This window comes from Hylobates moloch, unplaced genomic scaffold (genome assembly GCF_009828535.3).
Source record: "Hylobates moloch isolate HMO894 unplaced genomic scaffold, HMol_V3 SCAFFOLD_8, whole genome shotgun sequence".
In the NCBI taxonomy this organism is placed as follows: Eukaryota; Metazoa; Chordata; class Mammalia; order Primates; family Hylobatidae; genus Hylobates; species Hylobates moloch.
The window spans coordinates 11,448,475-11,592,653 of NW_026652283.1; the positions used below are offsets into that span (position 1 = coordinate 11,448,475).

General features: G+C 43.4%; 3 protein-coding genes and 1 pseudogene across 4 annotated transcripts; 3 read left to right on the forward strand and 1 right to left on the reverse strand.

Moving 5' to 3' along the window:
* The first annotated feature begins 20,392 nt into the window (after positions 1-20,392).
* Positions 20,393-25,763, forward strand: CDKN1B (cyclin dependent kinase inhibitor 1B). Its single transcript, XM_032159659.2, has 3 exons — positions 20,393-21,714; positions 22,223-22,352; positions 24,440-25,763. The coding sequence occupies exons 1-2, from the start codon at positions 21,240-21,242 to the stop codon at positions 22,342-22,344; spliced, it is 597 nt and encodes a 198-aa protein (XP_032015550.1). The 5' UTR covers positions 20,393-21,239; the 3' UTR covers positions 22,345-22,352; positions 24,440-25,763.
* Positions 25,764-29,330: 3,567 nt separating this feature from the next.
* On the forward strand, positions 29,331-98,869 carry APOLD1 (apolipoprotein L domain containing 1). Of its 2 annotated transcripts, none has more exons than XM_032159662.2 (2): positions 29,331-29,492; positions 94,703-98,869. In XM_032159662.2, the coding sequence occupies exons 1-2, from the start codon at positions 29,397-29,399 to the stop codon at positions 95,444-95,446; spliced, it is 840 nt and encodes a 279-aa protein (XP_032015553.1). In that variant the 5' UTR covers positions 29,331-29,396; the 3' UTR covers positions 95,447-98,869. The 2 variants fall into 2 exon arrangements, with proteins under 2 accessions (XP_032015553.1, XP_032015552.1); XM_032159661.2 differs by lacking the exon at positions 29,331-29,492 and adding an exon at positions 93,451-93,486.
* Positions 98,870-111,951: 13,082 nt separating this feature from the next.
* DDX47 (DEAD-box helicase 47) lies at positions 111,952-128,723 on the forward strand. The gene is made up of 12 exons (XM_032159660.2): positions 111,952-112,540; positions 113,213-113,306; positions 119,925-120,113; positions 120,378-120,449; positions 120,680-120,798; positions 121,384-121,455; positions 121,941-122,057; positions 122,608-122,754; positions 123,278-123,415; positions 124,725-124,795; positions 125,981-126,110; positions 128,165-128,723. Exons 1-12 carry the CDS (start codon positions 112,454-112,456, stop codon positions 128,294-128,296), a joined length of 1,368 nt encoding a protein of 455 aa, XP_032015551.1. The 5' UTR covers positions 111,952-112,453; the 3' UTR covers positions 128,297-128,723.
* A 10,707-nt stretch (positions 128,724-139,430) lies between these two features.
* On the reverse strand, positions 139,431-139,736 carry LOC116472191 (large ribosomal subunit protein eL43-like; annotated as a pseudogene).
* Positions 139,737-144,179: the final 4,443 nt, after the last annotated feature.

Genomic DNA, 144,179 nt, shown 5'->3' on the forward strand with positions numbered 1-144,179 from the left:
AAGATGTTTATAATGAACCTGAGGAAAACAATAGCACCACCCTAACCAGAACTAGAAAGTGGTAAGCAGCCACAGTTAAATCAAACTCATAGGTGGCATTTAGTTACTTATTTAGAATGTAGGCCCCGTTATGGTAAAAATGCAAATAAGACCAAACCTAAGGTCATCTTGCTCGAGCAAACCTCGAGCAAACCTCAAGCAAAACCTACATGATTTAAGGCTGGCTCTTGAAGCGAAGTAAAAAAAAAAAAAAAAAAAAGGCAGCCATGCAAAATTTGAAACTTAGAGACGACTCTAGAAGCATTAACCCAAGAAAGCACGAGCCAACAAATTTTTGAAATGGTTTGAAGAGCTCTTCAAAATCAGTTTCAGGTGGCTTAGAAGAGGATGTTGCTTATAAAATGAGATCTGATGGAAACTTGTTTTACAGATATGACTGGATTTGTTTGAAAACAAAAAAAGGCAGGCAAAGTGACTTTTTAAAAAGTATTGTTATGGAAGGATTTCTAATGATACATTTTAATGTGCTCAAAAAACAACCTTAAATAACTGGTAGATTCGGCCAAACCTGGATCACTATTATCTTAGAGTTGGATAAAAGCATAAATGTTAACAATTTGGCAATTTTATTAGACTCTGTTATGTTTTTGAATGGTGAATTTGAAGACTTCAACTTGTAACAAGAAATTTTCTAAAAGGAAAGTGGAATTTTCAAGAGATATGAAATTAAGCAGAGAATATGTATGGACATGTGAGCAGATGGAACCAAATTTTGAAAGCTTTGCATGTGTCCAGCATCGGTCACAGAAAATCCTTTTATCTCAAGAAGCTAGCCTCTGGATTTTCTCATGTTCAATATGATAAAATTCAATAAATCCAGCAGCTTGAATACCTTTTAACACAAATTTGTACCAAAATGGGAAGTAACTTTAAAATCCCGCTCCATTAGCTTAGAGGTACTCTGACTTGGTTAAGGTAAGGTGAAAATCGGTTTTCCAAGCCAGTATTGAACTGGCATTTTCATCATGAAGAAAAAAAAATGCAGATAAAGTGAATGGGTATCTTGTTCACTTTAATGATTAAGACTAACTCAGAAAGCTGGCTTACTTTGTCAAGGCAAACAACCAGTATGAAACAAACTGAATACTCTCATTGCACATAATGAGAAGGCTTGAATGAAAATTAAGTATGGGAGTGGAAGAGCTGATAAAGAACAGTGACTTCTTTGAGACTCCTAGTTCATTTACATGAAAATTATAGTGTAAGAATAGTAAGTTGTCAAATAAGACATTTTTCTTCACTGAAAAAAAATCTTTGGTGAGTAATATAAACTGACTGATGGATTGGTAATTTAGTCTGCCCTGTGAGTCAGAAAATATGCTTACCAAAATTTCCACTATCAGTAGCTGAGAAAGTTAATCATGCCATTTCTTTGGCCAGTATTCTGGGCATGCTCCCCTGTGATTACCCTGATACTGTAAAGTAGTGAAAAAACTGATGCCATCTGTATCCACATATTTATGTGAATCTGAGTTCTCGAATTCTTGTGACCCCAGGACAAATGAAAGAAATTGCCAAATAATGAATCTGATATGCATCCCCAATTACTCAAACTTGGTTAAAACCACACAATTTAACCTTATTAACTGAATGATAGGACATTTTTTTCATGATCGATAAAGCATTTTTTTTTTTCTCAAGGCAGTCTTGCTCTGTCACCCAGTCTAGAGTGCCATGGCTCGATCTCGGCTCACTGTGACCTCCGCCTCCCGGATTCAAGCGATTCTCTTGCCTCAGCCTCCCGAGTAGCTGGGATTACAGGCGCGTGCCACCACGCCCGGCTAATTTTTTGTATTTTTAGTACAGACGGGGTTTCACCATGTTGGCCAGGCTAGTCTCGAATTCCTGACCTCGTGATCCGCCCGCTTTGGCCTCCCAAAGTGCTGGGATTACAGGCATGAGCCACTGTGCCCAGCCCATTTTATATAGCATTCTACAGTCACTCCTAACTAATGCATACGGAACAGTTTGGGAGACAAGGAATAGGGAAGGTGAAGAATTTGGTTTATCACAGTCAGTATGAGCATTGAAATTAACTTAATCCCCAGGAAAAAGAAAGAATGAACTTGGCCAGAAACGGTGGCTCACACCTGTAATCTCAGCACTTTGGGAGTCTGCAGTGGGCGGATCATGAGGTCAGGAGTTCGAGACCAGCCTGGCCAACATGGTGAAACCCCGTCTCTACTAAAAATACAAAAATTAGCCGGGCGTGGTGGTGCACACCTGTAATCCCAGCTACTCAGGAGGCTGAGGCAGGAGAATTACTTGAACCCGGGAGGTGGAGGTTGCAGTGAGCCGAGATTGTGCCACAGCACTCCAGCCTGGGCAACAGAGCAAGACTTCATCTCAAGAAAAAAAAATTGAAAACATACATATTAGGGCCAAATTGCAGGGTTTGTGCATGAATCCCTAATGATAAGCCAAATAAATTTTGCTTACTTTTAGCTCTGCACTCAGGTCTTAAGTATTGGGGGTAATTCAGTACTCTTGTCATACCTAAAGAAAGAATGTTTCTGCTGGCACAGGCCCATGCCTATAGTCCCAGCTACCCAGGAGGCTGAGGCAGGAATATCCCTTGAGCCCAAGAGTTCAAGTCCAGCCTGGACAATATAGCAAGATCCCATCACTAAAACAATGTTTCAATCAGAGGGAAGAGAATCTTCAGCACGAGAGGGGAAAAGGGAGAAAGAAGGGCAAATTTGGTTTGTGACTAGTCAAATAATGTCCACTGAGGACATCGCTGCAGATGCACTCTACTTCCTGCTAGGGAACTCTGCCCTTGCCTCCATCTACTGGCATGTTTGCATGGCTGACTTCATTCCATTTACATCTCTGATAAGGAAAGATACCTTTATGGTCTGTTATCTTCAATGTATTAAAGAGTCTATTATCATAGTCACAAGATAGCTGCCACAGTTCCAAAAATCATGTTCTCATATGAAATGTTTCAAATAGAAAAGAGAGTATGAGCCAAAAAAAGCTTTCTTTCTCTTTTTTTTGTAAAGATGGGGTCTCGTCATGTTGCTCCTGCTGGTCTTGAACGCCTGGCCTCAAGCGATCCTCCCACGTCGGCTTTCCAAAGTGCTGAGATCACAGGTATGAGCCGCTGCACCTGGCCAAAAGCTTTCTACTTGAGGCCCTCTCTCTCCTTTTTTTTTTTTCTCTCTCTCTCTTTCTCTCTCTCTGTCTCTTTCTTTCCTTCTCTCTCTCTCTTTTTTTTTTTTTTTTTTTGAGACAGAGTCTCACTCTGTTGCCCAGGTTGGAGTGCAATGGCATGATTATGGCTCAATGCAGCCTTGACTTCTTGGGCCCAAGTGATTCTTTGACCTCAGCCTCCCAAGAAGCTGGAACCACAGGCACGCGCCACCACACCTGGCTATTTGTTGTTGTTGTTGTTTTGTTAGACTCTCTCATAAGGGCAAAAAATGTTTCCGATATGATGTTACAGACTTCCCTTTATTTCTTATTGCCCAGAACTATGTCATATGACTACCTTTAGCTTCAAGGGAGGCTTAGGGAAATATGTACAGAGAAAACAAGCATGTTTTTTTTTTAACGGTGCACTAAAAATAACAGGACTTGTGGGAAATATAGGGTTAGAAGCAGGTCACTCAAAACCTTTGCAACTTTGTTAGTTAAGGGCTGTAAAAATTACTATGCTAATAAAAAAATGCACAATTAAATTCCCTCTGACACTTTACTCAATATCACAGTCATGCTTTAGGGCCATGCTGTCCAATACAGTAGTAACTAGCCATGTGTGTTTATTGAACACTTAGATCTGATCATCCAAATTGAGATGTGCTGTAAGTATAAAATATACACATAAGATTTTAAGAATTTAGTATTAAAAAATGTAAAAATCTCAGTAAATTTTATATTGATTACATGTTGAAATGTCACTTCAACATTTCTTTTTACTTTTACTTTTTAAAAAGGTGGCTACTAGAAAACCTAAATTGTCCAATGTTTCTGTTGGACAGTGCTGCTTTAGTTTCTTGAATCCTGGGGCACATGATTCTTCCTTGGATGTATATGCCCTTGAGGGTATTAATTCCAATTAAGAGCAGTTTCATCAAAATTAAAAATCTGATCGAGGATTTTGCCTTTTTTATCAATCAGTTTTCTCCCAATGGGGGAAAATGGTTTTGCACCTTCATTTACACTTTGCAGTTTACCACAGAACTTAATGTTGTAAAAAACTCTTGAAGCCACCAAACAAACCTCTATTTGCACCAAAGGAAGCCATTCTTACAGAATTCTCTGCTTTTTTTCTTAACATCTTTATATGTTGCTAAGGTTTTCTCTTTAATTATGAGAAGCTTGTCCCTGTTTGTCCCAAAATGTTAGTGTGCTGGGAAAAATAATGAATGAAGCAATGTAATTTCTGAATTATATTGACATTATCTCCCCATTTGTTGCTTGCCCATTAGCTAATAATGACTATATCTGGCATATAAAGCTTTTATTGTGGGAGATAGGACTGCCAGTAGACAAAAGGGAGAGAAAATCCTAATCCTGTAATTTCAAAGAGTTGGTACCCAATTATGGGATATTTTGGACAGTGTCCTTTCTATTCACCAAGTTAACATTTAGTTAATCACCCCATTTGATTTACTCAATTACCCCTTTCTCCCAGCTAAAATCCATTGAGTTCTAAAGAGCCATTTCAAAGGCCAGGCCAGGTGGCTCATGCCTGTAATTCCAGCACTGTGGGAGGCCAAGGCAGGAGGATCGCTTGACTCCAGGAGTTTGAGAGCAGCCTGAGCAACATGGCGAAACCTTGGCTCTACAAAATACGAAAACTTTAGCTGGGTGTGGTGGTGCGTGCCTGTAGTCCTAGCTACTTAGGAGCCTGAGATGGCAGGATTGCTTGAGCCTGAAGAGGTTATGGCATAATCATGGCACTGCACTCCAGCCTGGTGACAGAGTGAGACCCTGTCTCAAAAAAAAAAAAAAAAAAAAGGACAAAGGCTGTCTCTTCAGTAAATCTTTTCCTGATCTCTCCTATAAGCATTTTGCTTGCATCATCTTTTTATAGAACACATATTTGGCCTTATGTTTATGTTATTGTCTGATTTTTGTATGTAGAATAATATTTTTAATTTGCATATGTAGAATAAAGCTCCTCCCACTGAAGACAGTGATTGTATTTATTCACTTTTCAAAATTCCTCTGATGACTAGCCTTATGGTTTGTACAAATTAGGCACACCTAAATATTTGTTGAATTTAATTGTGCTGTATCCTAAAATAATAGAATACTAATAGAATAGAATAGAATAAATAATATAATATTTCTAAAATATTAATAGAATCTTATTCTATTAGGTATAGAATAACAGACTAGATAGAATATTTCTAAAATTCTAAATACAAGTTGGTATTTGACTCACATCTCTAGTGCTTACAAAAAGTGCAACAGAATACTCTATAAAATAGTGTTACAAAGTCAGGCTAAACATGTTAGAGTATGTACTGGTGGGTTTTTAAAAAAATTAGTTTCAGTAGTTATGATTAAATCCGTGGTAAATATAGACCTGTGATAAATCTAGATCCTTACAGTGATGACTCATTTTAATAAGACCCTGGTTTTCTGGATCTCCCTTCTCCTTTTACTCAGTGCCTTCTCCTTTTTTTCCTCGATTTTAAACCATGTTTTCATTATTTCTCTGCTTTGATAATCACTCAAAACAAACCAGTAAGGGATATTCAACTTAAATCTAAAACATCATAGTCACATTTAAAGTCCTGAGAATGCAGCATTCCTGTTAAATAATGGTCATAATGAACTTATTAATTCTGGCCCTCTAATTACACTATTCTACACCCCAGTGATAAAGGTGTTAAAAAATGATGATTTAATTTTGCTCTGGTCTTTTCACTTGGATGTACCGTATACTGACATGAATCTCATCATGATTGATCAACTGAACTTGGATAGAAGAGCTGTTAGGATGACTTAGGTGCAAAAGAGAATCTACCGTTTAGGCAATCAGTATACAGTTTCCTTAAATTTTCTATAATTTATTTCCTTTTTTTTGTATGATGTTCCTATTCTTTTCCCACAGAGCTAGGAGCCCCACAAAAATAGAGACTTTGTCTTATTTGTTTCTGGTGCTTGTTTGTCTCTGTAACTCTAGCACTCAGCACAATGCCTGACACATTGTAGGTAATAAAGGATACATATTGAGTGAATGAAGTACACCGGGGGTCAAGTATCACGTGTTCCAAATGAGCTTGGCTGAGGTTAGATTACACTTATATTGGACATGGAAAAGATCTATTACCTAATTTCAACTTGCCTCTATGTCTGTGGCATTGGTAGTTGGGTAAGATCTATTGGTTGTGAGGCACAATCTCACTTTTTACCACAAGTAATATATGGAGTATGTGTGAGTGCATGTTCATGTGTGTAATAGGAATCTTAGCCATAAGACATGAAAAGCCAAACTATGGGACCTTGAAAGGTCCGCAGGTAAATGGTAATCAAAGATTCCCAAGGTCTGTGGATTCTAGACCTCTTTGCCATAGAAGCCTATGGCCCCTCACTCCAGCACATAGTGATTCTACTGGTCCCTACATGTCTTCTCAATGCACCTGTCTGTTGCCTTCTTACTGTACTTCCTAGTTCTTACTGTACTTCCTAGTTCTAGTTCTTGGCTTAGCTAATAACCATTTTCTTTCTTTTGGGTAGAGCAGTCTGTACCAGGCCCCATCATAAACCATAGTGCTGAGTTAGGAGCCCAAGCCAGTGGCTTGGAGGTGGAGTACTTTCTCTTGGAAGGGGCTATCGACTGTATAAGTTCCATGACTGCCATGTCTAGGATTCCTAATACCGTGCACTGGGAGCCATCTCTGGGATCTTCACTAGAACCAGATGTACTTGCCAATCATAACTACTGGGTGCTAATTACCTACTTTGCAGTTATTTTGTTTAGAGCATTAGAATTAGCTTCATTAGAGGATACAAAAAAGATTAAAGACTAAATAGATTTATATCTGAAGTCAAAGTGAGTAAGTCATAGAGACAGTGTATGTGTTGGTGTGTATGTGGCGGGGGAAGCACTTTCTGAAAGAGCTATGTTTAGTGGAAAAGGATCAAGTTTAGGTTGTTATCTTGACTTTGCAACCAATCATGCAACCAATCATGTGTGACTATAGAGAAGTCACCTTTGATCTTTTGTTCTACTTCACTTGTTGAGGGTTGTAATACTTACCTTAACTGTATAGACAACTGTTAAAACACTATCATAAGGCCAGGCGCGGTGGCTCATGCCTGTAATCCCAGCACTTTGGGAGGCTGAGATGGGCGGATCACTTGTGGTCAGGAGTTTGAGGCCAGCCTGGCCAACATTGTGAAACCCTGCCTCTACTAAAAACACAAAAACTAGCTGGGCGTGGTAGTACAGGTCTGTAATCCCAGCTACTTGGGAGGCTGAGGCAGTAGAATCGGTTGAACCTGAGAGGCAGAGGTTACAGTGAGCCGAGATCATGCCACTGCACTCCAGCCTGGGCAACAGAGTGAGACTCCGTCTCAGAAAAACAAAAACAAAAACAAAAAATACTATCATAAAATAATTGTTAAATTCAGATTATTGTGTGAGTAATGTATGAAAATGATATAAAAATGTTGAATAGGTAGAATCTATGCAAATTTAGAGTTCAATTAAATTTGGTGGGGATTAAAACTCTTGTGTATGCATTTAGAAAAGCAGATTATAAATACAGTTGTGGTTTGGAATAGTTGCAGGATTAGGGCTGACAGTTCTGGCCTTGTGCTGCCCTCCTGTGCTGTTTAAACAGCACAGCAGGTCAATTACATTCCTGCTTCATGAATGTTCCGAATTGGGGGAGGGTAGTCTATCTCATTACTAACCCTCTTCTGTCCTCCTGTGGCCACAGAGCGCCTAACTATTTTGGATGTTTCTGTTTCTTCAGTAAAGGAAGGGAAGGAAAACTATCTGGAAACATTCTAGGTCAGACAATTTAATCCTGAGTTATGGAAAAAGGCAACTAATTGCAAATTGCATTTGACATAGGAGATATAATTGATACACCAATATAGAAGATCCTGAGCAGATTATCGAGGTTTGGAGAAAAACACCATCATTACAGCACTGGGAAAGGCTTTTTGTCAAGAATAAATAGAAATGCATCTTTTTTTTTTTTTTTTTTTGAGACAGAGTGTTGCTCTCTCACCCAGGCTGGAGTGCAGTGGTGCGCTCTTGGTGCATGCCTGTAATCCCAGCTACTCGGGAGGTTGAGGCAGGAGAATCACTTGAACTTGGGAGGGGGAGGTTACAGTGAGCTGAGATTGTGCCATTGCACTCCAGCCTGGGCAACAAGAGCGAAACTCCATCTCGACAATAAAGAAAATTGCTGAGAATTTATAATGAAGCCTTACACTGTTTATTTGGTTAATAAGATAGTCTATTATGGTGGGAACAGAAGATGCTGTTCTACAGTGATTTTCTTTTTTTTTTTTTTTTTGAGACGGAGGAGTCTCGCTCTGTCGCCCAGGCTGGAGTGCAGTGGCGCAATCTCGGCTCACTGCAAGCTCCGCCTCCCGGGTTCACGCCATTCTCCTGCCTCAGCCTCTCCGAGTAGCTGGGACTACAGGTGCCCGCCACCACGTCCGGCTAATTTTTTGTATTTTTAGTAGAGACGGGGTTTCACCGTGGTCTCGATCTCCTGACCTCGTGATCCACCCGCCTCGGCCTCCCAAAGTGCTGGGATTACATAAGCGTGAGCCACTGCGCCCGGCTCTACAGTGATTTTCTAAGGAGAACATTTGCCAGTTGAAATGCGAGACTCACAAGCAAAGCTAATTCTTTGCTAATTCTGTTAGTGTGTCCTGCAAAAATGGTTACTTTCAAAGATAAGGTCATTTGTCAGCATGGCAATTTTTTTTTTTGAGACAAGATCTCGCTCTGTTGCCCAGGCTGAAAAGTGCAGTGGCATATTTACAGCTCACTGCAGCCTTGAACTCCTGGGTTCAAGAGATCCTCTCACCTCAGCCTTCCCAGTAGCTGGAACTACAGGCACACACCACCACACACCCAGCGAATTTTTGTGTTTTTTGTAGACACGGGGTTTCACCATGTTGCCTAGGTTGGTCTTGAACTCCTGGGCTCAAGTGATTCTTCAGCCTCCACCTCCGAAATTGCTGGGATTAGAAACATGAGCCACCAAGCCTGGCCAGTATGATAATTTTTTGATGACAGTTAAGAAAAGATATTGAAGGAAACAGTGTAAAACCAGGCAATGAGGGAGTGGAGAAAGGCAGTCAGTATGTGGCACCTTTTTAATATGCTTGCTTCCCCATCAGCCAGCCCTCACCCCTGGCCACAGCCTGGCCTGTTGCCAGACTGGTTTCCTGATCAGAACCCATCTACCCTCTGCTTAGACTAGGAGTGTGTGTGCATAATTTATTCATGTAGGTATACAGCATGCATACCCATGACTTTCTCTTTTTGACTCACCCCAGTCAGGCTTTCACATCTTTGCCAAGACTCCTCTTATCAAGTCATCAATGAACTCGATGGCCAAATGCAATGGTCAGTTTTCAGTGTTTATCTTACTTGACCTATCAGCGGCATTGGAATCTTTTGATCATGCTCTCCTCCTTGGAACACTCTCTTTACTTGATCCCTGGGTCACCTCTCTCTTGGCTCTCCTCCACTCTACTAGGGGCTTTTTCCCTATGTCCTTTATCTAGATACTTCTCATCTTGATTTCTAAAAGTTGTAGTACCCTAAGGCTAACTGCCTAGGTCTTTTCTATGTTTAAATCCACTCCCTCGGTGTTCTTATCTAGTCTCATAACTTTAATATCATCTAAATGCCAAACATTTCCAAATGTGTATCTCCAGCACAGACCCTTCTGCCCTGAATTCCAAACTCATATATCCATCTGCTTACTTGACATCCCCATTTGGATGTCTATGGACATCTCAAACTTCACATGACCCAAACAAAATCTGTTCATCTCTCAATCAACCCTATCTCAGCAACTGGTCATACCTTTCTTCAGTTGCTTGGAATCATCATGAACTCTTTCTCACACACACAGACCATTTCCAAATCTTCAGCAAATCCCATTGGCTGTATCTTCAAAAAACACACTATCAACTCTCTACCCTTCTTTTCATGTACACTGCTACCACCCTGGTCTGAGGCCCATGACCTCTTATCTGGATTACTGTACAGTCTACTATAATACGTGTTCTCCCTACTTCTCTCTTGCCTCTTTGAAATACTTCTTACTCAGCAAAGTGACAAAAGTTAGCCGAAGTCAGGTAAAAAAAACTCTATGCTCAAGGATGACGCACTTCAGTTGGCATAAAATCCAGTCTTTACCATGGCTTATAAAGTTTACATGACTGGGGTCTCTACTTCCTTCCTCTCTGACTTCATCTCCTACTCCCCAGCCCTGACTTACCATGTTTCCAGCTTACTAGTTCCTTTATTGTCCCTCAACTATCCCAGGCACATTCCTACCTCAGAGCCTCTGGATTTGCTATTTCCTGTGCCTGCAACACAAAATTACATGGTCCATGCTCTCATTCCATTCAGGATTCTACTCAAATATTACTTTATTGAAAAGTCCTTCCTTGTTCATATAGCATCTGCTTCATTACCCTCTGTACTCTTAACTAGTTGATTTGTCGTGTTAGCACTTACAGCAACATGACATATTATGCTTATTTATTTGTGCATTGTCTGTCTTCCACACTTGAGTGTAAGTTCTGTTTCATGACATCAGGGACTTTGGCTATCTTGGTTCTCTGTTGTGTCCTCAGAGAGTCTGGCATCTGGTGAGCGCTCATTAAACATTTAATGAATGAAGAAATGAACAAATATTAATGTGGATAATTATTCAGAGAGTTGGTCAAGAACAGCAAGTGGGTAGTTTCCAGTTTTGTTTTACATGGAAGTTTGTATAAACTGAAGACTAAGATCAGAATCAGGGAAAACGTTCTCCTTTATGTCTTCTCAATGTAAAAAATAGAATGTAGTTGAATATGGTGGATCGGTAATAAATATGTTTATTGTTCCAAATTCCATATTTTGTTTATTTAGTTTTTTAGGGACAGGGTCTTGCTCTGTCGCCCAGGCTGGAGTGCAGTGGTGCCATCATTGCTCACTGCAGGGTCAAACTCCTGGCCTCAAGCGATCCTCCCACCTTGGCCTCTCAAAGTGCTGACATTACAGGCATGAGTCACTGCACCGAGCCCAAATTCCATATTTTAGTCATAGAAGTTGTCCACTTATGTTTTAACCATGGAAATTAAATTATGTGTCTGATCATGAATCCAAGTTTTGCTATTTATTTCCTATTCTTTTTTTTTTTGAGATATGGCCTTGCTCTGTCACCCAGGCTGGAGTGCAGTGGCGTGATCACCGCTCACTACAGCCTCGACCTCCCTGGCTCAAGCGATAGTCCCATCTCAGCCTCCTGAGTAGCTGAGACTCCAAGCATGTGCCACCATGCCCAGCTAATTTTTAAATTTTTCGTAGAGATGGGGTCTTGCTATTTGCCCAGGCTGGTCTCAAACTTCTGGGCTCAAACCATACTCCCACCTCAGCCTATTTCCTATTCTTATGGTCCTGGAAATGCTGGTAAACTTGCATTAGTTCATTACATTTTACTTGGAAATGAAAATTTTCATCTAAGTAAAATCCCTGATGCATTTTTTTCCTTAAATTCTGACCCCACTAGATTAGTTTTAAAGCCTTCTTGAATCTAATTTTTTCAAAGATGCCGTTTTTCCAGGCATTTGAATCCCATTTTCCCCAGAGCCTTTGTTTTGTGAATAGTGCATTCTAAGTAAATTAAACCAATCAAGCCTTAGTGATATAATTGCAAACGTATCAAGTCACTGCATCTTCTACAATGGATTCTGGACTCAGCTTAAGTAGGACTAATAAGTACACTAGTCCTAGTGCCTTCTCTGCTCTCTTTTGTGGCTTTGGAACACTCAGTTCTCTATTTCAGAGCTTCATCTGCAAGACAGGATAATAGCATTTGCCTCACAATTGTGGTCTTATGAGGATCAAATGTGATGACACCAGGGAACCTGCTTTAAAGTATTTAAAGTGGCTGGGCACGGTGGCCTGTAAAAGTAACCTGGGCACGGTGGGATCACGCCTGTAATCCCAGCACTTTGGGAAGCCAAGGTGGGTGGATCACAAGGTTAGGAGTTCAAGACCAGCCTGGCCAAGATGGTGAAACCCCATCTCTACTAAAAATACAAAAATTAGCTGGGCGTGGTGGCACACACCTGTAATCCCAGCTACTCGGGAGACTGAGGCAGAGAACTGCTTGAACCCAGGAGGCAGAAGTTGCAGTGAGCCGAGATCACGCCACTGCACTCCAGACTGGGTGACAGAGCAAGACTCCATCAAAAAAAAAAAAAAATTAAAGTATTGTGTTAATTAGGGATGACTTGGGTTCAACCAACAGAAACTCGTAACAAGCTAGCTTGGAGCAAAAGGGGGAAAATTACTTTATAAACACGGTGCTATAGAATGTAAATGTAGGCAGTAGTACCTCATGAGCTAATAGAACGTAAATGTAGGGAGTAGTACCTCATGAGCTTCAGGATCCGGAAACTGAAGAGTCTTTGGTTGCTCAGGGCTATCTGTCTTCCTAAAACTACGTGGTTTCTCTTCTCTGCCCCTTTTGCACATTTTTTTCTTTCTCCTGACACTCTGCAGACAGACATTATCTGCATCTTCATCACACATGGGCTGAAGATAGTGTTCTTTTGTTTTTGAGACAGGGTCTCACTCTGTTGCCCAAGCTGGAGTGCAGTGGCATGAACAGGGCTCACTGCAGCTTCGATCTCCTGGGCTCAAGGGATCTTCCACCTCCACCCGTCATGTAGCTGGGATCACAGGCACATGCCACCACACCTGGTTAATTTTTTAAGTTTTTTGTAGAGACGGATCTTACTTTGTTGCCCAGGCTGGTCTTGAACTCTGGGATCAAGCAGTCCTCCCACCTCAACCTCCCAAAGTGTTGGGATTATGGGCATGAGCCACCATACCGCACTGAAGACACTGTTCTTAAAAGGGTACTTTCAATCTCAAGTCTACATTACCTCATTAGTCTCTGGCCTTACAATTTACTAAGTGAAGTTTCTCAGACTTGATTCCAAATTTTCAGGAGAAAAAATTTGGCTAGCCAAGTTTAGGTCAAATAATCACCTCCTCTCCCCTTGTCTGATCAACTTTGATAAGGGAATGGGAACAGGGTTTCATAATCTGCTGTCCCCCAGCAGAGGTTATGGGAACAGAGTCTGAGAAGGGAGTACAGGACAATAGAGAAACAATGAGTGTTGCACACCTCGAGTGTGATGTGAAAGAATTAAGAATACCACATGTGGCCGGGTGCGGTGGCTCACACCTGTAATCCCAGCACTTGGGGAGGCCGAGGCGGGTGAATCACCTGAGGTCAGGAGTTTGAGACTAGCCTGGCTAACATGGTGAAACCTCGTTTCTACTAAAAATACAAAAAATTAGTTGGGCCTGGTGGCGCACACCTGTAATCCCAGCTACTTGGGAGGCTGAGGCAAGAGAATCGTTTGAACCTGGGAGGTGGAGGTTGCAGTGAGCCAAGATCATGCCATTACACTGCAGCTTGGGCAACAAGAGTGGAACTCCGTCTCCGAAAAAAAAAAATACCACATGCATCCTTATTCCTGTACCCGTGTAATTGTGTAATCTACTCAGGATCCAACCTGGCCATATGATTAATGGCACGTTTGTAAATATGGATAGGTGTCAGACAGCCCCGCCAATCATACTATCCCTTCACATTTTGCGTCAGATGCTTGTCTCCAGTATTGTCTCTTTTGCCCTCTTTTTATTTTCGTTACAGACAGAGTCTCCCTCTGTTGCCCAGGCTGGAGTGCAGTGGTACACTGTAACATTGAATTCCTGGGCTCAAATGGTCCTTCTGTCTCAGCCTCCCAAGTAGCTGGGACTACAAGTGTGCAACACTGTGCCCAGCTGTTTTTTAAAAAAATTTTTGTAGAGACAGGGCCTTGCTATGTACACCAGGCTGGTCTTGAATTCCTGGCCTCAAGTAATCCTCCTGCCTCAACCTCCCAAAGTGCTGGGATTACACACATGAGCCACTGTGCCTGGCCTTCTGTTGCCCTCTTAAGGGACATACCTTTTCATTCTTTCTTTTCCCTGGGGATTAAGTTAATTTCAATACTCATACTGACTGTGGTAAACCAAATTCTTCATGTTCCCTATTCCCTATCTCCCAAACTGTTCCATATGCATTAGTTAGGAGTGACTGTAAAATGCTATAAAAAAATGGGCTGGGTGTGGTAGTTCATGCCTGTAATCCCAGCACTTTGGGAGGCTGAGGCAGGCACATCAGGAGATTGAGACCATCCTGGCCAACATGGTGAAACCTGGTCTCTACTGAAAATACAAACATTAGCTGGGTGTGGTGGCATGTGCCTGCAATCCCAGCTACTCGGGAGGCTGAGGCAGGAGAATTACTTGAACCTGGGAGGTGGAGGTTGCAGTGAGCTGAGATCACGCCACCGTACTCCAGCCTGGCAACAGAATGAGACTCCATCTTAAAAAAAAACAAAAACAAAAAAAAACACCCCAAAATAAAAACTTATTTTTTCTCCCAAATCAGGTCAGGGACCCAAGTTGAAGGTGGCTCTGTCATCTTCAACATGTGGCTTCCAAGGTTGCTCTAGTATTCACCTTTCCAGCCCATGAGAAAGGGGAAAGAGAATGGTGGATTCTGAGGGGGTCACATGACAGGTTTTATTTACTAGGCCTGGAAGACACATACCACCTTTGCTTACATTCTATTGGAAAATACTTCATCATAAAGCCACACCTAATTGCAAAGGAGACTGGGGAATTTCATGTTGCTGGGCAGTTGTATGCTCAGTTATAATTCGGCTACTGGAAAAGAAGGCAACAATGGATTTTGATGGACTGGATCCATCAGTCCCTTGAGAGACTGAGGCAGGAGGATAACTTGAGCCCAAGAGTTCAAGGTTATAGTCTCTCCTACATCCTCCTTTTCTGTTACCTCTCTTAGTTAATGGCATTATTATCTCAAATACCCAAGCTTGAGTCCTTAAATTCATCCCCCCTTTCTCCATCTCTCTCAATCCTCGTATCTGTTCCAACTACCTAAGTAACCACCCTGCATTTGTTCCTTGCTTTCCATTTCCTCTATAGCAAGACTTAAATCCATTGTATCTGTTGCTTGAATAACTCATCATCCTCCAAAATTACCTCCTTGTGTCAGTCTCTCCAGGCTCATCACACCCATCCTTTACTCTGCCATCAGACACTACTTCCAAACACAAAGATCTGCTTGTCCAAGACAGCCTGGCCCCCTTAACAGGCACCTCCCCACTCACAGTCAAGGCTGGAAGCACCATATAAAAAGCATCTGCAGCTACACCTTTGTGGCTCAGGAGATTATGGCAGACTGCCTCCTGCTTTCTGTGCCAAGCCCTGTCCTCCTGCGCTCAGGGTTCTCTGTCTCACACTTGAAGTCTGCCCATCTCCCCACATCCCTCCGGATGAACACCACAGTGGGACTGTCTGCCCAGCTTTTCATTTAGCCCTGTCCCTAGACACCGTCTGTCATATCACCCTCAGCCCCATCTTCGGCAGTTCACCCCATCTCACAAATCCAAACTCCAGAGCTCCAACCCAGGCCCAGGGCCCAGGCTTGCTTTTGTTCAGGAGACAAGTTTGGACACTGATCATTCTCTTCACTAAAAGCTCCATCGGTTTGCAGTACTTACCGAGCAACAGATTTTTTAGCATGCCATCCATGGCCAACCACTGTCTGATCCCATCCCTACTTACCACCCGTACCAATTCATCCTTATAATCATCTTGACATTTTCTTATTCTTCAAGATCTGACCCATATATCACTTCTTCCATGAGGCCTTCCTCCTTCTCCTTGCTTTGTACTTCATAGCATCATGTTTTTCTATGTATTGCTTTCTACCTCTAGTTTATTTATTTGAGACAATGTCTTGCTCTATCACCCAGGCTGGAGTGCAATGGCATGGTCATAGCTCACTGCAGCCTCGACCTGGGCTCAAGTGATCCTCCCACCTCTGCTTTCCGAGTTGCTGGGGCTACAGGTGCAGGCCACCAGGCCTGGTTCCAACCTCTAGTTTTTGTGCACATGGTATATACTCCCCACAGGCAAGGACTGTGACAAATATTTCTTCACTTCCCACATTGCTGAGAATAATGCCTTGGACAATACCTTGCACATGGTATTGATCACTGCTTAAAACCTCCTAATGCCCCAGTGGCTTTCCGTATCGCCAGGTCAATAATAAAAGCCCTACCTGTGCCTACCTGGTCCTATCTGATCTGATGCGCTTTTTTTTTTTTTTTTTTTTAAGACAGAGTCTCACTCTGTCTCTCCCGGGCTGGAGTGCAGTGGCACGATCTTGGCTCACTATAACCTCTGCCTCCCAGGTTCAAGCAATTCTCCTGCCTCAGCCTCCCAACTAGCTGGGATTACAGGTGTGTGCCACCATGCCTAGCTAATTTTTGTATTATTAGTAGAGACAGGGTTTCACCATGTTGGCCAGGCTGGTCTTGAACTCCTGACCTCAAGTGATCCACCCACCTTGGGCTTCCAAAGTGCTAGGATTATAGGCGTGAGCACTGCGCCCAGCCCTGATGCTCCTGTTACCACTCCCCACTTGCTCCACCCTATCCACCATGGGCCCCTCTGCTGTTCCTTGAACACATTAGGCAAGATCCCACCTCAGAGACGCTTCATTTGCTCTTTCCCCAGATAGCTGTATGGCTGCTCTCTCATGTCCTCGGGGCCTCTCTGAAAGGCCACCTTTTTTTGTGTGTGTGAGATGGAGTCTTACTCTGTCGTCCAGGCTCGTGTGCAGTGGCAAGATCTTGGCTCACTGCAACCTCCACCTCCCATGTTCAAGTCATTATCCTGCCTCAGCCTCCTGAGTAGCTGGGATTACAGGCCTGCACTACCATGCCCAGCTAATGTTTGTATTTGTAGTAGAGATGAGTTTCATCACGTTGGCCAGGCTGGTCTTGAACTCCTGACATCAAGTGATCTGCCTGCCTCTGCCTCCCAAAGTGCTGGGATTACAGGTGTGAGCCACTGCACCTGTCCTCAAAGGCCACTTTCTCCATGAGGCCTTCCCTGACCACTTATTCACTTTGTGATCCTCGAAACACTCCCTTTCCCTCTCTGCTGCTTATTGTTTCTCCATAGCATTTTTCACCTCCTTACATAGTATATACTTCTTTCATGTGCTGTGTTCATTTTCTGTCTCCCCTCCCCTTTTTGGAATGTCAGCATCATTCTAGTTTCAATCTGTTTGTTTACTTCTGTGTTCCCAGAGCCTAAGGATAATGTCTGGCATAGAGGAGGCACTCAATAAATATTTGTTGAAAGAAAGAAGGAATAAGCAAATTAATAGAAGGTGCTCCGTAAATATTTGTGAAATTGAATTAAAAGTGTCAGAAGGAGATGACTGTGAAGTTCCCAAAGTCTAAAAATATGTGAGCTTAGAAGAATGGTGGAGTTGAGTGCTGCCTCATTATAAACATCCTCGAGGAAGGACTGAAACTGTGTGCTTGCGGTGGGAGGGGCAGCTGAGCAAGCAACCGTGAACCTTCGCAGAAACATTTGGGGCTGCAGAACTCTCGGGTGAGAGCGCTGCATCTGGGAGCTGGCGATGCCGGCGGCTTGCTCATCCACCCCATCTGAACACTTGTCTATGACACAGGTGTTTTCTCTTAAGTTACTTTGGTCTTTGCCTCTCTCCTCAGCTTGTGAAGGTTACAGAAATCTGGGATGGCTTATGGGACGCTTCTCAGCCCTAAGTAGGAAAACAGCAGTAAAAATGGCAACCAAAACATCACGCAGGACTGGGGGTCTTGGGGAAACAGCTCACTTTAGAGCAGTGCAGTGTAGAGCTTTCCGTCTTCTACCAGGGTCCACCTTTAACACTGTTTATCTGAAATTTTCCCCCTGGCTTACTCGCTTGCAGCTGCCCACTTTGCAGGAGGATGGCGCTCTGATCTCTACGCTCCCATTTTTTTTCACGCTTCGTCGCTACTACAGCAGACGCCTGCGTTCTCATTATTTGCTGTACAGATCTCCGGTGCCTTGACTGTAAACAAAACACTTTAGATCATTGTGAGGTCGATGTAAGCACAGCCTTTCTGCTGGCAGCCAGACTTCTTAAGGTGGCGTGACTGTGACTTGCTTACTTTTCGAGATTAACAACAACAAAAAAGCGATAAAATGGTGCTTCTACATATTAGTTGAAAGATTCAGCACGTGAAGGGGATCGAAGTGTTTATTTTCTACTTCCATATAAGACATGAATTCCATGAGTAAAATCAAACTTCTGTGGCAAGGTGAAATACTCTAGAATGTCTCCATTTACATACATGTGGTAGTTTGGGTGTTTATGCATATGGATAGATGCACATATATAGAGTTCCTGTGTTGTATAGCAATTGTTTTTAAAATTTGGACAATTATCTAATTTCTGGGGTAAGGTACAAATTATGGTAGGGAGGCCTACCCTAATTTTCCTGTCCCTTCTCCCCCAGGCTTCAGTCCAATAAATTGACAGCCTTAAAAGTAGAAAAACTAAAGAGGATGAGACCTCTTGCTTGATCCTAGGTGAATTCTTTTCTGTCAGTTAGGTAGGAAGTCCTGACTTGAAAACTAGTTCTGGGCACAGCCCCCTTTACTGTTCTCTGGGTATCACCCCTGTCCTTCTAGAGTCTATATTTTAGTTGACCTAGTGGATGGTGATACCAAAGGCTCATGACAGCTGCATTTAAATATCAGTGACCACAGGCCACATCAAGGAAACATCTGCAGGCAACCCAGGGCCTGGGAAGGAGCCATTTTCAGTCACTTGTAAGACAGCAGGACCTGCAGACTACAGCACAATCAAACTCAGACAAAACCCTGAACCAGTGAGAACCATTAGGAAGGAAAGGAACAGAAAATGAACCAACCTGAGCGTTAGGAGACCTGCATCTAGTCCTGACTCCGGTACCAACCGAATGCATGTCCCTGGACAGGAAACCTCTCTGAGTCTCAATTTCCTCCGTGGTAAAAAGGAGAGGGTTAAACTACAGGGTCCCGAGGGTCCCTTCCAGCTGTCACATTCTGGAGTGTATGAGATGAGGTAGGCACACAAAGTGGACAAACAAGATGTGGCTAAGAAAACAAGCTACACATCAAGCTCATCTGTAGCATAGGTGCTTAAGAAAACTTTGCTGCTGTGTAAAATTAGAACGGAAGGCTGGTTTCCAGTAAAATGCATTAACTTTGGCTCAAACCAAGATGATGGGTACTGGGCATGGGGGTGGGGAGGCAGCTGAAGATCCACTGAGCTTTGTCTCAGGGCAGCCCTGCTCATCGTCCTACTTTACCTTCCACCATTGTGCTCAAGCCCACATTGAGAGAGAAATTTCCAGCTGCAAAAGGGAGAAGAGAAACGCTGGAATACTAGTATCGGACGTTAGGACATGGCTGTGGTTTTAAAAATCATTTCATCATCTGGAGTTTGACCCCGAGGGGAGTATTTTCACCCTTCAGCCCTCTGAAAGTATTCACTAGCATCTGAATATTGTTCTGAGTTTGTTGGAGCAGTGAAATCTGGTGAGAGAGAAGGGTGGAGGAAGGAAGGAGCTGTTGTATTTGGCGGCTGGACTCAGGTGGAGGAAACTGCTACAATCCCGGGAAAGAACAGAAAAGTAGAAAGAGACGAGTTCCCACACGCAGCCAATGTCCATGGCCTTAATTGTGCTTGGGAAGCAAGATCCTGGGCCAGGGGTGTACCCTCGTTTTTCAAAACTAAACGTGTCTGAGACAGCTACAAAGTTTATTAAGGGACTTCAGAGACTACTTGAGTTTTTTTTTTTTTTTTTTATCTTGAGTTCCTTTCTTATTTTCATCGAGGGAAAGCTTGAGTTCATGATAAGTGCTGCGTCTACTCCTGGCTAATTTCTAAAAGACGTTCGCCTTGGCTTCTTCCCTAGGCCCCCAGCCTCCCCAGGGATGGCAGAAACTTCTGGGTTAAGGCTGAGCGAACCATTGCCCACGGCCTCCACCAGCCCCCAGCAAAGGCACGCCGGCGGGGAGGCGCCCAGCCCCCCAGCAAACGCTCCGCGGCCTCCCCCGCAGACCACGAAGTGGGGGCACTGGGGAGGGCCGAGCTGGGGGCAGCTCGCCACCCCGGCTCCCAGCGAGCTGCCGGCAACCTTCGCGGTCCTCTTGTCCAGGCCCCGGCTTCCCGGGCGAGGAGTGGGAGGCAGGTCGGGGCTTAGGCGCCGCTGCGAACCCGCCAGCGCAGCGCCGGGCCCCGAACCCCAGGCCCCGCCCCAGGTTCCCGGCCGTTTGGCTAGTTTGTTTGTCTTAATTTTAATTTCTCCGAGGCCAGCCAGAGCAGGTTTGTTGGCAGCAGTACCCCTCCAGCAGTCACGCGACCAGCCAATCTCCCGGCGGCGCTCGGGGAGGCGGCGCGCTCGGGAACGCAGGGAGGCGGCGGAACCGCGCCGGGGCCACCTTAAGGCCGCGCTCGCCAGCCTCGGCGGGGCGGCTCCCGGCGCCGCAACCAATGGATCTCCTCCTCTGTTTAAATAGACTCGCCGTGTCAATCATTTTCTTCTTCGTCAGCCTCCCTTCCACCGCCATATTGGGCCACTAAAAAAAGGGGGCTCGTCTTTTCGGGGTGTTTTTCTCCCCCTCCCCTGTCCCGCTTGCTCACGGCTCTGCGACTCCGACGCCTGCAAGGTTTGGAGAGCGGCTGGGTTCGCGGGACCCGCGGGCTTGCACCCGCCCGGACTCGGACGGGCTTTGCCACCCTCTCTGCTTGCCTGGTCCCCTCCCCTCCCCGCCCTCCCGCTCGCCAGTCCATTTGATCAGCGGAGACTCTCGGCGGCCGGGCCGGGGCTTCCCCGCAGCCCCTGCGCGCTTTTAGAGCTCAGGCCGTGGCTCGTCCAGGTCTGTGGCTTTTGGCTCCGAGGGCGGTCGCTGGGCTTCCGAGAGGGGTTCGGGCTGCGTAGGGGCGTTTTGTTTTGTTCGGTTTTGTTTTGTTTTTTTGAGAGTGCGAGAGAGGCGGTCGTGCAGACCCGGGAGAAAGATGTCAAACGTGCGAGTGTCTAACGGGAGCCCTAGCCTGGAGCGGAGGGACACCAGGCAGGCGGAGCACCCCAAGCCCTCGGCCTGCAGGAACCTCTTCGGCCCGGTGGACCACGAAGAGTTAACCCGGGACTTGGAGAAGCACTGCAGAGACATGGAAGAGGCGAGCCAGCGCAAGTGGAATTTCGATTTTCAGAATCACAAACCCCTAGAGGGCAAGTACGAGTGGCAAGAGGTGGAGAAGGGCAGCTTGCCCGAGTTCTACTACAGACCCCCGCGGCTCCCCAAAGGCGCCTGCAAGGTGCCGGCGCAGGAGAGCCAGGATGTCAGCGGGAGCCGCCCGGCGGCGCCTTTAATTGGGGCTCCGGCTAACTCTGAGGACACGCATTTGGTAGACCCAAAGACTGATCCGTCGGACAGCCAGACGGGGTTAGCGGAGCAGTGCGCAGGAATAAGGAAGCGACCTGCAACCGACGGTAATGACCCCTTCCCAACCATAGAATGTGTCTGGGGCCCCGCTTTGCCTGCTGGAGGGTGTTAACCTTAGCTTGCTTTTCGGCGTATTCTGATTTAGCTTTGGGAGAGCGAACTTTATTGGTCTTAGGTGTTCAGTGCTACCTGGCCCACTGCTTGTCTGTTTGTGACTTTTAAGTCAGAAACTGGAGATGGTAAGATCCGATAATTTCCCTAACTTAAGACATCGCGGTCCCTCCCACTAGCAACCCCTAGGTATGTGACAAAGTTGGGATGTTTATCAACGGTCCGCCGCCTGGCTAGGGAGAGAGCTCTGGGGCGGAGAATGCACTTTCTGTTTTTTGAAAACAACCTCATTTTGTGCCCTTAAAGGTCACTGGGGATGACGGATCCAGGATTGTGGGTGGAGGTAGTGGGTTTTTCATCCCGACTATTGGGCCAAGTTCTGCCAGCCATTGTTTTTTCCAATAAAGATTGTGTGTTCTTTTTAAAAATTTCCCCTGCTCTTAGATTCTTCTACTCAAAACAAAAGAGCCAACAGAACAGAAGAAAATGTTTCAGACGGTTCCCCAAATGCCGGTTCTGTGGAGCAGACGCCCAAGAAGCCTGGCCTCAGAAGACGTCAAACGTAAACAGCTCGGTGGGTTGATCACTAAAGGAGCACGCACTGGAACTCGGGGCCTTCAGACCTCACGATACCTGATCTTACTGGTTGCTGGCAAATTAAAAGCTTGTAGGGTTTTGTTTTGTTTATACTTCGTGAGGTCAAAAAAGTAGCAATGGGGAAAGCAGGGGATAAGGTAATTCCTGAGTTTCTATGCCCAGAGATACTTTCTCTTCAAACAGTAGACCAGAGCAGCTACTTGTAACCCAGGCCCCATCGGGTAGGAAGGTCGTTTCCCTGTGAGTCCCACTAAAACGTGTTGGGAACAATAGGTTCTTTGCCCATCCGAACAAGAACTAGGTTACTCCCTCAGTCCCACTTCATGAGAATTAATCTAGAGGTTCAGCTTGAGTCGGTAACAGATTTTGAGCCATACATGGAAAAATGGCAAATACATGATTAAGTTTCAATTTTGAGGGGGAATGTTCGGTAGAAATTGCTCACCTTTGGTTATGCAAGGGATTAGAGATGTGAATAGGGTGGTATGTTGTGTTCTTTGACATTTTAATAAACTGTCACTTTCCCTGTTTTCTTCTAAGTTTGGAGAGAGAAGGAACCATTATTTGCAAAAACCAAATGGAAAGATAAAAAAGTTACTAAAGTTTCTACAGAATTTCTGGTAACACTGAAGTTGCAAAGCAGAAGTTAAATTAACTCTTGTCAGTAAGCAATCCAGGAACACGTCAGCCAGTGTATGCTAATTATGCCGTAACAGGGTGATTTGGATAGTTGTAGGGCAAATGGTTAGTAAATATCAAGATTGGTGACCGTAGGTCAGCCCAGCACAAAGGAAGTGGAGATTTTTCCATGCACAAAAATCTGATCACTGTAAATAGCTAATTTGAATAATTCAGTCCCCAAATATATATGGGTTGGTTATTCATAATAAACTACATATATTAATAGTTTATTAGCTTCCTTTAGACCAAGACTGTGACCTCTTTATTTTCTAAAGCACACACATAGTTTAGCATATGAGGCGATCTTAATAAATATTGATGTTAACTTTTTAAATCCTCAGTTATTAAAATTTTGAAATAACAGGGATTAAGGTGAGATTTATAGGTTTGTTGTGTCTTTAAATTGTATATGTGACTTCACATATCTTATATTTTTCAGAGCTTATACAAAACGGCACTATAGAGCCTCTATTTTATAGCACCATATGAAGTGGGAAAATTAGGTGAAAATTTTCCTGAAGCAACCTTAACACGCGCAGCCCTTGTTGGTTTGTGACTTGTGGCCTAGCTCATCAGATGAGCCACGAGAATCAGACCTGGATTTTGATCTGGCCCCGTTCTGACATGCAGAGAGGCATTTGTAGCATTTGGTAATATTGCTAGTTCAAAGAATACTAGAAATATTAGTAAGAACCTATTCAAAAGTATTCATGAGTATTTTCTGCATATGAATAAGGAATTAGAATATTTTGAAAATGATGTTAATAAAATTTTCTTCTGGAAGGCCTTTATAATTTTTATTCCCAATCATTTTTCAAATTTAGAAAATTTAATCTGTCACAGGAATAGAGAAAAAAATTTAAAAATTTTTAAAAACTTAGAAAATTTTTGCCCGTATTACAGTTTCCTAATTTTCCTATTTATTTCCCGCTTGTCTTTGACCTAGATTCTTTAGAGTAGGGTTTCTCAACCTCTGCACTAACGACATTTTGGGCCGAATAATTCTTTGTTGTAGGAGGCTGTCCTGTGTGTTTTAGATTGTTTGGAATTATCCCTGGCTTCTCACACTAGATGCCAGCAGCATCCTCCTCCTCCCAGTGTGACAACCTAAAATGTCTCCAGACATTGCCAAATGTTCCCTGTGGGGTGGGGGCAACATTGCCTACTGTTAAGAACTACTGCTGTAGACAAAAGAACACAGCACAGAGGAAAGGAAAAAAATCCAGTTAAGAGAATGTTAGGTGGAGATGACTGTAGTCATCAAACTTTTTTCCCCATCAAGTATTTCCAAGCTAACATAGTGACAAAATAATTCCTGTACTCTACTGGTAACGTTACTCTAGTGCTCTTCCTTTAATTCTTCCGTTTTGTCTTCTTTTGCAGAATTAAGAATATGTTTCCTTGTTTATCAGATACATCACTGCTTGATGAAGCAAGGAAGATATACATGAAAATTTTAAAAATACATATCGCTGACTTCATGGAATGGACATCCTGTATAAGCACTGAAAAACAACAACACAATAACACTAAAAATTTTAGGCACTCTTAAATGATCTGCCTCTAAAAGCGTTGGATGTAGCATTATGCAATTAGGTTTTTTCCTTATTTGCTTCATTGTACTACCTGTGTATATAGTTTTTACCTTTTATGTAGCACATAAACTTTGGGGAAGGGAGGGCTGGGTGGGGCTGAGGAACTGACAAGGAGCGGGGTATGAAGAGCTTGCTTTGATTTACAGCAAGTAGATAAATATTTGACTTGCATGAAGAGAAGCAATTTTGGGGAAGGGTTTGAATTGTTTTCTTTAAAGATGTAGTGTCCCTTTCAGAGACGGCTAACAGTTAAAAAAATCACAAAAATTTGAACACTGGCTAAAGAGAATTGCTATTTATTTTTACAAGAAGTTTATTCTCATTTGGGAGATCTGGTGATCTCCCAAGCTATCTAAAGTTTGTTAGATAGCTGCATATGGCTTTTTTTAAAAAGCAACAGAAACCTATCCTCAGTGCCCTCCCCAGTCTCTCTTAAAGTTGGAATTTACCAGTTACTCAGCAGAATGGTAATCACTCTAAGTGGTTTGGGGCAAAAATCCGAGGTGCTTGGGAGTTTCGAATATTAAGAATTGACCATCTGCTTTTATTAAATTTGTTGACAAAATTTCTTCATTATCTTTTCACTTCGGGCTGTGTAAACAGTCAAAATAATTCTAAATCCCTCGATATTTTTAAAGATCTGTAAGTAACTTCACATTAAAAAATGAAATATTTTTTAATTTAAAGCTGACTGTCCATTTATCCAAAGGAAAGTGTTATTTTTAAAGGAAGGTTCATGTAGAGAAAAGCACACTTGTAGGATAAGTGAAATGGATACTACATCTTTAAATAGTATTTCATTGCCTGTGTATGGAAAAACCATTTGAAGTGTACCTGTGTACATAACTCTGTACAAACACTGAAAAATTATACTAACTTATTTATGTTAAAAGATTTTTTTTAATCTAGACAATATACAAGCCAAAGTGGCATGTTTTGTGCATTTGTAAATGCTGTATTGGGTAGAATAGGTTTTTCCCCTCTTTTGTTAAATAATATGGCTATGCTTAAAAGGTTGCATACTGAGCCAAGTATAATTTTTTGTAATGTGTGAAAAAGATGCCAATTATTGTTACACATTAAGTAATCAATAAAGAAAACTTCCATAGCTATTCATTGAGTCAAATTGTAATGTGCTTTACCAAACAAGGTATTTGACCTGGCATTCTAGTCATATTTACACAAATGTAAATGTGAAGTGGCAAATATCTAGGTAATTCAGGCCCACAACTCAGATGATGTTTTATGTAGTCCGAATGTAGTTCGCAGTTACTATTTTCGTGGAAACACTTAGCTCTGTGTGGGTGGACAAAACTTTAGAAGGTGAAAATGGAAAAGCTACATTTTCATATGAATAAGATTGTCAAAGTCTGCATTAGTAAAAATATTTATATCTTCTAGGATATGAATGTGTCAAAACCAAAAAATCCTTACTTAAGTGTAGACTGACACATTTGCAGGATTGAAAATGAAAGTAACATGGTGACTTCTCTAAATTGTGTATTTACACATGAGAAGTGTGAGGAATTAAGGCAATTGTTTGGACCATCTAATGTATAAATCTCGTTTAAAATATTCAAACATATGGGCCCTTAAGAAATTGGTGTGCACTCTAGGTAGCTATTTTTGAAATTTAACTGGTCATACAAAAATTCTTTCAATTTCTATATTTAGAAACAAGGATATTTCCTTGTTATAATCTACACAACCAAAAACTGGCTAATGTAAGTAACCAAATCTGAGGGTTTTGAGTCTCCATAGCCATACAGCAGATACATAGTTTTTACCTAAGGAAAAAAGTATGACAAGACATTTTAAAGTCAGATTACTAAAATGATTCCTGTAATTCCACATTCTCAAAAAAAAAAATGTGTTTAAGGTGTAATAGTAAATTCTTCTAGGACTTATTCTAGTAAGTGGGTAAATCGTAAAAATCTAAATTTGGGTTAAATTTTTTCGCTCAAATACCTACATTTCCATTATCGTACCCCAAAAGGAGCTCTCAAAGAGTAGTTTGAACAGTTTTTGACCCGAAGATTTTTTTCTTTTTTTTTTGAGCAGGTTGGACTCTTCGGCTTCCTGGAAGGGAAAAATAGGTCCTGCAGTGGCTGGGCTCCATCTTTCAAGTAGGTATTATTTTAATGAAAGACTAGAGGTGTTTTGTGATTTTGTTTAAAACTCGCATCCAAGAGTGTTTTTGGAAAACAGACTGAAGGAGCAAGAAAAACAATTCGAAATAGGGAGGAAGGAGAGGAGGGTCAGAAAATAATGAAATTAAAGTTCCTCTGAGTAAAAAAAGATAATTCAGAAAGTGTCTCTAACAGAGGAAAAAATACCGCCTGGATTGCTGCAGGCACCCGTCTCCTTTCCTAAAGAGGTCTCTTTAAACAGAATTTTGAGAGATTGCGTTTTAGTTATGCGGGCCAGGGAGAAGTGGATGCTCCCCGCGCCAGGCACGTCCACAGGAACGCAGCCCCGAGTCACCGTGTCCTTCGTCCTTTACCCGCCTGTGTCAAGCCTCCCAAAATGACCCGCAGTTCAGCTCGTCCTTCGCCGTGAACGTCCCTTTGCGGGGATGCGGCCGCCGTCGCCCGCCACCCCTTGCCCCGCTACCCAAGCCACTGCGCCGTCGTCTCCCCAAACTGCGCCGCAGTTCCGCGCCCGCCGGCCGCGGCAGTTGCGGGGTCGGGCTGGCTGGTGCCTCGGGACGAAAAGGCCATCAAGTGTTGCTCCCTCATCTGTAACGTGCAGCCCCCGCACTGTCCCCGTCGTCGCGCGCAGTTCCCGCGCCCGGGCGGCCGCGCCTCCGCCGCGCAGCCGGCCTGGGCGGTTTCTCAGAAACTTTCCTCCCTCATCCTCTCCTCTGCGCTGAGAAAGCTGCGAAAGCCCCCACTCCTCTCCGCAAACGGACTCTCCACCTGAGTAACCGGCCGCCTCCCCGGCCGTGGGGATATCGGAGCTAAGGGGAGAGCCTTCCCGAGTTCGCGGACCCTCCGGCGCTGCAGCCCGCTCCCACCCCTACCCTGGGCTCCAATGATCCGCAGCCCCGCGCATTTCGAAAGCCCGCCCGGCTCGCCGGCGCCCGGGGAGGGCCACGGCGGCGCGCAGCCCGGGCCCAGCGCCACGGCCGCCCGCGTGGGTCCCCTCCGCCCTCACCCCCGCTCGGCAACGTCCCCCCATCGCAACCCCGGCCGCCCTGCGCGGGGGCCTGGGACGGGGAAAAACTGGGGAAATGTGGGTTTGGGGGCGTGTTTGGGGGACTCCGGGAGCGTGGGCTTCACAGGCAGGGAGCGGGGCGAGAGGCCTCTCAGGCCGGAGTGAGCCCACGGCTCCGGCCTCAGGGAGCGACCTTCCCGGAGGCCGGGGGACGCTGCCTTCGCCATTTCATCTTCATCATCACAGCGCCCACACTTGCTCTTATCTCAAGCTCTTTGCACAGAAAAAGTGATTCTAAATCTCCTCTAGGATCTCCTGTCTGGTGTTCAGAGTATGAATTTCTTTTTAAAACTTGCTGTGTCTTTCACCTGGGCCACACCCTACGCCCATCCACCCCTCTCCGCCAAAAAGGAGATAAAAAATCCTGCAGGCCCAGCTGGGAGTGGGGCAAGGGCCCACAGTCCCGCTGGAAAATCTCAGCGGCCACCTCCCGGATCCGGGCTGGCCTGGGGGCTGGGGTGGGGTGGGGTGGGGTCCGCCGCAGGCCGACCCCGCAGAACCGAAAGTGCAGAGTTGACACGTAAGCCTCAGCCCCTCTGCGGCCGCCCGCGCCCCCAGCCTGTCACGCGTGGGGACACACAGAGCGGCAGGCATCGGAGCAAGCAGTACAAAAAGGAATGAAGGCGTTGGGCGCGAAACCTCGACGCGCCTCTAAAGGAACGTTGAGAAAAGGCAGGGAGCAGGGCGCGCAGCCGGGGGATTGCATCATTGCGGCTCCCCCTCCAGAAAACGGGCTCCGAACCGCGGCGACCATCATGGCGCTCGCGCCGGGCTGCGCTCCCCGCGCGCCTGCCCCGCGCTCCGGCCGCGGCCCGGGAGCCTCGGACGCGCATTTCGCAAACGTTCTCGCCCTCTCCCGAGCGCCTGCCCCCACCCCCTCCTTCTTTCTGTGTATGTGCGTACGTGTGTGCGTGTGTGCGCGCGCGTATTTGTGTGTAGGGAGAACTTGCAGATCATTTTTTTTTCCCTCCCGTGCTGCTGGTTGTAAACTTGATTGGCATTGGCTGCGCCCACTGACCCCGACGCTGAGTCCGCTGAAGATTTAAGGTGGATCCGAGAAGCTGCAGCTTCAGGCGGAGTCTCGCGCTCTAGTTGGTTTCGGAGGAGGGGAAAAAAAAAAAAAAAAAAAAAAAAAAAAAGCTCCGAACCGGGCGCCTGCCGCGTTTGCCGAATCCCCCGCGGTCCCAGCCCCCGCGCCCGCCCGGGGCCCCCTCCCCGCCTCGCGCGGCCTCCGCCCACCTCCCACTTCTTCCCCATTGGCCAGCGCGTGCAGTTTGAATTTTTTTTTTTGATGCTTGTTTTCTTGTAAAAAATACAGTCCCCCAGATCGTGTGACGAAACCTGCTTCGGCGGCCCGAGGTGGGGTTTTGAGTCGGTTAGTGGAGGCAGTGGGCGGAGGATGGGCGGAGCTTCTGTTCCAAAAATTTCCCCTAAGTGCGGTTGACAGTGTGCAGGCAGGCGGGGGTGCGCGGGGCGGTCAGCGATCTGCAGCTTCGCGGGGACAGAGATGTAACCCAACTCGTTCACGGATGTTCCGCGCGCCGTGTCACCGGCTGCGGGCCAGGGGTACTCGGAAAGCGCGGGCAGGAGCCTGGCGAGGATGCACCTTCCCCTGCCTTGGAAAGGTAGAACTGGGGAGTGCGGGAGGGTGAAGGTGGCCCGGAAAAGAACACCTCTTCGCAACCAAAAAAAAAAAAAAGAGGAAATAGAGGAAAAATGTGTTATTTCAACCGCCACTCAGAACCCATCATAATTCAGCCAGTCGGTGTCATTTTTATTGAATTAAATTTTTAAAAAGTTTTCTTTGATTTCCAGAGCGTTTTTGCGGGAGGAATATGTTAAAACAAACTGAAGATACGAAATGAGACTTTTGAAGTGCTTTTGATTTCTGGGTCCGGAAATTCTTTTGATAAAGCATGTGTACGTTAAGATTTAGGATGACTTTTTTTTTTTTTTTTGTAATACAGGTCTAATGGAAATGACATTCTTTATGAATTAGAACCCAATTACGTTTTAAAATTTATAATAAGTCAAATGATTCTTTCAGTCACTATGTCCATATTAGCGAAATTTGCATAGACACACACCTTTTTCTTTTTGTCTTTTAGTCTTGCTGCAGTGTATCGGACGATTTTAACCAGATATCCAGCACTAGCCTTCTAACAGTTCCTAACTCAGTGGTGACATTTTTTACTTCTTAACTCCCCCAATCCTTCCTAGCCTAACAAACCTCTTAAGGTCCATGAAAGACCATAAACCAACCTGAGTTTGTCTTTAGCAAGGCTGTGTTCACTTAATCTCTAATCCCATATCATAAAGGTCTGCTAGTCACTCCTGACCTCCCGGAACCCACCTAACCAGGGTGGACACTATAAGAAAACATATGTGCTTTAATGGAATGAGAACTTTTTTGAGTTGAAGACACGCTATTCTCAGGAAGCAGTGAGCTCACCATCCCTGGAGTGTGAGTCAAGCACTAGTCTTGGATGACCCCTTGATAGGAACGTTGTAGACAAGATTCAAATATCAAATAGTATTTGGACTAGTGATTTCAAACTCTATTCCAGACCCCTGAGAAACTGTATTTCCAACCTTGGCATTTCTGTATTTCCACTAAATTAAGCCACTTTCCTCGCTCATTAGCATCTTGTAGAGCTGCGTGACTATTTGAGCGCTTGAATGTGGCTAGTCCAAATTGAGATGTGCTATATGAGATAAACACCACGTTTCCAAGAATTAGTATGAAAAGAAAATGTTAAATATTTCATTAATAATTTTAATATTGATTACCTATTGAAATAATATTTTGTCATATTGGGCTAAATAAAATATATTATTAAAATGAATTTCATCTGTTCCATTTTAACTTTTTTAGTGGAGTTACTAGACAATTTACAGATGTGTCTCAAATTATATTTCTATTGGCCATTACTGTTCAAGACTAACACCTGTGGTAACTTGAGGCCCCATCTTTAAGAGTGGTGACTATTAATACTGAGGAGTAGGTGGTAACTTCCAGCTGCCATCCTAACTTCTCAAATTAAAGTGAGACCCAAACTCAGCCTCTGAAAGCTTTATTATTTATTTATTTATTCTTCTTCTTTTTTTTTTTAAAAGATGGAGTCTCCCTGTCATCCAGGCTGCAGTGCAGTGGTGTGGTCATGTCTCACTGCAACCTCCAACTCCTGGGCTCGTGCAATTCTCCCAACTCGGCCTCCAGAATCACTGCAATTACATGTGGGCTCTGAAACCTTTTTTTTTTTTTTTTTTAACTTTGTAGAGAGAGTCTTGCTGTGTTGCCCAGGCTGGTCTTGAACTTCTGGCCTCAAATGATTCTCCTGCCTTGGCCTCCCAAAGAGCTGAGATGACAGGCATGAGCCACCACACCTAGCATCTCTGAAACCTTTAAATAGAATTCTGCCAACATCTAACACCTGCTGTTTAATCTTTAATAATTAATTAATTTATTTTTCTTTTAAGACGGGTCTCACTCTGTCACCCAGGCTGGAGTGCAGTGGGCATGAGTATGGCTCACTGGAGCCTCAAGCTCCTGGGCTCAGGAGATCCTCTACTTCAGCCTCCCTTGTAGCTGGGACTACAGATGTGTGCCACCACGTCCAGCAGTTTTTTTACTTTTGTAGAGATGGGGTCTTGCTATGTTGACCAGGCTGGTATTGAATGCCTGACTTCAAGTGACCCTCACACTTTGGACTCCCAAAGTGGTGGGATTACAGGTGTGAGCCACTGAGCCCAGCCTGTTTAATACTTAATGTAGGGTTCAAGCCCAGACTATGGGAATATAGTATAGATATGTCTGATGAACTCAGACTTGGTCACCACAGCTTTTCACATTATGGCAATAGGAAGACTGGAGCCGGACACATTGGCTTACGCCTGCAATCCACACACTTTGGGAGGCTGAGGCGGGCAGATCGCTTGAACTCAGGAGTTCTGGACCAGCCTGGGCAACATGGTGAAACCCCGTTTCTACAAAAAAACAAAAAAAAAATTTAACCAGGTGTGGTGGTGCTGCCTATAGTCCCAGCTACTCAGAAGGCTGAGGTGGGAGGATTGCTTGAGCCTGGAAGGCTGAGATTGCAGTGAGCCGAGATCACGCCACTGCATGCAGGCCTGGGCAACAGTGAGACCCTGTCTCAAAAAAAAAAAAAAAAAAAGAGAGAGAAAGAAAAGAAAGAAAAAGATTGGAAACTCCAATATGTTAGTTGTGACTCTGGAAAAAAACTACTTAGACCCTCACTGCCACTCTTCAGGAGACAGGAAGAAAGTGGGGAGACAGAGCAGTGTGCTCATTCTAAGACTGGGTCTCTAGCAGAAGCCTGCACAGTGGAAAGTATACCATATTCTGTTTTTTTTTTGTTTTTTTTTTTTTGAGACAGAGTCTCGCTCTGTCGCCCAGGCTGGAGTGCAGTGGCGCAATCTCGGCTCACTGCAAGCTCCGCCTCCCGGGTTCACGCCATTCTCCTGCCTCAGCCTCTCCCAGTAGCTGGGACTACAGGTGCCCGCCACCACGCCTGGCTAATTTTTTTGTATCTTTTTTTTTAATAGAGACGGGGTTTCACCGTGGTCTCGATCTCCTGACCTCGTGATCCGCCCGCTTCGGCCTCCCAAAGTGTTGGGATTACAAGTGTGAGCCACCGTGCCCGGCCAAGGTATACCATATTCTTGATGGGAACACCCAACATGACAAAGATGGCAGTCCTCCCTAATTCATCTGCACCTCTTTACACTAAATTCTGATAATAGGTTCTGATCATCCTGTTTCGTTCTTTTGTTGTAGCAGTCTGTCCACTCAGGACCATATTATAATTATTGTAAATTTGGAATATGTTTGAATTGCTGGTGGGACGAGTCTTCCACATCTCGATGGGTCCCTTTACTCCTTTTTTTTCCTCCAGAATTTTCCTGTTTTCTTTTGCTTGCCATTTTCCCTATGTGGATTTAAAATGAATTTGTCTAGTTTTAAATATAATTCTGTCGGCATTAAAAAAAAAAAAGTGGAATTCTCATCTCACACATCAGGATAAATTCCTGAAGAATTAAAGAGGATGAAGTAGAAAGAAATGAAACCATAGACATGCAAGGAGAAACCTCAAAGGATTTTAAAAAATAAAATCTCAGAGTTGGGGAAGGTCTAAGTACGACAATAAACATAGAATTCATAAGATGTAATTTTTTTTTCTCTTTGGTAGAAACAGGATCTCTCTACGTTGCCTAGGCTGGTCTCGAACACCTGGCCTCAAGTGATACTCCTGCCTTGGTCTCCAAAAGTGTTGAGATTACAGATGTGAGCCACTGTGCTCAGCTGGGAGGATCTCTTGAGGCCAGGATTTTAAGACCAGCTCGGATAACATAGCAAGACCTGTTTCTAAAAAATAAAAATAAATAGTTAAGCTATTCTGGAGGCTGAGGCGAGGGGATTGCTCTATCCCAGGAGTTCAGGGCTGCAGCTCAGGCTACGATGAGCTTTGATTTTACTACTGCACTCCAGCCTGGCAGCTCTAAAAAAATAAAAATAAAAAAATAAAAATAATATAAAAATAATTTAAAAAGCAATGGTTTAAGTGGTAATTTGTATCTTACTTGTATTTAACCACAATAAAAAATAATATACAACTACTGGGACATTTTTCTTTTTGAGACCAGGTCTCACTCTGTTACCTAGGCTGGAGTGCAGTGACTGATTGTAGCCTCGACCTCCTGGGCTCAAGTGATCCCCCTGCCTTAGCCTCCCAAGTAGCTAGGAATGTAGGTGCATACCACCATGCCCAGCTAACTTTGTGTGTGTGTGTGTGTGTGTGTGTGTGTGTGTGTGTGTGTGTGTGTAAGAGAGAGAGAGAGAGAGACAGGTTCTTGCTGTGTTGTCCAGGCTGGTATTGAACTCCTAGCCGCCTCAAGTGATCTTCCTGCCTTAGCCTCCCAAAGTGCTAAAATTACAGGCATGAGCCATCATGCCTGGCCGACTGGAAAAATTTAAAGTTCATCCATGTTATGTCTAAAAGAATCTCACACAGTGTACTGGGTCATATTATTTGTGAGATTTCAGGCTCTGAAATCCCACTGCCTGGGTTTGAGTCCAGTTACTGAACTGCCATTTGCAAGTTATTTCACCTTTTAAAGTTTTTATTTCGGCCGGGCACGGTGGCTCACACCTGTAATCCCAGCACTTTGGGAGGCCGGGGCGGGCAGATCACTTGAGGTCAGAAGTTGGAGACCAGTCTGGACAGCATGGTGAAACCCCATCTCTACTAAAATTACACAAATTAGCCGGGTGTGGTGGCAGGCACCCGTAATCCCAGCTACTCGGGAGACTGAGACAGGAGAATCGCTTGAGCCTGGGAGGCAGAGGTTGCAGTGAGCTGAGATCACGTCATTGTGCTCCAGCCTGGGGGACGAGAGCGAGACTTCCTCTAAAAAAAAAAAAAAAAAGAAAAAAGTTTTTATTTTTTTGTCTATATAATGAGGATGCTTATAACTCTCATAGGGTTATTAAAAGTATTCAATGGAATAATGTATGTGTTGTATTTAGCCCAATACATGGTATATAATAATGACCATTACATGTTTGTAAACAATCAAATTGGCCGGGCGCAGTGGCTCACTCCTGTAATCCCAGCACTTTGGGAGGCTGAGGCAGGTGGATCACAAGGTCAGGAGATCAAGACCATCCTGGTTTACATGGTGAAACCCCGTCTCTACTAAAAATACAAAAAATTAGCTGGGCGTGGTGGCAGGCACCTGTAGTCCCAGCTACTTGGGAGGCCGAGGCAGGAGAATGGCGTGAACCCGGGAGGCGGAGCTTGTGAGCCGCGATCACGCCACTGCACTCCAGCCTGGGCGACAGAGCAAGACTCCATCTCAAAAAACAAAACAAAACAAAAAAAATCAAATTAGTGCTCGCTTCGGCAGCACATATACTAAAAAAAATCAAATTAATGGGGATATCCAGTTTTTATTTTGTCTTCTCCCAGTAACCACAGCCAGTACTATGTTAACCTTGTCGATATGTCTTATTATTTTTAATTACTGCTGATACTACTGTTAAGAAAAACAAATATTTTAAATTGGCATTTAATAAAGACAATTAGATATGCAAAAACAGTTGAAATGGTAAATTTTATGTATTTTTACCGCAATAAAGTTTTTTAAAGGCACTTGTTGAATTTAGTGTCACTTCTAATGATTTCCGAAAGGACTTGGTATAGATTTATTTGTGGTAATAAATCAGTAGCGCATACACCCACATACATATGCAATTGATGAATTGGGAAAAATGTTTGTAACCCATGTATCATAGGGTTAATTTCCCCAATAAATAAAGAGTTTCTACAAATCCATGAAGCAAACACAAACCAGTAGAAAAATAAGCAAAGGATATGAACACAGTTATCGGAAAAGGAAATATGAAAGGCTTTTAGTAAATGAAAACATGCTCAATTGTAGACTATTGGGATATAAATCATATACAGAATATATAAATATAGGTAAATTGAGGCACTCAGATACCAAGATGGCCATTATTCTTTCTTGACAGTTTAATCTTTGCTTCCCTCCTTTCTATCTAAGGGTGAGTGATATTTTTCCAGCTTCACTGGTGACCAAAGAAGCAAAGAGTTTGCATGCGTGGAAGCCATGACCATCTTTCAGATTCAGTGTAAAATCCCTCTCATGCAAATAATCTCATCTTTGGCTTAGTGGCATCTCCTGACTTTGTACATAGAAATCCCCCGAATCAACCTCTTAAAGCCAGCACAACTGTAAGTATGTGAGAGGCTGATTCTCTCAACACATCCCCATTCACTCCTGCTTTTAATTTTAATGCCTGTACGTTGCTGGTAATACCAGTCTCTCCAAAACCATCACCGTATTCTGGCTTTTCCTTCAAGCTCTCTATTCTCTTTTAAAAGCCTCATGAAGAGTTGATTACATGATAAACATAAATTGTCTAATTAGTAGAGAGAAACTATGCTATGCAATAAATGGTGTTAGGTTACAGCTAACCGTTTGGAGAAAAATATGAAATCCCCCTTACATACACACACATTTTATATACTGTGCATTTAAAATGTGTGTACTTTTCAGCTGGGCACCGTGATTGTTAATTACTGCTGTTATTACCGTTAAGAAAAACAAATATTTTAAATTGGCATTTAATAAAGAGAATCAGATATGCAAAAACAGTTAAAATGGTTTGGTCTTAATGCGTTATGGAAACTTTACACCTGTAATCCCAGCACTTTGGGAGGCTGAGGCGAGAGGATCACTTGAGGTCAGGAGTTTGAGACCAGCCTGGCCAACATGGCAAAACCCTCTCTCTACTAAAAGTACAAAAATTAGCCGGGTGTGGTGGTGCATGCCTGTGATCCCAGCTACTTGGGAGGCTGAGGCAGGAGAATCGCTTAAACCTGGGAGGTGGAGGTTGCAGTGAGCAGAGATTAAGCTAGTGCACTCCACTCCAGCCTGGGCAACAGAGCGAGACTCCGTCTCAAAAAGAAAAGAAAAGAAAAGAAAAAGAAAAAGTATGTACTTTTCATGAATTTAATTCTGAGAAATAATCAGACGTATGACTAAAGATATATTTACCAAAGTAATCACTGTAATGTTAAATATTAGATTTTAAAAAGAACAAGGGAGTGAACAGCCAAATAAAAACCCTTTAGATGTAGGGTTACAGAATTGATTATTTGATTGAACTAACTGTAGTATATGCAAGAAGGGTACAAATTATAGCCATTAAAACACCCTGGGTAGCTTTATATGTATTAATAGTTATATGTCTTGGCTGGGCAGGGTGGCTCATGCCTGTAATCCCAGCACTTTGGGAGACCGAGAGAGGCAGATGGATTAAGCCCAGGAGTCTGAGACCAGCCTGGGCAACATGGTGAAACTCTTATCTCTACAAAAAACACCAAAAAAAAAAAAAAAATTAGCTGGATGTGGTGGCACAGGCCTGTAGTCGCAGCTACTCAGAAGATTGAGGTAGGATGATCACCTAAGACAGGAGGTCTAGGCTGCAGTGGCCGTGATCATGCCACCGCACTCCAGCCTGGGTGGCAGAACAAGACAGTGTCTCAAAAAAAAAAAAAAGGTGTACGGCTTAATGCTAAAGTTTCCATAACACATTAAGACCAAAAGCAGGCACAGAACAGTATCTATGGTATGAATGTATTTTTGTGAAAAATTTAAAAATTCACATGTATATAGGCATACAGTTGAAGGTTACTCACCACATTAACATCTGTAGTTCCTATTTCTGAGGGCAGGATTATGAAGAGATTTCCCTTAAACATTTATGTACTGTTTGCATTTTTAACAGTAGATTTTAACAAGGGAAAAACCATGAAGGTGTTTCAATTTTTTTTTCTTTTTTTTTTGAGACAGAGTCTTGCCCTGTTGCCGAGGCTAGAGTGCAGTGGCACGAACTCGGCTCACTGCAACCTTCGCCTCCTGGGTTCAAGCAATTCTCCTGCCTCAGCCTCCTGAGTAGCTGGGATTTACAGATGCGTGCCACCACACCCAGCTAATTTTTCGTATTTTTAGTAGAGACAGGGTTTCTCCATGTTGGCCGGGCTGGTCTCAAACTCCTGACCTCAAGTGATCTGCCCTCCTCTGTCTCCCAAAGTGTTGGGATTACAGGCGTGAGCCACCGCGCCCAGCCGGTATTTCAAATTTGAAAGAATTATCTTTACAATGTCTTGAGCGTGGAATCAGAGTTTCTCTTTATGTCTCACATACGGCCTCGTTCTTCTCAGACATTAGCAGAGCACAAGGCATTTGTATAATAATTTTTCCTCCATTTTTCTATCTAACTTCAGATGCCATTATATCTGTACATGAGTTATGAGGAGTGTATGCATGTTTGTGCACGTGGTTTGGCTTCTGGGGCACATAAATGAGGTATAAATATCATCCCCATTAACTCAAGGATATCTTAACAAACCATGGAAAATTGAGGTTATTCCATCTTTTTGCCATATGGGATTTTACTGGTAACATGATCCCAAAACTCACATTCCTTGATCTTTGGCACTTGGCACACTCAGGGAATCCGCCTGGGAATTCAACAGATCAACTCCCTGCCTTAGATTAGTTACTTAGGACATAGTGCTGGGAAAATAGTTTTACATTTCAAGTTAGCCGACTAATCTTTGGCTGTCCCTCTCCATGTGACTGACCTGGGGCAAATCTTAGAATCTCAGAATATTGGCTATGGGAGATCACTGTATCGATTCTTTCCGTTTTACAGATGAGAATATTCTAATTCTTGATTTCCTGTAAAGTGGGGAAGTTAAACGAAGATGATTTATAGATTCCTTCTGGCTTACAGCTCTGTGATTCCTGTTTCCTAGTCAAGATCACACATTCCATCCCTGTGGATCAGGTTGTTTTTCAGGGAAGCTAGAGTCCTGATTTTTGGCCACAAACCACATATTCAGAATCAAAAGAAGATGATCTTATAATAGCGTAGGCTGAACAATGAACGTTTATAATCTCACTAGAAAAAAAGCACGTGAATGTGTAACCTAATGGTTGCTTAGTAGTGCCAGATATTGCTGCAGTGTCGCATGCACTTTCAGGGAGCCTTTACTAAGGCCAGGCTCTGTGGGCTTCAAGGTCACAAACAGGAGCGCTGGCCTCCTGGAGCTCCACAAGGCGTCACAGCTGTAATTATTCCATGAAATTTAGGTGAATGTTGTGAAGGATGAGTGCCATGAAGGGACCTCAGAGCTTCTGCTTCATGCTCTAGCAGTTTGGGTCCCAGACAAGGTGACTAACTGAGGAAGCAAGCAGGGGCTAAAATCGAAACTGCTTCCCCAAGCCAGCCTGTGTTTACTGAAAAGAAAAGGGCCTTTAAAATCCACCAACACTCCCTTTAGCTGAGCAGCCATTTATAGTCCCAGCTACTCGGGAGTTTGAGGTGGAAGGATCCCTTGAGTCTAGGAGTTCGAGTCCACCTGAGCAACAGAACAAGACCCCATCTCTAAAACAAACAAACAAACAAGATAAAAAACACCATTCCATCCCCCTCACCTGCAGTGTCTTCCCCTATGTTCCGGTGGCTGCCTGTAGGACGCTGTAAGAGTTTGAAACAGGGGCCCTGACCTAGAGCAGGGGCTAGAGAATCCCTCCTAAAGAAATGACTTTCAAGCTGAGACCTGGAAGCTGAGCATGAGTTCACCAGCTGAAAGGAGGAAAGGAAGGAGAGTGAGCCAAGCAGAACACAGTCCAAGGCTGCAAGTCAGAGAAGAGTTTTGAAAGAAAGTGCTTGTGGCTGGGGGGCAGTGAGTCAATGGCAGGAGGAATGAGTGCTGTGGCTGGAGTGATGGGCTTTTTAAGCCACATTAGGAATTTTGGACTTCAAGTGCAATGGGAAGCCACTGGATAATTTAAAGGTGACTTGGCAGGCACAGTGGCTGATGCCTGCAATCTCAGTGCTTTGGGAGGCCAAGGTGGATTGCTTGGGAGGCCGAAGAGGATCATTCGAGGTTAGGCATTCAAGACCTGCCTGGGCAATGCGAGACCTCATTTCTACAATAAATACATAAATAAGCCAGGCATGGTGGCAAGCACCTGTAGTCATACCTGCTTGGGAAGCTGAAGCAGGAGGATCACTTGGGCCCAGGAATTCGCAGTTTTAGTGAGCTATAATCCACCACTGGCACTCAGGCCTGGGTGACAGAGTGAGATCTTGTCTCTAAACTAAAATAAAATAAGCTCATACCTGTAATCTCAGCACTTTGAGAAGCTGAGGCAGGTGGATCACTTGAATCCAGCCTGGGTACCATGGCAAAACCCCATCTCTACTAAAAATACAAAAAACTAGGCCGGGAGCAGTGGTTCATGCCTGTAATCCCAGCACTTTGGGAGGCTGAGGTGGGCGGATCACTCAGGAGTTCAAGACTAGCCTGGCCAGCCTGGTGAAACCCAGTCTCTACTAAAAATACAAAAAATTAGCTGGGCATGGTGGTGCATGCCTGTAATCCCAGCTACTTGGGAGGCTGAGGCAGGAGAACTGCTTGAACCCAGGAGGAGGAGGTTGAGGTGAGCCAAGATCGTGCCACGGCACTCCAGCCTTGGCAGGAATAGTGAGATTCTGTCTCAAAAAAAAAAAAAAAAAGGCAAAAAAAAAAAAAAACAAAACTAGCTGGGCATGGTGGTGTGCACCTGTAGTCCCAGCTACTTGGGAGGCTGAGGTGGGAGAATCACCTGAGGCTGGGAGGTTAAGGCTATAGTGAACCATGGTCATGCCACTGCCCTCCAGCCTGGGTGACAGACTGAGACCCTGTCTCAAAAGAATAAATAAATAAAATAAAATAAGAGAGTGACTTGAGCAGCTTCAATTATGTTTTATTGTTTCCTCACTTTATCTAATATTAGTTGAAATCCTTAGTCTTATGTTGAGATTATCCCAATAGGACGTGGGAAAGAAAGTTCAAGCTTTCGCCTTGGTAGTTCTCCACGATGCTGCTTAACATACACAATTGAATTTTCAAAAACCAAAACTCTTGATTTCATTAAGTAAGGAGGGTGTAATGGGTAGTGCTTGGACCATTAGAGGGGATGTGGTCACAAGTGGTATATTTCAGGCTTTTGAAGGAGTGCATTCAAGGAAGAGCCCTGCCTAGTGTCAGCTACTGAACCAGAGATCCGAAGAAGTGGACCTCGTCAGCCTCCTGCTCCCTCCAGCTGCCAGTCTTAGCTGGAGCTCCCTGTTCATTGTCATACTCAGCCAGTTGCTCATGCTGTTTTAGAGTCTGGCCCATGTTTTGCTCTTTGGCTGTGCGATTGGTGTGAATCTTCTAAGCAAATGAATAGCTTAGAGGTGAATACTGAATCTTTTGCTTCAAGTAGCTTGGCATTTTTGTCTTTCATTTTTACTAAGTGACTAGATTCAGTATTCGAAGATGCTTTGGCCAAATGATTCATTATTTATTTGGCTTTAGAAAGAAACTTCAAAAGGATAATAGAAATAAACAACCCAGAGGGTTTTTTTTTTTTTAATTGAAGATTAATAAAAGAGAGACCTCTGCTGGCTACAGTAGTGTAACAGCCTAGAGTTGGCCACTGATTCCCCAGGAAGCTATAGTGGCTGTGACCCGCCCCATTCGCTTTTACAGTTGTCAGCAAATTGATCACTATTTGTTCATTTCTTCAGCAATCACCTCAAGTTCTTTTGGAGCTCATCGAAGTGAGGTATAATTCCCAGTCCAATCACAACTGTTTCTGTTTCAATCTTTAGGAAAAGTATCAGTCTTTTATATTTCTCGAACATAATAGCTTCACATATGAGCCCCTGCCAAACTGAGACCTGAAATAATTCCTGCATCTTATCTTCTCTGTTTCCTTTCCCCTTTTTTGCCTCCACCTCTCCTGCTCCCCTTCTCCAGTAAAACAAAATAAAACAAATCTACACTCAAGAGAGAGTACTGATAGAAAGCGAGAAGGAGGGAGCTGGGTGCTTATCTTTGGCATATCCTCAGCTGAGGATCCAAGCTGGGGGGCCCAGGGTTGGTGTTAACTACCTGCATAGAGCTGTAGTTCCTATTGATATCTTCCGTGGGATTTGTTCAACCGTGGGAATGTGGCTGCACGATAGTGGAGCAAGATTCAGTGAATGCTTGAGAATATGGAGGGTCGTTATCTAGGGGGAGGAAGGGGACTGAATGTTCTCTTGAGACCTTTCGTTGGCAACAACAATAATGAGTGCCTACTATGTGCCAGGCCCTGGACTAAGTACCTTAAATACCTTAATTCTGTTTCCTGCTTTTCTTCTCTCTTCACAGTCTTAAGAATGTCTTTCTATGAGAAAAACATTGAATATATGTAAAGAACTTACAATAAGGCCTGCATAAATTAGTAGCTGTGCATGTGTTCACTATTTTATTATTATGTTTTTACTCTGGAATATGCCGCCACTCCTACACATGAGGAGAGGCTCTCCCCATACTCATCAGAGCAAGCAAGTCCTTTTTTTTTTTTTTTTTTTTAAGACACATAGAGTCTCGCTCTATTGCCCAGGCTGGAGTGCAGTGGCATGATCATGGCTCACTGCAGCCTCGACCTCTTGGGCTCAGGCAGTCCTCTTGCCTCAGCCTCCTGAGTAGCTGGGACTGCAGGTGCATGCCACCACACTTGGCTAATTTTAAATTTTTTGAGAGATGGGGTCTCACTATGTTACCCTGGCTGGTCTTGAACTCCTTTGCTCAAGCAGTCCTCCCAACTTAGCCTCCCAAATCGTTGGGATGACAAGCATGAACCACTGTGCCTGGTTAATTATGTAGATATTTACATATCTACATATCTTAAAAGGATGTCCTTTTAAGAATTTCAAATGATGCTTTATAGTTTCTAATATGGTGCCCTGAGTATACTGTTGATATTTACTATAAAGTTTTGTGAGTGATAAATTTCCCTACTTCAGTAGTGCCACAGAATTAATTGATTTTTGTATCCGAAATTTAATGAGTGCTCATGAAGTATGCTAGACTGCGTTAGGTTCTGACGGCATTTGAAAAGAAGTTTGACATCTGCCTGTCTGTCCCCTTTTGGCTGCCTATGAGGTGTGTAAGATGGCTGCAATTTGAGGAGGCATCCTTTGTTCCTGAGGATAGAAGGTGCATTGTGGAGTAGAAAGATACAGGAACTATAGGTGATGCCACACCAACTCTGTGCCACTTATCTCCAGAATTCCTGTACAGAAAAGAAAAGTACACTTTTATCTTGTTTAAGCCACTATGATTTCTGGGCTCTGTTACTAGCTGCCAAATGCAAATCTTAACTGATACAGAAGTCCTTGAGGATTTTTGAGCAAGGAACTGACTGTAAAATTGGTGGCTCTGCAAGGGACAGATTTGGAGAGGGGGGTGTTCTGGAGAATACTGAGAGATAAAGTTGGCTTGGCAGGTGAGGACAGATAGTAGGGGGAGACTGAATGGGGAGAATACACATCTTGCACAGGTCACCGATTTTGTTTTTTTTTTTCTCAGGACACTTCTGCTAAACTCCTATTTTTACTGTGGTTATTTAAATATGTGGTTATTGAGGAATTTGTATTCTGCTATCGTCAAGTGGCCTGAAAGCCAGGGAGATCGAGAAGATGAGTGTTCTTAGTGCCTTAAAAAGAAGCAGGCAAAAGCTGGAATGGGAAAAGAGTATCAGTGTTACAGTAAAGTGAAGTTACTATGTTTTCTGAACTCCTGCAAGCATTTTCAAGGAAAGGAGCTTTTGTTACAGGTGATTGTCTAATCAAGATACATTTGAAATGTATCCTTTACTGGATAGCAACTGTAAACAATATTTTAAAAATATATCTCAGAGTGACTTGCAGAGTAAAGATAATTTCATATGCTAACATTTCTAAAAGGAGAAAAACCTTTTTTATTAACTTTAATGTTCATATAATCACATTGAGTAATGGCTATTTTTTTCTTAGTGAACTTTTCATTTTAGGTTGGGCAGGTAATTTTATACCTTTAATTACATGGGTTTTAAAAATATGATCCTATAGCCATAACTGAATATTATAAGCTTGGGTATTTTATGTTTCATCTTTCATTAAGGAGTATATTTCTCAGATCCTACAAGATCTTACTTTTTTTTTTTTTTTTTGAGACAGAGTCTCTGTTGCCCAGGCTGGAGTGCAGTGGCGCTATCTTGGCTTACTGTAACCTCCACCTCCCAGGTTCAAGCAGTTCTCCAGCCTCAGCCTCCCGTGTAGCTGGGACTACAGGTGTGCGCCGCCACATCCAGCTAATTTTTTGTTGTTGTCGTTTTTTTAGAGACGGAATCTCGCTCTGTTTCCTAGGCTGGAGTGCAGTGGTGTGATCTCAGGTCACTGCAACCTCCGCCTCCCGGGTTCAAGCGATTCTCCTGCATCAGCCTCCTGAGTAGTTGGGACTACAGGTGCATGCCACCACGCCCGGCTAATTTTTTGTATCTTTAGTAGAGATAGGGTTTCACCATGTTAGCCAGGATGGTCTTGATCTCCTGACCTCGTGATCCGCCTGCCTCAGCCTCCCAAAGTTCTGGGATTACAGGTGTGAGCCACCACACCCAGCCTAATTTTTGTATTTTTAGCAGAGACGGGATTTCACCATCTTGGCCAGGCTGGTCTTGAACTGACTGCGGGTGATCTACCAGCCTTGGCCTCCCAAGGTGCTGGGATTACAGGCATGAGCCACTGCACCCGGCCCTCAGATCTTACTTTCTATGGAAACCCTACTTTGCTTCAGCCGTGAGGTCCTAGCTGCCCCATTCAACATTTTTACCTTCGTTTTCTGCATTGTCCTAACCTTTAGGAAATCTGAACCCCAGTAGTTGACTGTCCTCTGAGCTAGGTGAACCTAATATCCCAATCTCTCTCTTTCCCTAAAAATGGGTTGGTGATTCTAAAGTTCTTTTCAAACCCGGTTGGACAGATAATTATAAGCCTTAATGCAATGACAAATTCCAAGGTGGCTCCAGGCAGTGACTTTCAGCCTTCCCTCTAGACATGGAAAGGGATGTACCCAGTATTACCTGAAAATTCTTTTTTTTTTTTTTTAGACGGAGTCTTGCTCTGTCACCCAGGCTGGAGTGCAGTGGCACCATCTCCGCTCACTGCAAGCTCCGCCTCCCCGGTTCACGCCATTCTCCTGCCTCAGCCTCCCAAGTAGCTGGGACTATAGGTGTCCACCACCACGCCTGGCTAATTTTTTGTATTTTTAGTGGAGACGGGGTTTCACCATGTTAGCCAGGATAGTCTCGATCTCCTGACCTCGTGATCCACCCACCTCGGCCTCCCAAAGTGCTGGGATTAAAGGCGTGAGCCACCGCGCCCAGCCTACCTGAAAATTCTTACTAGGTTTTGCCTCAAAACATAATATTTGGAATCTTTTTTAAAATAATTTTCCCACTACAAACTGGAGACAATCCATATATTACTATTAAAATTGAGTTGCGGCTGGGCATGGTGGCTCACGGCTGTAATCCCAGCACTTTGGGAGGCTGAGGCAGGAGGCTATTCAGTGTTACCTAGAAATTCAGGCCACTTGATAATAGCAGAATGCAAATTACTCAATAACCACGTATTTAAATAGCCACGATGAAACAGGAATTTAGCAGAGGTTACCTGGGAAAAAAACAAACCCATTAATTATATCTCTCAAAGTCCTTGTACCTTTTTGTAACTTTTTTGTACCTCTTACCAAGAAAAAAAATTGTATCTCCCTACCTTTCCCTCCCCATTTGGAAAAAGTACTCTAGAATGCAAGAGACTGAGTATCAGGTTGTAACCTGGACTATCTGTTGCAAACTTTCATACTTTTTCTACCAACTTAACTTTAAAAAAGAAACATTTTGGAGACAGAGTCTTGCTCTGTCGCCCTGGCTGGAGGGCAGTGGCACCATCATAGGTCACTACAGTCTCAAACTCCTGGGCTCAAGTGATCCTCCCATTTCAGCCTCCTGAGTAGCTGAGGCTACAGGCATGTGCCACCACACCCAGCTAATTTAGAACATTTTTCGTTTTTTGTAGAGACAAGGTATGGTTATGTTGTCCAGGCTGGTCTTGAACTCTGACCTCAAGCAGTACTCCTGCCTCAGCCTCCCAAAATGCTGAATTACAGGATGAGCCACTGTGCCCGGCCCTAAACCCAGTTTTTATTGTAACATGTGGATTGTCTACAGTTTGTAGTGGGAAAAAGTATAAAAAATGATTCCCAATTTTAGGTTTTGAGTTATAGCTCCCTGAAGTTCCTGGGTTGCATTTTGCTACAGTCTGCACACGAGAAAAACAAAACAAACAAAACAAGACACACAGTCTGATAAGCAGAGAGCTGTTCTCTCTGTACAGTTAAATAATAACAATAGCTAACATCTGTGGAGCACTCAGTGTGTGCTAAGCCACTCATCTACATTATTTCCTTTAATCCTGAGATTAAGTAAATTCTGAGAAGTAGCTATAATGATAAGGAAACTAAGCCTTGGAGCTGTAGCTCAACGTCACACGAGGCAGCTGAGTCTGGGCTCAAATTCAGGTCTTGGGGCTGTCCTGTCATTCTTATAAATAATCTCAACAGGAAGACGGCCAGCAGGCTCAGTGTGACACTCGATCCAAATTATTCCCTTTCACTTTCTGCCTGATTAAAAGACCATATGGCAATTAAATATTTCTGGCCAGCAATGTCTTGCCATTTATTGAAAAATAATACCACAATATCTCTAATCATTGTTTCATTAAAAACAAGAACAAAGCCCCAGCTATGTCCGGAATGGCTCTAAGAACATCTTTCTACTTCTCTGCACCTTAGTCTCTCCTGAGGCAAGATGGAAAGAACAAAATTACAAGGTTGCTTTGGCAAAAAAAAAGAAACAATGGATATTACTTTATTAGGACTAGGAGCCACTTTTTATGGCAGGTTGCAACTATCAAAGGACATTTTAGGGTCGGGAAGCCCCCTTGCAAAGGACAAAGGATGTTCATGGTAAGAAAAGCATGGAAGGCCCAAGGGAGAAGTTTTAAAATGAGCTTGCCTCTAAGCCTCCTTTGATGCTCACCTCCATATCGATTCAGGCATTTCTCAAAGGCCACCTTCTTCCAAGGTAGATAAGAAGGCCCTGGTTGGCCGAGCATGGTGGCTCATGCCTGTAATCCCAGCACTTTGGGAGGCCGAGGTGGGTGGATCACAAGGTCAGGAGTTCAAGACCAGCCTGGCCAAGATGGTGAAAACCTATTTCTACTAAAAATACAAAAATTAGACGGGTGTGGTGGCAGATGCCTGTGATCCCAGCTACTCAGGAGGCTGAGGCAGAGAATTGCTTGAACCTGGGAGGCGGAGGTTCCAGTGAGCTGAGATCGCGCCACTGCACTCCAGCCTGGGCGGCAGAGCAAGACTCCATCTCAAAAAAAAAAAAAAAAAAGCCCTGGTCAGGGTCTCACTCTGTCACCCAGGCTGGAGTGCAGTGGCATGATCTCAGCTTACTGCAGCCTTGACATCCAGGGCTCAAATGATCCTCTCACGTCAGTCTTCTGAGTAGCTGGGACTACAGGCATGTGACACCACATCTGCTAATGTTTTGTAGAGATAAGGTTTTGGCATGTTGCCCTGGTCTCAAACTCTTGGGCTTGAGTGATCCTCCTGCCTTGGCCTCCCAAAGTGTTGGGATTACAAGCGTGAGCCACCACGCCCCGCCATGATCAAAAACTTTATCTTGGTTTTTGGTTGAGCTGGTTTCCCACTTCCTATATCATTTGCCTGAAAGGGGAGACCCAGCTTACTTTGGAGGTTCGTGTAGGTAGATAAGAGCCAAGTGTTGTTTGCTAATTTATTGAGTGAGGGATCTCATTAAAAGGTCATTTTCTTTGTGCAATCAAAGAACTCCTATGGAGCCCAGTATGGTGTCACACACTTGTATTCGTAGCTACTAACGAGGCTGAGATGGAGAATCTCTTGAGCCCAGTCAATCACTGATGCCAGCCTGGGCAATGTAGTGAGACCCCATCTTTAAAAAAAAAAACCTCTTAGGGACGTTTTCTCATTTATCTGTTTTTCAGTTCCTATTTTCTAATTAATTCTGTAAAAAACAATGAAATCCTAGGTCTTCTTTTCAGCCTCTCTTTTAAGCCCCACTGTACAGGCACAGAAGGGGCCGTTTGCTTTTCTGATGAAAATATACTCCTGGATGGAGGTGGGCATGGGTGTGGATCTGACTGATTGAAGTCTAAGGCAGTCTTCCTCAGTAGGACATCTCCATCACCTAGGCCAGGACCAACTTGTAGGCTGGGTCATTAATTTCCTGCCTAACCTCTCTAAGCTTATAAAGAAAACAACCTCACAAAGACGTTGTCATGATTGACTGAAATAATGTATCTGGAAGCGCTTTACAAATTTATTATTATAATATGTGAAAATGATGACTAATGGAAGTGCCACAAAATGTTAACTCTTATTAATAGCAGTGCAAGTCAATATTATGCCTAATGGAGGAAGCTGGTTTATGTACACAGGTGGTGACTTTTTAAACATATATCTTTTCCCTGCCCCATCTCTTTTACGTTTTTGTTTGTTTGTTGTGTTTTTGTTGTTGTTGTTTTGAGACAAGGTTTCTCTCTGTTGCCAAGGCTGGAGTGCTGTGGTATAATCATGGTCCACTGCAGCCTTGACCTCCTGGGCTCAAGTGATCCTCCCACTTTAGCCTCCTGTGTAGCTGCAACCACAGATGTGCACCACCACACCTGGCTAATATTGTTTATTTTTTGTAAAGATGGGATCTCACTATGTTGCCCAGGCTTGTCTTGGACTCCTTGAGCTCAAGTGATCCTCTCGCCTTGGCCTCCCAAAGTGCTGAGATTAGAGGCGTGAGTCACCCTTCCAGCTTTAATATCTTCTTTTTATAGTGGAGAAAACTGAGGTTAAGAGAGGTTCTATAACTTGCTCAAGATGACACATCTTGACTGATGGAGCTTTTGGATGAATGAAATAGAGTTATCTACTCATCGAAGCTACAGTAATCAAGAGAGTAGTATTTATTCAAAGCATAGCCACATATATCAATGGAACAGAATACAGAGTCCAGAAACAGACTCACCCATGTATTGTCAACTGATTTTTGATAAAAGCATAAAATCAGTTCAATGTAGGAAGGATAGTCTTTTTAATAAATGGTGTTGGAACAGATGGCAACCATATGCAAAAAATTTTTAAAAAGAACCTCAACAGGTACCTTGCACATTTTGCAAAAATCACCTCAAAATGACTCGTAGACCTATTTGTGACCTTGGATGAGGGAAACAGTTCTTGGATATGGTGTCAAAAGCATTATCCATAAAATAAAAAAAACTCATAAATTAGATTTCATAAAAATTTAAAAATTTTGCTTTGTGAAAGACACTGTGTTTTTTGAGACAGGGTCTCGCTTTGTCACCCAGGCTGGAGTGCAGTGGTGTGATCACAGCTTACTATAGTCTTGACCTCCCGAGCACAAGCTATTCTCCCACCTCAGCCTCCTGAGTAGCTGGGACTACAGGCACATGCCACCATGCCTGGTTAATTTTTGCATTTTTCCTTTTTTTTTTTTTGAGACGGAGGAGTCTCGCTCTGTCGCCCAGGCTGGAGTGCAGTGGCGCAATCTTGGCTCACTGCAAGCTCCGGCCAATTTTTTTTGTATTTTTAGTAGAGACGGGGTTTCACCGTGGTCTCGATCTCCCGACCTCGCGATCCGCCCGCCTCGGCCTCCCAGAGTGCTGGGACTACAAGCGTGAGCCACTGTGCCCGGCCAGTTTTTGCATTTTTCATAGAGAGAGGGTTTTGCCATGTTGCCCAGGCTGGTCTGGAACTCCTGAGCTCAAGTGATTTGCTCGCCTCAGCTTTCTAAAGTACTGGGATTACAGGCGTGAGCCACTGCACCTGATTGTGAAAGACACTGTTAAGCTGGGCATAGTGGTGCACACCTGTAGTTCCAGAAACGCAAGAGGCTGAGGCAAGAGAATTGCTCAAATCCAGGAGTTTGAATCCAGCCTGGGCGACATAGACAGACCATGACTCTAAAATAAAATAAAATAAAATAAATTTTAAAATGTTTAGGCTGGTCCAAAGGTACTAAGTTATCAATAAACTGTTCATAGTTATTGAACTCCCAGCCGGACCTGCACACCTGTAATCCCGGCACTTTGGGAGGCTGAAGCAGGCAGACTGCCTGAGCTCAGAAGTTTGAGACCAGCCTGGGCAACATAGTGAAACCCCATCTCTACAAAAAATAGAAAAAATTAGCTATGCGTGATGGTGCATGGCTGTAGTCCTAGCTGCCTGTGGAGCTGAGGTGGGAGAATCACTTGAACCCAGGATGTTGAGGCTGCAGTGAGCCAAGATGGGACCACTGCACTCCAGCCTGGGTGACAGAGCAAGACCCTGTCTCCAAAACAAACAAACAACCACACAAACAAAAACCCACAGTTACTAAACTCCCTGTTCTACTGTTTCCCTCCTTCTCACTACTGTATTTGACTAGTCTTTCAAAAAGTTTGGAAAAAAGAATGGAAAGACAAAACACAAACTAGGGGAAAATATTTGCGAATCACCTATCTGATAAAGAACATATATATATTATAATATATAAGAACTTATATATAAGTTCTTATAGTATATATATTCTTATAATATATAAGAACTTTCACATCTCAACAGTAAGAAAACAAACAACCTGGGCCAGGCATGGTGGCTCATGCCTGTAATCCTTTCACCTTGGGTCACTTGAGGTCAGGAGTTCAAGACCAGCCTGGCCAACACAGTGAAACCCCATTTCTACTAGAAATACAAAAATTAGCGGGGCATGGTGACAGGTGCCTGTAATCCCAGCTACTTGGGAGGCTGAGGCATGAGAATCGCTTGAACCCGGGAGACAGAAGTTGCAGTGAGCCGAGATCACGCCATTGCACTCCAGCCTGGAAAAACAACCCAATTTAAATTGGACAAATGATTTTGAACAAACACTCCATGACAGAAGATACATAAATGGCAAATAAGCACATGCAAATATGCTCAATGTCATTAGTAATTAGGGAATTGCAAATTAAAACCACAATGAGGTAATACCATACATCTATCAGAATGACTAAAAACTCAAACCAAACCAAACCAAAACAAAAAACTGACGACACCAAATGTTAGCAAGGATGTAGAACAACTGGAATTTTCATAACATTGATGGTTGGAATGCAAAATGATACAGCCATTTAGGAAAACAGTTTGGCAGATTTTTTTTTTTTTTTTTTGAGACAGAGTCTCGCTCTGTCAGCCAGGCTGGAGTGCAGTGGCATGATCTTGGCTCATTGCAACCTCCACCTCCTGGGCTCAAGTGATTCTCCTGCCTCAGTCTCCTGAGTAGCTGGGATTACAAGCATATGCCACCACGCCCAGCTAATTTTTGTATTTTTAATAGAGACAGGGTGTCACCATGGTGGCCAGGCTGGTCTCGAACTCCTGACCTCAGGTAATCCGCCCACCTTGGCCTCCCAAAGTGCTGGGATTACAGGCGTGAGCCACCGCACCCAGCAGCAGCTTTTTATAAAAATAAATATACACTTGCCATATGACCCAGTAATATCAGGTATTTACCCGAGGCAAATGAAAACTTAAGTTTACACAACCTGCACATAAATGTTTATTGCAGCTTTATTCCTAATCACCAAAAACTAAAAACCAGGGCTGAGTGTGGTGGCTCATGCCTGTATCCCAGCACTTTGGGAGGCTGAGGCAGGCAAATCATTTGAGTGTAGGAGTTCGAGACCAGCCTGGGAAACATGGTGAAACCCTGTCTCTACAAAAAATACAAAAATTAGCTGGGTGTGGTAGCATGCACCTGTAGTCCCAGTTACTTGGTGGGGGCTGAGGCAGGAGGATCACTTGAGCCTAGGAATTCGAGGCTGTAGTGAGCCATGATTGTGCAACTGTGCTCCAGCCTGGGTAACAAAGCAAGACCCTGTCTCAAAAAAAAAAAAAAAAAAAATCCAAACCAAAACCAAAATCAAAACGAAAAAACCCTGGAAACTCAAATGTCCTTCAATAATTGAATGGACAAATAAACTATGGTACATCTATACAATGGAGTACTACTTAGCAATGAAAAATTAAGAACTATTGATACATCCAACAATGTGAATGAATCTCAAAGGCATTTTTTTCTGCACAAAAGAAGCCAGATCCAAAAGGCTGCATGCTATATAATTCCATCGATATGGCTTTCTCAGAAAGGCAAAAGTAAAGGCATGGAAACCAGATCAGTAGTAGCCAGGGGCCTGGGGTTAGAAGAGGGTTTTGATTACAAAGAGGCAGCACAGGGAATGACTTGGGCTGATGTAACTCTTGTATCTTGATGGTGGTGATGGCAGCGTATTGCTGCTTCACGTCCAAGTCAAGAGAAAAGATGCACACATTTTTCCTGCCTAGGAAACTAATAGTGAGAAATCTTGTGTTTGCTGACTGAATTGAAATAATCCTATCCATCAGCTGAATTTTTGACACAGGCTTTTGACAGAGCACCAGTTGGAAATTTCAGAGTCAGTGACAAGCCTAGATGCCTAGAAAACTCCATCACGTATAAGGCTTGGCAGGCAGAATAACAGTCCCCTTCAAGATGTCCACAAGCTAATCCCTGAAACCTGTGACTGTGTTACCTTAAATGGCATAAGGGTCTTTGCAGGTGTGATTAATGTCAAGCACCTTGAGATGAGGAGAGTGGCTTGGATTATCCAGGCGAGCCTAATCTAACAAAATAAATCCTTAAAAGCAAAAGCAGAGAGCTTTCCATCTGTGGTCAGAGGAATAGGTGACTATGGAAGAGTGGTCGCTCCCTTTCCCTTGTCCCTGCTTTGTTTTCTCCACAGCAGTTCTCACTCTGTGGGAGGCACAAGAATGCCTCCCTCCAAAGAGAGACACATCCTAATCCCCAGAGCCTATTAATATGGTATGTTATATGGCAAAGGGGGATTAAGGTTGCAAATGGAATTGTTCGCTGATTTGCTGACTATAAGATTGGGAGAGTAGCTTGGATTATCCAGGTGGACCCAATGTAATCACAAGCGTCCTGAATCTTGGAAGAGGAAAGCAGAAGAGGGATTCAGAGTGATGTGACATGAGGGTTCAGCCTGCCATTGCTGGCTTTGAGGATGGAGGAAAGGGGCTAGGAGCCCAGGAATGCAGCAGCCTCCAGAAGCTGGAAGAGGTAAGGAAAAGGATTCTCCCCCAGAGCCTCCAGAAACAAATGTAGCCTTGCTGACGCCTTGCTTTTAGCCCAGTGAGACCCATGTTAGACTTCTAGCACACAGTACTGCAAGATATTAAATTGATGATGGCTGGGCGTGGTAGCTCATGCCTGTAATCCCAACACTTTGGGAGGCTGAGGCTGGTGGATCACTTGAGGTCAGGAGTTTGAGACCAGCCTGGGTCTCAAGACCGCGTTTCTACTAATAAAAAATTAGCAAGGAACGGTGTGCACCTGTAGTCCCAGCTACTCGGGAGGCTGAGGCAGGAGGATCACTTGAGCCTAGGAGGTCAAGGCTGCAGTGAGCTATGATGGCACCACTGTACTCCAGCCTGGGCAATACAGCCAGGCCCTGTTTCAAAAAAAAAAATATAGCTGGGTGTGGTGGCTCAGGTCTGTAATCCCAATACTGTGGGAGGCCAAGGTGGGCAGATCACCTGAGGTCAGGAGTTTGAGACCAGCCTGGCTAACATGGTGAAACCCTGTCTCTACTAAAATTACAAAAATTAACTGGGCATTGTGGTGCACACCTGTAATCCCAGCTACTCAGGAGGCTGGGGCAGGAGAATCACTTGAACCTGGGAGGCGGAGGTTGCAGTGAGCAGAGATCGCACCACTGCACTCCAGCCTGGGTGACAGAATGAAACTCCATCTCAAAAAACAAACAAAGAACTGCTTGGTTCCTGATTTCTCAGCTCTCAACTCTAGGCAGGCGATTTATTTGTCCACTTAAGAGATGGGAATTGGACACTGCCACTGGGATCAGTTCTGATCCTGGCTATAAATTTCCAGGGTGCTCTGTCTTAGAACTTGGTTTATTGCCTATTAAGCTGCTTTCCTGTTGCCTGTGCTCAGTGTCAGTCTAGCTGCTGGCCTCCTCTTGCCAGGTGATTTGGTCTCATTCTGAACCTGTTTTATGTAGAGCGTCTGTCTGCCCGACATCATGGGGCAGATCACAGAACAAGATCCATGTGCCACGATCTGCTTTCCCTTCACCAAATATCACTATGAACTTGTGCCTACCTGGACCCCATACTTGCTTCACCCTGACAAAGCTTTTTATTCTCTCTACTTTTGGCCTGCTTTGAATTTATTGTTTTATGCCTGTGTGTCAGAGGGAAAAATGTATTAAAATGATGTACTGGCAATACCCTCTTCCTGTCTAAAAAAGTGAATGCTTTGTGTACTCATCTCCCTAGAGGGCCTTTGTTGAATTAAGCAGGGTGATAGGCTGTGAGGAGAATTAAAAGGCAGAGAGAAGACCAAATTGCTCTACCCAACACAAAATGAGGAGATATTTGAAAGAGAATTTTACAAGGAGAAGACTGAAGAGGGCCGGGCAAGGTGGCACACACCTGTAATCCCAGTACTTTGGGAAGTTGAGGCGGGTGGATCACCTGAGGTCAGGAGTTTGTGACCAGCCTGGCCACTAAACTCTACTAAAAATACAAAAATTAGCTGGGCCTGGTGGCAGGCACTTGTAATCCCAGCTACTCTGGAGGCTGAGGCAGGAGAATCGGTTGAATCAGGGAGGTGGAAGTTGCGGTGGGCCAAGATCGTGCTACTGCGCTCCAGCCTAGACAACAGAGCAAGACTGTCTCAAAAAAAGAAAAGGAAAAGACTGAAGGGAAGAGGAAGGAGAGATGAGTGAGCTGTACAATTTTTGAGCAAAGAAAGAAGCCCAAAGAATATTTTAATGGAAAGCTTCCTCTATTGCGTGTAGCGTAACATTCTCTTTGCCTCTCTAAGCGTCCAGTACACGTTGAATTTGTGGTAGATTAGGTGTATTAAGTGCTGAGTTTGGCCTCAAGGCAAGGGCAGGATGACTCAAAATAGCGCAAATAGTTTCAGGTGGGAAGGGGGAGGAAGAAGGGATGCAAAAGGCAAGGAAAATGCAAAGTGGTCTTGCCCACAGCAGGTCTTTCAGCCCACATGCTTGCTCCGTACTCGGGATTCTCTAGAAAGGTCGCAAGAAGAAGCTGCACTCCAGAGTAGTCTGAGAAAGGGATCAAGAAGAGGGCATTTATCTGCCAGCTCCCTCCTGTCTCCATTTTTTGTGGATGAGGTTCATACTACTTAGCAGAGCTAAATCCCCTGAATGCCATGTGGTGTCATCTGGCAGCTCTGTGATCACTCAGGAAATTAATTATACGCCTTGCAGTGTGGCTATCTCATCCAAGTCTGGAATTGAGGAGTGACCAAGAGAGAACAAAAGGAAGGGTTGTGGGAATCCAAGAAGGCTTAAAACGTATGTCTCTGTAGTTGAGAAAAAGTTTTATTTAAATCCTGTTCCAGGCCGGGTGCAGTGGCTCACGCCTGTAATCTCAGCACTTTGGGAAGCCGAGGCGCGTGGGTCACCTGAGGTCAGGAGTTCGAGACCAACCTGGCCAACATGGTGAAACCCTGTCTCTACAAAAAATACAAAAATTAGCTGGGTGTAGTGGCAGATGCCTGTAATCCCAGCTACTCAGGAGGCTGAGGCAGGAGAATCGCTTGAACCCGGGGGACGGAGGTTGCAGTGAGCCGAGATCGTGCTACTGCACTCCAACCTGGGCAACAAGGGTGAAACTCCATCTCAAATAAATAAATACACACATAAATAAATATTGCTCCAAATGGTGAACACGTGCATGACTAAGTGTATGAACTCTGATGTCTTTAATAAAGACATTTTTAAAAACTATTGAAAAACACGCGAAAACATCCTCTAATTTTTTTTAAATTTAGATTCAGGGGGATACATGCACAGGTTTGTACATGGGTATATTGCATGATGCTGAGGCTTGGGTTTCTGGATGATCCAGTTGCCCAAGTAGTGAACATAGTACCTGATAGGTAGGTTTTCAGCCCTTCTCTCTTCTTCTTCCCCCTTCCCTCCTTTTGGAGTCCCCAGTGTCTATTCTTATTTTTATGTCTGTGTGTACCCAATGTTTAGCACTCGCTTATAAGTGAGAATGTGCTGCATTTGGTTTTCTGTTCCTGCGTTAATATGCTTAGGTTAATGGCCCCCAGCTACACCAATGTTGCTGCAGATGACATGATTTCGTTCTTTTTTATGGCTGCATATTCTTTAATGTTAATTGATAATGCCAGATAAATCTTCTCTTTAGACTTCTAGATTATAATCATGGAACCAGGTAGCAACTTCCACCTTGCTTTTTAAGTTATTTAATTACCCATGTAATAATACATATATATATTTTTCTAGAGACAGTCTCGCTTTGTCACCCAGGCTGGAGTGCAGTGGTGCCATTATAGCTCACTGCAGCTTCGAATTCTCGGACTCAAGCAATCCTCCCACATCGGCCTCCTAAAGCACTGGGATTACCGTGTGAGCTACTGTGTCTAGCCCACGTCTCTTACTAGTTAAAAAACAAAAAACAAAACCTGTCATTCCAGGTGAAGGGAGTTGCTTTAGTGTAACACCTGGCTTTTCTCCGCCCTTTCCTAACTCTGCTCCTAGCTGTGATTTAATTGGCAACTTTGGGGAAAATAAAGTGAGCATGCTCAGCTTATCCTGTCCACTTTCCGCTTTGGAATCCAGCCAGCAGGAGGCCTGCTGTAGGGGCAGGCTGACACTCTGGTCGCCAGGGAAGCAAGTCTACTTTGGACCGGAACTGCTAGATCTCATTCCACAGCTTGGTATTAGGAAGCTCTTCTGACTCTCAGATTAAACTGCATCCTGCAACCAAGTCCTATCAGGAATAAACTAATAATTTGATCCTCTCCCTCCATTCCTTTATCTTATTCCTTAGTTGGCTGTAAAATTTAAAAAGGAGGAGGGGTGCTTTTTATTGGGCCCTTCTTCCAACATTTCGTTCATTGGCTAAAAAACTGAAATGTAAGAAAAAACGAAGGAGCACAATTGGGGAGAAGCAAGTGAACACACGTGGAATGATCGAGGCTTCTGGAGTGCTACGGGATTGGCCTTGGCCCTGGGTCTTGTTCTTCGTATGTGTGCTGGACATGTTGATCTTGGCAGTTTGTATAGGCTTTTATTGGGCTAGGTAGGTTTTTATGGTGGTGTAGTTAGCGCTTAACAGCCATGGCCTGGGGAAAACTTTAGAAAAGTCATTCAGAGGCTGTAGCAGGACCTTGACAAGGGCACGGGGCTATCAGAGGGCCTAAGCGGGGACTGGCAGGCTGAAGAGCGTTAATAAGCAGTCACAGCTGATGCAAGGATTCAATTATAGGAGGAAAGAAACGATCTTTTCATATACTATCCTTTTAGATATTAAGAGAGTGAAAAAAAAATATTTGCTGTTTTTAAACCATGGGGCAGCTGGGTTCCCTATGGACCATGGAGCATCAGTGAGAGATTGGCTTCCAATGTGTTAGCACGAGGTAATGTAAACAAACAGTCCGAGTTTTAATTCCTCTTTTATGTTGTTTTGCACTATCCTTAAGGGCAAGAGAGGGCAAGGTGAAGGGGCTAAGTTTGACTTCATGTGGCTCAAGAATCAGTCCCTCTGCTTGTTCTCAAGGTTGCTAGAAACTGGTTGCTTAGACTTTCTCTTTCTTTCTTAGCATGATAAAGTATCAAGCAATCTTTTTTTGTGAATTTTTAAAACCGATACATAATGCTTGTGGATATTTCTGGGATGCATGTGATATTTTGATACATGCATACAGTGTGTGATGATCAGCACCACCTCAAACACTTATCATTTTTTTGAGAACATTCCAAATCTTTCTTCTAGCTATTTTGAAATATATAATTATGGGGTTTTTTTTAGGCCTCAGGAATTCCACAGAAAAAGATAATGGGAAAAGCCGCTGTGGCATAGGAAAAAAATGTTTGCTTGGTATTGTGGGAGCCCTCTTACTAGGCAGAAGTTCACTTCCATTGCAGCACTGCAGTGCAGGCACCTAAAGTTCAAAGGGGACATGGAAATATAAAGGCTTTGAATATGTGGGTAAGAAAGAACAGCTCCTCTCAAATGAGATGTGATGACTGAAGATGTTGCCATTTCATATTTCTAAACTTTACAAGAAGGCAGCATCCTCTCAAATACTCTGAGACAGGAGAAAGTACTCAGAAGGGGGATCTTCCCAGATGTGGTAAGTGTGAGGTGCACAGTGCTGAAATTAACCTGTGACCAGGAGATTTCTACTAACTGGGTTTAAATTCACATGCCATAGAGTCTGTACTCTTGGCATTGATCAACTGGCATTTTGGTGAGGCTGCAGTCTCTGCAACAGTCTTTGGGCACCCAAAGCACTGATTCTGGGTATGCAATTCTGCTTGAGCTACCTGCTAGGAATTGGCTTGTTTTATGAAGATGGTTGGGATAGAGCCAGTGCTATGATCATTTTACATGTTCTGTTAAATCTATAGACTCTTTAGAAAAAAGTACATCCCAGACTAGGCTGATATTGAGGCAGGAGAATAGGGTCTGGAAACAGGGAATCTAAGGCCATTTCACTTTCTAGAACTAAATTTAAAGAAAAACCCTAACATTCCACGCCTAAGTAACAAAAAGACCAGAGGCTACTCCCTTTGCAAACCCCCACCTTTTCTGCCCAGCAGATGGGCAATTGGCTGTCAGCAACCAATCAGACTGATTGCAGGCAGAGTCTTAGTTTCCATAGAAGTGCAACTTCACCTTAGTCTCTGATTGGTTGCTTTTTGCAACCAATTAGATGTTTGCACGGGAGCGTGACGTTTGTAACTTCACTTCAGCCTCTAATTGGTGGCTTTCTGCCACCAATCAGACCAACTGCGGACCACCACTTCATTTACATGAGGTGACCACCAAGTGGCCCATGGGAAACCTGTAGGAGGTATTTGGACCCAAGAAAATTCTGTATCCTGGCTTTTTGAGCCGCTGCTCAGGCTGCTTCCACACTGTGGAGTGTACTTTCGTTTTCAATAAATCCCTGCTTTCATTCTTTGGTTGCTTCATTCTTTCTTTGTTTTGCTGGGCATTTTGTCCAATTATTTGTTCAAAACGCCAAGAACTTGGACAACTTGCAGTCAAGACCCTCTACCAGTAACAATATTATCATTATTTTTTGACTTGGAGGCCCTGAAGGAAATGCCCCCATTCCAGTGAAATACAGTTTAAGCTGTACTTGTCAAAAGATCCCTGACTCTACCCCCACATTGAAATCCCTTCCAGTAGAGACAAAGCATAATAAGAAATTGGGGAAGATGGCCGGGCGCGGTGGCTCACACCTGTAATCCCAGCACTTTGCGAGACCGAGGCGGGCGGATCACCTGAGGTTGGGAGGTTGAGATCGGCCTGACCAACATGGAGAAACCCTGTCTCTACTAAAAATACAAAATTAGCCGGGTGTGGTGGCGCATGGCAGTAATCCCAGCTACTCTGGAGGCTGAGGCAGGAGAATCGCTTGAACCCGGGAGGCAGAGGTTGCAGTGAACCGAGATCAGGCCATTGCATTCCAGCCTGGGCGGCAAGACTGAGACTCTGTCTCAAAAAAAAGAAAAAAACAAAAAAACTGGGGAAGATACATTTTGGACTTCTTTGAATTTTAACCCACACATGCAAGATAATTTTATTTTGAACTTTACTTTCTTTTATCTTTAATGTCTCATGATTTTGACTTATAAGGAGATGGATTTCATTTCTTGGGCATTAATTTCTCCCTAGAAACTTGATAAAGGGAGGAGATTTATGTTAAAGTGTAATTTTTCTCAATATTATTGGCATTTTCTTATTGAGGTTTCTTTGTGCATGCTATTAGAGTAGTATAGTTTTGTCATTTAATCTCATTGTGGATCCTCTGATATATGGACAATATGGATAAACATAATAAAAATTAGTAATAGAAAAATGGAGTTAAGCCTTGGATACAGAATGTTACTGAACTTTTTTTTTTTTTTTTTTTTTTTTGAGACAGGGTCTTACTCTGTCACCCAGGCTGGAGTGCAATGGCGTGATCACGGCTCACTGCAGCCTTGACCTCCTGGGCTCAAGTGATCCTCCCACCTCAGCCTCACAAGTAGCTGGGACTACAGACATGTGCCACTGCCCCTGGCTAATTTTTTTTTTTTTTTGGTTGTCTTTTGGTAGAGACGGGATTTCACCATGTTGCCCCAGCTGTTCTTGAACTCCTGAGCTCAAGCAATCCACTTGACTTAGCCTCCCAAATTGTCGGGATCACAGGTGTGAGCCACCACGCCTGGCCCCTGAAATATTAATGTGTTATAGTGAACTATTTTGGAACCTTATGTGAGCAAAGTCACCACTGCCTACCAGGATTCCTGGAAAGGTACATAGTAGGGTGGTATGAGAGGGAAGGGTAACGTCATGAAGGTGGGGCAAGGTTGGTCCTCACAGGCTGTCAAGATGCTGTCTGGAAGATGTCAGCCACACCTCTGGCTGGCATAGGCTGAATGGTTAAACCAATGTCTTAAAAGAACAAACATCTAGAGAATATTAGTGGGAAATGGTTCTTTTTTGTTTTGAGACAGGGTCTTGCTCTGTTGCCCAGACTAGAGTGCAGTGGTGTAAATGTGGCTCACTACAACTTCTACCTCCCAAGCTCAAGGGATCCTCTTGCCTTAGCCTCCCAAATAGCTGGGACTACAGGGCGCTCAACCATGCCCCACTAATTTTTAAATTTTCAGAAGAGACAAGACCTTGCTATGTTACCCAGGCTGGTCTGAAACTCCTGGCCTTGATGATCCACCCACCTTGGCCTACCAAAGTGCTAGGACTATAGGCGTGAGCCACCACGCCTACCCAGGAGTGACTCTTAAGCAACCTCGATATTACCTTCTGTGATAAGCTGAATAATGGGCCCTCAAGTATGTTCACATCCTAACTCTGAGAATCTGTGAGTATGTTATATGGCAAAAGGAACTTTGCAGATGTGATTAAGTTGAGGATCTGGAGATCGGGAGATTACCTTGTGTGTCCAATATAATCCAATGATCTCTATGAGAAGGACAGAGGAAGGGTCAGTAAAATAAGGTAATGTGACGGCAGAAGCAGATTGGAGTTATGAGCTTTGGAGATGGAGGAAGAAGCCGCAAGTCAAGGAATACAGGCCACTAGAAACTGAAAGAGGCAAGAAAACATTCTCCCCTCAGAGGCTTCAGAAGGAACCAGTCCCTCTGACACCTTGACTTTACCCCTAATTAAATGGATTTTGGACTTCTGACCTCAAGAACTATTGAGAATAAATTTGTTTTCTAGGCACCTATATTTGTGGCAATTTGTTACAGTGGCAAGAGGAGGCCTTCTATGGAAAGGAACTTGATTTTGTTTATCTCCTGTGTTTTTGGACAGGGTAATTTAATCTGACTGGTAAATTCTAGAATAATAAACTGAGTACGATTGGCTTAGTTTCCTTCTCTTTGTTCTTTGGGAGACAGTCAAGCCCAAGAAAGCACAAGTTCTACTTCTTGCAGCATAGGATGCTACCCATGTGATGAGATGTGCCCCACTCAGTGCTGCTGGACCTGGGTGGCTAATTAAGTTCATGTAACTCTGTGGTTCAGTATTAGCATTTGGCTTTCATGTTAAGCTATATTCTTCCATAGTTTTAATCAGAATATAATGATATTTTGACCTCCACAGACCACTTCTTGGACTTATCTCTTTGCTCATCACTTAGGCATGGCAAAAGGGTGAATTTGAGGATAATGGATTGAACAAAAATGATACAATCTCTTGTAGCTCCAATTTCTATAAGTAGTGGAGAAAATTTTAAAAAAATCACAACTGCATTGGAAACAAGAAATTTCCAGGAACCAGAAACTATGACAAATCCCTGAATGACATAGGATCAGGTGAAGGAGGTAAGCCACAGTTAAAAATAGAACAGTAGACTATTGCTGCAAAATATAGCAGGACACTAAGAATACTCCTTGCCCCAAAGTGGTGGATAGCAGCGACAGGAAGTTCAAAGGTAACTAATAGATTGACTTAATTCAGGTACCACAGTAGGACTATCTAGATGGTTTGATTGCTGCTTGCTATCCCTTCTCTATCTGTTTAGCCAGGTAATAGTGATGAGTGGTATCTATCTCCACTCAAGAAAAATGGGTAGGAGGGTGATGGTAAGATAAGGCAGTGTCCAACCCCCAGTGTCTGGCAATACCTGGGAGGAGGGGGTGTGCACTCACATTGGAACACTTAGCCACCAAGGTATGACCAGTGCTACATCCCATCCTGCCTCACAATAGGCTAAAAAATAGATATTGCATACATCTAAAAGGACATTCCCTCTGTAATGATGAGTGACAAATCAAGAATGGACAAACTTTGAAGAAGGCTAACGTGAAAGAGAGACAAGAAACTCAACAGATGATAAAACTTTCATCTGAGAAAATAGAATTAACACAGCAAGAAGATTAGGCCTTTTCAATAAGTATGACTTGTATCATTAAAGAAATGTGGAAGGGTAATATATATATATAAGAATAAATTAGATATTGTGGAATTTGATTGGTTGTTTAAATAATTTAATAGAACAGGATTGGGTGTGATGGCTCATGCCCGTAATCCCAACACTTCGGGAGGCCAAGGAAAGGATAGCTTGAGGCTAGAAGTTTGAGACCAGCCTGGGCAACACGGTGAGACTACGTCACTACAAAAAAATAATAAAAAAAAATTTAGCCAGGCATGGTGATGTGTGCCTGTAATCCCAGCTACTCCAGAGGCTGAGGTGGGAGGATCGTTTGAGCCCAGGAGGTCGAGGTGGTTGCAGTGAGCCGTGGATCACACCACTGCACTCCAGCCAGGGCCACAGAGTGAAACTCTGTCTCAAAAAAGTTCCAGAAAGAAAGAAATATGAGTAGGGAAGAGAGGCAGTGCATTTACATAATTCGAAGCATTGTTTAATCTCAGGCTTAGTTTCTGAGATGGACAGAACCTACAAAGTCCCTACAAATAGCACGAAATTTGTGAATAGAAAAGATAAAGAGAAAAGCCTTAAAATCTTCCAGAGGAAAAAACCAGAAGGAAGGAGAATCAAATTGAAATCAGACTTCTTATCAGTGATATTGTATTAAAAAATATCAGTGTGAGTCGGGTGTGGTGGCTCATGCCTGTAATCCCAGCGCTTTGGAAGGCTGAGGTGGGCGGATCACCTGAGGTCAGGAGTTTGAGACCAGCCTGGCCAACATGGTGAAACTTTGTCTGTACTAAAAATACAAAAATTAACCGGGTGCCTGTAATGCCAGCTACTTGGGAGGCTGAGGCAGGAGGATCACTTGAACCCAGGAGGTGGAGGCTGCAGTGAGCTGAGATTGTGCCACTGCACTCCAGCCTGGGCGACAGAGTGAGACTCTGTCTCAAAAAAAAAAAAAAAAGAAAAAGAAAAAAAGAGAAAAAATCAGCGCAATGAAATGTTTGTAGTTTTGAGAGACAGTAACTCAGCCTCCCAAAGTGCTGGGATTGTCCCAGCCTCCCAAAACATGAGCTACCACGCCTGGCCGACAATAACTTTTAATTTAGGATTCTGTTAGACCCAATCAAATATAATAAAAAGAGAAGGGCCTTTCCTACCAGACATCTACCTTTATTTTTATTTATTTATTTAGAGACGGAGTCTTGCTCTGTCACCCAGGCTGGAGTGCAGTGGCACAATGTCGGCCCACTGCAACCTCTGCCTCCTGGGCTCAAGCAATTCTCCTGCCACAGCCTCCGAGTAGCTGTGACTACCTGGCTGATTTTTGTATTTTTAGTAGAGATGGGGTTTTGCCATTTTGGCCAGGCTGGTCTTGAACTCCTGACCTCCAGTGATCTGCCCACCTGAGCACCCCAAAGTGCTGGGATTACAGGCGTGAGTCACCGTGCCTGGCTGAAATCTATCTTTAATATGAAGTTATTGGCTGGACATGGTGGCTCACAACTGTAATCCCAAGACTTTGAGAGGCTGAGGAGGGAACATCACTTGAGGCCAGCAGTTTGAGACCAGCCTGGGAAACATAGTGAGACCTTTGTCTCTCAAAAAAAAAAAAAAAAAAACGAAAAGAGAAAAAAAAAATTAGCCAAGCATGGTGGCACACACCTGTGGTCCTAGCTACTCGGGAGGCTGAGGTGGGAGGATCGTTTGAGCCCAGGAGTTCAAGGCTGCAATGAGCCATGATCAGCCACTGCACTCCAGCCTGGGCGACAGAGTGAGGCCCTCTCTCAAAAAAACAAAAAATGAAGTTATTGTTATTAAAACAGTGTGATATGAGTGCAAGAATAGATAATTAGACATTTGGAACAGAATAGGGAGCTCAGAAACAGACTCACCCATATATGAAAACTTCATTTGTATAAAGTCAACACTCCATACATGTAGGAAAAAGATGCATTAGTCTATCAGTAGTGCTGGGACAATTTGTTATATATAATGAGATCCCTAGCTCACTTCATATACCAAAAACAAATTTCATAGAAGGATTCAAAATGAACAGCAATTTTTAGAAAAAAAAAAAAGGATAATATTTTTATGGTCTTGTATAGGGCAAAAGGAAGCCCTATACCCACACCATAAAGGAAAAGATTGATAATTTCAGTTATATTAAGATGAAAAAATGTCTGCTTATTAAAAGGCATCATAAAAAGTGAGAAGTTACAATCTGAAAGAAGATATTGGTAACAAATATAACCCACAAGAATTAGTATCCAGATTATACGAAGAACTCAAAACTGCAACATCAGCTGGGCATGGTGGCTCACTCCTGTAATCCCAGCACTTTGGGAGGCCGAAGCGGGTGGATTGCTTAAGCTCAGGAGTTCAAGACCAGCCTGGACAACATGGAGAAACCTCATCTCTACCAAAAATACAAAAAATTAGCTGGACGTGGTGGCACATGCCTGTGTCTCAGCTACTCTAGAGGCTGAGATGGGAGGATTGCTTGAGGCCAAAAGGTGGAAGTTGCAGTGAGCCAAGATCGTGCCACTGCACTCCAGCCAGGGCAAAAGAGCGAGACTGTGTCTCAAAACAAACAAACAAAAAACCTAAAACCCAAAAAACTGCAACATCAATCCTTCCCTGAGTTTCTAGCCTGCCAGCCTCCTCTAGAAATTTCAGACTTGGCTCTTGGCACAATTTTGTCAGCCAATTCCTTAAACTAAACCTTTCTCTCTCTATATACATCTATATCCTATTGGTTCTGTTTCTCTGGAGAACCCTGACTAATCCAAGTCAGAAGAATGAAGTCTGGGAGCAACTGGGAGACTCTGAGTGGAGAGAAGTGAAAAGATCCACTGTCAGATGAAGGCGGACCCTTGGGTGAAGAATGATTGAAGAATCCTCTGTTAGATGAAAAAGCCCATGTGACTGCATGGATTTTGGTTTATGTTGTTGTGTTTTTAACCTTCTGTTAATGCCAGCAATCGATTTTTCCAGATTTCTCTTTGAGTTCTTTTTCTAGAATAGCTGCTTTACCGTAGAATACAGAATTAGACCCGTTCAGGTTTTCATCAGCAGCCTTCAGATCTGCTGCTCCCCATGCCTCTTTATGAAGCCTGGCACCTTTTAAGGATAATTCTAGGCCATCTTAATCTCTTTTAATTTGGTTAATCTTTTCAAGAATTTTTGCATTTTCCTTCAATTAGTTTGGTAAATTGTATAGTGAATTCCCTTTCCTTCCTCTATGGATTTTTTTGTATTTTAAAACATTGTGGTAAACATAACATAAATTTATTATTTTACTCTTTTAACCACTTTTAAGCAATTTCTCATTGTTGTGCAACCATCACCACTATCCATTTCTAGAACTTTAAAAAAATTGTCCCAAACAGAAGCTTGTACCCATTAAACACTAAGTTCCTATTCTCTTCTCCCCTGTCCCCTGGTAACCTCTATTCTACTTTCTGTCTCTGTGAAGTTGTCTAGTCTAGGTACCTCATATAAGTGGAACCATATAATATTTTTCCTTTCCACAGCTGCTTTTTTTTTTTTTTGAGATAGAGTCTCGCTCTATTGCCCAGGCTGGAGTGCAATGGCACAATCTCAGCTCACTGCAACCTCCACTTCCTGGGTTCAAGTGATTCTCCTGCCTCAGTCTCCAGAGTAGGTAGGATTACAGGCGCCCGCCACCATGCCCGGCTAATTTTTGTATTTTTAGTAGAGACAGGGTTTCGCCATTTTGGCCAGGCTAGTCTCGAACTCCTGACCTCAGGTGATCCACCCGCCTTGGCCTCCCAAAGTGCTAGGATTACCGTGCCTGGCCTACAGCTGCTTTTTAATGGAAGAAAAACTTCTCCAAAACAAGAATTATAAAAAATATCCAATAACTCTTGCCCGTACCATCATCTCCAAAGAGATTTGAAGAGATCGGACTCAGGCTCATGTTTTCAGGCAACACGGCCATGATCTTGCAAGTGTCTCCAGGAGAAGCCTGAAGCTCAGTTCTGAGGCAGTCACAATGCTTTTGGTGAGCCCAAGTTCACCACAGACCTGCCTCTGGGGGTATCGGCCCACTGAACCACAACAGACCACCCATAGCATTCCACAATGTTCAGCCAACCCCGCATGACAGCTAGGACAGCAGGCTCAGGGCTCACAGAGGCACACTCAAGAACCAGTGCAGGGCAGCCCCTTCTCACCTATGCTTTAAAAAGTAATAACTCATTTTACTTAACTTTTTAAACTGAAACATAAAACATAGATTCATAAAACTACGAGATAAATTATTGTAAAGAGAACATCTTTGTAACTACCAATCAGATCAAGAACTAGAACGTTGTCAGCCACCCCCCAAAGCCCCTCTATGTGTCCCATCCAATCTCAACCCTCTTCCATCTCCCAAAAGTAACCGCTTTCTTGCCTTTTTTTCTTTAAAAAAAAAAAATCATTTTATTGAGAGGTAATTCATGTAACATACAATTCACTTATTTAAGGGGTACAATTCAGTGGCTTTTGGCTTAGTTACAGAGTTGTGCTACACCCTCCTGAGTTTTATAGCATTTCCTTGTATCCACCGGTATCTGCAGTTTCAGGCACCCACTGAAGGTCTTGGAACATATGCCTCATAGATAAGGGGGAACTGCTGTAACTGGTCATTTTTGAAGGATGGAAAGCAACTAAAGCAACTAATTCAATATCTTTTTTTTTTTTTTTTTTGAGACAGTCTCGCTCTGTCACCAGGCGCAATCTTGGCTCAATGCAACCTCTGCCTCCTGGGTTCAAGTGATTCTCCTGCCTCAGCCTCCCGAGTAGCTGGGACTACAGGCGCCCACCACTGTGATGCCTGGCTACTTTTTTTTTTTTTTTTAATTTTAGTAGGGACGGGGTTTCACTGTGTTAGCCAGGATGTTCTCCATCTCCTGGCCTCGTGATCTGCCCACCTTGGCCTCCCAAAGTGCTGGGATTACAGGTGTGAAGCACCATGCCCGAACTAATTCAATTATCTTAAAAACTGGTAAAGTGTCGGGTGCAGTGGCTCATGCCTGTAATCCCAGCACTTTGGGAGCCCGAGGCGGGTGGATCACGAGGTCAGGAGTTCGAGACCAGCCTGGTCAACATGGTGAAACTTTGTACTAAAAATACAAAAATTACCTGGGCCTGGTGGTGCATGCCTGTAATCCCAGCTATTAAGGAGTCTGAGGCAAAAGAATTGCTTGAACCCGGGAGGCGGAGGTTGCAGTGAGCCGAGATTGCACCGCTGCACTCCAGCCTGGGCAACAGAGCAAGACTCTGTCTCAGAAACAAAACAAAACAAAACAAAACAAAACAAAAACTTGGTAAACAAAGGGACAGAGCCAGCATTTTTCCTGCCTTTCCTATTGAATGAACAGAAACATTCAATTTATCCATCCATAAATGTGACGCCTTTTCCACTTCAACTAAGCACTTATGTATTGTGGCCTTAACTTTTGCAGTTTGAGATGCAACAGCAAAACTAGCACAATTTCTTTTTCCTTGTTCACAGTGTCACCGATAGAGTCATTCTTAACCACAGATCTTAGCAATCTCAGCATATGATTTCTTTTCTTTCCTTATTAAGTTGAGAACCTTCACCTTTTCATTTAAAGGGAGCACTTTACAGCTTCTCTTTGGCATATATGAATTGCCAGCGTCACTATTCTTGCACTTTGGGGCCATCAGTAAGTAAAATAGGGTGACTTGAACACAAGCACTGCGATATCGTCACAGCCAATCTGATAACCAAGAAGGTTACTAAGTGACTAATGGGCAGGGAGCGCCTACTGTGTGGTTCAGCTAGACAAAGGGAGGATTCACATCCTGTGCGGGAGGGAGCAGGATGGCACGAGATTTCATCACGCTACTCAGAATGGCATGCAATTTAAAACTTATGAATTGTTTATTTCTGGAATTGTCCATTTAATATTTTCAGACTGTGGTTGACCGAATGTAACTGAAACCACGAAAAGGGAAACCATAGAGAAGGGGGAGCTGCTATAGTTGTTTGTTTTTAAACCATTATGAACACATGGATTTAAATATCTTTGAAGGGTTTCATTCCATTTTAATTATTATCCTTAATGAAGTTCAAGTTGTCCCATCTTGGCCAAAATTGCCTCTCGTGTCCCCTTGGCAGAACTGTAGTAGTCTTTGTTAGCTTCCTTGCTATCTTGTATGACAAGATGCTATAAAGTATATTACTGACTTTTGGTAATTTAAATGATGTGATATTGACTTAGGAATAGACAAATATGTTAATGGAGGTAAGGAATGGGATAATTCATAAGGTTATGCAATAGGTATCTGTTTTTGTTGTTGTTGTTGTTGCTGCCAGCATTTATTGCACTTTCTACAAGGACAGTTTCACAAAATTTATTTGGGATATTACTCTTCATTCATTTAGCCTTATTGAAGTGTGTTGAAGGGACTGACCCCATCTTCAGCTCAGGCTGCCTTGACGTCAATATATCCAGTTACCCTGTTGGGAGTGACTAGTTTACAAATAAGCATGGCCAGAGTCAATGGGAGATGAGAAGACACTCACTGGGACTTCTAGGAGAGACGTTAGGATAACTGGCCTTCCATTTGGAGGAAGATGCTAAATTTCTACTTCTTATCATTTGCAAATATTAATCGAAGTGAAATTAAAAACCTAGAAGAGTCTATGATTATTAGAAGATGCAGAAAGGCAAAAAGCCATATTGATAGATTGATCATTTGATTACGTGATATCAGAACTATACAACACCTTGAAAAAAATTAAGACAAGCAACTGAATGGAAGTAGACATGTTATATACATAACAAAAAACTTGTGTCCAGCTCACGCCTGTAATCCCAGCACTTTCGAAGGCCGAGGCAGGCGGATCACTTGAGGCTAGGAGTTTGAGACCAGCCTGGGCAACATGATGAAACCCCCTCTTTACAAACGGTACAAAAATTAACCACCACGCCCACAGTCCCAGTTACTCAGGAGGCTGAGATGGGAGGATCACTTGAGCCTGGGAGGCAGAGGCTGCAGTGAGCCATGATTGTGCCACTGTACTCCAGCCTGGATGACACAGTGAGACCCTGTCTTACAACAAACAAACAAAAACCTTGGCCAGGCGCAGTGGCTCACGCCTATAATCCCAGCACTTTGGGAGGCCGAGGTGGGCAGATCACCTGAGGGCAGGAGTTCGAGACTAACCTGCCCAACATAGCAAAACCCCGTCTTTACTAAAAATACAAAAAATTAGCCAGAGCGTGGTGGTGGGTGCCTATAATCCCAGCTACTCGGGAGGCTGAGGCAGGAGAATCGCTTGAACCCGGGAGGCGGAGGTTGCAGTGAGCCGAGCTAGTGCCATTGCACTCCAGCCTGGGTAACAAAAGCGAAACTCCATCTCAAAACAAAAACAAAAACAAAAAAAAGACCAAACAAACAAACAAAAAAACCCCTTGTGTCCATACCACAGTAAACCTTTCACATGTGGATAAGAAAAAAAGGCAAATCAATAGAAATATATGCAAAAGATATGAATAGATAATTTACATATGAGGATCTGAAAGAGCAACCCCCTCCCCCAACATATGAAAGGAACTCTACCTCTTTAATAGTCAGTGAAGCACATTTTAAAACTTGGTACATAGTAGGATATACCAGAGTTTAACCATTCCCCTACTGATGGAAAGTTAGATCATTTAAGACTTATTATTACATACAATGCTCATTGAAGATGTGTCTTGCCTCTTTGGAACATATTCGTGCTTTTGAGATGTTAAACCTTATAACCTAAACCTAGAATGTGATAGCAAACATCTTGGTGTCTGCGTCCCAAATAGAAGTTATATATTATGTGAACATACACTAAAATTTCGCATCAGAATGTTCTTTGAATTGTATTTTTAATCATGTGCTTAATCTAATACACTTGGGAACTACTGGAACTTTTGCTGGTCAGATTAGTTCAAACAGTGAGAAATTGTTCTCTTTCCTTGAAATAAAGCTGATTGAAGGATTATGTTGTCTGAATAGCTGTAGGATTCAGAAACTCCTTTATAAAGACTTACTTTATTTTTAGGTTTAAAAATATCCATGATTTCTTTTGGATTAATGGTCTAAACATGCGTATTTGACTAAAGCCTTACTTTTTTATTTTTCATGGCTATAGCTTGTTTGTTGTTCATTAATTGTAAGTATGTTCCAGGGAGAGGAAATTGTTTAATCTCTACTCAGCAGGGAAAGAAAATATTTATCAAATTCAAAATATGTATGCCTTTTGTTCAAGCAATTTCAATTTGAGGAGTCTTCCCTACAGAAATACTCATAAGCATATACACACACACATACTCACACACAAGGATGTACACTGCACCATTGTTTCTAATATATAATTCAGTTGAAAATTTGATAAATGTCTATCAACAAAGGAATGAATTAGCAAATCATGACCTGTCCCTAAAATGAGTGACAGCCACATGTATCACCTTGGAAAAATGTCTATATATGAGAGGGTGCTGGAAGGGAACAGAACTCACCCCCAGATGGTTTGAATGAACACATATATATGCCATATGTATATGGCATATATACATATGGCATATATATATATATATATATATATAGAGAGAGAGAGAGAGAGAGAGAGAGAGACTTAGTCTGTCACCCAGGCCTAAGTGCAGTGGTGTGATCGTAGCTCACTGCAACCTCCAACTCGTGAGTTTAAGCAATCCTATTGCCCCAGCCTCCCCAGTAGCTGGGACTACAGGTGTGCACCACCACCATGCCTGGCTAATTTTTTGAATTTCTTCTTGTAGAGGTGGGATCTCGCTATGTTGCTCAGGCTGCAAATGAAGACATTTTTAAGGAAGAGTTTGCTTACAGAGGTTAGGTGCCAAGCAAACAAACAAGGGATGGTGAAGTTCCTAGGGACTAGCAATGGTGGAAAGTGATTCCCATTCCTAGGGCCTCAGGTACAAAGGCGAGGGCATAGCACAGTAGGAACCCAGTGAAATTTGGAACCATGGAGGCAGGGCCATCCAGTGGAGTTATAGCCAAATATGGAGACAGCTACTGCAAAAGACAGAGCTGATGCAGGTAGGAAACAAGGAAGGAATACCCTGACTTTTTAAAATTAATTAATTTATTTTTTATTTTTTCCAAGATGGAATCTTGCTCTGCCACCCAGAGCTGGAATGCAATGGCATGATCTCGGCTCACTGCAACCTCTGCCTCCCAGGTTCAAGCAATTCTCCTGCCTCAGCCTCTTGTGGAGCTGGGATTATAGATGCGCACCACCACACCCAGCTAATTTTTTCATTTTTTGTAGAGACGGGGTTTCACCATGTTAGCTAGGCTGGTCTTGAACTCCTGACCTCGTGATCCATCCACCTCGGCCTCCCAAAGTACTGGGATTACAGGCGTGAGCCATCGCGCCCAGCCTTACCCTGACTTTTTTCCTTTTATTCTCCGATATTTTGCTGCAGAGACCTCTGCAGTGACCTCTGATTGGCTGAACCCAGTCGGAAACATTTGGCATGGGAGCCTGAGTAAAGTGGTCTACCGGCCAGAAAGAAAGGACAAATATGGCCCATGAAGATAGGGAATGACTAGCACAATGTTTTGAGGGTATTTTTGGTTTTGAAATCCATTAGCCTGGGTGCCGTAGCTCACACCTGTAACCCCAGCACTTTGGGAGTCTGAAGCAAGAGGATTTCTTGATCTCAGGACTTCAAGACCAGCCTGGGCAACATAGTAAGACTCTGTCTCTAAAAGAAAAATTTTTAAAGCCAGGTGTAGTAGTCCCAGCTACTCCAGAGGCTGAGATGGGAGAATTGCTTGAGCCTGAGAAGCAGAGGCTGCAGTGAGTCATGATTGCACTCTAGTCTGGGTGACAGAGCAAGACCGTGTCTCAAGAAAAAAAATTATTTTTAATTGACAATAAAAGTTGTATATACTTATTGTGCACAGCATGATGTTTAGATATATGTGTGCATTGTGAAATGGCTAAATCAAGCTAATTAACATATTCATTTCCTCACATTTTTTTTTGTATGCAGTGAGAACATTTAAAAACTACCCTCTTAATAATTACTAAGTACAATTATCCCTCCATATCCAAGAAAAATTGATTCTGGGACCCCCCTGTGAATTCCAAAATTTGGGGAATGTTCAAGTACCTTATAAAAAAAAAAGTGTAGTATTTGTGTATAACCTATGCACATCTTCCAATATATAGTTGGCTTTTGTCATCTGTGGGTTCCGCATCTGTGGATTCAACCAATCGGAAATTGAAAATATTGTGTGTGGGGGGGAACAATACAACAATAAAAAATAATACAAATAAAAAAGCAATAAAGTATAATAACTATATAGCATTTACATTGTATCAGGTATTATAAGTAATCTGGAGATTATTTAAAAGATAGGGAGGATGTACATAGGTTATATGCAAATGCTATACCATTTTATATGGGACTTTAGCATCCTTGGATTTCTGTATCTACAGGGGGTCATGGAACTAATCCCCCACTTACGTGAGGGGGATGTCTATACTTTAAATCATCTCTAGATTACTTACAATACCTTATGTAATATAAGTATTATATAAATAGTTGTTATGCTGTCTTTTTAAGTTTATTATTTTTAAGTATTTTTTCTCAAATATTTTTGATCTGAGATTGGTAGAATCATGGATGGAAAACCTGAGGATCCAGAGGACTGATTGTATACAGCACATTATTTTTATTTATTTATTTATTGAGATGGAGTTTCACTCTGTCACCCAGGCTGGAGTGCAGTGGTGTGATCTCGGCTCACTGCAACCTCCATCTCCTGGGTTCAAACAATTCTCATGCCTCAGCCTCCCAAGTAGCTGGGATTACAGGTGCCTGCCACCATGCCCGGCTAATTTTTGTATTTTTAGTAGAGACAGGGTTTCGCCATGTTGGCCAGGTTGGTCTTGAACTCCTGGCCTCAGGTGATCCACCCATCTCGGCCTCCCAAAGTGCTGAGATTACAGGCATGAGCCACTGTGCCTGGCTACAGTACATTATTAACTATAGTCACCATGTTGTACAAAAGATCTGTTGAATTTATTCCCCCAACTGAAATTTTATATGCTTTGACCAATAGCTCCCCAATTCTCCCCAATAATGTTTATGTTATGTTTTTTAAGTGGAAAAAAAAGTTGCATAGCAATATATAACATGCTATTTTTCTAAAAGAAAACCACAACCACATATCTGAAATGCACATGGTTGTATAATCATCAGCATTATGTAAGAACACATAGCAAACTATAAACCTCAGTATTACCTCTAGAGGGTGAAAACAGATGGAGAAGGATTTTATTTCTAACTTTCTATATTTTAATTTTATTATATATTTTTTATTTCTACTAAGTGTGGGCTTTATTGGCTGATTTCTCGGTGAGTGCATTTCCAAGTGTGAAGGGACCCTTCCTGTAGTGTCTTATATACAATACAGTAGGAATGTTCCTTCTTTGCCAGTGACTCATACACCTTTGTGTGTATCTCACATGGTGATCTTCCCCAGGTGGATGTGATTCTTCATGCCAATGAAGAGTAAGGAAGACCACAGCATGGTATAGGGATAGAATAAACTGCTGGGCTAACAAATAAACCCTGAACTCTCAATGGCTTAATACAATAAAGATTTGTTTCTTATTCATGCTGATGTTCCTGGCCTGAGAGTTCACCAGAGCAGCTCTTCTCTAAGCAGCAAATTCAGGGATCAGGGCTTCTCCCATCCTGTGCATCTGCCATCTTGGAACCTTCATTTCCAGCCATGCAGAGGAAGAAAGAAGGAGCCTGAGAGACTGGGAGAGGAGTTTTATGCAAAGGGCTGCTGGGAAATGTAGTCTTCCTGGTTCTGCAGGCTGTATAAGAGGCATAGACCAGCATCTGCTTCTGATGAAGGGCTCAGGAAGCCTCCAGTCATGGTGGAAGGTGAAGAGGAACCAGAGAGGAAGGAATGAAAGTTTCATTTAAAAAATTAGAGATGAGGTCTTGCTATGTTGCCCAGGCTGGACTTGAACTCCTGGGGTCAAGTGATCCTCCCACCCCAGCCTCCTGAGTAGCTGGAACTACAGTCTCATATAACCACACCTGGCTCAATATATTTTTATATTATAGAAATTTGTTATAAGAATGATGCATTTTTTGTGATTAAATGAATACAGATAAACTATATTTTGCATACAAAGAAAGCACTGTTACACTTAAGGTGAAGACAAAGGTAAGAAAACCCCTAAATGGTTATTAAACATTTAATTCACTTAAGGGCACTGCAAAGAGGAAACACTTTTAGAAATCTATGTTAATTCTGTTAACATTAAAGCCAAAGTGTAGGCTGGGCATGGTGGCTCATGCCTGTAATCCCAGCACTTTGGGAGGCCAAGGTAGGAGGATTGCTTGAGCCCAGGAATTCAAGACCAGCCTGGGCAACATGGTGAAACCCCATCTCTACAAAAAATCAAAAATTAGCTGGGTGTGGTGGCACAAACCTATAGTCCCAGCTTCTCAGGAGGCTGAGGTATTAGGATCTCTTGAGCCTGGGAGGTTGAGGCTGCAGTGAGCCGTGATTGCACCACTGTCATCCAGTCTGAGCAACAGAGTGAGATGCTGTCTCAAAAACACCCAAAAAACAACAACAACAAAATGTCAAAGTCAAAGAGTAGATGTTCTGTGCTCTAGTGTTGGTTAGGGTCCTCTGTTGCAAACATCAGAAATCAAGTCACTCAAGGAATAAAAGGGGAGTTGAAAAAATAGGAATATATGAATGGCTCATAAAATGCAAGGATGGCAAGAAATAAAAGTTAAGACTCTCTGTTCGCATCTCAGGTTCTTATCTCTTAATTTTCTCCAGTAAACAAAACTTTCTCTGCTCTTGGGGGAACATAACGGGAAAAATATGGCTGCTCCACAGATCCTGAGTTCCACATTTCAGTTCCAGTCATTGAGAAGACTGCCTCAACTGTCTTTAGGTCCATATTCCAAAATCTTGAAAGAATTTGATTGGCCAAATTTGGTTTGGATGTCCACCTTTAGTCCAATTAGCTATAGTCAGTGTGCAGGATCATGTAATGTAGTACCAAGATACTGGAATATTTTAAATGGAGATAAAGAGATGATGTCAGGTTAAGGTGGGGGCCGTAAGTTCCCAAGCTGCCTACTATAGTTGCACAAAGGACAAAGAATATTATAGATTGATGAGCTAAAAATCACTTTTGCATTGTCCCACAGCTAAAAAATTTAAAAAGAGATTTCTGAGAGAGCCATAAAAAGGCAATAGTAAAACACTGATATAAAATCAACTGGGGCCAGACATGGTGACTGATGCCTGTAATCTCAGCACTTTGAGAGGCTGAGGTTATTTGTCTGGATCACATAAGGTCAGGAGTTCGAGACCAGCCTGGCCAACATGGCGAAACCCTGTCCCTAATAAAAATACAAAAATTAGCTGAGTGTGGTGGCATGTGCCTGTAATCCCAATTACTCAGGAGGCTGAGGCAGGAGAATTGCTTGAACCCGGGAGGCGGAGGTTGCAGTGAGATCGTGCCACTGCGCTCCAGCCTGGGCTACAGAGGGAGACTATGTCTCAAAACAAAACAAAAACAAAAACAAAACTAGTATAACAACTATTTACATAGCACTTACATTGTATTAGGTATTATATGTAATTTATAGATGATTTAAAGTACATGAAAGGAGGTGAGTAGGTTATATGCAAATACTATGCCTTTTTTTTTTTTTTTCGAGACGGAGTCTTACTCTGTCACTCAGGCTGGAGTGCAGTGGTGCGATCTCGGCTCACTGCAACCTCCGCCCCCTGGGTTCAAGTGATTCTTCTGCCTCAGCCTCCCGAGTAGCTGGGACTATAGGCACATGCCACCATGCCCAGCTAATTTTTGTATTTTTAGTAGAGACGGGGTTTCACCATGTTGGTCAGGCTGGTCTCAAACTCCTGACCTCGGGATCCGCTTGCCTCGGCCTCCCAAAGTGCTGGGATTACAGGTGTGAGCCACTGTGCCTGGCCTACTATGCCATTTTATATAAGGATATTGAACATCTGTGGATTTTGACATCTGTGGGGAGTCTTCAAACCAATCTCCCATGGATGCTGAGGGACAACTGTACAAATATGGAACAATAGAAAAGGTCACAGATAACTAGAAGTAAAAAATAGTTACTGGCTTGATAAAAGGTAAGAATACCTTATAATTGCACCACATTTTGTAGGTCTCACAGGGTTTCCACATTCCCTTTCCAATATAATAAATAAAACCTTATAAAAGCAATTGAGGCAGAGTGCAGTGGCTCACACCTGTAATCCCAGCACTTTAGGAGGCTGAGGCAGGAAGATCATTTGAGTCCAGGAGTTCAAGACCAGCCTGGGAAACCTAAGGAGTCCCCGTCTCTACGGAAAATTAAAAACAACAGAAAACAAAAAAAAACAACCAGGTGTCATGCACCTGTAGTCCCAGCTACTCAGGAGGTTGAGTCGGAAAGATTGCTTGAGACCAGGAATTCAAGGTTGCAGTAAGCGAATCACGCCACTGCACTCCAGCCTGGGCAACACAGCAAGACCTCATCTCTTAAATTAAAAAAAAAAAAAAAGCAATTGAGTCTCAATAAGTCAAGTCACTTGCTCAAAGTCACACACAAACCACAGACTTAGGACTCAAACTCCTTGTTTTCACTTTATGTGCAGAGGCCTAACTTATACAATCTGGCTCCCACCTTTTTCAAAGGTAGTTTACTTTTTTTTTTTTTAGCATTGAAATTAAAGGCAGAAATGACTTTTAAAGTGCTACATTTTCAGGGAAAAAAAGTGGATTAGGAACATTAGTTTCCATTCTGGCATGTAAGGAGCTTAGAAGTCACTACTCTTGGCTGGGCACTGTAGCTCATGCCTGCAATCCCAGCACTTTGGGAGGCTGAGGCAAAAGGATTACTTGAGCCCAGGAGTTCAAGACCAGCTGGAGCAACATGGCAAAACCCCATCTTTACCAAATATACAAAACTTAGCCAGTCGTGGTGGCACGTGCCTGTAGTCCCAGCTACTTGGGAGGCTGAGGTGGAAGGATCACTTGAGCCTAGGAAGTTAAGGCTGCAGTGGGTCGTGATTATACCACTGCACTACAGCCTGGGCAACAGAGCAAGACCTCCAGCTCAAAAAAAAAAAAAAAAAAAAAAAAAAGTCACCACTCCGTCTTAACAAGTAAAAAGCTGAGTAAACTGAAAAATCAACAGCTCTTCTTAGATCCATAAGAGATGGGAGGTCATAGAGCAAACCCCAAATTGGAAAGACAGGTGAATGCAGATAATCACAACTTACTTACTGGAGCAGAAACCTTCATGGGAATCAGTGCTGGAGTGGGAAAACCTGAACCGTAATTGATAAATTGCTGGAGGCTTGGTGTGGACAAGTCTGTGAGATAAAAACTTTATTGGGAGGCTCCCACAGTTTTGTAGTTTTACCTCCAGGGGCTGTACTAGGTTCTCACAGTGAATTTTGGAGAAAGATCCTCTCATGCTTCCATCAAGGGGAGAGGAAAAGGAACCATCTTGAAATGCCCTAGAGCATTCTCTTCTTACGAACAAGGTCTTCCCTCAGGAGAAATTACTTAACTGGAGTCTAACCGGGGTTTTATAACAGCCTAACTGATTTGGGGGAAGGGAAATACTCAACTCCAGCCTAGCCTAGCTATGTTGTCCCACCTAAGGAGATGGGGAGACTGAGAAGCACCTGTGAAGTTCACAGTCCAGAGACATAGGCTCACTCAAAGACTGAGACCTAATTATCGGACTGTAGCATGCCTCCTTTCCTTCCAGACCTTGCCACCACATTACTAAAGTCCTATTTACAGTAGTTTCTTTAGCCCAATACATCATGCCTGGCTATCAAGAAAAAATTACAAAGTATACTAAAAGGCAAAAAACATAGTTTGAAGAGACAAAGCAAGCATCAGAACCAGATGCTCTGGATAAAGTAGACAGCATGCAAGAATAGGTAGGCAATGTAAGCAGAGAAATGAAAATTATAAAAAGAACCAAAAGAAATGTTAGAGAGGCCGGGGGCGGTGGCTCACGTCTGTAATCCCAGCACTTTGGGAGGCCGAGGCAGGCAGATCATGAGGTCAGTTCAAGACCAGCCTGACCAGCATGGTGAAACCTCATCTCTACTAAAAATACAAAAATTAGCCAGGCATAGTAGCACATGCCTGTAACCCCAGCTACTCAGGAGGCTGAGGCAAGAGAATCACTTGAACCCGGGAGGCAGAGGTTGCAGCGAGCCGAAATCGCGCTATTGCACTACAGCCTGGGCGACAGAGCAAGACTTCATCTCAAAAACAACAACAACAAAATGTGAGAGATAAAAAACACTGCAATAGAAATGAAAAATGTATTTGACGTGTTTATTAGTATACTAAACATGCTGAGGAAAAAATCTCCGTGTTTGAGGATATCTCAAGAGAAACCTACCAAACTGAAAAACAAAGAGAAAAAAAGACTGAAAAAAACAACAGAAAAGAATATCCAGGAACTGTAGATCAACTACAAAAGGTGTAAGTGTGTAATGAGAATGCCAGAAGGAGAAGAAAGAGAATGCAGAATAAATATTTGAAACAATAATGATTGAGAATTTCCCAAAACCAGTGTCAGACACCAAATCACAGATCCAGCTCAGAGAACACCAATAAGAATACATGTTAAAAAAAAAAAAAAAACTCTACACCTAGGTATATCATATTTACATACAGAAAATTTAAGATAAAGAAAATATCCCTATAGAAACCAGAGGTTAAAAAAATCTTACAGAGAAGAAAAGAATTACATCCAACTTCTCCTCAGACAGTATGCAAGCAAGAAGAGAGTGAAGTCAAATATTTAATGTGTTGAGAGAAAAAAATCCCACCAACCTAGAATTCTGTATGCTGTGAAATCATCCTTTAAAAGTGGCAGAGAAATAAAGGTCTTCTTAGACAAACAAAAATTGGGGGAATTTGTTGCCAGTAGGCCTGCCTTGCAAGAAATAGTAGAAGAATTTCCTTAGAAAAAAGAGAGTATATAGGTCAGAAACTCAGATATACATTAAGAAGGAAAGAACATCAAAGTAAGTGAAGGTAAAATTTAAAAAACTTTATTTTTCTTATTTTTAATTGTTCTAACAGATAACATTTTTTTTCAGAGCTTTGGGGGAATTTATTGGAGCAAATTTTGTGTACGAAAAAGATGCTGGGCTTTTATCTACCATTAGCTGGTGTCATGCCTGATGGCCCCTTTATGGCCATCAGTTTGTTGGCCAGACTGCAATGGCTACAATAGCCATGAGCCACAACGAAATCACCATTATTATCTGACAAGAGGTTGACTTTCTATCCACCATGTTCAAATGCCTGGTTTCAGTGCAAAGTTTTTCATCTGTGTTCTCCAGCAAACTGGCAAAGCTGTTAATTATCTCATTTTGTCCATCCAATTCATTCCCAATTTCCTGCCCCATTTGTTTTTGGCAACTTATGATGGAGGAAATGGCATCAAAGCCTGTGTCCTGTTCTTTGATAATTTTCTGCTTGCTATTGTCAGAGTTCATTAAAATCCAAGCCTCTTGTATCCTCTGGCTCCTCAAAGAGCCAAGGGTTGGGCACTTCCTAACAGATAATAACAGTTTGTTCAAAATAACAATAGCAATAATGTTCATGATGACATATTGCATATATATATGTTTATGTACATTTATGTATAAGTGAAACAAATGACAGCAATGATACAAGAGACGTGAGAGAGAAATTAGGATTATTTTGTTATTATAAGGTACTTAAACTACCTGTGAAGTGGTATGGCATATTCAAAAGTGACTCAGATTAGTTGTAAATGTATATTGCAAGCTCTAGGGCAATCATTTAAAAAGGTTAGAAAAAAAGAAGTATAACTGATATGCTAAAAAATGAGAAAAAATTAATTTATATGAAATGCTCAATTGTAATGACAAAAGGCAAGAGAAAAAAAGAGTGAAAGATAAAAATAAGAACAAAGAACAAGGACAACAAATAGAAAACAATAAAAAAATAGTAGATGTTAACCAAACTGTATTAATAATCACTTTGAATGTCAATGGTCTAAATTCACCAGTTAAAAGAAAGAGATTGTCAGAATGGATCAAAAAACAAGACCCAATTATATGTTGTATACAAGAAATCCACTTTAAATATAAAGACACATATAAATGGATAGAGAAAGATACACCTTGACAACATTATCAAAAGAAAGCAGAATTAGCTATACTTAATGTCAGAACAGACTTCAGAGCAAGGAAAGTGGGAAGAAAGAGGGACATTACATAATGATAAAGGGGTCAATTCTCCTAGAAGACATAACAATCCTTTACCCAATGTATGCACCTAACAACGGAGTGTCAAAATACGTGAAGCAAAAACTGACAGAACTGGAAGGATAAATAAATGAATCCACTATTATAACGGGAGACTTCAACACCCCTCTCTCAGGAATGGACAGATCCAATAGGCAGAAAATCAGTAGGGCATAGTTGAACTCAACACCACCATCAATCAACTGGATGTAATTGACATCTATAGATGACTTTATTAAACAGTAGCAGATTACATGTTCTTCTCAAAGTCATATAAAACATTTACCCACATAGACCACGTTCTGGGCCATAAAATACACCTTAACAAAATTTAAAAGAATGAAAATAATGTAATGTCTACTCTCAGACCACAATGAAATTAAACTAGATATTAATAACAGAAAGGTAGTTGGAAAATCCCCATATACTTGGAGATTGAACAATATATTTTTGTTTATTCTTCTCAAGAGAAAATTAAAATATTTTAAACTAAATGAAAATGAAAGCCAGGCATGGCAGTGCACTCCTATAGTGCTAATCAAGAGGCTGAGGTGGGAGGATCACTTGAGCCCAGGAGTTCGAGGTTACAGTAAGCTATGATTGCACCACTGCACTCCAGCCTGGGTATCAGAGTGATATCCTGTCTCTAAAAAAGAAAAAAAATTATATGAAAAACACAACTTACCAAATTTGTGGGATGCAGTAAAAGCAGTGCTTAGAGGGAAATTTTTATAGCATTGAATGTGTATATTTGAAAAGAAGAAAGATCTAAAAATCAATAATCTAAGCTTTCACCTTAGGAAACTAGAAAAAGAAGAACAAATTAAGTCTAAACTAAGTAGAAGTGGCCAGTTATGGTGTCTCACACCTGTAATCCCAGCACTTTGGGAGGGTGAAGTGGGAGGATTGTTTGAGGCCAGGAGTTCAAGAACCAGGTTGGGCAACATAGTGAGACTTAGTCTCTATAAATAAATTAAAAAATTAACCAGGCATGATGGTGTGTGCCTGTAGTCCAGCTACCTAGGAGGCTGAAGTGGGAGAATCACATGAACCCAAGAGTTTGAGGTTACAGTGAGCTATGATTGCATCACTGTACTCCAGCCTAGGTGACAGACCCTGTCTATTAAATAAATAAATGAAAAGTAGAAGAAAATATTATAAAAATTAGAGCAGAAATCAATGAAATTAAAAATAGGAAATCAAAATCTGGTTCTTTGAAATTATTAATAAAATCAATGAACCTCTTCCCAACTTAATACTTCCTATAAAGCTACAATAATCAAGACAGTGTGGTATTGGTGAAAGACTAGAAAAACAGACCAGTAGAATAGAATGGAGAGCCCCAAAGTGAACCCACATAAATATAGTCAACTGACCTTTGACAAAGGAGCAAAAACGACAATGGCGCAAAGATAGTCTTTCAACAAATGGTGCTAGAAACCTGACATCCACATGCAGAAAAAAATGAATCTAGACACAGATCTTACGCTCTTCACAAAAATTAACCTAAAATGTGTCACAGACCTAAGAGTAAAACATAAAACTATAAAATTCCTAGAAGATAACAGGAAAAAATCTAGATGACCCTGGACTTGGTGATTACTTTTCAGATACAACATCAAAGGCACAATCCATGAAAGAATTGGTAAACTGTACTTTATTAAAACTAAAAATGTTACTCTGCAAAAGACACTGTGAATTGAATGAAAAGGCAAGCCACAGACTGGAAGAAAATATTTGCAAAAGACACATTTGATAAAGGACTGTTATCCAAAAATATACAAAGAACTCTTAAAACTCAACAATAAGAAGAAAAAGATGTGGTGGCTCACACCTGCAATCCTAGCACTTTGGGAGGCTGAAGCGGGCGAATCACTTTGTGTCAGGAGTTTGAGACCAGACTGGCCAGCATGATGAAACCCCATCTCTACCAAAAACTACAAAAACTAGCCGGGTATGGTGGTGTGTGCTTGTAATCCCAGCTACTCGGGAGGCTGAGGCAGGAGAATGGCTTGAACCCAGGAGGCAGAGGTTGCAGTGAGCTAAGATCACACCACTGCACTCTGGCCTGGGTGACACAGCGAGACTCTGACTCAAAAAAAAAGAAAAGAAAAGAAAAGAAAGAAAACAAGGAACCTGAACAACAAATGGGCCAATGACCTTAACAGGCACCTCACCAAAGAAGATATTGGTGGTAAATAAGTATATGAAAAGATGTCCCAAAGCATATGTCATCAGGGAATGCAAATCACAACAGCAATGAAGTACCATTACATATTGATTAGAATGGCCAAAATCTAGAACTGACAATATTAATTCCCTGACGAGGATGTGGAACAGCAGAAACTCTCCTTCATTTCTGGTGGGAATTTGAAACGGTACGATGAATTTGGAAGACAGTTTGGCAGTTTCTTACAAAACTAAACATACTCTTGTCATAAGATCCAGCAGTCATGCTCCTTGGTATTTACCCAAAGGAACTGAAAACTTATGTCCACACAAAAACCTGCACGCAGATGCTTACCACAGCTTTATTTGTGATTGCCAAAAATCAGAAGCAACCAAGATGTTCTTCAGTAGCTGAGTAAATAAATGGTGGCACATCCAGACAATGGGACATTATTCAGTGCCAAAGAGAGATGAGCTATCAAGTCACAAAAAGATGTGGAGGAAATTTAAGTGCATATCTGAAAATGAAAGAAGCCAATCTGAAAAGGCTACATACTGTGGTTCTAACTACATGACATTCTGAAGAAGTTAAACTATGAAGACAGTGATCAAAGATTAGTGGTTGCCAGGGGTTAGGAGGGAGGGAGGGATGAACAGGCGAAGTGCAGAGGATTTCTAGGGCAGGTAAACTACTCTGTATGAGACGATAATGGTGGATACACGTCATTAAACATTTTTCAAACCCACAGAGTGTACAACACCAATAAGGAACCCTAATGTAAACTGCAGGCTTTGGGCCAATGTAGGTTCATGAATTGTAACATAGGTACTGCTCTGTGGGCACTGGCAATAATGGGTGAAGTTATGCATGTGTGAGGGCAGGGAGCACGGGGTGTCTCTGTATGTTCCACTCAATTTTGCTGCAAATCTAAAACTGCTCTAAAAAATAGTCTAACAAAGCAAGATTGGAGAGGAAAACAGATTACATAAAATCATTTTTTCACCTAATTCAAAAGCAAATAGAGTTGAAAACTCACCAGAGAAACTACATTTTTAAAAAAAACGGTTGGGTACACTGGTTTGTGCCTGTAATCCCAGCACTTTTGGAGGCCAAGGCGAGAGGATTGCTTGAGGCCAGGAGTTCATGACCAGCTTAGGCAACATAGTGAGACTTCATTACCATAAAATTTTTTTTCTTTAATTAGCTGGGTGTGGTGGTGTGCACCTGCAGTCCCAGCTACCCAGGAGGCTGAGGTGAGAGGATTGCTTGAGCCCAGGAGTTCAAAGTTACAGTGAGCTATGATCATGCCACTGCACTCCAGCTTGGGTGACAGGGTGAGACCCAGTCTCAAAAACAACAACAACAAACAAACAAACAAAACTAAATTAATAAAAGCAAATAACGGGAATAATAATGACCAAGTTTCAGGGTGTTGAAAGATACACCCCTTGCTTCATCATATTGCTTAATGTGAACCGACTGAATTCTACTAAAAATAGACTTTAAACAAAGTTAGAAAAGAAAACCAGTATCCAACATTCTCTCGCCTATAACAGGCATATTACAAATTAAACCATTCAAATAGTCTAAAAGCCAAGGGAAAGCTTAAGATTTATGAAGCCTCTGTAGATACAAAACAAGCAGGTGTTATAACCCAGGCTGCAACACTGTTGTAGATGTCAGAACTAGAAAGAGAATGATTAGCCTGAGAAAGGGCCAGACAAAGATAATTGTTTCCCAGTATCCTGGAAGATAAGAGAATCTTTATGGCTACTGGAGGGATGTGGACTCAGCTGCAGTCTTTCTGGCACCAGAAGAAAAGGCATGTGGTAAACTAGATATTCTGTAATAGGGCCCATGGGGCAAACGATTCTCTATTAATGACAGAGTGTAGGTTTCACCCACAGGATCCCAGGTGTTCTGTGCAGGTGTGCACACCTGTGGAGGAGGAAGCAGAGCAAACTTTCAACTGCACACGTTAGGAAGCCTGGGACAGTTAAAGAGTTCCCAGCATCAGATATGTCCAAAAGAAAAAGCAAGTAAGATTAGCAAAGATACACGCTTTTTTCCCTCAGCAAAACGCAATGAAGGTTGAGTCTCCCTTTAAAAATAAAAAATCGGATTACGAAGCAGTAACATTCAAAATCATATTATATTGAATTAAAAACAGGTAAACTGTTTAGTGGAATAGATTTCCTAGAAACAGATGTTAACAATGGTAACAAATCAGTATAAGACTAGCCAGCAATAACACATCTATAGAAAAGCGTATTTTTTAAATAAAAAATGATCAAAATTATATTCATCTGAAGAAGAATTAGCACCCGCTATGCACTATAGATAATAAACTCCAGGTGGGTCAAATTAGGCTAAAATGTTTATTGTGGATATTTTCTTTTTACTTTTAACTAACCATCAGTTTCCCTTTCCCTGACATAGCAATCCCATTGTAATTTCCTAGTGTGAAACTTCTCCCTGAGTATATATGTAATGTTGGTGGGAAGGTCAAGTTCTTTTACCATCTCCCACTTGAAAACTGAAGGCAATTCACCCTTCACCCCTCTTCTCCCTGCCCAGTGCAGACAGTAGATGGGCACTTGACCTAAGCTCAGCCAACCCGGTGGCCACTCCTGGAACTTTGATTCTTAAACTGATACAAGGACAAAAGGAAACAGCGGTTGGTCGGTTTCATCACACAGGCTGTTCCAATTACAAAATGACTGATGTCCTTTCAGTTTCTTGGTTCTTTAGAACTCCATGGTCCTTTCCCATGCTCAAGTATGTTCCCTCAGTCTCATAGCAATAATTCGCTTACATTAGCCAGAGCGAGATTTTTACTACAAGTTGAGTATTCCTTGTCCAAAAGGTTTGGGACTAGAAGTGATTTGGATTTTAATTTTGGTGGGATTTTAGAATATTTGCATTTTATGCTTACCAATTGAGCATCCCTAATTAAAAAATCTGAACTCCGAAACGTTCCAGTGAGCATTCCCTTTGAGCATCACTCTAAAATCCAAAACTTACTGAGCACCAGTGTGACGCTCAAAGGAAATGCTCACTGCAGCATTTCAGATTTCAGATTTTTGCGTTAGGGAAATTCAACCTCTCAACCTGTATATCCAGATGGAGACTGCAATTCCAAAGAACAAACAGAAGAGGAAGAGGGTATAGGAGGTGGATGATGGTGTCACAGTTCACCTGGAAATATCTTCTCTACAAGGAAAGGTATTTTTTTTTTTTTTTTTTTTTTGAGACAGGGTCTCACTCTATCACCCAGGCTGGAATGCGGTGGTGCAGTCTCGGCTCACTGCAACCTCTGCCTCCTGGGGCTCAAGCGATCCTCCCACCTCAGCCTCCTGAATAGCCGGGACCACAGGGGTGCACCACCACACCTGGCTATTTTTTTTTTTTTTTTGTATTTTTTTGTGGAGACAAGGTTTTTCCATGTTCCCCAGGCTGGTCTTAAACTCCTGAGCTCAAGCAATCCACCAGCCTTGGCCTCCCAAAGTGCTGGGATTACAGGCGTGAGCCACTGTGCTTGGCTAGGAAAGCATCCTGACAATGATCTGATGGTTTATATTTCTTCTGCTTGCTTCTCCCTGTGGGAGGCGTATACCTCTCTATCTTTTTGTTTATTTTATTTTACATTTTTGAGACAGGCTGTTGCCCAGGCTGGAGCGCAATGGTGCGACCATGGCTCACCGCAGCCTCGCCCTCCCAGGCTCAAGCACTCCTCCCACCTCAGCCTCCCAAGTAGCTGAAACTACAGGTGCACACCTCCTCGTGTGGCTAATTTTTAATTTTTTTTTTTGTAGAGGTGGGTTCTCACTGTGTTGCCCAGGCTGGTCTCAAACTCCTGGGCTCAAGCAATCCTCCTGCCTCGGCCCCCCAAAGTGCTGGGATTACAGAAGCCAGCCACCGTGCCTAGCTCCTACCCTTTAATGTTGTGTTGGCCACAACTTGATTGGCCAACAGAATGTGAGTGGATGTGATGGCTACCCTGTCTGAGCAGCCTTAGGCATGATTAGTCAATTTTGCTTCCAAAACATATTCTGTACTTTATCCACTCCATTGCATCCTATCAACACTAGCCAAATCTGAGATAATCTCTGTCAACTACTTCAATAAAACTGTCTCCTGGCTTTAGTTGTGTACCTCCGAGAACCATCCTTCACACAACCGTTACACAACAATGTCAAATTAACCCTGTAAGGGCACAGATGAAAGCCTTCAATGGCTCCCTGTTTCCCACATGGCACTGGGAAGCTGTCATGGCTTGGCTTCTACCTACCCCTTAAGCCTCATCCTTTGGCCTTCCCTGCTTCCCACTTTATGTTCAGCAACACTAACACCCTGGACACTCCTCCATTCCTTTGTCCATTCTGTTCCTTTGTCCAGACTGCCCTCCTCTCTCTCCTAATTTTTGTCCAAATAACTTCTGTTTAACTTTCAGGATTCAGCTCAATGTCAGTGCTCCCAGAAAGTCTTCCCTAGTACTTCCTGGGCATGCACTTGCCCTGTGCTTTCTTGGTACCAGCACACACCCCTGGCACTTCCCCACAGTAAATTTAAATGATATATTCTGTCTTTTTCTCTTCCAATAGATTTGCCATCTCCTAGAGGGCAGGGACTATATCTTATTCAACTTTTGGTCCCCAGACTCTAGCCTGATGTCTGGCACACAGTAGGTGTTCAATACACATTAGTGGAGCTGAAATCGAACAAATTAAACATTAATATAAGAAAATTCTGAAAGCCTTCTGCCTCTGTTCTTACAAAAGCTGGTGGCATTATAAATGGGTTCTTCTGGAAAGCAGTATAGCGATATATAACAAAAACGTTGAAGATGGTCCTTCTCCTTGACTTGGTATTTTCCCGTTTGTGAATACTCCTCAAGGAAATAATCCAAAGGAAAAAAAAATGTACACAGATGTCCTGGCAACTCTAGTTATAACAGTGAAAAACCTGGAAGCAATCCAAGTGTCTAACAGGGAAATGACTAAGCAAACAATGGGATTATTACATAGCTATTAAAAAATGACAGAGGTGAGGACTATGTCAACATAGACAAGTGTGTATCTATCTGCAGGAACGTTAAGTAGAAAAAAGAACACAGGCTAGTGTTTAAACACTAGTGATTAAGGATGTGTGTGTACATTAACAAAGATTGGAGGCCAATTTGAAGAAATGAAAATGGCTGGAGTGCAGTACTTGTTGAGTCTTTATTTTCCTGTGCAGTTCCATGAATTTTTGACAATAATACTTGAGATTCCATGCAATATAGATATCCTAGAAGTTTTCTGCAGAATAACTATTCTAAGTTGTACCAAGCTGTATAGTCCAAGAGAAAATTTTATGTTAAATTCTCATAAAATTGTTATAAAATAATGATATTTCTTTAAGTGAACAAAGCATTTTTCTTTAGTTAAATTCAACAAGCAACTATGAGAGCTTGACTGTGTTCTAGAGCACTTACATTCTGGGGAAATTCACAGAAATCATGGGCAAAAATCCTCAGGTGAATATGTGTTATTATTTTAATTACTTTTTTTTTTTTTTGACACAAGGTCTGGCTCTATTGCCCAGGCTGGAGTGCAGTGGTGTGATCTCGGCTCACTGCAGCCTCACCTCCCAGGCTCAAACCATCCTCCCACCTTAGCCTCCCAAGTACCAAGTAGCTGGGACTACAGGCACACACCACTGAGGAGCCTGCCTCAGCCTCCCAAAGTGCTGGGATTACAGGCATAAGCCACTGTGCCTGGCCAAATTAATTTTTATTTTGGTGAATGTACATATTAGAACAGATGGCAAAGGAAAGTCTGCAAGACCTTTGGACTAAACCTCACACTTACAAGTTGTCTCAATTTTATTTTTAATTTTAATTTTTTTTATTTATTTTGAGAGAGAGTCTGGCTTTGCCACCCAGGCTGGAGTGCAGTGGAGCAATCTTGGCTCACTGCAACCTCTCCCTCCGGGGCTCAAGCGATCCTCCCACCTCAACCTTCCCAGTAGCTGGGACTGCAGGCGCAGGCCACCACGCCCAGCTAATTTTTGTGTTTTTTGTAGAGATGGGGTTTTGCCATGTTGCCCAGGCTGGTATCATACTCCTGGGCTCAAGCGATTCTTCCACCTTGGCCTCCCAAGGTGTTGGGATTGCAGGCTGAGCCACCATGCCTGGCCTCAATTTTATATTTTTGATGTCTCCAAAAGAGGTCCTATATTTAGTCACTGAGATATACAGTTAAGGATTAAAAGAAAAAAGTCATCATCACATAACTTTAAACTTGTGCCACTTTTCCACTTGGTGCAGTATGAATTAACATTTTATAAATCCTGTGACTATATTGTGAATAGCAAAATGTTGACATAAGATATATTACATTGCAATTAAAAGAAATAAGCCACAATTTTTTATATTCCATTATAGAATTTCTTCATTTTTAAAAATCAACTGAGAGGCTAGGCACTGTGGCTCACGCCTATAATTCCAGCACTTTGGGAGGCCGAGGCAGGTGGATCACCTGAGGTCAGGAGTTCAAGACCAGCCTGGCCAACATGATGAAACCCCGTCTCTACTAAAAATACAAAAAATTAGCCAGGCGTGATGGCGGGCACTTGTAATCCCAGCTACTTGGGAGGCTGAGACAGGAGAATTGCTTGAACCTGGGAGGCGGAGGTTGCAGTGAGCTGAGATCGTGTCATTGCCTAGGCAACAAGAGCGAAACTCCGTCTCAAAAAAATAAAAAATAAAATAGCTGAGAGCCTCAAAAAATGGAGGTGGCCCAGTCCTCTGGAAGGCCTTGAGTGTAATTATCACTTTATCTTTTTTTTTTTTTTTTTTTTGAGACAGAGTCTTGCTCTGTCGCCCAGGCTGGAGTGCAGTGGCATGATCTCTGCTCACTGCAAGCTCCACCTCCCGGGTTCACGCCATTCTCCTGCCTCAGCCTCCTGAGTAGCTGGGACTACAGGCACCCGCCACCATGCCTGGCTAATTTTTTGTATTTTTAGTAGAGACGGGGTTTCACCATGTTAGCCAGTATGGTCTCGACCTCCTGACCTCGTGATCTGCCCGCCTCGGGCTCCCAAAGTGCTGGGATTACAGGCGTGAACCACCGCGCCTGGCATCACTTTATCTTTAAAATGTAATATTTTAAGTAGGAGCCTAAAGCAAATGGGTTGTTGATAACTGTATAAACACCTAGCTAACATAGTCCTTTCCCCTAGACTTACTGTTTCTGCTGCCGTGTAACCGGTGGTCAGAAAACTACCAGTTCTGGCTGGGCATGGTGGCTCACGCCTGTAATCCTAGCACTTTGGGAGGCCGAGGTGGGCAGATCACCTGAGGTCAGGAGTTTGAGACCAGCTTGGCCAACAATGTGAAACCCCATCTATACTAAAGATACAAAAATTAGCTGGGCATGGTGGTGCGTGCCTGTAGTCCCAGCTACTTGGGAGGCTGAGGCAGGAGAATCGTTTGAACTGGGAGGCGGAGGCTGCAGTGAGCCGAGATTGCACCACTGCACTCCAGCCTGGGCAACACAGCGAGACTCCGTCTCAAACAAACAAACAAACAAACAAAAACTACCAGTTCCTAGAGCAGTGGTTCACAAACCCGGCTGCAGGTAGGAATCACCTGTATTTTCCCAGATCCCACGCCAGACCTCTTGAATTAGACTCTCCAGGGCTGAGGCCTGAAGATTCCTATGCTTAAAAAGCTCTCTCTCGTCCTTCCTACACTGAATTTCCTTATGGTGCGAGGACTCAGAATTCAAACTAGTACAGCTAATGCTGCGGTTCAGCTGCATCAAGAGTTTAACACAGCGACAACTTGTCTCTACAAAAAGTCAAAAAATGAGGCAGGAGGATTGCTTGAGCTCAGGAGGTCAGGGCTGCAGTGAGGCGTGATGGTGCCATTGTACTCCCACTTGAGTGACAGAGTGAGACCCTGCCTCAAAAAAAAAAAAAAAAAAAAAAGAGTTGAACAGATCTGAAGGCTAGTTTGAGGGCCAACCACCATTTTCAATGTAGTCTCTCTAGGGTGATGTGTTGGAAGTGCCCAAAAAACAATTTAAAAAAGAAGTTTGAGAATGTGGTCCACAGATTTTTTGGGGGAAACTGACCACACAGAACTTTTTATCAAAAGGCCTTCATTTGTTCCTAAAATTTGTTATTGTGTCTTTACTATATGAAATTAAACAAATGCTGGCTGGGCATGGTGGCTCATGCCTGTAATCCCAGCACTTTGGGAGGCTGGCGCAGGCAGATCACCTGAGGTCAGGAGTTCGAGACCAGCCTGTCCAACATGGCGAAACCCCGTCTCTACTAAAAATACAAAAATTAGCCAGGTGTAGTGGTGCGCGCCTGTAATCCCAGCTTCTCGGGAGGCTGAGGCAGGAGAATTGCTTGAATCCGAGAGGCGGAGATTGCAGTGAGCTGAGATCATGCCACTGCATTCTAGCCTGGGTGACAGACTGAGACTCCGTCTCAAAAATAAATAAATAAAAGTAAACAAATGCTGAATTGAAATTGTTAAGTTCAAATGTCAGTTCTTATAAACAAGGTGAAGTACCAGTTGGGTTTTTTTGTTTGTTTGTTTTTGGAGACAGAGTCTTACTCTGTTACCCAGGCTGGAGTGCAGCGGTGTGATCTCGGCTCACTGCAACTGCTGCCTCCCAGGTTGAAGTGATCCTCCTGCCTCAGCCTCCTCAGTAGCTGGGACTACAGGAGCATGCCACCACACACAGCTAATTTTTTTGTGCTTTTAGTAGAGATGGGGTTTTACCATGTTGGCCAGGCTGGTCTCGAACTCCTGACCTCAGGTGATCCACCAGCCTTAGCCTCCCAAAGTGCTGGGATTACAGGGGTGAGCCACTACACCCGGCCCCAGTTGGGTTTTTTTTTTTTTTACTTTTTGTTTTGAGACAAGGTCTCTATCATCCAGGCTGCGTTGCAGTGGTACCATTATAGCTCACTGCAGCCTTGACCTCCTGGGTGCAAGTGATCCTCCTGCCTCAGCCTCCTGAATAGCTAGGACTACAGGTGTGAGTCACTATGCCCAGCCAATTTTTAAATTTTTTGTAAAGATGGGGTCTCATTATGTTGACCAGGCTGGTCTTGAACTCCTCACTTCAAGCGACCCTCCCTCCTCTACCTCCCAAAGTGCTGGGATTATAGGCATGGGCCACCATGACTGGCCAAAGTACCAGGTTTTTATGGGCAGTAAAACTTTAGCCCAAACTGTCAATTAACTCAAATTTTTTTTTGCCTCCATAAAGAGGCAAATACAAAGAAAATGGGTTTTCAACACAGAGAAAAACAAATTCCTAGATATGGGCTGAGGTCAGTATACATGCTGTCTGTTCTCCTCTACCTTCTGGTTCTTCATCCTACCTCTGTACTACGATATTGATGCTCGGAAGAAGACCCTGTATACAAGCAATATTCCTCATCTATAAAATAAAGATTTAATTGTGTTCCTCTAAACCCAAAACACACAGGATGATGTCCAGGGAAGTTAGAGGAACATGTGTCAGCTGAAGAATCAGCGGTATATTCCCTCTTGTTTACCTCCCCAATTCACCCTGGCCCACATCCCATTTGGAGTGACCATGTCTATGGAGAGAGAGGAGGATATTCTTCCACTTTTAACCTCAAAAGGACACACTGGAGGCATCTAGATTGAGGTTACAGTTATCCTTTGAGGAGCTGTAACAAGAATATTTGGAAGTGGACCAAATCTAGAATAATCAAGTTTGAAAGGACTATGGTTGTGAGTAGTAGCAAATAGTACCGTTGCTACTGCTGCTACTGTTGCTATACTGTGTTGATAAACACAAAGTATGGTCATAAAGGTGGGGGATTTAATCATGTTCCAGAATGATATGGCTGTTAAGGCTTTCCAGGTAAGCCAGAGAGTTGAGATAATCCTTATTCAAGTGAGAAATGAATTTGGCCCTCCTTATCTGGAGGAGAGGGTTAGAAGGATGATGGATGGATTTGGGGCCATGTAGTAGGACTGAATTCCTAGGCTGAGCTCCAACCACCTCTGAATGCCCCAGAGATATCTACGTTCCATCTGATCTGGTCTGCAGCAAAGTCCACAGAAGCTACATTCACTTTTCCCTGCGAATTATCAAAATAATTGCCATTCAGCCCATGCCTTATAACCCTGTAGACAGAATCCACCCATTTCCCTATCATATGGGCTACAATTGCTACTTCAGATGAAAACTTGGGAAGCCAATGCCCTGCCGTGGTTGAAAGTGTACAATTAGCTCCTCGTGCAGCCTGACCCCACTGATTTTTCTGATGCACGTGACCTGGAGTGCGCCCTTTCTGAGACTGCCAATGTCTTCTCCACAGCTGGAGATGCCCCAAACTGCACGCAGCACTTCCTGTGGGTGTGGCCTTGCATTCTTAGGACTGCAGGGTACCCGCTGCATGCCAAATGGATCACAGGCTCCAGCCACTCACAGATTCACAATGCTTTTAAAAATACAGCAGTGGAGTATGAGTGGCTATATCAGATATGAGGGTTTTCCACCCCCTCCCTTTTCTTTTAAAATATGATTTTGTAATGGTGGCCTCAAGAAACACTATAATTGGTCAGCCTGGGGTGCGTTTGAAGGCCTTCCCTATTGCGTCATTAGCTATTCTCAGGAAAGGCAGGGTATCCCCTTGGGAGAATGACAACACACTTGTTTCAAGTTAGGGAAGAGCCTGTGGTTCTCTTCCTGCGTTCAGGGGAAAGCGAACACACAATGTTAGTTTCCTAAATACGGGATGTGCTGTGCTGGCAGGTCATTTTCCACCATGTCACGTCCTTCTGGATGAAGGCAGCAGGGGTCATGACAGGAAACGGCAAATTCTCAGAATGAGACAAGGCTTTCCCAGGGCAGCCATTGGTTCTCTGGAACTATAAAGCACACTCATCCAGAAACAGCCTCAGATTTTACTTTCCTGGAGGCAGACAGAAGTGAATGGTAAGTGGGGAGCCCCGAGGCATATATTCGGGATGACTTTTTCTCATTTTCTCTTTTCACTTGGAAAATTATCCCTGGTGGGTTGGATTATGGAAGCACGGAAGTAAAATTAAGTCCTATGAGTAAGGAGATGAGGATTCTAGACTGGGCTCTGTGAAGAATCAGCTGCTTCTAGAATCTGATGTCTGATGCAGGCGATTCTTCCAGATGAGAATGATTTCTGCCCTGATAGCTCAGTTTTGAAATGCTCTATTTCTATGGCTCATTTGCCACTTTTAAGAAGTTCCTAATAATGAAGAGTATAGTGAACATGAAGGTGGGAATCTGCAACTAGGATGAATGTACTTTCCCCCCAAGATGTACAACTCGTTCATATCTTTGTCAGTCATCTTCAGTTGGCCTCAACGTGGTACAAGTTGTTGAATAAAAATTTTGGCCACTTTATTCAACCATTACTCATTTTTAAAAGAAAACTTTCATAACAAAGAGACATAATGGTATTAACTTGATGTGACTTAGTTTAAATTAAGCACCCAGCAAAGATTGATGTTTCTGAAGATCCAAGGAGCCCTAGTTAGAATAAATAGTGCAAACCTCATTTTAGGCTTGATTCTAAGAAGAAAGGCTGGAAGAATCACAAGCAGAAGAGTTGCTTCAGGCAAGCATCTAACCTAGATTAGTTTCTTCTGCTTGGTAGAAAATATGATTTTCGAGGTTTTGGTGACGTCTTTTTCATTCATTAGAGAAAGAGAGAGAAAAGTGTGTTGCAAAACTCCTAGGATCCAATTTTCACATGATAAAAGCGCTTTGTAAACTGTACAACCCACCACTTACAAAGTGTTAACTTAAGTAGAGCAAAGGCCTCAGTATTGGAGAAGCCTTCTAATACCACGCCCCTCCCAGTTTAAATCTTATTTAACACATAGCTGATAAAGCCCGTCGTTAGCGTTCCCTGGGAGAGAAGCAGAAGATAGCATTATTCCTATTTCCATATGCAGAGATACGGTCTTGAGAACTTGCGTGGCTCCCCCACGGATTCCAGAGCAGGTCTTTGAGAACTTGACTCATGATCCACTGCAAACAGACCCGTTCCCCTAGCGTGGCAGTGGCTGCTCCGCTGAACTCGTGCCAACTTCCCGCTGGCGTCCGGGCAACAGGGCGGGAGCGGCTGCCGCCACGGAGACTCCAGACTGACCGTGTGTCTGTGTCCCCGCAGGGAATGGAGAGGCCGGGGGCCCGGGAGCCGCAGGGGCCCGATGCGCTGCGGCGCTTCCAGGGGCTGCTGCTGGACCGCCGAGGCCGGCTGCACGGCCAGGTGCAGCGCCTGCGCGAGGTGGCCCGGCGCCTGGAGCGCCTGCGCAGGCGCTCCCTGGTAGCCAACGTGGCTGGCAGCTCGCTGAGTGCAACTGGCGCCCTCGCCGCCATCGTGGGGCTCTCGCTGAGCCCCGTCACCCTGGGGACCTCGCTGCTGGTGTCGGCCGTGGGGCTGGGGGTGGCCACAGCCGGAGGGGCCGTCACCATCACGTCCGATCTCTCGCTGATCTTCTGCAACTCCCGGGAGCTGCGGAGGGTGCAGGAGATCGCCGCCACCTGCCAGGACCAGATGCGGGAGATCCTGAGCTGCCTCGAGTTTTTCTGCCGCTGGCAGGGCTGCGGGGACCGCCAGCTGCTGCAGTGCGGGAGGAACGCCTCCATCGCCCTGTACAATTCCGTCTACTTCATCGTCTTCTTTGGCTCACGTGGCTTCCTCATCCCCAGGCGGGCGGAGGGGGACACCAAGGTTAGCCAGGCCGTGCTGAAGGCCAAGATTCAGAAACTGGCCGAGAGCCTGGAGTCCTGCACCGGGGCTCTGGACGAACTCAGCGAGCAGCTGGAGTCCCGGGTTCAGCTCTGCGCCAAGTCCAGCCGTGGCCACGGCCTCAAGATCTCCGCTGACCAGCGTGCAGGGCTGTTTTTCTGAGAACAGCTTTTCCCCCTAATGACCGAGGCCAGCAAATCATCCCCATGGGATACTCCAGATTTTGTAGCTCCCTTAGGAAAACACCAAGCTGGGTTAGGAGCCGAAGGCAAAGGATGAGAAAAACTGTTTTTGAAGTGGGCGGGTCCCCACATCCCTTCTTTTCCCATCTCTGTGACATCTGCCTGGGCTTGAGCGCTACGGACTTTTCAGTTGTGTGATCCTAGTGGAAGAATTGACCCAGAAACTCTTTTTCCTTTATCAAAACCTTTCTGCCTAAACACAGCTGGGCAGGCACTCCTGTTTTAAAGTTATTTCGGGGTCCCTGAGCCTGCCCTGGTGGCTTGGCCTGAGACTGGAGAGAGTGCCACCCTCTGGGTCCTCTCCAAGTCCTACTAGTCTTTGAAGTCCTCAAAATGCCCATGACAGAAGGCATTTGCCTCTCTTCCAGAATTTCTGATACAAAGAACTCCAGAATCCAGCGCAAATCAGCCCTTCTCTGAACGCTGTAGGACGGTTCAGAACCCAGAGAGGGCCCTGGTCCCGACATGTCCTCCTTTTCCCTTTCCCCTCGGGTTACCCACTCCCAGATGCAGCCTGGGTATGGAGTAGGCCTTTCCTGAGGGGCTCCCAATCCAGTCCTCCAAGTACTCAGAGGGGAAGCCGTTAAGCCATCATCTAAGTCCTGCTCCCTCACATGAAGCTGAGGGCCAGATAGATGGAGCGACTGCCAACTTCATTTCCCGACGTCGTTGTGTTCAGAAGAGAGTGATGGGTTTTGAGTTAGACAGTCCCGGGCTTGAGACAGGCTTTGTCACTACTGTGTGAGTGTAGCCACCTAATCTCTCTGAGACTGTGTAAAACAAAGATGATAAAGCCTCACCCTGTTGTGAGATATTAAATGAGCCAAAGTGCCTAGCATAGTGCTGGCTCATATAGTGTGGTCCCTGGAATGGCAAATTAACATCACCCAGGAACTTGTTAGAAAGGCAAATTCTTGGACACAACCCCCTTGATTTATGGAATCAGAAACTCTGGCTGTGGGGCCCAGCAACCTGAGTTTAAACAATTTCTCTGGGTGGTTCTGCGGCACACTAAGGTTTGAAAACCACTGCAACGAATGCTAACTTTTAATCCCCTTGATGGGCTTTCACGAATTCTCACGGCTTCTCTAGGGACTCCATGGTCTTCAGAGTCGTTCACAGATGACCAAGGACAGACTGTGTCCCAGAAGCCAAAATGAGAGAGAGAGAGAGAGAGCACGCGTACGTGCATCCTGGGGCAGTCTCACCGTATGAACTAAGGGATGTAACACTATAAGCCCATTAGAGGGCGGTGTTTCCCGCCTATTGTAGAAACTGGTACAGAAAGGAATGCGAAGTTCCCGAAACTGACCTTTGTCTATTATTACCTTCTCTGAAAAGTGCCAGTCCATGTATTTTTTATTTATTTTAAGTTTGTAATTTAATTATTGTTTATTGTTTGCATTTAATTTTATTTAATCACCACATTTAGAAAATAGTAAGAACAAGTTTCTAAATGGGAGACTGCTGAGGCTCTTCGCAAGAGATGAGATTAAGTCTGAGTTTCGAAGGCAGGGCATGAGCTGGAAATAGCATTGCTTTCCTTGAATGTCTCTCTCCTTCAGAGAGATTTTTTTACTTTAGTGTTTTAAGTGATCCTTTGAAGTAAGTGTGGAGAGTCTTGAATAGCAAGACCAGGAGCTGAGTTTAAGCTGGTAATGGAAGGTTGCATTGTGGGATATATAACTGAGGAAGCATATTTATCCTGAAGGTATTTTGCCAGAAGATAACACTTGACCTGGAAAAGGAATCTATTTAGTTCAGGAAAGATAAAAAGTTTAGAGGTATGTGAAGGAAGCGCTTAGACCTTGCAAGCCTGATGTCCTATCAAGTTATGTCTTATGGGTGACAGACAAAACAGCTTGTCTTATGGTGGTGATGTGTTTCATTTTCACTTTGGGGTCTGCAAGAAACTGTCAGCTAAAATATGTACAATTCCTTCAATTTCCATTCTTAACAACTGTAATGTTGAAAAATAAGTTGAAAAGTCTTTGTGACCATACATGCAAAAACGGTGCCTCTGTTATTTAATTATTTAATATTCTATAAATGTACCCAATCTGCCCCCACCCTTCCCAATGATGGCAGTATGTCTGAGGAAGTGTAATTTCAGTACTGGGGTCAGGGAGAGGAGGTGATGTTTCTATATTTTTATTTTTTCTATAAATTGCAATTGGTCTGTATGCTGGTTTATTTTGAAATTTATATTGGTTTATTTTCAAGCTGGTGTCATCTCCTAGACTGCTTCACCCAGATGCTAGCTTTTTTTTTTTTTTTTGAGACAGAGTCTCACTCTGTCACCTAGGCTGGAGTGCAGTGGTTTGATCTCGGCTCACTGCAACCTCCGACTCCTGGGTTCAAGCAATTTTCCTGCCTCAGCCTCCTGAGTAGCTGGGATTACAGACGTGCACCAGCACACCCGGCTAATTTTTTGTATTTTTAGTAGAGACAGGGTTTCGCCATGTTGGCCAGGCTGGTCTTGAACTCCTGGCCTTATGTGATCCGCCCACATTGGCCTCCCAAAGTGCTGGGATTACAGGCACGAGCCACCTCGCCTGGCCAGATGCTAGCATTTTAGATCGAACAATTCATTTTAGATGAATTGTTTTGTTTCACAATCATTTTAAATCATTTTAGGATGTACTTCACATTATTAATTGTGTTATCGCATAAAGGTACAACCATTCCCTAACTCCATCTTTTATTAATGCTTAAGTTTAAATTATATTCTTCCAATGCCTAAGCTATTCCCTAGAATTAAACTGGGCACTTCTGGAAGCAGCAACAGTAACAGCAGCAGCAAACTTTTCCTGTCATATTTTGGGTGTATCAAAAGTTCTATACTTTTGAAGTTATGATTTCAGTGGCCCACTTTACTTCTAAGGAAGCATGTCTACTTTGGATCAATACTTTGCACATAGTAGGAACTCAAGAAATGCATTTGAATAATTTAATTAATTGTTTAGCTATCTTAATGAGAATTTGTTGACAGCAAAAGATCATCCATCGCCTTATGTGTAAGATTGGAGCCTCTATCAAGATTTAGTCAAGTTCAGTTACGTTGATTCTAGAAACAAATATTTATTTATTTCTTTTATGGGGATGTGAATAAGGCTTTTCCTTAACGCCTTCATTCTATAAACAAACAGGTTGAAATGATATGTTATAAAACAGAAGAAGGGAGAGGGGTATATAGATGATAAGTGTACTTCACAAAAATGTCAAAGGTTGAAAAATAAGTATGTTTGTTCTCAATGTTTAAGTGCTTCTCTGTTAGGTTCCGGGGTTTGCAATCATTTGAATTGTTTTGTTTCACAATAAAGGAGAGTCACTGGGTTCTGCATTTTAAGGATTCAATAAAACTGCTCCATTAAAAAAATAATCCTTAGCAAACATTCGAATCCTAACTGCTTTGATGCACTTGCCCTTGGGCACCTGTCACTTCCAATATGGTAAGTGTCAAAGTCAAAAGTATTTACTGGGAGAAAAAAGAGAGGAGTGGTTGTAGATGTCTCCCTAAATCAGATATGTCAAGCAATCAGCCAACGTGGTATATTTCTCATTCAATATTTTAGTGTGAATTGAGACACTGAGATAAAGACATTGTGCAGAGATAAATGGGGATACAGTTAAATGTAGCAACACTTGAGTTCATTTTTTCCCACTGTAGCAAAATTAATGCTTTCTCTTTATTGAAATAAATTGCTCATTCCTCAAATTTTTTTTATCTTTCTGTAATTAATTTCCTAGTTCTATGTTTCCTTGTGTATGAATTAGTAACTTTGAAAAAGGGCAGATGTTTAATCATTTTCACTTAGAATATTCAGATCAAACTATATGAATCAATTTTTTTAAAGTAATCAATGCATACACAGGAATTCCCTTATTGCCTAGAAATCAGACTTCCAGCAGTCTCAAAACCTTTGAACATAATTACAACCTGAGAAAGAATTGAAAGGAAACCTAGAATCAGCCAAATTAGCCTTCACAAAATCCAAACACTAAAGAGAGGTGGGCAGGGAGGGTGAACGGCAGCATGTATATCAGGAAAGAAAACTTTCCAGTAAATCTCTGGGGGACTTCACCTTGCAAGCCGCTGATCTTGACCACGCAAGGCAGGCTGGGAAATGTAGTATTTTTAGCTGAGAACAACGCTGCCCCAATATACCTAAGATTCTCTTGGTAAGAAAGAAAAGGAGGGTGATCATTGAGTAGGCGGGTCCAGCAATTTAAACAAAAAGCCTATTGTGGTTGCGGCAGCCAGCTGGGGACGACTGCTTTGGAGACGACCTCACTATCTCAGTGCCAGCTGCACCTTGGAAACATTCCTGGGTCTGGAGGCTGCACTGTTAATAACTGTACAACCAAAAAAGGCTGTGTTGGCAGGCCCCTGACTGTTTGCAGAGGCCAGCCGCAAGCTGGGATCCTATCTTTGCTGAAGCATATGGTATTCCTGTAGTAACAAGTGTCCTTTTAGTTAATTGCAATAAATCTCTTGTTGAGTTGACAGGAGGTTGGGATGTTACTTTTTGCTCCTGGCAAACTCATAAGAGGGAATGTAAACCCTGCTGTGGTCTGGAATAGGACAAAGAGTGAACCCTTAGATCTGAAAACAATCTCTTAGCAACCAGAGAGCTGTTAGGAAAGGGGAAATCGTGCAGATGAAGCGAGACCCATCTAGGGTCCAGGAATGCACATTAGGGGTCCTCAGCACCCCCAAACCTGACTAGCATTAGCACTGGGTTGTGGAGAGAAGGCCCTCCAATGTGGTCTTTGCCTGCACACATAGAGATTATCTATACGAAGCTACATCTGCAGAAAATGATGTTTAATCCAATTCTGTATTTACGCTATAACCCCAGAGGTGGGAGGACCGACAGGCCTGTGACCTGATTCCCCCTGAGCTTTAGCCATGGGTCACAGCCAAGGCCTCTGCCTCCCTTACACACAGGAGCAGCCAGATCCTGGACTCCTCCAGCATTTGTGTGAATACGGTTGCCAAATTCACCAAAATAATTATAATTGGGAGAAGCTACACAAAAAGGATAGGGGTGATGTCTAAAGTCTTTCTTTTAGGCGAAACCTCTTTTTCTAGGCTCCCTGGTTGATAAGCAGGCATTTCTTTCTGCCCTCACTTTTTATTAAAACTGCACTCTCAAAATATCATTTAAAAACAATATTTTTTTCAGTGCTTAAATAAGATGACATTTGCTGGGCGCGGTGGCTCACGCTTGTAATCCCAGCACTTTGGGAGGCCGAGGCAGGCGGATCATGAGGTCAGGAGATCGAGACCACGGTGAAACCCCGTCTCTACTAAAAATGCAAAAAAAAAAAAATAATAATAAGATGACATTTCTATAATATTGAACATACATGTGGGATAGTTAACAATAATAATAGCTAACATTGATTGAGAACTCACTAGATACTCTTCTAAGTACAATCTGACCCATATCATTTCATTTACCTTACAAAAATCTTATGGTGTGCAAACTATAAATTACCCTACATTTTTGAGAGGTTGCATTGCCAGCATGAGGTGCCCCAGAATTTGAATTCTGGAAGCCTGACTCCAGAGTTATGCTCTTAGCTATTCTTTTCCTTTTTTTTCTCTTTTTTTTTGGAGTCTTGCTCTGTCACCCAGGCTGGAGTGCAGTGGCGCAATCTCAGCTCACTGCAACCTCCGCCTCCTGGGTTCAAGCGATTCTCCGGCTTCAGCCTCCTGAGTAGCTGGGATTACAGGTATGCGCCACCATGCCCAGCTAATTTTTTTTTTTTTTTGTATTTTTAGTAGAGATGGGGTTTCACCATGTTGGCCAGGCTAGTCTTGAACTCCTGACCTCAAGTGATCCACACACCTTGGCCTCCCAAAGTTCTGGGATTACAGGCGTGAGCTACTGCACCTGGCCAATCCCAGCACCTTGGGAGGCTGAGGCAGGTGGGTTGCTTGAGTCCAGGAGTTAGAGACCAGCCTGAGCAACATGGTGAGACCTCATCTGTACAAATAATTTTTAAATGAGCTGAGCATGGTGTTGCACACCTATAGTCCCAGCTACTCGGGAGGCTGAGGTGGGAGGATCACTTAAGCCCAGGAGGTCGAGGTTGCAGTGAACCGTGATTGTGCCACTGCACTCCAACCAGCCTGGGAAACAGAGCAAGAACCTGTCTCAAAAAAAAAAAAAAAACCTCCTGGCAGTAACAGTCTCATCTAGGATGAGTAATCTTATGCCAGTAGGCTAGTCAATAAGAAAAAAATAAAATATAGCTTTGCAAGTCGCTAGTATTTATAATAAACAGTGTGGGTGTGATTTGAAAGTTATAAAACTTCTGCTCTGATCATAAAAACCTATGATGGGTTTTTATGGTGGCTGGGCACAGTGGCTCACACCTGTAATCTCAGCACTTTGGGAGGCTGAGGTGGGAGGATCAGCTGAGGTCAGGAGTTCAAGACTAGCCTGGTCAACATGGTGAAACCCCATCTCTACTAAAAATATAAAGATTAGCTGGGTGTGATGGTTCACACCTGTAATTCCAGCTACTCAGGAGGCTGAGAAAGGAGAATTGCTTGAACCCAGGAGGTGGAGGTTGCAGTGAGCTGAGATTGCACCACTGCACTCCAGCCTGGGCGACAGAGTGAGGGTCCATCTCAGAAAAAAAAAAAAAAAAATCAGAGAAGTATAGTTTTTTTTCCTTTAGCAGCTGTTAGGGTTCTTAGATGCAAATACCAGAACCTCTTCTAGTTAAGCAGAGAAGGACTTTATTAAAGCCCATTAGGAAGCTCACAGAATCTCTAAGAAAGCAAAAGTCAGGCTCAAGGGCAATGCAGCCAGGAACAACACCTGCAGCCTGTCGTGAGATCACCACTCCAGCAGAAACCCCACTGCTGCTGTTGCTCGGCTAGGGCACCTCATACCGCACGCCTGGCACAGGCACTGGACGTCACAGCCTTTGTGCTGTTGCCCCTTAAGCAGGACACCTCTGCCAACGCCTGTGTCTACTTCCTTGCATGACTCATGTCTGAACTAAGCTCTGGTGTGGGTGTGTCTGTCTGGCAGAGGCTGAGTCATGTGTCTGGGACCCAGGTGCAAGGGAGGGTGGAGAGTGAGTTTCTGGTTTCTCCTTCAAGGAGGTGAACTTAGAATGGGAGAACTTTGCCAATCATTGGAAAAGATGATTAAAAGATGTTGGGTTATCATCAAGCATGAGAAATGTCCAGGATAGCAGTTAACGTTTTATTTATTTTAAACATTTAGATATCAAACTTACTATATGAAATTCACATGCTTCTATTTTCAGTGTGGCTGGAAGCTGCTGTGTATTACACTCATTATTTCATTGTGGCCATGGTATCAGGATTGCCAAGGAACTTTATAAACAACTCCATTTCTAGTAATTTTTTAAAATTGTGTATGTATTTAAGGCTGGGTGCGATGGCTCCTGCCTGTAATCCTAGCACTTTGGGAGGTGTGCTAGGATTACAGGTGAATCACTTAAGGCCAGGAGTCTGAGACCAGCCTGGCCAACGTGGAGAAACCCTGTCTCTACTAAAAACACAAAAAAATTAGTGCGTGCCTGTAATTCTAGCTACTCGGGAGAATGAGGCAGGAGAATCTCTCGAGCCTGGGAGGTGGAGGTTGCAATGAGCTGAGATTGCACCACTGCGCTCCAGCCTGGGTGAAAAAGTGAGACTCTGTCTCAAAAATAAAAAAAATTGTGTATACATTTAAAAAAACCTCACTTGTATGAAGGGAATACAAGGAAACCAGGAAATGACTCAAAGCTGCCTTTTCCTTTACTACCTGGCCCATAACGTGAACTGACCTTGAAACCCTAGCCTCAGAGGCTTTCTACATAAGACTGTAACATAGCATTTGAGTTTCCTGCTTATTGTTGACTGTAGGTTAACCCCATTCCTTATATATTTTATTTGTATTATAGAACATCATTTGTCCTCTTCAGTTTAGTTCTCAGTCTGAGACACCAGATTTTTTTGGGAGCACTAGACATAAAAGTCTGTTATTTCTAGTGGATCTAGGGGCTCAAGGGGCCAAATGGCAGGTCTGGTAGGAAAGTTGGCTTTTCTGCCACACTCCCACCCCAGCCCCTCTGTGCTGCTCCTAACCACTGCCTACGGGCTGGTGTCCACCATGGAAGTGGCCACAGCTTTATTAAATTACCACACTCCTAGGTCAGTTTCTCTCTCTCTCTCTCTCTTTTTTTTTTTTTCCAGATTCAGAAACTCCCCATGACCCCTATGATTAGTAAATAAATAGGCTCTGGGGATTTATTCATGCTAAGCACACTCACAGGAGACTAATCTACAAACCAGTCTCATTCACCCATTGGGCAAGTATTTTCTGATTTCCTATTCTATGCTAGGCAATGGGAAGTGCATTAGTGCACAGCACAGACGTGCTCTAGTCACTATTCTGGTAACCCTTGCTGTCGCGTGGGAAATCAAACAACGATAAAATTCATTTTGAACTATGATGGTAGTGATGGAAAAGGAGGAGAAGTAGTGGGACTCCAGATGAATTTTGTCAGCAGAGTCTATAAGACTTGCTGATGTGGAGCCTGCGGGAAAGAAACAGGTGAGATGAAGAAGATGGGGAGAAAAGCAAGTGTTGGGGAGAAATCCACATGCTAAAGTTTTCATGTTCATTGGGAGATATGGCTAAGTTGAGGCTCAAAATGAATTACCCACAGAAGAGACACCCCTTGAATGCATAGACTATGCAGGAGACAAAACAAATTGGCTTAAGCTAATTGAAAATGTTACGAGCGTATCACCGATATTTCCATTTATCATAGTGGGGATAGCATAGTGACAATGTAGTATCAACACACTTGGGGCCGGGCGTGGTGGCTCATACCTGTAATCCTAGCACTTTGGGAGGCTGAGGCGGGAGAATCACTTGAGCTCATAGGTTCGAGACCAACCTGGGCAACATAGTGAGACCCTCGTCTTGATAAAAACAAAAACAACAGGGCCGGGTGCCGTGGCTCACACTTGGCCCAGCACTTTGGGAGGCTGAGGTGGTCAGATCACGAGGTCAGGAGTTCAAGACTAGCCTGGCCAACACAGTGAAACCCCGTCTCTACTAAAGATACAAAAATTAGCTGGGCGTGGTGGCAGGTGCCTGTAATCCCAGCTACTAGGGAGGCTGAGGCAGGAGAATTGCTTGAACCCGGGAGACCGAGGTTGCAGTGAGCTGAGATCACTCCACTGCACTCCAGCTGTGCGACAGAGCTAGACTCCATCTCAAAACAAACAAACAAACAAACAAAAAACAACACAGAATCCCCCAAAACCCACACTAGGAATGGCATGGGAGGATGATAAGAGTGAGCTCTGGACCGGACTCCTGAGTGTAGGTCCTGGTTCCTACTACAGCCACTACCTTTTGAACATGACCTCTTACCTTCCACGTATTTGCCCCTCCTCCAGTGTTTCCTAGCTGTGTTAATGGTTCTGCCACTTTGCTACCTGCTCAAGCCAGAAATCCCTGACACATTCCTGGCTTTCACCTTCCATGTTAAATCAGTCATGAGGATTTATCTAACCTGTATACACCCTTTAAGTGTCCATTGTTCTCCAACCCCACTGTTTCCTCTCTGCTCCAAAACGCCATCATCTTTTGCTCAAACAGCTGCTAGCTGATCTTCCGGCACCCCACTCCACTATCCAAACCATTCTCCACTGCAGCTGAGTGAGGAATCTTTTCAAATGCTTCTATCTGAAATTTCTTCCACGGCTATTTATTGTCCTTAGAATAAAGTCCCACATCCCCAGATCCTTAACGTGCTCTATAAGGTCCTAGTCAGGTCCCTAACCGTACTTCCAGCTTCATCATAAATCACTGCCTTATAATTTCTATAACCGTCATTTGATTTTTTCCCCCGTAGGGGCTTAACTTGGAAGATTCTTTCTATCTGTAGACCACTCCCTGCGCCCCATGCAGCTAGTAAGTGCTGCCCAACTTTCAAGTCTCAGTTTAAAAGTCACAGGAAAGAGTGGGCATGGTGGCTCATGCCTGTAATCCCAGCACTTTGGGAGGCTGAGGTGGGCAGATCACCTGAGGTCAGGAGTTTGAGACCAGCCCGGCCAACATGGTGAAACCCCGTCTCCACTAAAATACAAAAATTAGCCAGGCAAAGTGGTGCACGCCTGTAATCCCAGCTACTCAGGAGGCTGAGGCAGGAGAATTGCTCGAACCTGGGAGGCTGAGGTTGCAGTGAGCCGAGATCTCACTACTGCACTTCAGCCTGGGCAACAAGAGCGAAACTCCGTCTCGAAAACACAAACAAACAAATAAACAAACATTTAAAAAAAGGAAAAAGTTTCAAATTAAAAGCCAAAAGAAAAAGAAATCAACAAATAACAAGGACTAGTTATTTTTTCTCTCTAGACAAGAATTGGTTAGATAACTAAGTAAATTGTACTTGAACTGTCCCTTTTCTAGATTTTATGTAGACTGCTGTCTTCTCTCTCTGCCTGCATTATTACATCATCTGTGTATGTCCTTTCTTCATCTGAACATACATATTCATAACAAGTTACCACTCAAGTCTAAAGATAATTTCCTGACTGATTACATTTTGTATGGGCTCCTTCTTGAATAAAGGGCACTTTGTCATAAGTGAGCTTCCTCCAAAATAGACTTCCGGGTATGCAACTTCTCGGCCATTTCGTGCGGAAACTGATAACCAATTTTTGTTTGAGTCCTCCACAGAACTCTTGTCCCTAAGTTGGGGGCTCACTTTACTTTTGCTCTAGGAACCACCAACATCCCAACCTGCTGACCTCCACAGTGGTCCTGGGTTCCTGGCCTGGGCAGGCTTCCCCCACGTTCCTCACACCCTTCCCTTACTTGTGGGGTTCAGTAGACAGAATGCCTAGAGCCACAGTGCTTTTACAGATCTCTCAAAACAGGTTTTCATTTCTTTTAAAATCAAAAGAAGGCCAGGGCAGGGCACGGTGGCTCATGCCTGTAATCCCGGCACTTTGGGAGACCAAAGCAGGTGGATCACTTGAGATCAGGAGCTGGAGACTACCCTGGCCAACATGGTGAAATCCCACCTCTACTAAAAGCACAAAAATTAGCTGGGCATGGTGGCACATGCCTGTAGTCCCAGCTACTTGGGAGGCAAAGGTTGCAATGAGCCGAGATCACGCCACTGCCCTCCAGCCTGGGCGACAGAGTGAGATGAGGTCTCAAAAAAGGCGGGGGGGCGCCAGGTGGCTCACGCCTGTAATCCCATTGCTTTGGGAGGCCGAGGTGGGAGGATCACTTGAGTCCAGGAGTTCAAGTTTGCAGTGGCACAATCAGAACTCACTGTACTCCAGTCTGGGCAACAGAGAGAGCCTGTTTTTAAAAACTAAAAATAATAAAATAAAAAAAATTTTGTTAAGTCAAAGAACGGGTTTTAATACATAACATTAATATATTTGTCTGTATACTAATGCAGTTGTAAAATGTAATTTTTAATCCTTTTTTGTGGAAGAAGAGGTGCGTGGAGGCAAAGGAGCCTGGAGCTCATGAAAACCTTTGAGTAAGATGGGGTCAGGCCCTTCGACCTCTCCTTCTGGAGCCCATATATTGTTTCAGGCTTGCTTTCCCTCCCTCATCATTTAGAGTGTTTATTTAGATTTCCTCTTGAACCTTTCTCATTGTTCTGAAAGTACAGGATATGACATGGCTCAGTGACTAGAATGGACCTCTATTATTTCCATTCCCAGAATATAAATATCCAAACTGCTTCTAACCTGATAGGAATAGTCAAAAGCAGACAATCATCTCAGCTACTGCAGGCTTTCCTCTTTGGAACCCACCTGTGGTCATCCTGTCAGTCTGACATGAATCTGGTCACCGGGGTGGCTGCTGTTCCAAGGCCCAAACTTTGTTGGCAGGAACGGACCAAAGAACTGAGCAGCGCTGACACTGCTGTCACTGCATGCCACGTCCTCTTCATGGCCCTCGATACCCTGGGGACACACACCAGAGGAATTTTTAAAAACAGCCTGTGTCTGAATTATCCAAGAACAAACAGAAAAGATTGCTTGGCTAAAATCAACAGGGTTTTTTGTTATAACTGCAGTCGAAAGGCTTAAATCAGTTCCCTTTAAAGAAGCAGGCACCCCCAGACATCTTATGGGTGGTTCCTTTTCTTTTCTGTAACACATTTGAACAAAATTCAGGTAACTTTAGAAGGTATGTGATATGCAAATGTATAGACCTTCCAGTTGTTTCCATCTGAGTCCCCCTTTTCAGGCTTTTTATCTCTGCTTCCCCTCGCTCCCCAGTCAGGATCCTCTCCTCTCAGTTCTTCTTTCCCATTCCACTCTCCTAAATGCAATCAGAGGATGAGTCAAGGGGAAGCAAAATAAATACTGCAGCTGCTTTCTCTCTTTGTTTTTACAGAAAAGTCTGTGTGGCTGCTTTTGAAGAAGAAAGCTGCTTTCGATTATGTAAGACGATGTTCTGTTTGGTAAAAGTTTTGGTCTGGTCTCAAGAGGCCTGGCTTTTTTTTTTTTTTTTTCCTTTTTGAGATGCAGTCTTGCTCCGTCAGCCAGGCTGGAGTGCAGCGGCATGATCTCGGCTTGCTGCAGCCTCCACCTCCCAGGTTCAAGCAATTCTCCTGCTTCAGCCTCCCGAGTAGCTGGGATTACAGGCGCACACTACGACACCAGGCTAATTTTTGTATTTTTAGTAGAGACGGGGTTTCAGCTTGATGGCCAGGCTGGTCTTGAACTCCTGGCCTCAGGTGATCCACCTGCCTCAGCCTCCCAGATTGCTGGCATTACAGGCGTGAACCACTGCCCCTGGTCTAAGAGGCTTGGCTTCTAGTCTTGTCTCTTGTGATCTTTACTCTTTCTTTACTCTTGTGTCTCTTTACTCTCTGGGACTAGAGTTCCTCATCTGTCAAAAGAGGAATACAAACTCCCCAGCCGGTCTACGTAACAGAGAAGAGGAAGAGGAAGAGCCTAATTTAGCTGGGTAGGCTCTCTTTGGGAGAAGTTGACTTCCTCTTATCCCAAAGCATATATATTCACTTTGGAGACCATCTAGAGTGGCCCAATTCCAAGTCATAGGAGAATGAGACGGTAGCCATGAGGAGGGCTAAATAGAGAGATGGAATGCCTTAGACTGGGCTAGCATAATTGCATGCCTGTGACTGCCAGATAGAACGAATTTCAGGGTGACCTGTTGTCTTATGCAGTGTGTATTTTCTCTCCTTTCCTTTAACTTGGAATGAACTAATGTAAAAAGACCAAAGGCCCTAGCCTATTCTGCAGGAGTGTAATCTCTCTCTCTCTCTCTCTCTCTCTATATATATATATAAAACATAAAAATATATATATATTTTAGACAGAGTCTCGCTTTGTTGCCCAGGCTGGTGTGCAGTGGCATGACCTCAGCTCACTGCAACCTCTGCTTCCCAGGTTCAAGCTATTCTCCTACCTCAGCCTCCCAAGTAGCTGGGATTACAGGTGTCTGCCATTATGCCTGGCTAATTTTTGTATTTTTGGTAGAGACGGGATTTCACCATGTTGGCTAAGCTGGTCTTGAACTCCTGACGTCAAATGATCCACCTGCCTTGGCATCCCAAAGTGCTGGGATTACAGGTGTGAGTCACTGTGCCCGGACAGGAATGTAATCTTAAATATGGAAAAACCTCACTCCCTAAAAAACAAACAGTGAAGTCCTCTCTGGTCTGCTATGGTTCCTGATCCCAACGCTTTGCTGTTTTACTTCAGCCAGGCAGCATTTCCAGAGCTTCCGCTTTTTGCCAGGCCCTGTACTTAGAGCCAGGGGTATGAAGATCATCCCTCGTCTCTTAGATTGTTGGGGACCAGCCTCAACACCACCCATAGGGTACCCAAAGTCCGGTGGCAACGAAGGAATGAGAAGAGACAGGTTAAGAGTGCATAAAGAGTGGGGGCCAGGGGGCCAACTGCAAAATGGAGGCTGCAAAAGGCCCAGAGTTCTGCTCTCCACACTATTTATTGAGTACAATCACTTAGATCTAAGAAGCAGATGTTTAGGGCGAACCAGTGAAAGGGAGGTAGTATGTCATAGGCATAACCTACAGCAACAGCGGTTTAAATGAATCTCCTTTGTGCTCAAACAGCATATCTTTAACTTATCGAAGAGTAGCTAGTGGGAGTGGGCTTAACTAGGAGCCTGAACGTCTGTCCACATTTCAATGCTTCAAAGGAGTGTCTTTCTCCTTGAACACAGTGTTTATAGATAAGAGAACAGGTTGCGCTCAGAGCGTGGGAACATAGTGATGATAAGAAGGTTTTCCTCCTCAGAGGCCTTTTGTGACTTTCCACACCTTATTGTCCCGTATTTTTATTGCCAGTTTATGCAGGCACCCCACAAGCTCTTTTCCCAACATAGATCAGGGGTCCCCAGCCTCTGGGACATGGACTGGTGCCAGTCCGTGGCCCATTAGGAACAGAGTTGCACAGCAGGAGGTGAGCAGCAGGTGAGCAAGCATTACTACCTGAGCTCCGCCTCCTGTTAAATCAGCTGCGGCATTAGATTTGCTTAGGAGCACAAACCCTATTGCAAGGGATCTAGGTTGCATGTTTCTTATGAGAATCTAATGCCTGGTGATCTGTCACTGTCTCCCATTACCCCCAGATGGAAACATCTAGTTGCAGGAGAACAAGCTCAGGGCTATCACTAATTCCACATTATGGCAAGTTGTATAATTATTTCATTATATATTAACAATGTAATAATAATAGAAATAAACTGCACAATAAATGTAATGTGCTTGAATCATCCTGAAACCATCCCCACCCCAATGCTGTGCAAAAAATGTCTTCCACGAAACCAGTCCTTGGTGCCAAAAAGGTTGGGGACCGCTGTCTTAGAGGGTCTCCTTTTCCCACTGTTTCTACAACGTATCTCCATATAGAGTTAGAGTAATATTTTAAATGTGTAGAGCATGTCTCTTCCCTGCTCTAAACCCCCAGTGGCTTCCTTCTGCATTTAGGATAACATCCAAAACCCCAGACCTTTTACAACAAGGCCCTGCAGAGTCTGAGCTGAGCCCACTTCTCTGACCGCATCCTATCCTTTTTGTTGTTGCAGACACCGCTGTGATGCCTAAATCAGGGCCCTTTTTCAGTTGTGGTGGTGGGGAGGTCGGCAGGCACATTGAGTTGAGTTCATCGCAATTCTCAGGTCAAGCACACTGGCATCACAAATCCCCTCTCTTGCTTTGTGTATTTATTATCTTTTTTTTTTTTTTTTTTGAGACAGAGTCTTGCTCTGTCACCCAGGCTGGGGTGCAATTGCACTATGTTGGCTCACTGCAACCTATGCCTCCCGGGTTCAAGCAATTCTCCTGCCCCAGCCCCCCGAGTAGCTGGGATTACAGGCACACGCCACCACGCCCGGCTAATTTTTGTATTTTTAGTAGAGACTGGATTTCACTATGTTGGCCAGGCTGGTCTCGAACTCTTGACTTCAAGTGATCCATCCGCCTTGGCCTCCCAAAGTGCTAAGACACAGGTGTTAGCCATCGTGGCTGGCCTATTATCTTATACATTTAATTCTTTTATTCCCAATTCCCAATTTTATTCTAATTCTCCCTCTGCAGGCAACCATTCTAAAATATTTCAAGTGTATCTTCTGTTGGATGTGTTTTAGCAGAATGTGATATCTGTGGGCCTATATTTTAATATGCTTAATATATTTTATGCTTTTCTCACTCAGCACTAGGTTTTTGAGATCTAATCATATTGTTAAGGGCATGTTTGTAGACACCATGTTCACATTTTAACTATGCATTTTCCCAATGACGGACACCAGATTGCCCCCAACTTCCCATCCTCAGGAATAAGACTGCAATGAGCACCCTGTGCAGTGGGAGACCCAGGTGACAGGCCACAGGAGGGCACTCGCTGGCCATGGGGCATGCAACATACAGCTCTGAATTTGCTGCTTTCCAGAATAGCCTTTAGTAGCTTCACGGTCTTGGTACTTGGAATTCTCTCACTCTGGAGTAATTATCTCCTGGGATCTTAAAGCGTTCTCTCCTGCTCAACATTGAGGTCTTAACTCAAAGATCACTGTCTCAGAGAGGCCTTCCCAATCTCACACTTATCCCCACAACCCACCCTCCCCAGGTTACTCTGTCATTTTTACGTGAACAGGGTTTCACTCTGTCGCCCAGGCTGGAGTACAGTAGCACGATCTCCACTCACTGCAGCCTCAACCTCTGGGGTCAACTGATCCCTCAACCTCAGCCCCCTGAGTAGCTGGGATTACAGGCGCATGCCACCATGCATGTCCGGGTGATTTTTATATTTTTTGTAGACACGGGGTTTCGCCATGTTGCCCAGGCTGGTCTCGAACTCCTGGGCTCAAGTGATCCGTCCACCTCGGCCTCCCACAGTGCTGGGGTTACAGGCGTGAGCACACCCAGCTACTTTTCACAATTTGAAATGATCTGTGACAGCTTATTTATGATCTGTCTTCTTTTTCTCTACGAGGGCAGGGGTCGCTGTCCTATTCACCTAGGCATCTAGCATAGTCTTAGCAAATGGTAGGCTCTCAACATTATTGAATAAAGTAATGACATAATAAAAAATAGTATTGTGATATCAATCCATTCCAAACTCTATGGTTAGAAAAGCAGGGAACATAACTGGCGACACACCTAGGGAAGGCTCTTTAAAAGGGACCTAAAGGTCAACTGGAGTCCCTGGTGATCAGCCCCTTCTGCAATCGGATCTGTTCCGCAAGCCTACGCGCCCATATTCACGGGGCCCCACCCGCCTAGCGGACGGGTGCAATCCCCGGCAAGCCCGCAGGGGGCGCCCAGAGTACGCCGTCCGGGGAGAACTAAAACTACATTTCCCAGCATCCCGCGCGCCGCAGACCCACTTCCGGAGACCTCAGACAAGATGGCGGCACCCGAGGAACACGATTCTCCGACCGAAGCGTCCCAGCCGATGGTGGAAGAGGAGGAAACTAAAACATTTAAAGACCTGGTGAGAATGGATGACGCTGGCTTCTTTTATGTACTCTGGTGCTAGGCTCAGGCAGACCCCAGTTACCTTAGATCCCGCTCTGATAGTGTACAAAAGCATCTTGGGGCCTAGCGTGGGTTTTCCCGAGAATTTCAGAGGGCTGGGTTTCGGACGTGCTCCGAGTTTGGGTGGTGGGAGGGCTGCTGGGCCCTGAGACCCCCCCATTTGCCCTATTCGCCACTTTAGTGTGGCAACGTTTGTATGTGTCCAGGAGGTTGTACATATGGGGAATTGGTCTCTTTATAACTGGAGCTTTGGAGTCAGATGAACCAACCAGATTTGAATTTTGACCCAGTCTCTTACTGAGGACAAGTTGTTACCTCTCTGTGTTTCTCTTTCCACATCTGTAAATTGGGGATAGTAATAAGTATTTACCTCGCAGAATTGTTGTGACGATTAAATGAGATGATACATGTAAAGCACTTGGCCTTGGCCTTGGTGAGCAGAAAGTGTTCGTTAAGCCTTGAGCTACTGTCTCATGGTATAGTTAAAGAGTAGGCTCTGAGATGCACAGTAAATACCTTTTAAATCAAGTACGATGGTTGTACATGATGGTTCTGACAAAGTCAGTTAAGTAGGAGGGAGGTAGGGGTGTGCTGTTCTTGGCTAAGGTATATTTTTCTGAATTCTAAGGGTGTGACAGATGTGTTGTGTGAAGCTTGTGACCAGTTGGGATGGACAAAACCCACCAAGATCCAGATTGAAGCTATTCCTTTGGCCTTACAAGGTAGGTTGTATGACTTCGTACAGATTTAATATAAAGTTATCTCAATTAGATACCCCTTTTGAAAGCTGTTGCTTGCATACTTCAAGTGAAATAAGGATATGGTCACTAAAGGTACAAAGTTTGGGTAATGGTATTTGAAAATGTCATTCTCCAGTTTTACTGAGCTTACTTTCTGTCTTAATAGCTGAAAGGGTTTATTCTCTGCCACAGATGCTGACTTTAAGGAAGCCCTAGATTAAAGTATATTAACGACAATCTCGGTAGACTATGCATCAATGGGCGCATACTTAGGGAAGGATGCCTGGAACACATATGTGTGTCTTGAGGAGTTGAGAATTCTTGCTGTGAGGCATGTTTATCAGATTTGTAAAAGAGTAGTTAAAGCAGATTGATGGCTACTGGAACTGAAACTAACGGGATGAACTTTTTTCTTTTTGAGATCTTTTTTTTAAGATGGAGTTTTTTTTTGAGATAGAGTTTCACTCTGTCGCCCAGGCTGGAGTGCAGTGGTGCGATCTTGGCTCACTGCAACCTCTGCCTCTCAGGTTCAAGCAACTCTCCCGCCTCCGTCTCCCAAGTAACAGATTACAGGCGCACCACCATGCCCGGCTGATTTTATATTTTTAGTAGAGACGGGGTTTCAGCATGTTGGCCAGGCTGGTCTCGAACTCCTGACCTCAAGTGATCTACCTGCCTTGGCCTCCCAAAGTGCTGGGATTACAGGTGTGAGCCACTACATCTGGCTGTAACAGGATGAACTGTAATAGGAGTAGAAGTAAAGTCCTGCTCTTAGATTCCTAAAGTATCAACTTTACAGGATTAGGGTGGGTGATAAAAGAGACCCAGAGGTCTTAGTTAACTGAAATCTGTTAAGATCCTCAGAGAAAGTGAATGTAATCATAGCAATTATTATAAGAGGGGTAATGTGGCTAATTATTGTTAGTATTACTGTAGCTATTACTGTATTACTATATTATTAGTGATTAATGTAAGCTATAATTACTCATGAGTAATTAATGTAGCGATTATTATTGATAGTAATTGAAAAATTTAATGATTTGAAGAGCTGTCATGTGGAAAAGGGGTTAGACTTACTCTACAAAATTCCATTTGCTCTTTCCATAAATAGTTACTATTTGTTGCAAACGTAAGGCACTGGAGGTTAACAGTTTGTCCTCTCCAAGAGTCTATAATCTATTAAAGAGATAATTATAAATTTATAACAAGTTGAACAGGGACCTAAGAAAGTTACATTCAGAGTGCACTGAGGGAGAAGAGATTATTTCTAATTAGGATGGATTAGAGAAGATTTATTTCATTTTATTTTTGGCTGGGGAGGTTGGGAAGACATGTGAGCTGAACCTTGAAGACTGAATTTAGAAGGATTTAGACATTCAGATATGATGGGAGGGGAGGACTTTCTAGGCATAGGGAACAGCTTGAAAAAAAGCCATCTGGAAAACATGGGCATGTATGGAGATTTGCAAGTACTTAGCAGAGTGGTGAAAAAGTTTAGTAAGGTGATTGGGGCCAGATTATGAAAGATTTGAGTGCTGGGTCAAGGAATTTGGTCTTCGTTTCATAGGCAGTGGGGCATTTTTGGAGATTAAGGATTTAGAGTTGTACTCTTGGAAGATTAATCTCATAGCTGTGAAAGATCATTAGAAACAAGAGACTGAGTTTGGGAAACCAATTAGTAGGCCTTTGTAATGATTTTTGCAATAAATAATGGGTAGGGTGGTGGTAGACTGAAAAAGAAAATGTTGGAAAAAGAATGATTATGATTTTACAACCAGTTAAGCAAGTGGAAGGCAAGGAAGGGGTGGGGAAAATCTAAGTTTCTAGGCTGTATGTTTAAGGCATATTATTGGTGTACCACTGATACAAAAAGGGAACAGGGGAAAAAATTCAGGAAAGATGAGTTCAGTTGGAAGTAATTGATTTTGGATATCAACGAGATAGAGTTGACATTGTGGGAGGGGAATGGGGAAATGTTGCTCAGGGTACAGTTTCAGTTAGCCGGGATGGGTAAGTTCTGAAGATCTATTGAATAGCATGGTGACTACAGTTAATAATGTTTTGTGTATTTGAAAATTGCTAGGAGAGTGGATCTTAAATGTTCTCACCACAAAAATGACAAGTATGTGAGGTGACAGATATGTTAATGAGCTTGATTTAATCACTCACAAAGTATACATATATCTGAACTTTGCATTGTATACCATAAGTATAATTTTTTGTGAATTAATAAAACTGGGGGACAATAAAAAAGAAAAAAAATACCCAGTTGGAATCCTTGGATTGGAACTTGATTGAGAGGCCAGAGCTGGATATAGACACAGTATCCAAAGAGCGGTTATAGCTGAGATTGGAAATGGATTAGATTGGCAAAGATGACAGAGGAAAATAGGAAGATTCAACAGAGGGTTGAAAATCATGAGAGTATAGTTTCACACAAATTAGGGAAGGGAAAGTGTTTCAAGGAGGGGCTAGTAAGCACTTCCAACTTATGCAGAGAAGTTTGGAGGATAAGGATAAAGACTGTGTAAAGGCCAGTGGTGGGAAAGAAGTATCAGCGGCCCGCGTTACTTTCAAATAGCAAGAAGCGTTCGTGCATTTTAACTTTTCCAGCTTGCCCTACAGCATAGGTGAGAAGAAGGAGTCCAAATAGCTGGCAGTAATCCTAAAATTATTTTAATGTTTTCAGCCATAAGTTTAAATTTGATGCAGAAAAGAATAGGGAGGGGTCAGTGGAAGATTACTAGGAACTGACAGAAATGGTCACCATGGAAAATGTCTTTGTCCTTATTCTTGGGTTTGTCTCATTCTAATGAGTAGTTTATAAATGCTTCATTTGAATCTATAGGAATGATTCAATAATCTAACTTTTGTTTTTGTTGCTGTTGTTATTCGATTAAAATAACTTCTAAATTTGAATGTGGTACTAATGACGTTTTCAGTTTCTGCAAAGTTAATAAGCCCGGATTGTCCGCTGTTCTTAAACCTTATAACAACGCTGAATGGTAGGTAGGGATAATTAATTTATTAGTGAGGAAATTGAGACTCAGGGAGTTAAATCCTTTGGCTAGAGTCACCTAACTAATTATTGCTAGAGCTGGAATTTGAACATAGAATCTTATAGCTCAAAAAACCTCTGTTAATGGACCTGCATCAAAGTTTGTTACTATCAAGAGATCAAAAGTTGTTTAATGGGCATGGTGGTTCATGCTTGTAATCCCAGGACTTTGGGAGGCTGAGGTGGGAGGATTGCTTGAGACCAGGAGTTTGAGACCTGCCTGGGCAACATAGTGAGACACCATCTATTTATGTCTGTTGCAGAGATCACTTAGAGTTGTCCTCAAGGAATTTCAAACAGTTTATTAGTGGCTGCCATATAGCAAGCACTTATGTTCAGTGCTAGCAACGTGGCAGGTCTATATGACAAAATTTATGCTGCTCTTATGGAGTTTATGCATGCTGATATATTCTCTACAGGTATAAACTGAAAAGGCTTAGAGGTTTCTTCAGAGATGAAGAAAGGAGATGACATAGAAAAATATATCAGTTTCACAAACTGAGGGTTGCTCTGAGGGACTTATTAAAAAACTGAAAGCAGTGCAGGTCTCAGCTGTGGGCAGCGAGCAGAGCTTATTGCTTCATGAACCAAGCGACTTCAGCTCCTTTACTTCCCTAAATCTTTCTTATGTACTCCTTTCTTCTGAAATGTTAAGATTCCCTTGACAAAAAAAGGACAAATCCTAGCTCCCCCGCCCCCTGTTCCCTAAGGTGTATTGTGTTACACAGGCTGGGATGGCGGTATCCCCAAGGAGTTGAGGAATAAAAAGCTTTGGGAATCATTTGCTTACACTGACCTTTATTTCTCAGATAGGTAGATGCTGTTGCAATTCATTGTTACCTACCCTGCCACTGGGAACATTAAAATAAGTAGATGAGTGAGACATTTTATCCCTGGATTGTCATTTGTCCGTAATCTTTAAAAAATCAGTCCATTGTCTGGTTTGACTTGTATTTCACATCTTGCATATGCTTTTGAATGGAAAACACTGATGTTAATGAAAAGAAGGCTAAAGAATAGAATTCACTAGGATACACTGTGATAAAGACACACTGGAGACTGGGAAGAAAAAGAGGTTTAACTGGACTTACAGTTCTGTGTGTGGCTGCGGAGGCCCCAGAATCATGGCAGGAGGCAAAAGGCACTTATTACATGGTGGCGGCAAGAGAAAATGAGAGACATGCAAAAGCAGAAACCCCTGATAAAACCGTCAGATCTCGTGAGACTTATTCACTACCATGAGAACAGTATGGGGGAAACTGCCTCCATGATTCAAATTATCTCCCACTGGGTCCCTCTCACAACATGTGGAAATTATGGGAGTACAATTCAAGATGAGATTTGGGTGGGGACACAGCCAAACCATATCACACTGTTGTCTGATCTGGCATGGCAGATCCTGGTTTAACTGATTAATGTTTAAGAGGTGGATCTTACAGGTATGTTCTACTTGATCAGTGACATTGAACACCACCGATCACTCTTCTTTCTTGAAGCTGCCTTCCTCCTTGATTTCCAGACAGCATTTTCTTCTGTCTTTCTAGCTGTTCTTTCTCAGTCTCTTCTTCTGGTTCTTTTCCCTTTGACTTACGTTATCGATTCTGTCTTTACCCTTTTTTCTTACTCTGAAATACTACATAACATTTCTCACTCAGTCCTCAAGCTTAAACCCTGTCTGCATCAGTGAGTCTGTGTTCATCAGAATCATCTGTGGAGCTGCTCTTTTTTTTAAAGAGAGATTTCTAGGTCCCAGCCAAGACCTACTGAATCAGAATTTCCAGGCATGGGACGGGGCATATATATATATATATGTAAGTCTCATAGATTATTTGGAAGCATCTGCCCCAGAGGGAGTACCAGCGGTAGGATACTTATGGCTCCCATGTCTGTTCTAACCCCCACTTTTTTCCTGAGCTCCAAACAAATGTGTTCAACTGGTTTTTAGACATATCTCTAAACAAGTATGTCCAACTGGTTTTTAGACATATCTCTTTGAGTTTACTGCAGGAATCTTAAGTTCCAAGTTCCCTGTGTGGAAACCAAAGTCCTCATTTTCCTCACCAGGACTAATTTTTCTGTTGCCGATATCTCAGTTTTTGGCTTTCGAGTGTCCTGTACTAAAAATGTGTGAGTCACCCACATTTCCTTTTGTTAGTTTCTGAATCTCGTTCCTGTGCTCATCCCTGGCCTCCGTTCAGGCCACCATCATATCTCCCCTGAATTACATCCAGTGTCCCAGTTAAGCCTTTGTTTTCCCTGTTCTGGTCATTTAAGTCATTTCCGATTGTAAGTCATGTTCAGGTTATGTCAGGGAAAAGGGATTTGTTTATTGTAGGATTATCTTCTAGGTAAAGAAGACTTCTCAGCAGTTACACAGTCATAGAACCGGGGCAGCAACTGTAGGGGTCGTGATTTAATAGGGAGCATTCTCACTGGCCACTGTTGTAGTGCATAGCTACCTCACGGGCTACAGCCAGCTTGGACATAGTGATCTCGACTCAGGAGTTAATTTCTAAGTCTTATAAGTTGTGGCTTGAGTGGTGATAACAATCAGTGGTGACCTGTTCTTAAAGGATTACTTAGAGCATTCTTCCCTCAGAAGGAGCAGTAACTGGCATGCACTGTTAAGTTCCTTGGCTCCTCCTTATGCCATCAGGCCTAGAGTTTATCTTCCTAAACAGTAATATTGATCATGATATTCCCTGTTTAAAATCCTTCAATTCCCTCTTATAGGAAAACATCAAAACTCTAGCCTCATTCTTCTGTCTTTCTCCCTTAACACTTCTGTGTTCTAGCCACATTGTACTTCTCAGCCTAACTATGCATGCTATGTTCTTTTTATTTTTTGAGACGGAGTTTCGCTCTTGTTGCCCAGGCTGGAGTGCAGTGGCGCGATCTCCGCTTACCGCTGCCACAACCTCCGCCTCCCGGGTTCAAGCAATTCTCCTGCCTCAGCCTTCCAAGTAGCTGGGATTACAGGCATGCACCACCATGCCCGGGTAATTTTGTGTTTTTGGTAGAGACAGGGATTTTCCTTGTTGGTCAGGCTGGTCTCGAACTCCCAACCTCAGGTGATCTGCCTGGCTCGGCCTCCCAAAGTGCTGGGGTTACAGGTGTGAGCTACCGTGCCCAGCCAGCATGCTATGTTCTTTAAAGCCTTAATTCTCTTTCCTCTCACAGGAATACCCTTTCTTCCCTTCTCTGCTTACTTCCAGGTTTAACTCACTTATCACCTCTGTTAGCCTTTCCTGACTCTTCTGGGCAGTAGTTACTTTTCCTTGTGTTCTCGCTGTATTTTGCAGGGGCTTATATTCAAACTCTTACCACATTATAATGCATTTGTATATTTGTCTGTCTCACCACTGGGTTTTGAGCTTATCTAAGAGAGACACCATGTCTTTTCTGTTTATCCAACTTTCCTCTCTCCCCAGTTCATCAGATATTTATTAAGCGTCTACTTTGTGCCCAGCATTGTGTCATTGTAGAAAACACAGAAATAGTGCAAAGAGCTTACTTGGCTGTTGAATTTCTTTTTCTTCTAGGTCGTGATATCATTGGGCTTGCAGAAACTGGCTCTGGAAAGACAGGGGCCTTTGCTTTGCCCATTCTAAATGCACTTCTGGAGACCCCACAGCGTTTGTTCGCCCTAGTTCTTACCCCGACTCGGGAGCTGGCCTTTCAGATCTCAGAGCAGTTTGAAGCCCTGGGGTCCTCTATTGGAGTGCAGAGTGGTAAGTGTCTGAGAGGGAAGGGATCCTAGGTTGCTATCACAAGTGAAGAATGAGTGTGGAGGAAGGAGAATGGAGGAAAGTATTGCTAGCATAATTAATTTATTGACCTAAAGAGCTAATGTGTTGTATTTGAGCTTTGGGAAGAGTATTAATTGTAAGGGAAGAACAAATCTAAGTAGAAATCTGGCATTGGCTTTAAAAGATGTTCAGTGGACTGTGGAAAAAATTAAGGATCTCGTCTCTATGTTCTTTTTCTCTCTGTAGCTGTGATTGTAGGTGGAATTGATTCAATGTCTCAATCTTTGGCCCTTGCAAAAAAACCACATATAATAATAGGTGAGTAACTGACAAAGGTAAAAGACACTGGCAGTGATGAATTGGAGAAAATCTACCAGTGTTGCATAGAAAGACTTTGAGAAACAGATTTTGTAACCCTGTTAAATTTTTTAATTTCTTAAGTTAAATTTGGTGGAGAGCTGTGGGTGGGGCAGATAAGTTTATTTGTTTTTTTTTTTTTTTTGTCTTGCTCTGAAACATCACTGTTTCTCCTCAACCTTTCTTGGTAGCAACTCCTGGTCGACTGATTGACCACTTGGAAAATACGAAAGGTTTCAACTTGAGAGCTCTCAAATACTTGGTCATGGATGAAGCCGACCGAATACTGAATATGGATTTTGAAACAGAGGTGAGCTCTCAGTTTCTTTCCTCCTCTTAGAGCATCTCAAGGTTTCTGTTTCAAAATTTGGTTCATTGCCCACTTGTTTTATGTAGAACATTGCATCAGTATCAGTTTCATTCTTGATATTCTTCAAATTGCAGTTTCTCAGCACCCTTTTATCTTTAGAATATAGTCTGACTCTGACTCCAGAAATGGGAAATATCAAAACCGGATTTTATTTTCCATTTCATTTAATTTAGACCTTGACCTCCACCCTGAAATATCTTTATTTTCTTTGATGACCCACTAATCCCAGCTTACTTAGTTGATTAATACTTTTTCTTGACTTTTCTCTTAAATCAGCTCTGGTCTACTAATTTAAACTGTTCTTTTCTCAGAAAGGTATTTTTTTTAATAGTATTTGGTAGGGTATCAGATAGTAAATATTCAGTAAACTTTAGCTGAATCGAATTGAATTTTCGAGTCCCAAATCTTCACTTCACAGTGATATATTTAGTTTGTTATTAGTGTCTACCTCCTTCACTACCTAGAGGATTTGCAGCTCTTCCAGTCTGAATATCATACTGGCATCTTTTCCTCTTCGTGCTTTAGGTTGACAAGATCCTCAAAGTGATTCCTCGAGATCGGAAAACATTCCTCTTCTCTGCCACCATGACCAAGAAGGTGAAATTTGCTAGGACTTTTGTTTCTTCTGTATGAGAATTGATACATAAAGTAAATAGTAATAACAATAAGTAAAAATAAATTGCTTTAGTCCGTTTTCACACTGCTATAAATAACTATCTGAGACTAGGTAATTTATACAGAAAAGAGGTTTAATTGACTCTCAGTTCCACATGGCTGGGAAGACCTCAGGAAACTTACAATTATGGCAGAAGGCGAAGGGGAAGCAAGGCACGTCTTACATGGCGGCAGGAGGTGGGGGCAGTGCCACACTTTAAAACGGTCAGAAATTGTGAGAACTCACTATCATGAGAACTGCAATGGGGAAAACCACCTCCATGATCCAATCACCTCCCACCAGGTCCCTCCCATGACGTGGGGATTACAGTTCAACGTGAGATTTGGGTGGGGACACAGAGCCAAACCGTGTCATAAATAAAGAGTGTTTAGGCATCAGTGTGCTATTCTGGATCTTCTTCCTTCAGGTTCAAAAACTTCAGCGAGCAGCTCTGAAGAATCCTGTGAAATGTGCTGTTTCCTCTAAATACCAAACAGTTGAAAAATTACAGCAATATTATATTTTTATTCCCTCTAAATTCAAGGTAAAATGTTTACTTTGATCATTCCTGCGTCTCCCTCTTCTTTTCACCAAAGCATCTGAAAATGTGTCAACTCTTGATTAGGTAAGAGCTGTAATGCAGATTGGCATCCTGTCTGTTTGCTTTAGAGTGCATATCTTGCTTATATTATCACCGATAAGCCAGATATGCCAGGAATTCACAACACATTAAACCACAATACTGAGGTCATGATGTAATCATATAGTTCCTTCCCATCCCCATCCTTGAGGTAATTTTTCCTTTGTCTGCTTATTATGTGGCTTTTATTTAGGATGAAGCCCCTGGTTTTGTGCTTTGATATAAGGACTTCTCCTGTTTGCTGAGTACAGATCTCCTGCCTGCCTTTAGGCTAAGTGGGGAATATGTGGTTCACAGAGATGATAATGCTGGTTAAGGAATGCAAAGCTGGCAGCTGGAGGTCTGGATAATTGAAAAGCGACTGTAGGCTTAGTCTTTACCTTATGTATATGCCAGGTCTCCAATCCTGTCTCCCACGTTCAATGACGTACATTGTTTTGGGTTTGTAACTTAGGATACCTACCTGGTTTATATTCTAAATGAGTTGGCTGGAAACTCCTTTATGATATTCTGCAGCACCTGTAATAATACCCAGAGAACAGCTTTGCTACTGCGAAATCTTGGCTTCACTGCCATCCCCCTCCATGGACAAATGAGTCAGGTAAGGATTCATCATCATCATCAGCCATGCACTGGTGGCGTGAGCGAGATAAACCTCTTAACAGTAGGTTTGTACAATAAGGACATAAGGCACCGATGCCTGTTTCCATAATTGTTGTAATTTTATGGGCTTTGCAGTGTTGCTCTAGATACTTACTTTCTCCTTTCAGGGTAGCGAGAGGCTCCCCATTAGAATATTTCATATGTAGCTGTCTGGTTTGCAAGCTGTTGAGTTGATTTATTCAGCCCTAGTGGTAATAATGACTCTGGTCTCTAAAAACATTAATAAATTATTTCCCAGTTACCTTTCCATCATGTCAAACTACCCTTATTTTGTATCATATATTTTTTAAATTTTTTGTTGCTTCCTTATTTCTGTTTTGACCTGTGAAGCCCCATTCAAAACTTAGGGGGAAAAAAACTTCAAAAAATTTATGTCTGTTTGTTCTCGTGTTTGTCTATTTTGTGTTTTGTATTGCAAAACATATGTTAAGTTTTCCAACATTTCTTTTTCATTACCTCAGAGTAAGCGCCTAGGATCCCTTAATAAGTTTAAGGCCAAGGCCCGTTCCATTCTTCTAGCAACTGACGTTGCCAGCCGAGGTTTGGACATACCTCATGTAGATGTAGTTGTCAACTTTGACATTCCTACCCATTCCAAGGTGAGTCCTATTGCTAACTTGCCTTTCTAGTCCTAAAGTGTATTTCTTAATGGAGTGTCTTCTGTCTTTCCTTAGTTACAGCAGTTTTTTTGTTCCTGGTTAATTAAGTATCAAAAAACAAGAAAGCCCTTGATTAGTTCATTCACGTCGTCTTGCACAGGCCTGTGTATGTAACATTAATACATATGAAAGAGGTAGCCAAGGAGAGTTATTAGATGCTCATAGAAGGGGCTGGTGCAACACATACTGATCCTGTCACTGTCATTTCTTGAGAATGACAGCTTGCAGTTTTTTCGAGGTGGAGTCTTGCTCTGTCACCCAGTCTGGAGTGCAGTGGCGCAATCTCGGCTCACTGCACGCTCTGCCTCCTAGGTTCACGCCATTCTCCTGCCTCAGCCTCCTGAGTAGCTGGGACTACAGGCGCCCACCACATGCCTGGCTAATTTTTTGTATTTTTAGTAGAGACGGGGTTTCACCGTGTTAGTCAGGACGGTCTTGATCTCCTGACCTCGTGATCTGCCCGCCTCGGCCTCCCAAAGTGCTGGGATTACAGGCGTGAGCCACTGCGCCCAGCCTACAGCTTGTAGTGCTTAGTGTGTCTCAAGGTTTCTCAGCCTTGGCACTAGTAACATTTTAAGCTTTCGAATTCTTTGTTGTGGGGGTTGTTCTTTGAGTTGAAGGATTCCTAGTAGCATTCCTGGCCTTTACCCACTAGATAACAGCATCACACACTCTTCCACTTGTGATAATCAGAAATATTTCCAGACATTACCAGTGTCCCTTGAGGATGACAGAATCACCCCTGGATGAGAACTGGTGTGTCTCTTGTCTTTGTATTTAACTGCTGTAGACAAGATGCTGTCTCATTTGATTTTCGTAACAACTCTGTAATTTGGGCATGTATTTCTATTCCTGTTCAATAGATAGAAACCAAGGTTCAGAGAGGTTATGTAATTTGCAGGTAATTGTCTAACTGGCAGATGGGAAGGACCAGAGCTGTAACCAAGCTCTGCCTCGAGATCCAGTGCTGTTTTTTAAAATACCGTGCAGCCTGCGACCATGTAGATATGCTTTGTAGATGTATCTGTCTGTGAAAGAAGGGAAAGCGTTGGATCAATTTTGTGCTGCAAGGAGAATAAAAAAGATGAAGTAGAATTTGTCTCAACAAATTGCCCAGGCCATTTATTTTCTCCATGTTACGACATGAATCTGTTTTCTTTGAAAGGTTTTACAGCAGGACTTTGCATATGTAGTTTTTTTTAAACTTATAATCCATATAACTTGAATTTATTTACCCTTTTTGTTTTAGGATTACATCCATCGAGTAGGTCGAACAGCTAGAGCTGGGCGCTCTGGAAAGGCTATTACTTTTGTCACACAGTAAGTAAATCAGCTTTAGGGGCAGAGCAATGTAGAGAAAAGAGCAGAACTTTCGAGCCACTGGCTGAGAACCTGACACTACCATTTACTACACTAATCACTTTCATACTGAAAACCAGGATGAAGGAGTTAAAAGATGGGAATAATAATACCTATGTAGCAGGGTTTTGGTGAAAATTGGAGATTATACATGTAAAAGATCTAGTATAGTATTTGGCATGTAGAATGGTACCTAGAGCTGGAGAGCAATTGCCTTAGTGTCAACTCAGAAAGTATTAGAATAACTATTTCCAATTTTTTTTTTTTTTAAGAAACAAATTTTTATGTACCCAAGGCTGTTCTGTGAACAAATACCTTGAGGGATTTTCTCCCTCCCTCCCTCCTTTTCTTTTCCTTTTTTTTTTATTTGTCTCGCTCTGTTGCCTAGGCTGGAGTGCAGTGGTGCAATGTTGGCTAAGTGCACCTTCCACCCCCTGGGCTCAAGCAATCCTTCTACCTCACCTTAGCCTCCCAAATAGCTGGGACCACAGGTGCATGCCAGCACCCCTGGCCTTTAACAAAATATTTTTAGTAGAGACAGGGTTTTGTCATGTTGCCCAGGCTGGTCTTGAACGCCTGAGCTCAAGCTATCCACCTGCCTCAGCCTCTCATAGTGCTGGGATTACAGGCGCGAGCCACCTGCCTGGCCGATTTTTGTTTCTTTTTTTTTTTTTCAGCAGCTAGGTTTCACTCTGTTGTCCAGGCTGGAGTGCAGTGTCTTGATCATAGCTCACTGCAGCTTCAAACTCCCGGGCTCAAGTAGTCCTCATGCCTCAGCCTCCTGAATGGCTGGGACTATAGGCACATGCCACCATGGTTGGCTAATTTTTAATTTTTTATAGAGATGGCATCTCACTATGTTGTCCAGGCTGGTCTGGAACTCCTGGTCTCTAGTGATTCTCCTGCTTTGACCTCCCAAAGCATTGGGATTACAGATGCAAGCCACCATGCCTGGCCCCCCTTGAGTGATTTTCTAGTGGGCTATGCACAGAGATTGCACTTAACCCATATTTAGAAAAGAAATAATATGTTCAATATTGTTTAAACCTATGGTTCCTATTGCGTTGTATCATATAATAATAGTTTGGGAATGGACAGGCATTTGCGTTACCAGGCAACCAAAGCTGTGCAGTTTTCCTTCCTCAGGTATGATGTGGAACTCTTTCAGCGCATAGAATACTTAATTGGGAAGAAACTACCAGTCTTTCCAACACAGGATGATGAGGTTATGATGCTGACAGAACGCGTCGCTGAAGCCCAGAGATTTGCCCGAATGGTATGCATCTTTCTTTTCTCACCAGTGTCTGTGCAAACAGTGTTAACTGTGTGCCACTTTATTATATGAACCCTCATACTAGACTGCAGAAGCTGGGTATGATTTTATTCCAAATTTAAGATGAGCAAACTAAGGTGCAGAGATGGTAGGTAATTTGCATTAGACCATACAACCAAATGGTTGAATCAAGGCTTGGCCTCATTCTGACATTCACACATTCACAGGAACTGTTCATGTGTCACATGTGGCGAGATAATTCATCAGACTTGAGGTCAGAAGATCCAGCTGTGAACTCTGTGAGCTTGGGAAATTTGCCTAATTTCTCAGAATCAGAGTCAGTTTCTCACCTGTAAATTGGGAATAATACTTGCCTGAATACCTTATGGGGTTTTATGAGCACCAGAGAAGCTAATATAAACTCCATAGTTACTAGTAGGGGTTGATTATACCTAATCCAAAAATATGAAATCCAAAACCAAGATACAAAACTTTTCTTTTTTTTTTTTTTTTTTTTGAGATGGAGTTTCGCTCTTGTTGCCCAGGCTGGAGTGCAATGGTGCAATCTCGGCTCACTGCAACCTCCACCTCCTGGATTCAAGCGATTCTCCTGCCTCAGCCTCCCGATTACAGGCATGCGCCACCATGCCCAGCTAATTGTGTATTTTTAGTAGAGATGGGGTTTCTCCATTTTGGTCAGGCTGGTCTCGAACTTCTGACCTCAGGTAATCTGCCCACCTCGGCCTCACAAAGTGCTGGGATTACAGGCTTGAGCCACCATGCCCAGCGATCCAAAACTTTTTGAGTGCCAAAAGGATTGCCACAAGTGGAGAATTCCGTGCCTGACCTCATGTGACAGGTTGCTATCAAGACACAGTCAAAATGTTTTTAATGCACAAAAATATTAAAAATACTGTGTAAAATTACCTTCAGACAATTAAAAATATTGTGTAAAATTACCTTCATATATAAGATATATATGAAACAAGTGAATTTTGTGTTTAGAATTGAGTCCCGTCTCCAAGAGAGCTCATTATGTATCTGCAAATATTCTAGAATTAGAAAAAATCTGAAATCCGAAATACTGCTGGTCCCAAGCATTTCAGATAAGGGATACTGACCCTGTAGTAGTAGTCACAGTAATAGTGGTGATGAGAAGATTCTAGAGGAAAACCGTTGGAAGTGCTGCCTGCTTTCTGGAGTTCTGGTCTGAGGGATGGAGAAACTTTGCCCATAGTTTGTTTTTGGAGTAGCTGAGGTGCAGATCTGGTTTTTATTCTGCCCACATGGGATTGTTTTGTTTGTAAAAGTATTACATGTGCATTGGGAAAAAAATTCAAAAAATACAGATAGAATTAAAGTAGTAAGTGAAAAGGTAAACCATTCCCCACAGAAAACCATTGATAACATTTGGCTGTTTTTCTTTCTTTAGCCATAATTAGACTTTATCTAATTATATAGGATTAACATTTTTCTGTTTCAACAAATACAGATTCATGTGATCGTTTCTCAATGGCTATAAAGAATTCCATCATGTGTGTGAAATACTTACATTCATGGATGCTTATGCTTTTTTCCAGTTTTTTTCTACTTTGGTACAGTGTTAAACACCCTACTTTGTACAGCTTTGCATATTTACTTCCTCAGAATAAATTCCTAGAAGTGGACTTGTTGGGCCAAGGGATATACACAGTTAAAATTTGAATTCATACAGAATGCCAAATTGCCCCCCACCCCAAGAAAAGCTATAGCAGATTGTACTATAAGTGACAATATATGTGAATTTTTCTACACCTTGGCCAATACTGGGGATTACCCTTCTCTTAAGTCTTTGCCAATCTGCCATGTGAAACTAAAACCTTATTATTTTAATGTTCACATTTTGATTGCTAATAAGGTTAACATCTTTGTATACTTGGAGTTGGGTCTCATTCCTTTGCTAATGTCAGGCATCAGCAAGTTACTTGATACTTGATCTTAAGGAGTGGGGACTAGAATGAGTAACCTTCATGGCCAGTAATTCATTTTCAATCCCATCCTCTCTTTTTTTCTTGCAGGAGTTAAGGGAGCATGGAGAAAAGAAGAAACGCTCGCGAGAGGATGCTGGAGATAATGATGATACAGAGGGTGCTATTGGTGTCAGGAACAAGGTGGCTGGAGGAAAAATGAAGAAGCGGAAAGGCCGTTAATCACTTTTATGAAGGCTCGAGTTCTGCTGTTCTGTAAAAGAGAATTGGAGAATGAAACCTGCTCCAACAGAGATCATGAGACTGAAATCGGTCAGAATTGTGTCCAGAATGTGCTCAATGAATTCCGTACTCTTCCCCATTCTGGGCTGCAGTTTACTACAGAGTAATTCTTACAGTGCTGATGTCAACACTGTTACTTTTCTTCAACGTTGATTCCTTGCTCATGATATGAGTAGGATGTGCTCTTCTGTCACTTCACACAGACCTTTTGCCTTTTTTAGCTGCAAGTCAAGGACTAGGTTGATGATGCCCATGACCTGTAATTGTAAAGAAGCTTGGACATCTGCAAATGATATTTAAGCCATCTTGGCTTGTGCTTTATTCAAACTAATGTGAAACAATAAATTTAAATATTATTTTTAAAAGATTCAAACTCCTTAAAGACCTTGGTGTTAAAGGGCCTTATAGATTTAAATAAGATCTTGTTAATAGGTAAGAACCTGACAGTGTTGATTACATGGCAAATTCATTGGTTGTCCTAATTAAGATAAATATTTATTACTTAAAAAAATCAACAAGGAAACAAGATGATGGATAGCTTTGAAAGGGAAGTCCTGGCCGGGCGTGGTGGCTTACGCCTGTAATCCCAGCACTTTGGGAGGCCAAGGCGGGCAGATGACGAGGTCAGGAGATTGAGACCATCCTGGCTAACACCGTGAAACCCCGTCTCTACTAAAAATACAAAAAAAAAAAAATTAGCTGGGTGTGGTGGCGGGCGCCTGTAGTCTCAGCTACTCGGGAGGCTGAGGCAGGAGAATGGTGTGAACCCGGGAGGCGGAGCTTGCAATGAGCCTAGATCGCGCCATTGCACACTCCAGCCTGGACGACAGAGCGAGACTCCGTCTCAAAAAAAAAAAAAAAAAGAGAAGTTCTACTTAAAAGGAGGTTGTGTTTTTCTTGCGGATGGAGCAAAGTCTATCAGTAAGACAGCAGAGGTCTTTAAAATCCCTAAATAGATTTATTTCCTTCATTCTCTCAATTAAGCAGGTGATTAGGAAGACTTTCTCATGTGGACTCTTTTTTTTTTCTTTGAGATAATCTTGCTCTGTCATCCAGGGTGGAGTGCAGTGGTATGACCTCAGCTCAGTGCAGCCTTGACCTTCCAGGCTCAAGTGATCTCCCACCTCAGCCTCCTGAGTAGCTGGGACTACAGGCACACGCCATCACGCCTGGCTGATTTTTATATTTTTTGTAGAGATGGGATCTTGGCTTGTTACCCAGACTGGCCTTGAACTCCTGAGCTCAAGAGATGCACCTGTCTCAGCCTCCCAAAGTGTTGGGATTACAGGTGTGAGCCACTGCACCCACCCTCTTTTTTTTTTTTTTTTTTGGATGGAGTCTTGCTCTGTTGCCAGGCTGGAGTGCAGTGGCACGATCTTGGCTCACTGCAACCTCCGACTCCCTGGTTCAAGCGATTCTCCTACCTCAGCCTCCCAAGTAGCTGGGATTACAGGCACTCTCACCACCACACCCAGCTAATTTTTGTATTTTTGTAGAGATGGGGTTTTGGCATATTACCCAGACTGGCCTTAAACTCCTGAGCTCAAGAGATCCATCCACCTCGGCCTCCCAAAGTGTTGGGATTACAGGTGTGAGCCCCTGTACCTGGCCTCTTTTTTTTGAGACAGAGTCTCACTCTGTTGCCAGGCTGGAGTGCAGTGGTGCGATCTCAGCTTGCTGCAACCTCCAACTCCCTGGTTCAAACGATTCTCCTGCCTCAGCCTCCCGAGTAGTTGGCTTACACGCACCACCATGCCCAGCTAATTTTTGTATTTTTAGTAGAGACAGGGTTTCATCATGTTGGCCAGGATGGTCTTGAACTCCCAACCTCAGGTGATCCACCTGCCTCAGCCTCCCAAAGTCCTGGGATTACAGGCGTGTGCTGCCGCATCCGGCCATTCTGCCTCTTATGTAGATTCTTATCCCCAGGTGACAAGAATAAAATCAATATGCCTCAGAAATGTATAATTCTAAGACCTAATTTCATCCACTTGTCATTGGTGCCCACTGGCCACTTGTCTTTTTTGTCCCCATCTATTAGGCGATGCAGGAGACATAGAGCTGGGGCCTCAGCTCCAGGGGAAGAGGTAGGCATTGGCACTCTAGGGGCTGGATGTTGGGGGAGGGTTGCTGAAATTCAGAAACAACTTTGAAATTCCCAATCACGAATAGTCTCGTGTTCTGAGGATGTTTACACATAGAACATGCCTAATACTGTTTGTTGTCTATAACAGTTTTATTAGAAGAATGTGTCTGGAGTGGCAGAACCAAGGTAAAGAGGGTCTAAAGAATCACTTTGATGGATTAAGACTGGAATGAAGTTTGGCTGAAAAGAAACTTTCTGTATCCATCTAAGTCAAAGTATCTGGTGAGGAGTAAAGAGTACAAGGCAGGCTGGGTGCGGTGGCTCACGCCTGTAATCCCAGCACTTTGGGAGGCCGAGGCGGGCGGATCACGAGGTCAAGAGATTGAGACCATCCTGGCTAACATGGTGAAACCCCATCTCTACTAAAAACACAAAAAATTAGCCGAGTGTGGTGGGCGGGCGCCTGTAGCCCCAGCTACTCAGGAGGCTGAGGCAGGAGGATGGCGTGAACCCGGGAGGCGAGGCTTGCGGTGAGCCGAGATCGCCCCACTGCACTTGAGCCCGGGCGACAGAGCGAGACTCCGTCTCCAAAAAAAAAAGAGTACAAGGCAATAAAATTCTCTGTGGTAGTCCAGGGTGGACTGTTCACTGCAGGAAGATCTTTGCAAATATCGGGGCGGAGTGTTTTCTGCCACAGATGCATTTTAAAATGGGCACCTGTGGGCAAGGCATTCGCAATGAATTGAAATACGGCACATAACTTACTTGTTGTTTTGTTTGCTCTGAATTTCACTGCTGCTTATTATGGTGCCTTTGTGTGAAGGATAATTTAGAGGAGGTAGGAGACGTAAGGGAAAGGAAAGGAGAAAGGGGTACCAGAAGAGGGAGGCAAATGGTTGAGCAGGGCCGTACCTGTTCCTATTTGTTACGAGTTGTGCCTCCCACTTGGGGCTAGTTCTCCATTAACATTGTGTTTTCCCGATGGGACTCTCCAGGGTGGCTTAGGATAGCAGCTCTCTCCGAGTCAGCCCATGGATGCTGTTTCAGCTCAGTGGAGGACTTCAGAAGCAAGCTGAAATGGAATTGGTGTACCAGTAGGGGGTAAGAGGGAGAGATTGGAATCATCCTCAAGGATGTCTGAACTTTCCAAATAGGCAGTGGTCTCTGGCCTGGGGTTTGTGGACCCCTGAGGAATATGCATATTTTTGGGGAGACTAGAAAGGTTAAAAACCACTGCTCTAAAGCTTAACTGCCATCTCTAATGTATGTGCATAATTATGCTTTGCTAGGATGGGAAGAAAGGACACTAGTGAAAGAAATGTGGACAGGTGTGTCTTCAGGTATATTAACAGGTCCAGAGCATGGAGTCCCAAGCAGAAAATCACAGATGCCATTGCAAAAGGCAGGAGGCACAGAAATGAATGTGATCCACCAGTAAGGAAAAACAAGACATGTAGGTTTGCTCATGTAGTCAGCCATTCCTGTGCTCTCTTGTCCTCTAAGGTGAGATAGGTCGTGCTGCCGATACCCTTACGGAAGTAAGTTTTAATGTCCTAGGACTACTGAAACAAAGTACCAGGAACTGGGTGACTTTGGGCAGGGCCGTGTTCCATCTGACACCTTTAGAGAAGAGTCCTTCCTGGCTTCTTAGCCAGCATTGCCCCTTGGTTGCCTGCAGTCCTTGGTGTTTCTTGGCTGTAGCAACATGACTCCAATCCCTGTCTCTCCATCCACACATGGCCTTCTGCCCCATATATCTTTGTGTCTTCACGAGGCCTTCTTATAAGGATACTAGTTATTGGATTTAGGGTGCACCCTAATCCACCCTGGCCTCATCTTAACTAATTACATCTGCAAGGATCCTATTTCGAAATAAGGTCACCTGAGGTTCTGGGTTGATATGGTTTGGCTGTGTCCCCATCCCAATCTCATCTTGAATTGTACTCCCAGAATTCCCACGTGTTGTGGGAGGGACCCGGTGGGAGGTAATTGAATCATGGAGGTGGTTTCCCCCATACTGTTCTCATGGTAGTGAATTAGTCTCACAAGAGCTGGTTTTATAAGGGGTTTCCCCTTTTGCTTGGCTCTCATTCTCTCTTCCCTGCCACCGTGTAAGACGTGCCTTTCACCTTACACCATGATTGTGAGGCCTCCCCAGCCACGTGGAACTGTGAGTCCATTAAGCCTCTTTTTCTTTATAAATTACCTAGTCTCAGGTATGTCTTTATCAGCAGCGTGAAAACAGATTAATACATGGGTAGACATGAAGTTTTGTGGGATACTATTCAGCCCAGTACAAGGCATCTTTGTGGACTCTGCTACATTCTGCGGGGTTTAAGGTTGCAATTATGGAATAAAATGGTGGGGAGAATTAGTTACAAAGTGTGGAGAAGACAGGAGATGGGTCTTCAGAAGTATTTGGATAGGTATTAATAGAAGTATAGAAGAACGTTAAAATGTCATTCTCTTAAATGACATGTAAATTGCCTTTGCAGTCAAGATACCAAAAGCTCTAGATTAGGAGTGGGGAACGAGGTCCCTGACCTCTCTGCTATTCCCTTCTTGGTACAACTCCTTAGTTCTGCATTCCTGATTTAAGAAACTGTGAGCTTCGCCGGCCAGGCGCGGTGGCTCACACCTGTAATCCCAGCACTTTGGGAGGCCGAGGCGGGTGGATCACAAGGGCAGGAGATTGAGACCATCCTGGCTAACACGGTGAAACCCTGTCTCTACTAAAAATACAAAAAAATTAGCCGGGCGTGGTGGCGGGTGCCTGCAGTCCCAGCTGCTGGGGAGGCTGAGGCAGGAGAATGGTGTGAACCCGGGAGGCAGAACTTGCAGTGAGCCAAGATCGTGCCACTGCACTCCAGCCTGGGCGACAGAGCAAGACTCCGTCTCAAAAAAAAAAAAAAAAGAAAAGAAAAGAAACTGTGAGCTTCAAAACAATCTTCTCCCACCCCAATTGTGAACAGATACACCTAACTTTTATGACTTAATAAAGGGAGTATCTTGGAATAGTCATGTGATGCCAGCCCAGAGAAAATGTCTTCCTTCTCATCTGAATTATAAAACTGATTTATATAGTATTAATTGCATGCAGTTGCAGTAACAATGGCTTCATGGTACTAGCTAGCCTAGTTTTACTTCCTCTGTACAGAGCTGAGTGAGAGTGAGAATGAGGAAAACACCTCTCTATCTTATGAACGGGTCCTAGGATCCTAGTGAGAGGGTTTCAGTTGGATAGGCTATTTCAGGCTTAAAGCAGGCCCAGAATTCCAGGGAACCATGAAGCAGTCATCTAAGGGCACTCTGAGGGGATTGTAGTTGCTAAGAGGGGCCTAGACCCAACTAGATCATGATTATTCTTTCTCAGTCTCTCAAAAAATGCAATGAATGTCCCAGAACTTGGCTGGCTCTTTAAGGACATCTTGCTTAACAGACAGAGTGTTTTCCAAGTAGCTTTCTGCCTGCGGAGGCATCCACAAACCTAAATCGGAGACTTTATCTACCCCGGGTCCCTCAAAACCCTGGGAAATAGGACCAGAAAGAACCACAGGCTGTGGTGTTGGTTACAGAAAATGAAAGGATCCAAGTTATCAAAAGCGGGTAACAAAGCAACATCAAGAAACTATGTCCTTAAAACTAAGAGAATATACAAGACATTCTAATCCATATGGTTCTTAGGGTGAAATCTAGCCTCTGGGCAGATAAGAAATCAGGGTGTGAGTCACCCCTCTTTAGCTGGAATGACAAGAGACCATAACTCAAGAGATTGAAGGGTTACCCACACCCGCATTCCTTTTCATGCCTCACCTGTCCCAGGTATGCACTAAAACTACCGCTAAAAATAACTGCAGAAACTTGAAGTCTGGGAAATAGCACTGAACAGTCTCACCTGAAGGGAAGAGCTGATTGGTGCCAAGTGCAAAGGAGACAGGAAGAAAATGGGCTCCTCTGGAGCCATGCAGTCTCTAGGAGGTGGGCCCTGAGGTCTGCTCAGAGTCTTGGAGCTTTTGTCTGCTCATAGCCGTCCATCCCCTGATAGCATCCAAACACAAAGGATGTCTCCTGTCACTATCACCCTTCAATCATCTGCCACTGCCATCAAAGAGGCTGGAAGGAGCAGGAGCTACTGGGGAAGGAACAGGTGGGGAAAGTGTAAGTCATCGGACTGTTCACGATTGCTGTGTGACCTTGTGGGAGTTACTAAACCTCTCTGAACCTCAAGTTTTCTCATTTGTTAATATAGAAAGAAGACTGTCAAGCCTATCTCTGTCACAGGATCTTTTTTTTTTTTTTTTTTTTTGAGATAGAGTCTCTCACCCAGGCTGGAGTGCAATGGTGTGATCTCAGTTCACTGCAACCTCCATCTCCCATGTTCAAGCGATTCTCCTGCCTCAGCCTCCCAAGTAGCTGGAATTACAAGCACGTGCCACCATGCTGGGTTAATTTTTGTATTTTTAATAGAGGCAGGGTGCCATGTTGGTCAGGCTGGTCTCAAACTCCCGACCTCAGGTGATCCATCTGCCTCGGCCTCCCAAAGTTCTGGGATTACATGCGTGAGCCACCACACCTGGCCTGCCTCACAGAATCTCAAACCTAGTTTTTAAAATTCTGTTTCTTTCCTCCTTCTCTTCCAGTGTCCATCATATCCTAGCCACTGTGCCAGATACTAGGAAACCAGTACTGAAGAAAGAGTCAGATGCTAGTTTTGCTGAACTTAGCCTTAGTATTGTATTGTGATTGTGCTTCCTACTGGGCAGGGACCACGCCTAATTCGTGGATATAACTAATATCATACAGGGCCCATATGCAGTAAATGTTCACTATCTGTCATTTTCTGAAACCTAAGATGTGTCAGGCAGCTTGACCTGTATTGTTTCTAGTTCTTTGAACAATCCCGAACAGTGGATATTATTGTTCCCAGTATGAGCTGTGGAGCCAGTTTGCCAAATCGTCCCCTGACTAACTGAGACTTTGGACAAGTTGTTCAACCTTCCTGTGTTTCAACTTTCTTATCTGAAGACACAGTTATAGTACAGCATTGTGAAGTTTAAATGAACTATACTGTGGCTCATGATAACAATCAGTAAGTGTTAGTCATTATAATGATCATTAATTGTGGCTATTAGCATAGATGAAGACTGGCAGCGTACCCAGATCATACAGCTGGTAAAGGGCTGATTAAAAATTTGAAGCCAAATTGGATTCCAAGCCTCTGCCCTTTACACTAAATACACTGTTATGTGTGTGTGTATGTATATATGTGTAATTCCATATTACTCATTCAATATGTTCCACACAACAAGTAAGTATTATGCAAATAAGCTTTCAGGTTCCAAGCTATTTTCAAATTGGCAACAGGCGGGTAAGAAAATATGACATTCTTGTTTTCACCAGTAGATGGCAGAAGGAAGAAAAGACCACTCCGGAGAGGGAAGGAGTTTTAATTCGGAGCCGAGTGATTCACAGTGGGCCGTGGCTGAGGCACGGGGCGGATGAGGCAGACTCCTTGTATGACTACAGTGGAGGACAGCCCCACCGGAACGAGGGGTCAGGGGTCAGGGTGGGGAGGAGAACTACCTACAGGTATGTGAAGGGTGTCAGCCTTCAAGAAGGTCTGCTAGGTTGACCTAGAGGATGGGAACTGGGAGCCCCGAAGTAAAGGCAAGTTCAGACGGAGTTAGAAAAAAAGGTCGCGTTCCTCTGTCGTCTCTATTGCTGGTCCCCGGCTGTGGGCCCTCTTCGTCAACTTCCAAACACTTGGTTCTTTTCCAAAGCCTGTCCTTCCCTCTGGGGTGTTGATGAAGCCACTTTCCCCGCCCCCTACCCCAGTCTGTAAGCCAGGAATTCTATTGCCCCCGCCTATCCCAATGCACGTTGTTTGTGAGCCACCCGCCCCCCTCACTGCTTCCCTCTCTCCTAACTGCGTATCCATCCAGTAGGCTTGGTCCACAGCCCGCGCTCCTGTATCAAATAAGCTTGGTGCTGGGTAACCTGTGAGCTGCTTGTTCGTTCATTTTGTCCTAGAGACGTGTCCTTCAGCCCAAAGTGATGGGGAGTTGTCCTTCTGGGTCCAAAAGAGTAGCAGCAGCAGTCAAGCATGGTGGTCGTTTACACTGGGCCAACTCTCACTGATGTGACGCTGGCTCTTGTCCTCAGACATTCTTTTGGGGGAGGAGTCCACTGGTAACTCCTGATATCTTAGAAACTCTCTTACCCAAGCTATTAAATCCAGTGCCAACTTAAAACCAACATCCCTGTCGCGATTTCTGGCTGGGTCAAGAGTGGGGACTATCCAAAGGTTTCTTATTTGACATATGTCTATTTGTACATTTGTAATGGTTGTTGGTTTGGTTTTAAATAAGTGATTCTTGGACGGGGCATGGTGGCTCATGCCTATAATCCCAGCACTTTGGGAGGTCAAGGTGGGAGGATTGCTTGAGACCAGGAGTTTGAGACCAGCCTGGGTAACACAGCAGAACCCCATCTCTACAAAAAATAATAAAAAATTAGTTGGGCGTGGCGGAGCCCACCTGTGGTCCTAGCTACTTGGGAGGCTGAGACAAGACAATCACTTGAGTCTTGGAGGATGAGATTGCAGTGAGCTATGATTGTGCTGCTGCGTTCTAGCCTGGGTGACAGGGTGCGACCCTGTCTCTAAAAGGTAAATAGTAAATAAGTGATTCTTTACAATAGGGCTGAGGAGAGCCTCCTGTGTGTTAGGCATTTGCCAGGTGACTGGCATGTATTATTTCTTTTACTGGAGGTCATGAGTCATTTCTAGAGGAAACTGCGGATCAGAAAAGCTTGTCTGTCATATTTTAAAACCACGGCCTAGTCATTCTTTTTTTTTTTTTTTTTTTGGAGACAGAGTTTTGCTCTTGTTGCCCAGGCCGGAGTACAATGACGCGATCTTGGCTCACCGCAACCTCCGCCTCCCAGGTTCAAGCGATTCTCCTGCCTCAGCCTCCCGAATAGCTGGGATTACAGGCGTGCACCACCATGCCCGGCTAATTTTGTATTTTTAGTAGAGACGGGGTTTCTCCATGTTGGTCAGGCTGGTCTCGAACTCCTGACCTCAAGCAATCCTCCTGCCTCGGCCTCCCAAAGTGCTGGGATTACAGGCATGAGCCACCGTGCCTGGCACAGCCTAGTTATTCTTTATTCTGTCTTCCATGATTTCTTAAATTCATCCAAGGGTGTTCAGGAATTTTGCAGGGTGAGCTTATCCTGACAAAATGAAATTGAGCACCATAGTTTTATGTTTTTACTAAATCTCCAGAAAATAAATGCGGCCTTTGGACTGCCAGAAGAATCGCGTGAAACCTCACACAAAATTAGCATGTGAAGACAGAGAGGATGTTGGTGATCACCAGAATCTGTTCATTTTTCCTTTGAAGGTACTTAAGGGAAGTATGTAAGTATGTGTATGCTTACAGGTTTGTATATGTTTTAGAGTGTGCCCACAAGCTCTTAGCCATTTAAGACACACACTAAAGACTCCCTCAATTCAAAAAAAAAGTTCTAGTGGAATTTTGTTCATAATATCTGCCTGAGAAAAAACGCCCTGCTTTTCAGTCTTGAAGACTGAAGGCTCCTTTTTGAATAGAGTAGTGGGGGCTGGGTGCAGTGGCTCATGCCTATAATCCCAGCACTTTGGGAGGCCGAGATGGGCAGATCATTTGAGGTCAGGAGTTCGAGACCTGCATGGCCAGCATGGTGAAACCCCTTCTCTACTAAAAATACAAAAATTAGCTGGGTGTGGTGGCTCGTGCCTGCTAATCCCACTACTTGGGAGGCTGAGGCAGAAGAATCACTTGAACCCAGGAGGTGGAGGTTGCAGTGAACCGAGACCATGCCGCGGCACTCCAGGCTGGGCAACAGAGTGAGACTCCATCTCAAAAGAGAAGAGTAGTGGGAGTAGTTGGGCGACAGAAGAATGCTTTGGAGAAGGCTGGCTAGCCTAACTCATTTTCCTAGTAAATGCCAGTGATGCCCCTAACCAGGCACTAGGGTCTATTGCCAGTGCGGCGTGTGGATAAGTCACACTTTGTACCTCACCTCTTCAGCATCTATGTCTGAGTGAACTCAGAATTATGTGTGATCACCAAGAGCAGCCTTGAAGGGGATGAAAGGGCCCTACAAGGACAAGCCTCTGGCTGAGAGGGTTATGTGGGAATGGCAGAAGCGCAGCCCACCTGGGCGGGTTGCTGGGAGAGAGAGGAAAGGGGAGAAGAGTGTCATGTTCAGATTTACAGCCTGTCCATAAACTTCATGGTTTTATGGTACTCAGCCATGTAGTCATTTCCTGCCCCTTCTCCTAATGTGTTCTCCAGAGTCCCTGAGTCACTCTTTGGCCAGTGGCCTGCAGCCAGGGCTCATTTCTCTTCCCTATGACCTAGAGAAGTTGTTTCCAAAGTGGGGCACGGGCATCCAGGGACAACATATTACAAGGCAGTCTGTTGGGGTGAGGAAGGCACTAGAACCTTTATCTGTATTTAACCCATCCATTTCTAATTTCTATTTTATATGTTTTATAGTGTAAAGTTTTGCTGTAAATAATTCATAATAAATACATATGGATATGGCATATTTATATATATTTATTATGTATGTAATTGTTTAACATATGTGCAAGTATGTTAAAGATATTATGTTGAACAGGGATGCATATCAAGAAGGTTTGGCCAGCCTGGCCAACATGGCGAAACCTCATCTCTACTAAAAATACAAAAATTAGCCAGGCATGTTGGTGGGCACCTGTGATGCCAGCCACTCTGGAGGCTGAGGCTTGAGAATCACTTTAACCCAGGAGGTGGAGGTTGCAGTGAGCCAAGATGGCGCCACTGCAGTCCAGGCTGGGCAATAGAGCAAGACTCAGTCTCAAAGAAAAAAAAGAAAGTAAGTTTAGGACTATAGCCCTAGGGAATTATGCTGATAATAGTCCTTTTTTATTATTACGTAAGTTAACCCATTTATTAAAGGCTAGTGATGTCTCCAATGGTGGAGAAACATCTGGTCTTTCAATTCCTTCAGTCTTCTGACTGTAGACTTTGCTGTGACAGCAGAAGTGGTATTGTAGGTTCAGCCACCACCAGCTACTGTCTTCATGCAGGAACCACAGTGCCAGACCCCCATATCTCATCTTTTCATCTTGGTTTTGTCACAGAAAGAGCAAGTGTACTTGGTGTGCTAGCTGGTTTCAATTTTCTTCACTATTTTCCGGAAGGAGGCACCATAGCGGATCCTGTATTTACCGACAGTTCCAACTTTACTGGTGCATTTAGCCATGTCAGTGCAAAGTTTCGAGCCCGCAATAATCTTTAAAAGCATTATTTTATGTTTCATTATGAAATTAACTTTTCATTATGAAATTAACTAACCATAGCGGATCCTGTATTTACTGACAATTCCAACTTTATTGGTGTATTAACCATGTCAGCGCAAAGGTATGAGCCCGCAATAGTCTTTAAAAGCATTATTTTATGTTTCATTATGAAATTAACTTTTTTTTTTTTGAGATGTAGTCTTGCTCTATCCCTAGGCTGGAGTGCAGTGGTGTGATCTCAGCTCAATGCAATCTCTGCCTCCCGGGTTCAAGCGATTCCCCTGCCTCAGCCTCCTGAGTAGCTGGAATTACAGGAGTGTACCACCACGCCTGGCTAATTTTTTGTATTTTAGTAGAGATGGGGTTTTATCATGTTGGCCAGGGTGGTCTCGATCTCCTGATCTCGTGATCCACCTGCCTTGGCCTCCCAACGTGCTGGGATTACAGGCGTGAGTGACCATGCCCGGCCCAACTTTTTTTGTTTTGTTTTGTTTTTGTTTTGAGACAGAGTCTTACTCTGTCACCAGGTTGGTGTGTAGTGGCGTGATCTTGGCTCACTGTAACCTCCACCTCCTGGGTTCAAGCAATTCTTCTGCCTCAGCCTCCTGAGTAGCTGGAATTACAGGTGTGTGCCACCACGCCCAGCTAATTTTTGTAGTTTGTAGAAGAATGCTTTGGAGAAGGCTGGCTAGCCTAACTCATTTTCCTAGTAAATGCTTTCTAGAGCATTTACTAGGAAACCCCTAGAGACGGGCTTTCACCATGTTGGCCAGGATGGTCTCGATCTCTTGACCTCATGATCCATCCACCTTGGCCTCCCAAAGTGCTGGGATTATAGGTGTGAGCCACCAAGCCCATCCTTTTTTTTTTTTTTTTGAGGTGAAGTCTCACCGTGTTGCCCAGGCTGGAGTGCAATGGTTCAATCTTGGCTCACTGCAACCTCCATCTCCCACGTTTGAACTGAGTGGGGCCTGCAAATTCTGGTTTCAAACCAGGATGATTCTCCAGTTCCTTGAGAGTTTATAGGTGTGTGAGCTATTTTCACTGTTTCCAGAGCCTAATAGAAACCTTCTGTTTACCTTAAATAAACCTGCACAGGCCAACTTTAAGGTCAAGTGTTTTGCATTCATTAGAAATGTTAGGAACTTGGAGTGGTCCTCTCATGCTGATCAGAATGTGTGGTTACGGCCTGAGCGTGGAGTGGGCAAGTGCTGCTTTGAGGCCTGACCTGGGTCCCAACCCCCTTCTATTGTGAGGGAGTTCTACGGGAGGAAAAGTGGGGGACAGCACCGAGTTTAGACCTGGGCAAGTGAGACCCTTCCCCGGGCCTGCTCCTCAGGAGTCCCTGCACTTTGGAGTGTGTTTCTCAAAATGTTCCAGCTTTCCCTTCTGTGCTTGGGACATGCCAGGGCCAGCAGGTAAGAGAGTTCCAGTTGCTCCCAGGCTTTCCATCATTTGGTATTGTCAGGCTTTTTGATTTTAGCTATTCTTCACTGTGGATATTTTTTCCCATGGGAAATCTCTCTCTCTCTCTGTGTGTCTCTCTCTCTTACCCTTCTCTGTCTCTCTCTTTCCTTCTCTCTTGCTGACCTTCTCTCTCTTTCTTTCTCTCTCTCTCTCCTTGTCTCCTCCCCACAACACATTTACTGAGGTATCAAAAACATGGCCGGGTGTGGTGGCTCATACCTGTAATCCCAGCACTTTGGGAAGCTGAGGCAGGCGGATCACTTGAGGCCAGGAGTTCGAGACTAGCCTGGACAACATAGCAAGACCCTGTCTCAAAAAAAAAAAACCCATACACATATTTGATTTGATAGGTTTTGACATATGTTTACATCCATGAAGCTGTGACCACAATGAAGATAATGAACACATCCATCATCCCCAAAGTTTCCTCGTGCTCCTTGTCATCCCACCCTCCTGCCTTTCCTTGCTTCCTCCTCCCTGCCGGACACCAGGAAACCACTGATATGCTTTCTGTCAATATACAAAGTAGTTTGCATTTTTAGAGTTTTGTATAAATGGAATCATTTCTTTTTTGTTTTTTAAGACAGGGTTTTACTCCTGATGCCAAGGCTGAGGTGCAATGGCGTGATCTTGGCTCGCTGCAACCTCTGCCTCCCAGGCTTAAGCAATTTTCCTGCCTCAGCCTCCCAAGCATCTGGGACTACAGGTGCATGCCGCAGCACCTGGCTAAATACAGTGTATTCTTTTTAAAATCTGACCTCTTTCACTTGGGATAATTATTTAGAGTTTCATCCATGTTATGTGTTTCAATAGTTCATTCCTCTTTATTGCTCAGTAGTATTCCATTATATGGATATATCATACTTTGTCTATACTTTTTTTTTTGGTAATGTCTTTGGCAAGATTTGATATCAGGGTTATGCTGGCCTCATAAAATGAATTAAGAAGTGTTTCCCCGGCCGGGTGCAGTGGCTCACGCCTATAATCCCAGCACTTTAGGAGGCTGAGGCAGGCGGATCACCTGAGGTCAGGAGTTTGAGACCAGCCTGACCAAGATGGAGAAACCCTGTCTCTACTAAAAATACAAAATTAGCCAGGCATGGTGGCTCATGCCTATAGTCCCAGCTACTCAGGAGGTTGACGCAGGAGAATCATTTGAACCCGGGAGGCGGAGGTTGTGGTGAGCCAAGATAGTGCCATTGCACTCCAACCTGGGCACTAAGAGTGAAACTGCGTCTCAAAAAAAAAAAAAAAAAAAAAAGTTTCCTCATTCTCTACTTTCTTTTTTTTTTTTGAGACAGAGTTTCACTCTTTTGCCCAGGCTGGAGTAAAGTGATGTGATCTCAGCTTACTGCAACCTCCACCCTTCAGGTTCAAGTGATTCTCCTGCCTCAGCCTCCTGAGTAGCTGGGATTACAGGCTCTCACCACCATGCCCGGCTAATTTTTGTATTTTTAGTAGAGACAGGGTTTCACCATTTTGGCCAAGCTAGTCTCGAACTCCTGACCTCAGATGATCTACCCACCTCAGCCTCCCAAAGTGCTAAGATTAAAGGCATGAGCCAACGCGCCCGGCCTTTCCTTTTTTTAAGACAGAGTCTTGCTCTATCGCCCAGGCTGGAGTGCAGTGGCAAGATCACAGTTCACTGCAGCCTCTACTTCCCCAGGCTCAAGTTATCCTCCTACCTCAGATTCCCAAGTTGCTGGGACCACAGGTGTGCACCACCATACTCGGCTAATTTTTGCATTTTTTTAAGAGATGGGGTTTTACCATGTTGTCCGGGCTGGTCTTGAACTCCTGGGCTCAAGTGATCCTCCTGCCTTGGCTTCCCAAAGTGTAAGGATTACAGGCATGAGCCACCGTACCCAGCCCATTCTCTATTTTCTGAAAGGTTTGTGTAAAAATTTTTTTATAAACAAAGTATTTTTCATTCTGAATTATACAAAATCAAAACTTCAAACAAGTACTGTTTATAAGATCCACTGTTAATATTTTTAAATAATATGATTACATAATAGCTTTCTTTAAATCTGAGTTCACTCAAATTTGATGGTTTTTTTTTTCTTTGAGATGGAGTTTCGCTCTTGTTGCACAGGCTGGAGTGCAATGGCGTGTTCTTAGCTCACTGCAACTTCTGCCTCCCAGGTACAAGCGATTCACCTGTCTCAGCCTCCCAAGTAGCTCGGATTACAGGCATGCACCACCGTGCCCGGCTAATTTTTTTGTATTTAGTAGAGACGGGGTTTCATCATGTTAGGGTGGTTGCGAACTCCTGACCTCAGGTGACTCACCTGCCTCAGCCTCCCAAAGTGCTGGGATAACAGGTATGTGCCACCACACCCAGCCTTGTTTTATCTTTACTAACTATAGTTACCAAGTTGTAAAAATGGACAATTACAACCACATTCTTGGCAGAATTTTGATGTCTGATAATACCTGGATATTGGACAGCATCCAATTAAAACATCAGTATAGCTTTCATGCATTAAATAAAGTATTTTACTCAAGTTCCCAAAACAAACGAGTATGTTGGGTTTGAATGGAAGCAAAAGGCCAAGTTAAAATATGAAAGCAGATAGTTTTTATTTGGTGGGAGGTGAAATGAATATTTGCGTTCTAATCAGACATCTGTGCCATGTGGCATTTTCCAATTTTTTTTTTTTTATTTTTTTTTGAGACAGAGTCTCGCTCTGTCGCCCAGGCTGGAGTGCAGTGGCGCGATCTCGGCTCACTCCAAGTTCCGCCTCCCAGGTTCACGCCATTCTCCTGCCTCAGCTTCCTGAGTAGCTGGGACTACAGGTGCCCGCCACCAGACCCGGCTAATTTTTTTTGTATTTTTAGTAGAGACAGGGTTTCACCATATTAGCCAGGATGGTCTTGATCTCCTGACCTCGTGATCCGCCCGCCTCGGCCTCCCAAAGTGCTGGGATTACAGGTGT

Bases quoted from the DNA above. Each gene is read 5' to 3' on its own strand.
- CDKN1B (XM_032159659.2), top strand. From the start codon at position 21,240: ATGTCAAACGTGCGAGTGTCTAACGGGAGCCCTAGCCTGGAGCGGAGG. The intron at 21,715-22,222 runs GTAATGACCCCT...CCCTGCTCTTAG, and splicing joins GAAGCGACCTGCAACCGACG to ATTCTTCTACTCAAAACAAA.
- APOLD1 (XM_032159662.2), top strand. From the start codon at position 29,397: ATGTTCCGCGCGCCGTGTCACCGGCTGCGGGCCAGGGGTACTCGGAAA. The intron at 29,493-94,702 runs GTAGAACTGGGG...GTGTCCCCGCAG, and splicing joins CCTTCCCCTGCCTTGGAAAG to GGAATGGAGAGGCCGGGGGC.
- DDX47 (XM_032159660.2), top strand. From the start codon at position 112,454: ATGGCGGCACCCGAGGAACACGATTCTCCGACCGAAGCGTCCCAGCCG. The intron at 122,755-123,277 runs GTAAGGATTCAT...TCATTACCTCAG, and splicing joins TCCATGGACAAATGAGTCAG to AGTAAGCGCCTAGGATCCCT. The intron at 123,416-124,724 runs GTGAGTCCTATT...TTTTTGTTTTAG, and splicing joins ACATTCCTACCCATTCCAAG to GATTACATCCATCGAGTAGG.